General features: G+C 45.3%; 1 protein-coding gene across 1 annotated transcript; it reads right to left on the reverse strand.

The window, feature by feature from the left end:
• Positions 1–902: 902 nt before the first annotated feature.
• Positions 903–68,745, reverse strand: LOC111142052 (ELK3, ETS transcription factor). Its single transcript, XM_022494991.1, has 5 exons — positions 68,399–68,745; positions 41,679–41,887; positions 20,659–21,438; positions 10,316–10,438; positions 903–3,424 (listed from the first exon to the last, which is right to left on the reverse strand). The coding sequence occupies exons 2-5, from the start codon at positions 41,883–41,885 to the stop codon at positions 3,326–3,328; spliced, it is 1,209 nt and encodes a 402-aa protein (XP_022350699.1). The 5' UTR covers positions 41,886–41,887; positions 68,399–68,745; the 3' UTR covers positions 903–3,325.
• Between the last annotated feature and the right edge of the window lie 75,434 nt (positions 68,746–144,179).

Consider the following 144,179-nt stretch of genomic DNA (forward strand, 5'->3'; position numbering starts at 1 on the left):
GGCTATTCAGGGTCCCTTGAAATTCCATTTAAATTTTAGGATGGGGTTGTCTTATTTCTTAGGAAATACGCCATTAGGATTGTGATAGGAATTGCGTTGAATCTGTAGATCCTTTGTGACTATTGGGATTTGCAGTCCATGAATTCAGGATAGCTTTAATATTTTTTTTAGCAATGTTTTATAGTTTTTCATTGTATAAGTCTTATGCCTCCTTGATTAAATTCATTCTTATTTTATTCCTTTTGATGTTATTCTAGGTGGAATTATTATTTTTTGAGTTTTTCATTTGCTGATGTGTAGAAATAGAAATGATATTTGTGCTGATTTTGTATCCTACAATTTTGTTGACTTTATTAACTTTTTTGTGGATTCTTTAAGGTTTTCTACATATAAGACCATGCCATCTATGAATAGAGATAGCTTTACTTCCTTTATAATTTGAATTTCTTTTATTTTTCTTGCCTGATTACTTTGGTTAGGACTTTCAGTCCCATGTTGAAGTAGAATTGGCAATATGCTCTTTATGTTAGGGAAAACACTTTCAATCTTTCACCACTGAGTATGATATTAGTTGCAGCTAAAAGAATAAATGATACTTTCTTTTCTTCCTCCTTACCTACCCCTATTTCGATATAAAATGATTGGTAGACCTTAAGACTTAAAAGATCAGAGGACCACTTTTCAAACCAGTTCTCCTCCCACCCCCTTCTCTAAGTCAACCTCAGTAATTCTGTTTGTTTCCTTAAATATCTCTTTAAAATGTACATATATATAATAACATGTTTTGATGTATCATATTTAAGGCTAGATGACTTACTTTCCAACTTGTACCCATATAGAAAAGTAAAATTTGGATTATCCCAAGTAAATGGAAGTAAACCAACCCCACTTGCCTCCTCACACCTTTTATCACAAAGTATTTATTGAACAAAAATAATATAATAGTAAAATTGATACATATATGAAAGTGAATGAAGAAGATATACAGTCATAGAAAAGATGTGTACAAGGAGAACGTTTAGGTTATAGTTCTATAAAACCTTAGCCATCTCAGTTTAACACTGATGAAGTAGACATATAAAAAGAAAAAGTTATTATGTCCTTTGAAACCTGTTACACACACACACAGAATGAGGCAGCGCTATAAGAGTTATACTTCAATACCTCCAGTTCTACATTTGTGTCATAGTTTTTTGATCCATAAAAATCATGGCTTTTTTCTTTTTCTAATGAATGGAGCTAGAATGTATGTTAATCATAGTATTTCAAGGAAGGAAATACAAGAATCAGATTTATAATCTTTTGAGTATTTCCAGTCAGCATGTACATCTAAAAATATTTTCGGTTGTGATTTTTGTACATTGATTAACTTCCTTTGGTTTCTCTTTAAGAATCTTAACATTTGGAGTACATTCTTTTATCTGACAAATTTTTAAAAATATTCTATCTTTGTTTTTTCTACATAACGTAAATACTTGGGCTAGTAGTTACTTACAGTTAGGCATAGGAATCAGAACTGGAATGAGCACCAATCATTGTTCTACCTTTAATGAGCTGTGTGACCTTAGGCATCTCCCTGTTGCTCTTGTGTAATTGCCTTATCTGGAAACCATGGTAAGAAGCATTCTCAAAGGCCCCTTCTACCTTTAACATTTCATGTTTGGTAAATATCAGTTCCCTGGACCAGCTCTTTTATTTTAGTACAGAATTATCCTCAGCTTATGAGGATGTGACAGTAGTATCTGTGGATTTTGGAATTAACTTTATATCTAAAAGTGTATATTAGAGATTTATACATCCCCATACACAGAGACACTTAATTCCAATGGAAAATCTCAAGATTTTAAGCATTATAACAAAGTTTTAGATTCTTTGAAAATTCAAGGAATATTTGTTTTTACAAGCTTTATTTTTTACTCATTTTTCATAATCTTGCCATTTAATACCTACTGTGGAATCCGTTGTTCAGCCACATTTCAAACTGGTTTGTTACTTACAGTTAAGGATGATGATCTTGAAAGCACTGGGCACTTTCCAGTTCTTTTCACATTAGAACTTTCCTACTTCATGTACAAAACAATGCCTTAAGAGTGGCATCTGCTGATGTTTCTGTTCTCACTGCTCTACACTACACAAAAGAATTTACTGCTGAGTGCTCCAGATTGTTAGTAGTTCAGTTCCACAATGAGGTTCCTAAAGAGTTACGTATTTCTTATATTCAATTTCCTTCATTCTCACCATAAACTTAGTGATACATAAAACAGTGTATCCTACCTCTCCATCTCCACAAACAAGGCTATGCTTTATACCCCTGAAGACATCTATTACAGAATTGTTAGGTTCATCAACCAGTTTGTAAGCCTCTTCCTAAGCATGAGATGTTTAAACATTAATTATAGTTCCAGGGGTTTAGAGAAACCCGAACTCATAACGATACAGGAAATGTATCAGGGGTGTGATTCTCTATGGAAAACTGGGAGAACCACAGCTAATTTTTTGAAATAAGAATTTGCTTACATAGGAGATACCCCAGGGGCATAGCTAGAATGAATCTGATGTAGATTTCCATCTTAGGTTTTTGTTTGGGAGGAGCTTAAAAGATTGTAAACAGCTAGGTGGCTAACCTTTCAAAGTTCATTTTTTTTTTTAAAAATGCACTTTAAAACATTTTCTTTTATGAATGTTTATTTTCTAAATATGGCTTAGTTTCTTTTATAAAAACATGAAATCGGACATTTACTGAACTTCAGTTCAAAAGAGGTTCTAAGGCAATTCTTATACAATTGAAAGCGAAAAAGAAAAATATGAATATGCTTTCATTTTGCCTACTTGTGAAAAATGATTCTACTAGAGAGCTGTTTGATACTAATTTTTGTCTTTCAAACATTTTTTCTTAATACTAAAAAATATATAAATCATTTACATAAAACTAAATGCAAAGGAAGGCACAGCTGGTTATAGTGTCTATAAGCATAGTACAGCATATGTGGAAATTAGAAAGAAAGCTTCACATCCTTATTAGTTACACTGAAAACCATTAAGAAAAGTTCTTCACTGTCAACAGTGTTCAACACTTAAGAGCTAAGAGGATATAAAAACAAAAACATAAAAATCACTTAATGCCAAACAGATCTTCATATATACTTGAATATAAAAAAAAAAGTTTTAAAAATGCTAACATAAATCTAGACCATCCATGTTATGAAAAGTGCAAACCAAATTAACAGCCGGTTTCACAATGTCCTTCTCATGACACAGGTAAACTAGCCCATGGGGACAAATTTGTTTCATCAGTTAATAAGTCTTTAACTGTGGCCAGATGTCATCAGGATTTCTGAGAATTCGAAGAAAGCAGTACTGGAGAAGCAGCTCTATCCAGACTGGGGATTGGCACTGGCATGTGGCCATTAAGCAGTGTTGGAAACTGTAGGGGACACAAGATTTTTAAAATAATTATTACAGATTCATTGGGACGAACTTAATTTCTTTACATTCCTAGACAGACCATAGTGACCCATCCCCCTGGGACTGATGGGTTGCAAATTATTGGGCAGAATGAGATCAGGATTATATACAGCAAACAGGATGATAAGGCCCAGAAAATTTCCCTATTTTATATGCCTAGGCCACTAGGAAAAAAAATGTACATATGGTGCTAAAGCATGTTCTCATACTCCTTTTAAAAGGTTCCAAGCTACTTAGAATGCTGATTTGCTTTAAAGTAATTTTGTTTTTTTGTTTTGTTTTGTTTTGTTTTTTTTGCTTTAAATTTTGAAAACCACAGACAACTGACTGCTGATTCACATGTAAAACTTCTAATACTTCTAATACTCTATTTTGAAAATGGCCATTGTTTTTCCAGAGTACTATATGATGCTTCTCAGTAACTGTTAAAAATGAGGAATGTTTTAGCTTAAAATATTTAGAAAGCAAGAATATATATTGAAGCTGAGAAAGTATTTTTTTAATTACAATGATAAATAATATCAAACTTAATAGATCACCCTTAAGTGACAAAACAAAGAATAAAGTTAATTTCTGTATTGTTGGTAACTAAGATGATAAATGGGATAAAAAAGTATATGCTTTGGTAACCTTCCAGTCTAAAGAAAATACCACCACTGTACCCCCAACTGAATAAGAATAATTAAAGGCCTCTTTTTAATACATAACTGTTCACAGCTAGATTTTCGCTGTCCAGAATGACATGTGCCAAAATGATCTCCAGGGGTATCTTCCAGCTTTATTTTTATTTAGTCTAGATAGGTTAATATTAAAGGTCAACACTATAAAACTGCAGAGCCTGGCACAAGTTAGAAGTACAATAAATATAGAATATATTTCAATTTTCAAACTATTTCAATAACTGTTAATGTCTCATACCTTACAGTTTATTGGTGATTGTCATTTCAGTTCGTATCTAGGAGCTTGTAAAGTAAGTTTGGTTATCCCCATTTGACAGAAGAGAAGACACAGCTCAGATAAGTTCAGATTGGTTAAAGACTAATAAGCAGTAAAGCCAAATCTTAAAAGATCCTGTGGTTTTTGTACCAAACTGGCCAACTTATTTTTGGCAGGGCTTGGTGTGAGTGTGCTCTTTAAATACTCTTTCAGTTTCTTTAATGGTCATTGGCATATTCAAGGTTTTTGTTTCTTTTCTGACACTTTGGAATTTTAGTTTGTAGAATTTTATCCATTTCAATTGGATTATCAAATCTATTTGCATATATAGTTCATACTCTATTAAGATCCCTGCTCTTAACTACTATTCCCATTGACTTAAGAGTGAACACAGGATGAAGAGCAGGTTTTGAATATTCATTCTCTTAGCTTATTTGCAGTCTTTTCTCATTTTGTTTTTGGTCCATCTTATTGGTGTTTTCAAAAGAAGCAGCTTTTTGTTTTGTTAATCTTCCTGTTTTAAAAAGTATGTTACTGATTTCTGCCCTCTGCTCTATTTCTTTTTTTTTTTTTTAGATTTTATTTATTTATTTGACAGATCACAAGTAGACAGAGAGGCAGAGAGAGAGAGGGAAGCAGGCTCCCTGCTGAGCAGAGAGCCCGATGTGGGACTCGATCCCAGGACCCTGAGATCATGACCTGAGCCAAAGGCAGTGGCTTAACCCACTGAGCCACCCAGGCGCCCCTGCTCTTTATTTCTATACACTCAGTTGTAGTTTCTCTTGCCTGTCTCTTTTGGCCTCTTTCATCTTTATTGACTCCCTACCTCCACTAGCTTAAGTTGCAACATTTATCCCAAACTTTTGTTCTCAGCCTTCCTTTCTCCTGCGCTGGCCTCAACAATCCTTTCCTGCTGTCAGTTAGACATCCTGATAGGACATTGATAGATGTGTCTTCACCAAAAAACTGCTATTCCGCATTCACTCTTAAGTTGGTGAGAGTGGTGATATGACCATGACCCTAAAAACTTCAGTTAGGGCTCTGCCACTTACTAATGTGAGGTCTTGGGTCAACTGAGCAATGACTCTGGGCTTTTTGTTTCCTTATCTTTTCAGAAAGAACTGTTGGGAGTACAGTTGACTCTTGAGCAACACAGGTTTGCAGATTTTTTTTTTTTTTCCAGTAAACACAGTATAGTACTGTAAATATATTTTCCTTATAATTTTCTTTTCCCTAGCTTACTTTATTATAAGAATACAGCATAATAATACATATAACATGGAAAATGTGTGTTACAGTCAACTGTTAAGTTTTTGAAAAGTCAGAAGTTATATGTGGATTTTCAACTGTGAGGAGGGGGTCAGCATCCCAATCCCCACATTGTTCAGGGGTTAACTGTATTAAATCAGAAGCCATGAAAAGTGCTTTGAACAACATTTAACATACCCTAGCCCTCAATAAATGTTAACTGATTACTTATAGCATTTCCAGTCTTTTAATCACATAAGTAATCTTTGCCTCGTCCTAATTTTCACTTTGCCTCCTACTCCTCAAACCCAACTAAAAGTCTTTCTCTCAATTTTACCTCTGGAATGTCTTCTAAATATATTCGTATTGTTCTAAAAGATGATTTTTCCCTCAGTATTTGCAGTAGTTATAAATATTCCTCATATCTTCCTGTACCTTACACTTTTTGCTTTTTCTTCAGTCCTTCCTTCATGCTTATATCAGCAATATCTTTCTAAGATAGAGATTTTAGAGGTGCCTGGGTGGGTCTGTTAAGTAGGTGCTTTTTGTTCAGATCCCAGAGTCCTGGGATCGAGTCACATGTCAGGCTCTCTGCTCAGCGGGGAGTCTGCTGCTCCCTCAAATAAATTTTTAAAAAAGTAGTATAGTAAGATCTGTTCTTTTATCTCCAGCTTAGAAAAACTTCCATTGTTTTCGAGAGACTAAGGTGGAAAATCCTGAGCATACCATTCAAGGCCCACAGCCACCCAGTCCCTTCCTAGACAATGTTCTTATATATCCAGATCATATAGATTATCTAGAAGGTGTTTTCTCTCTGCCAAAATCCTATCCTTTTTTCCCAGCTTAGGTACCACTTCTTCCATGGAGCCGCCTTCTAGTCCCTAGCTAGAAAGTTACTCCCTGTTGGGTTCCTATAACATTTTGTTTATATATCTATTATATTATATATAGATTATAAATATTTATATTTATAATCTATATATATTCCCCTACAATCCCTAATAACAATGCATTGCAAATATTTTCTGGGTTAGATCTGTTGAATTAAAATATTCAGAAAATATTCTCAATTGAAAACTTAATTCTGGGGGTGCCTGGGTGGCTCAGTTGGTTGGGTATCTGCCTTCAGCTCAGGTCATGATCCCTGGGTCCTGGGATTGAGCCCCACAGTGAGCTCCCTGTTCAGTGGGGAGCCTGCTATCCCTCTCCCCCTGCCATTCACCCCAGTTATGCTCTCTGGCTCTCTGTCAAGTAAATAAAATCATTAAAAAAAAAAAAACAACCCTTAATCCTGCCTTGTTTTCAAGATATTATCTGTACCTATGCCAGATTTGATGAAAATCTGTTTCAGAAGTGGAACAGACACCCTGTAAATAAGCTCAAAATGCCAAACTGTTCCGACCAATCTCGTTTTATTTTTAAATATACCTCTTCCAGAAAGGCACTAATATCTTCTCTCCCCTTCCCTTAAATTCTTCAATATCTGCTGTAAGTTGCCACAATAATTATATCAGTGGACCTTCTGTGCAAAATCTCCTCAGCTTTGTCAACTCTTACCTGAATAAAGATTCTGATCTACTTTCCAAGCTTCACAACAGGAAATTTGCCAGCATAATTTAAAACTTATTGTAGCCTTCCTCCATGTCTAGTATCTATGGAAGATTTTGTTGTTGTTGTTGTTTTTTAATTTGTTAGAGATCACAAATAGGCAGAGAGGCAGGCAGAGAGAGAAAGGGGGAAGCAGGCTCCCCGCTGAGCAGAGAGCCCGACGTGGGGCCCGATCCCAGGACCCTGAGATCATGACCCAAGCCAAAGGCAGAGGCTTTAACCCACTGAGCCACCCAGGTGCCCCACGTAAGGTTTATTTTTAAAGAAAAATAGTTCAAAAGGGGCACTGCTGATAATCTGAATTTTGAATATTCCTCTTACCATGTTTTATTTACTATTTTCAAAACTGCTATTTTCAACTTTTTCACAACTGCTTCTATCATGGGAAGAGTAATATTTTAAAAAGTACAAAGTTGTTTTTCCTTAGTTTTATGGACCCCAATCACAGAAGAGGGCACAAGGCCCTGCCAACAATCCTCTAAACATGATTGTTTTCCCCATTCCTACCTCCCATTTGTGGGGTTTTTTTGTTGTTGTTGTTTTGTTTTGTTTTTTGGTTGTTTTTGAATGGCTCTGGTAGGACAGGTACATTTTGTGAAATTAAAATTCTGAGTAGATGGCCTTTCAATGCAGCAATTTCTTCTGCAGGATTCTAGTTATAAATTAGGAACCACTGGTCTCCTGTGGTTCTCAAAGTGAATTCCTAGAGCAGCAGCATCACTAGGGTCTTGAAACAATATTATAATCAGACCCTGTCCCACACCTTCTAAATCAGAAACTCTGAGGCTGGGGTGCAACAAAATCTTTTAACACGTTGCATGTTACCTTTGAGTGCCACTGGTCTGCAGTGGTGACTGAAGAGAAAAGGGTGTGTATGTGTGTCCAAGACCCGGAGCTCCAAATACCCTGCTAATGTGTAGAAACCCTATGGATATGAACCACTGTTACTGTGAGGAGTGATGATGGGCTGGGAAAGGTTTAGTATCCAGGGCAAAGGATCCCAAAGAACTCCCAAACAAAAGTTCTCCCTGGCTTCCTTGGGAGATCACCAAGCCCTGTACCAATCAGGTGGCAGAATTCTCAGTAAGGATGGAAGTGAGATTCCATTCATTATTCACAAATATCTAATGAACCCTATGGAGGCTTTCATGGATTGTAGGACTAAAGTAAGATTGCAGTCCATGTACCCTTGGAACTTACCATACACATGGCACCAAACAACTCCTTCCTTTGGCTCTCCTTAGGAGCTCTAATACTAGAATACTGCTGCTCCATTCTGAATATTTTGAGGAAATAAGGTCTTTCAGTTCTCCACCAAAAGTTTACTAACCTAAAACTTTTCCTAGTACTACATTAGCTCACTGCTTCTAGTTCTTGTTTCTCTGCTGGAGTTAAAAGGGCTAAAAATCAACATGTTGGCTGTGTATGACCATAGCTCAATTTTCTTGTGATGAGAAGATGGGCCAAAAGAGAAACCTGATTACCTAGGGATATACAGTCACATCCTGACAACCCTACCTCAACCTTACTAGGAAACCAGAGAAGCAAGATAGCAATCAAAACCTCTTTAGCTCCACCTTCTTCTGAGACCCTAAATCCCAGCATGTATAGCTCCTGGCACAGAGGGGATCAGTACTAACCTTGATAAGCAAAATGACCCGTGCTCAAAAATGCACAGAGATCTGATCTTTTTAACACTCAGTTTCTTAAATATTTCTTAACTTTTTCTTTTGTTTTTTTTTTGTTTTTTTTAAAGATTTTATATATTTATCAGACAAGAGATCATAAGTAGGCAGAGAGGCAGGCAGAGAGAGAGGAGGAAGCAGGCTCCCTGCTGAGCAGAGAGCCTGATGTGGGGCTCAATCCCAGGACCCTGAGATCATGACCTGAGCCGAAGGCAGAGGCTTTAACCTACTGAGCCACCCAGGCGCCCCTTGTTTTTTTCCAAAGTAACCTCTACACCAAACGTGGGGTTCAAACTCACAACCCTATGATCAAGAGTCACGTTCTCTACCAACTGAGCCAGCCACATGCCCAATTCCTTGGTGAATTCTTAGGTATCCACTCATTTAGTCAGTGATAATTACTGAGCATCATTTGTGTGCCAAGCAATGTGGCCAGACACGGGGTGGCGGGGTGGGGGGGGGCAGGTGCCGCTGTAAACAAGAAACAAGATGCAGTTCTGGCCTCTTGAGGGCCCACAGTCTAATGGGGGAGATTGCCAGGTGACTAGGCCATTGTAATACAAAGTGGTTGGTGCTAGATGCAACAGGAACAAAAGAACTACATCTAGCTTGGGTGAGCCAAACTGGGGAGGCGGAGGGGGGGGAGCGCAGGCAGGCATGGGATTCAGGGTGGATGAAACAGGCTAGAGTTAGAGGGGGTTTTCACTTACCCCAGTTTCGCTTCACTCCTGTCCCTAGGACCCTTTCTATTCTCTTAGTAACATCTTTATCTGTGAGGAACTTGGTCTTTGAGTCTCAAGGGAGAAATACTGATTACCACACAATCGCAAGTAATGCTACTGCAAGATTCTAGTGTGGGAATGAATAATAAATGCACCTACCCAGTAACAGGAGTTGTGCAAGATAAAGCAGCTAAGACTGTTTTTAACCAAATGCCCTGGATGCTCCTTTCTTGTTACGGAACAAGGAGAACTTGACGATGATTCATAGAATCATACAGCTAACTCTTCTATTACAGTATAGTGACATTCTTCACTGTTTTTGTTTCTCAATTCAAATGGTGTGAGTACATTGCTTCATTTTTTAAAGTTGTCCCTTTTCCTTGATAAATTTCCAGTTTTCATAGTCAATGAAGATATCCAAACCCTTTCAGAATTAATGGTTCCATCTGCGATATCTGACATGAATACGCCATTTCTGCCTCGATGAAAATCTCTGCCTCTGAAGGCTGGGTTTGACAGCACCATTAACTCCCCGTGGAAACTTAACATTTTATCCAAAGGTAGGCTAGAACTCTGTTACCTTTACAGTATTTATTGGGAAACACACCCTTTAGAAGCCGGTTGTTTAAACATTCATTTCTAAATGCTCACCTGGAAAAGCGTGTTTGGTCCTTGCAACCGGGCGGGACTCAGTGGAGCAACTGGACTAAGGCTGCTCCAGAAATGTATGCTGGATAGCAGTGGACTCGGGGTCAGAAGCAATCCATTTGGTGTCTGGGAAAGAAAACACATACACAGGTTTTGATAAAGGTATCACCTAATTCTGGCCATAATCAGCAGTGCGGCTAGGTACACTAGCCACGAACCAAGAAACAAGCCCTCCCATCTTAGGAAAATCTGACAACTATGTACTTTCTGCAAGGCTGCGCACAGTTTAATTTTCTTCAGTTCTGATGGTATTAGCAATTTTATAAAGGAGCAAAGTATGGACAAGTTACCTTCCCTAAACACTCTGAACACTGTAAAACTCAAGTTTATAGCAGTATTCATCCAGATGGTTCCTTCAATTTATTTCCCTTCCCACATTAAAGATGATTTAGTGTACAAAATGGGATTCCATGAAGGAGCCTTTTTTTTTTTTTTTTAATCTATATTTTCTTATTTTCCTACAGTGGACATCCATTACACACATTTTAAAGGGCCTCTCGAGCTTCACTTTCATGGGCATCAATGGCCCTTTAAGATTTTAGGACCTGTTGTTAAAATACCCTGTAGCAGCTTCTGCAAAAATTCTGAACTGGGTTTTCCAAAGATTCCACTCCGGATATGAGGCTGATGAGAATTCATCTCCCTGGCAATGGTTTGGAGGAGGAAAAAAATTCTTTCTTGTTAGATTGGGTGTAAAGCCAAAACTCTGGGTTTCCCAGGAGAGTGCCAAGGACTGCATTTGCTTGCACACACACAGCAGGAGTCCTGGCCTACAAGCGAGCTGGAGGACAGAAGAAACAACTCGCCCCAGCTGGTATGTCTGCATGGCTTTTATTCTCAGCTGAGGCAAACTCCCTGGCCCATGGTGGTTTTGCACCTTTGCTAACTAGAAGGAGCCCCTCAGTGGTTTTGTGATGTCAATAAGGTGCTCTGTGTAAGAAGCACCACAGCAAAGGCGCCAGCATTGCCGATTACATCACTCTAGATGCTAAAGTGTTATTTTTTCCTAGAATTGGCCCCAGCAGCTTCGTTAATTATCAAGAATATCTGGCATAAACCTAAGTCGAAAGGTCTGTTCTGTTCCGCAGAGACAAACATCCAAAGGTTCTCAAACTGTGACACTGCTGGAAGGTAAACTAATTTATACCATGTTGAGTCTTCGGTTCCACAGCATTTCCTACACATGGAATAACCTATGAGGTTACTAGAATAAATACATGTTTTAGATAAGCTTCCCACTTCTAATCCAAGGCAGTTTTACAAATATGCCGGGCCATCTGGTCTGGTGATTAAGACTGAACGCTTCAGCATGGGCTCTGCCAGGGTTCCAACCTCAGAACCACTACTTACCACCTAGGTAACCACTCTATGCCTTGGTTTCCAAATCTATAAAATGGGGAGGAAAAAATGCCTACCTTAACGACTGCTGGGAAAATGAAATAAGATGGTGTACGTAAAGCTCTTAATATGTGCCTGGCACATAACAAATGCTCAGAAGTGTTGATCACAAGTGTACCCAACATACTTATTCAATGAATTTCATCTGTTCATGGGAAAAGTTCTCAATGTGTCTATGAAAGTACTCAGGGTTCTGAAACCAGTCAAGTCAGCCAGTACCTTCAAGGCTCCTCTCAGTCATATTAGGCTCAAGTCCAGAAACTCAGGTCATCTGAGAACTAACATTTGCTTGTTACTCTGGAACGAAAATCCAGCCACGTTATGCCACGTTAACATTCAAAAACTAGTGTGTTCAGGGCCTCCAGTTTACCTACCAATGAAGGTCCCAAAGCTCTTAAGAGACGGTAAGTCTTCTAGACTACAAAACCTACCTTTCTCTTATTCATGGCCATAAATACACATCCACTCCATTTTAATCCTTTGAGCAATACATGAAGTTTTATTTTAGTCTAAAATGTGTACCCAGGTCTGGATGTGAGATGTTTGCACATCTGTTTCAAAGGGATACAGGACGTACTCAGAATATAGTAGTCTTCTGTTTCCCATGTTTAATCTTTTGGAATATCTTTTATAACATATGCAAATAAATATTGTGAAATGACTTCATTCGCTCTTCTCCCCACCCCGACCCCTCTTCTCCCTGAAGATCCTGTGGCTGTAAAGAAAAAATTATTTGGTTACTCTTTTAAGGAATGTTCCTATTAATGCTCACCCTGGGTAATTTCCAATACAGTGCGAGTTTTTAGAGCCTTTTTCCACAAGCTCCTGGAATCAAGGTGGGCTGGGCCTGAGGGCTAGACACTAAAGAAAGAAGCCACAGCAAAACGCATGCTTCCTCTTCCTTCACCAAAAAATACTTTAGCAAATGGGCTCTTTTGAATGGCAAACAGGGAGTTCCTGATCCCACCAGCTTCAGGGAAGGAGATGCCCTAGGACCTGAGGCAAAGGGCATTGATGTTCAAGGGGAAAGACCATCTAAGCAGGATCTTGTTTTCATCCTCAACTCAGTTCTTCTTCCACATAATACAGTCTCCTACAAAGCCTGCACATTCAAGCTAAACCTGGTGAGCTGGCATTACCCAGACATCCCCCACCTTTGTGCCCTGGTTCATGGCCCTCTGCCTGGACCAGGCCCTCAGACCTCTTCCTCTTTCCTACCCCTGCCTCCCTCTGCCCCTGAAAACTCCACCTCCTCAAAGGAGACTTTTCTGCTTTTCCCTCCATCAGGTGAAAGTTGTCTTTTTCCTGAATCTTTGTAACACTTTATAACCCCTTTTTCTCTTAACAATTTCTGTGTCATATTATAGTAATTTGCATATTCTTCTTATACTTCTTTCTGTAGCCTTTAAGGTAGGATGCTTATCTTTATTCCTATAGCACCTGGTTTCTAAATACTTGATGAGCTGAAGCGATCTATAGCTCTAGGTACATCCTCTCACATGTGACCTGTTGGACATGTCCAATGGAATGCCCATGTTCAAACTAAACACCTCACATTCTTTCCAAGTCTAGTGTTTCTTAGGACTCCTCCATTTCTATCAACAATACCAGCCATTGGGACGCCTGGGTGGCTCAGTTGGTTAAGCCGCTGCCTTCGGCTCAGGTCGTGAGTCCAGCGTCCTGGGATCGAGTCCCGCATCGGGCTCCTTGTTCTGTGGGGAGCCTGCTTCTCCCTCTGCCTGCCACTCTGTCTGCCTGTGTTTGTTCTCTCTCCCTCTCTCTCTCTGACAAATAAATAAATAAAATCTTTAAAAAAAAAAAAAAATACCAGCCATTTATCCACTCAAGAAATACAGAGTGCGTGATAATGTATCAGGTGCTAGAGATACAATGATAAAACAAGACATGATCCGTGGACTTACAGCCCTGTCTACAATCCAGCATCCTCATCACTGAGATGCAAAATGATCTCCTACTTGCTACAACCTCTGGGGACGACCTGTGGATCCTTCTTTGAACTCTGATTTTTGTCCCCCATTTCCATTCCTGCTGCATTCAAGGCCCTATAAGCTTAGAGATGGCATTCAGTAAATGCCTCCTAAACCAGCCCCTGTACCTCTGGTCCCTCTTTCTATCTATTCTGAGCACCACCACCAAATCAGTCACCCTAAGATGCTTTTTGAAATTCTTCCAGTTTCAGGGGGAAAAAATGCCTTAGCCACAATTCTACATTCCCCCATAACCTAGTTTCATAGGCTCCTTAATTTCTCTAGATGAACCCTCCTACTTGGCTTGATGTGTCCTGAACACAAAGAATTCCAACCCACTAGTTCTTCAGCACTTGTTCCAGAACTTCCCTGACTACGTAACCCACACTTCCCCATGCTAGACCCATTCCATGGGTGATCTCATCCATTTCTATGATTTTAAGCACCCCTTACATGTTGGTGACTCCCTAAAATCTCCAGGCCCAAACTCCTCAGCTCCAGCTGTAGCTGGATGTTTGCTCCTTTATGTCCTACAGGCTTCTCAGCCCAAAATGAACTTGTAACCAACCTTTCACCATGAGCTGATTCTTCCTCCCATGCTCCTCATAGTCCATTCCTGGCTCTACCCTACAACCTTCACACCTGATTAGTCACCAAATCCTATGGACAATTCCTTATGTCTCTCTCAGATCTGTCTCCTGTGGCCCCATCCCAAGGTCACAGCCTTAGATCTAGATCCTCCTTGTCTTTCATCTGGAATATTATCATGGTATCCTAACTGGGTCCAGCCTCACCCCACCCCAATCTACGTCATCAGGATGACTTCTAGAACACAACTCTATGTCACTCGTGCCCCATTTCCCACTGCGTCCTTCACCTTTGGAATTTATCCCTCCATCCCTTATTAAACTACTGTACTGCCCCTACACAGTAAGCTAGTTCACCTCTTTATGGCTTGGCTGCTCCTCTGCCTACAATGTCTTCCTCACCTTATGTGCCAGATGACTGCTACCGATCCTTCAACACCCTGCTCAAGTGTGAACACGTCTCCCATGAAACCCTGTCAACATTCTTCCCCATCCTCAGCAGCATTAATACCTTCTTCCTTAGTATTTCTTTTGTACTGATTTGGGACATTATATTAAACCATTTAAGGCAAGTTATGAGCTATTTACAATCAGATTATCTAACTGACGTTCGTATCCCCAGCTCCAAGCACAACACCTACACGTGATAGGTGCTCAGTTCCTATATGCTGAATTGAACTAAATGATCTTTCCCTCTTCTGTTCCTAATGGTGCTTCTCTGCACTGTGTATCTGACTCTTGCCACATGCTGTCGTCAATCTGTATGCCTTGTCTTGGCTAGGTTAGAAGGTCTTAAAAATAGGCACTGTATGTACTTCTGGTATCCTTTCAGTGATCTGCAAATAATGCTTGATAATTATTTGCTGAAAGACTCTAAAAGGAATTATTGTATCTCTCAAGTTAAGACCCCAGCAAGCTGGTAATTTCCTATCAAAACAAGTCTAAAAGTTCAGCCAGTTTTCAGAGATATCTGTCATTTCACATCACCCTAAGTTATATTGCCCCATATTCTTCACCTATTGGACAGCAAGCTATACGCTCAAGAGAGCAGGAACTGTCTGTCTTGCTCGCCTCCGTACACCCCAGTCACTAGCAAATGGTAGGTGTTTACTGGTTATCTCCCAACAAGAACTATTTGCAGATTATTTGATTTGATAATTTGAGGTACCAAGACTTTCGTAAGTCTTTCGGGCTTTAGAAAATAAAGGAGAGGAAATCAGGGTGTCCATTTAACATTCTGTTGTACCAACAAACATCACAAATCTTAGTCTCTCATGGACACCAACAGAATCCGTGACAGTGCCATTCTGGGGTTAAAAACAAATCCTCAACCAAATAAGGTAACTACTTCTGGAGACTCCTGGAGTTGCCCAAATTCAATAAAAACATCAATTTTGAAGACTTTAAAAGAGAAGTTCAATCACACATAAGTCTGCATAGCACTGACTCTGCTGATCTTAAGGAAAGGGGGACCAGAACTCCTTAAGAGTCTAAAGTAGGTGTTGTCAGTGGTAGGAGGGGAAAAAGGAGTAGGAGCAGAGCTGGAGAGCAGGCAGTGGGACCATGATGGCAACAGATAGAGATGAGAGAGGCGCCAAGGTGGAAAGTGGGAGGGCTCTACCACAGTTCCTTTATCTTGGGCAGTCAGAGCCTAGGGAAGGAAGAAACTTCAGCTGGAACATCAGTCATGCAGAACTCTACCAGCAACATCGTTCACTGCAAAGAGCTTCCAAAAGGACAACCTCTCCCCAGTAGGGTCAGTATAGAGAAAGCTGGACGCTAAGCTGGAAAAGTGTTGAAGAGAGTGGGATAAAGGGAAGAAACAAACTTTCATCCTCTTGTGATAATGGCCTAGGAGACAATAAGATGAGAGCCTATTCCAGGGCAGAGCTCCTCAGAGAACACATCCATTTTACTCCAAACTCCCACCTGATGATTTTGGCCCAAAGTTGTTACATCTACCAGTAAATGAAAGGAGGTTCTCGCATTCTGGTCCTCTGCCAGCTGTCTCTACTCAATTAGTGCCATTCAAGGCTGCCGCTAATAAAACAGCCTGGGGCATGCATGCTCAGACTCTGACGGTGAGTTCATGCCCCAATGCCCGCATATATCCAAGTTCAGCATCTTAAACATCACACATGAGATTAACAGAGGCCTTGGCATGAATGAAGGGAAAAGCAATGCGCCAACCGCTAATTCTGAACTAACTACATTGCTAAGAGATGAGGAGGGAGACAATGAACAGAAGAGGCAAATGGAAGGAAGAGGGACAGAGGACACCAAGGTGCAGAAGACACAGAGAATTGGAAGTTCTAACTGGCACTCTTTAGGCTTCCATGGTACCTGGCTAGGAATCATGAGGGTTTTGCATCCTGGCTCCTCCCTCATCTCAATGTCTATAGCTCATGCCATGAGAGATAACATCCTTGCTTTTCTACCAACAGTCCAATATGACCTCTGGCTGAGCTCCAACTACATCACTTCTCGGTACACAGCTGGCTTTTGTATTCTCTGCCCTCAGTTCCTTGCAGTCCGTGCTTGACGGGAGTCTGGGTGATCATCATGTCTGTCTATATTTGTGATCTTGGATCCTTAAAAAATCAAGAGTAATCTCAGCTGCACTGTATAGATCCCAGCAAATGCACCATAAGTATTTTCGATGGGAATGGAGATTATGGTTTGGGGCGAGTGGCAGAACAATGAACATTTTTTCATGTACACCATCGATGACATTTCAAATCTGAATTTGGGCCTACGCAAGGTGGGTGGTTTAATATGATCCTCGAAGGGAAAAGTAACCACATGACCCTGTTCACGCCAAGACCCTCTTAATCCTACCCTTCCTTCTGCCATATTTCTATCCGAAAATAACTGGGAATTATTCTCGGGATAAGATAAAATACAAACAAACAGTTCTTGAGATAAACTATATCCCTGGGAACTTCATTTTCAGGGTATCAAGTTATTAGAGCACATCTTTCATTTCTTCTAAAGCCAACTGTTAAGAAAAGTTGATAGGACAGTCCCGCCGGTAGCAAAATGTTTACATGCAAACAGTGTCACGTTGCACACAGCACATCCCACTGAGGAAAGTAATTTCTACAGCCGAAAATGCTAAGGTAGGAGGGAAACCAGTGAACTGTGAGAATGAGACATCACTGCTGCCTGTGGGAGAAAAGCCCCAAGTCTCCTTCAGGAGAGGAAACCCCCAGAATTGACCTGGAAGTAAAGGGAAGGCTTTCGCTCCTGCCCTCTGGGGGGATTGCAGGGAAATGGGCTCACTCTTTAGGATGAGACGGGCTGCTGGAGGTGACCTTGCCTCAGACTGTCCCCTGAGGATGAACCGTGGCTCAAGGCTTAGTTTTTTTTTTTTTTTTAAGATTTTATTTATTTGACAGATCACAAGTAGGCAGAGAGGCAGGCGAGGGGGGTGGGGGTGGGGAGGGGGAGCAGGCTCCCCGCTGAGCAGAGAGCCAGATTCGAGGCTCGATCCCAGGACCCTGAGATCATGACCTGAGCTGAAGGCAGAGACTTAACCCACTGAGCCACCCAGGCGCCCTCAAGGCTTAGTTTATGAGCCACTCAAAGCGGCTCCTGGGGGAGCGAAATCTCTGAGAATCCAAATCCTACATTGATTTCTAGGCCCACCTTAAAGAGCTGGAGGATTGTCAAGCCCACACAGGTGTGACTATCCTGTCCGATCTCAGAGAAACCACTTGGGTGAATGAATATCCCCCCCTGAGTCCTGCCCTTTCTCTGCTCTCTCCCTCCCTGTGGCCACCCTTGGCTGCACTGGGTACAGAGCTGACACTGCTGGAAGGTGAGGGAATTCAAGTCCTGAGATTACACCATCTCCCAAAGGCAACCCTTAACTCCTCTGACTCCACTTAGCACTACACTACCTTGTAGCCACCCCAGCCCCTCGGCTTGGTCCAAAGGCACTCTGAGCCAGAGACCTTACATCTACTCTCCTGTCATGGCAATAGACCCCTGCCCTTGCCCTCTCTCTCCTCAGGAAGCGCTGGCCCCCTTTCTTAGACTCCCTGGCACCAGCTCACAAGCAAGGTCCTACTCTTGCAGCTTGGCTGAGGACCATTCACTCTCATCTGCCCAAGGCACAAGTCCTCTCTTAAAGCATCTGGCTTTCCACTGCTTCCCCTCTCCTGTTTTAGGCTGTTCTAGTAGTTCCTGTCTCCCAGTCCTGAGTTGAGCATCCCCTTGTTCACATCCGCATTCTATCCCTGCCTCATGTCAAGGTACGCCCCTCCCCTTGCCCAGCCATACCTTCCTCAGTCCCACTGGGCAGAGCCACCCTAAATTCACTGTGTCCAGATCCAAAACCCCAGGGCCAGCCTGAGCAGCTTTCCTGAGACAACAGAACTGGCCATCTGTTCGGAGATGGTGATGCAGGCTCACAGAGAAAGCAGATACGGAAATCTGAATTGGCCTCCGTCTGGCTTGAGATCTTTGTAAACCTTACAGCTGTGAACACAAAGGAGGCCAGGGGAGGAGATACTCAGAGCGTGCCTACCCCCGCCCCCGCCCTCTTCTCAAGTTACTTCTCTGAACTACTTGAGGAACCGCTGTTTCTGAGCCACTCACTCCGCAGCCCCTAGTCCCTGGACAGTTTTGTTTGATCAGAAAATGCCTGATCAATAGCACATATGCTCATTCTGACCAGTAACTGAGCCCTGAGCCCTCCCCTCCATGGTGGCAGCTCAGTAGCACTAGCTGGCAAGCTGGGGCAGACACAAAATCCTTGGGACACAATCAGTTTGGGAGAAGCCATGGAGAGGAGAGTGGCCAAGAGCTGCTCTCCGCTATTTGGCAGACTCCACGGATGGTTACGCTCAGGGACAACTGGAGGTTTTCCCAGTGGGCACACCAAGAGCATTTTATTAAGAGCATGGATTCTGGAGCAGGATAACCAGGTTCAAATTTGCTCCTCCCACCTGCTAGCTGTGTGACCTTGGATGAGCTACTTTACCTCAGTGCCTGATTTACCTCAGCTGGAAAAATGGGACAGAAGAGTATCTACTTCATGGGCCAGCCACGAAGAATGACTGGAGTGGTGCGTGCAAAGTGTCTGGACCAGCAACCAGCAAACATGAATCCCTGTGACACGGCTGCCCCTTCTGACGCCTACGGCAGGGACGGTGATGGCAACGAGAGCAGGGGCAGGTGAGGGAGCTCCCACCGGCCTCACGGTCCTGGGAGGATACCTCCCAGCCATAGCTCTCTCGGACCATGGCCGTTATCCCATCCAGTCCTCCCAATAATCCATTTCACAGATGTGGAAACAGCAGAGAGCAAGTGCCCACCGTCTCAGGGCTCCCCAGCAGTGTAGCCAGGAACCAAATCTGGTCTGTGACACCAAGGCCAATGTGCTTCACCTCTGCCACCAAAGTGTGTCCAATTTTCCAGAGGAAGCCGAAAGAGACTTTACCAACCCCGGCTCTGCCTTTGCCCTGCGAACGCCAGCCGGACAAGAAAGAGCATGTGCATATGATATTTAAAGGAAAAGGCTGCCTTCTCGTAGAGGAGTTAATGATGGGTTTTCTCAGAATAGCACTGCTTTTGCTGAAGATTCTTCCTCACTGCTTGGTGTGGCCCTGATGTTTGGGACAATGCAGATCCACCCAGTTGAACACAACAGCAGCATCCCTTAACATCTATCTTCTCAGTAACAGAAAGCAAATGGCTACTTATCAGGTGCCCCACCCCCCCAGAGAGGACCCCATCATAGAAATTTCATGAAGCTCAGGGGCGCCTGGACAGCTCAGTCAGCTAAGTGTCTGACTCTTGACTTCGGCTCAGGTCATGATCTCAGGGTTGTGAGATCGAGCCCCACGTCGGGCTCTGCACTGGGCGTGGAGCCTGGTTAAGATTCTCTCTCTCTGCTCCTCCACCCTCCTTTCTCTCCCTTAAAAAACAAAACAAAACAAAAAAAGATCTCATAAAGCCCAAATGCCTTCTGAAATGTCACTCGGTCTGCTTGACTTTCCCTAGGAAGATATTATTTGGATCTGCTTTGAAGGCCCGGGTGATGTTCCATAATATGATCACCTTCAGCCACTGAAAGCAAGAAACCAGGGAAGCATCCCACCGTAACCAATATCCCAAACCTCTTCTCTTGTGGACACCTTGGTCTGGGGATGGAGAAGTAACTGCCCTTTACACTCACACCGTGACTTTGGTCTATGGGCCCTAAGATGATCTTTTAAAGGGCCGAAGGAAGCTGCCTTGGTTGCTTTCTTCCTTTCCACTCTGCCACCGAGTCTGACGCAGCCCCAGCATGGGGACGGGCTCTTACCTGTGCGGTGAAGAAGGCTGGGGTGAGGGATCCCGAGGGGAGAGCTGGGCTGTTGAGGGCGATGGAGCCGATGTCGGTGCCGGAGAGCACCAGCGGGGGCGCGGAGATTTCCAAGCCTTTGGGTTTTTTGGCCTTTGGGGGAAGAGATGGAGACCTGGTCTTGGAGCCCGATGACAGGTTCAAGGGCTCTAGGGAATCGGAGTCATGGCAGGCGGCCTCCAGGAAGAGGCTTCTGTGTTCAGAAGGGAGGGGCGAGCTGGGGGACAGGGATGGGGACCGAGACGAGGAGGGTGAAGCGGACGAAATGCTGGCGGCATTTGGCAACATTAAAGAGGAGACCTTGGCTGAGGCCGACGAGGCCAGGAAGGCCTCAGACGTGGAGGGCAGGGGCACCACAGGCCTGCTGGCGTGCTTGTCGCTTTTATTAGTCACAAACCTGATGACAGTCCTGACTTCTTCCACGGGAGGGCTGTCTTCCGGCTGCTCCTCCAGCTTCTCTGTCTTGATGGCCTTGAAGGATTCTGGTGGGTTCTGCAGGGAGTTAATGGTGAAGGACGAGTACAGGCCTGAGTGGATGTATTCGTTGCGGCTGGCGCTTTTGAGGGCCGACAAGCCGTGTCTGTGGGCCTCTCGGCCCTCGGCGGGGGCCTTGCACTCGCTGTCCTGCAGCAAAAGGCTCTCCCGGCTGATCTCCACCGCATGAGGGTCCATTTTCAGTATCTCCGGGAAAGACACAAACTTGTACACAAACTTCTGCCCAATCACCTTTTTGATGATGTTCTGTGAACACAAGAAGGGACAGTGAAAAGATCAGTGCACCAGAGAAACAGAGGAAGACATTCGTTGGCAGACGGAGTTTGGCTGGCAGCAGCATGACACATGCCTCCTGATGGACACGTCTTGGCTACGGTGCTGCGGAAAGGGGACTCGGGCTGGAGGCAGCAGAATTCGATCTGCTTTCCAGTTCTGTGGTTACGAACGGTGTGAGCTTTGGCACAGTGATGGCCGTTTTTAGTTTCCTCATCTGTGAAGTAAGAGTTATTCTACCTAATAACGCCCTAGCCGTCCCCATTTGCTAAGGACTTAGTATGTGGCCAGCAATGTCCATGCACCATCTCATAAGCATCTGTACGGAAATCCTAAACAGAAGGTGTTATTACCCAAAAACTAAATGATTGGACTCCCATTTTAAAACTTAAGAAGATAAGCTTACAGCGCTTAAATAACCCACATGAGCCACATGGTAGGTAAGTGGTCGAAGCAGCGTTTCCTTCGCCATAATGCAGTATTGTCTTACCTACCTCTGGGACTTGTGAGAATTCAATGAAATAATAATAGGAAGGCCTTCTGTAAGCTGGAACACATTATAGAAATGTAAGTTATTATCACCAGCCACCACAATGTTTTCTTAAGTCATGTAGCCATTTTTTTTCTTTTCAATTTTCTGCCAAGAAAGCCACTGGAGGAAAAAACAAATTGTCTACTTTGATATTTACATCACTCCTACAGTATTTTAAGTCGCTAGAATCTACTTCTGGCTCTTCAGTTTATGACTCCAAGTCCTCAAACATTAGGATGTAAATGAAAACCAATAATCACGCCAGAAATGTTCACACCCCTTTGGGAGAACAGACTTCATCGGAAAGGCTCTCTACTGTTCTTGCCGTTTACTACATGGGAACATCAGCAAATATCTATCAAAGGTTTGTGGGGTGCAAGGTGTTCCATGGAGACCAAGATGGTCTCCCTCGAACACAAAGAGCTAGCAGCGCCATCCTGTGGGGAAAAGACCCAGAAATGTTTCCTTGCAAACTGCTCCTCCTAAAACTTGGGTATTGAGTGAGGGTGTTAAAAAAAAAAAATCATTTGGGGGAGAACTACTTTAGAAGCAGTAACTCCTATTGAGCACCTACTATATACCGGATTTGTGCACAAGCTCTCTGATCCGTTCTCATACCTCATCCTTCTGGAGGGTGGAAGGTGTCATCTTATGACACAAGATCAGACATGGGGAGTAATCCGTCCAAAAACCACCATGATCTTCTCATTCTGGAGCCTGAGCTTTCTCTCATTTCCACAGAAATTTCGGTGGGGAGAGTTAAGGAACCCCTTAGTAGAGGTGAAATTTTCAAAATGGAGATGGCGTGGACAGGTAACATTGTATTACTTTTAGGTGGTCACAAGTCTAGTGAACATGATCACCACACAGAGTGTAATATTTTTTTTCCTTGTGATGAGTACTTTTAGGATCTCCTCTCTCAGCAACTTTCAAATATGCCATAGAGACAAAATTTAATTAAATTTGATGTTCCTTTTGTGATCATCGTTTGGTATATAAACGTAAGTATATTATGTTTTTGCCTTCCCTCTTGTTACATTAAAGCATGCTGTTTTGCAGTTTTCTTCCTTAAACAGATCATCAAATCCCAAGAGTGAATTTATCCAGCCATCCGGAGGGGAGGGCATATTTACTATGCCACTGGGATTTCTGAGCAGGAATCCCTCAGGGCAGGCAGCGAAGGGAGGGACACACAATGTCCCCATTCAGCACCGGAAATCCCAGTAACGCAAATCTTGGCGAACCTCCGCTCAGCACCAGCCCACAGGAGGCTCCCATCCCCTGAGCACGTTAGATTCTTAGATTCGAGGCATAACAGTTCCAGTGCCTGGCAGCCTGGTGCTGGGGACTGCAAATTTAACCACCTGAATGCCATTTACCCCATCTGACCTCAACTGCACACTCAACACTAGCAAAGCTGAACACCATTTACACATCTTCCAAGAAATTTGGGAAACTTGGAAGTTCCACCCGAGCCTCACTGGCGGCGTCTCGGTGGGCTCCCCACCAGGCATGGGTACACAACATGCCTAGGTGAAGTCCACTCCCGGCAGGATAGGGTTAAATAAGGGTGTCACCCGTGCCACCTGACCCAGACTGGGTTCTCAGTAAGAAGAAAAGACACTTGCCTGGAGTTCTGCTGCTACATTCTGTTGCTACGATTCTAAGATATTTCTGGTTTTCGTTAATATTTTTCTCCCTAGGTGAAAACTTTATGTTGTCCTCAGCCAGTTCCAACATCCATCTAAACTGACTGAGTCATTAAAGCCCAAATAATTACACAGAAAAAAAGAGAAACTGTATGGTCTGAATCATTTCTTCAGGCATGTTCTTGTAAAAAAAAAAAAAAAAAAAATTTTAAACCTTTAATTTTAACCTCTAATTTTATTACGGGTATTCAGAACATAACATCTGAGCAGGGATTATATGCATAAGCAAACCAAGGAGTCATTTGGGGCTGTGATTAAAAATAATAAAAAGGCCTCTCCTCCTAAAAATGGTTGGGAACTAAAAGGTAGTCTCAAAGAGCAGGGCTTTGATGTATTAAAAAGAACAAAGAAGGAGCATGGTGCAGGGGGGCGGGGCTCAGTCGGTTGACCTGCCGGCTCTTGATTTCAGCTCATGAAATCAAGGTCATGATCTTAGAGTCCTGGGACTGAGCCCTACACTGGGCTCTGTGCTCAGTACAGAGTCTCCTTCTCCCTCTCCTTCTGCTCCTCCATCCCCCCCCCCATCTTTCTCTCTCTCAAATAAATAAAATCTTTAAAAAAAAAAATAAGGAACAACTCACATGACTATCGACTGACAAATGGATAAACAAAATGTATATTCACACTACAGAACATTATCCAGCCATAAAAAGGAAATTAGTACGGACACATGCACCATGAATGCATTATGTGAAAGAAAGGCCGCGTATGTGATGATTCTATTTCTATCAAACGTCTAGAATAGACAAACTTAAAGAGACAAAAGAGTCATTTCCTAAGATTTGGGGGTGACATGGAAGAATTTAGGGGCCACACTAAAAAGTATGGGTTTGGGAGGGATAGTGAAAATGTCCTAAGATTTACTGTGGTTTTGGATGCACAACTCTGTAGATATACTCAAACCACTGAACTGTATGCTTTCAAGGGGTCCACTGGATGGTATGCGAATCATACATCACGGAAGCGGTTTCTTTTTTTTTTAAAAGAACATGAAGAATCTTTTTCCCCCAGCTTTACTGAGATGGAACTGACATACAACATTGTGAAGTTTAAGATATACAATATGAAGATCTGATGCATGTATATCATTGCAAAATGCTTACCACAATTAGGTTAGTTAACACATCCACCACTCACGTAATTACCATTTTGTTGTGGTGGTGATAGCATTTAACTCTCCTCTCTTGGCAACTTATAAGTAAGTAATACAGTATTGTTAACTGCAGTCACCATCCATACCTTAGATCTCCATAACTTACTCATTTTGTGGCTGGAAGTTTGTACCTTTGACCAACAACTACTCATTTCCCCATCCCTCAGCCACCCGGTGACCACTGCCGGTAACCATTCTACTCTCTGTTTCTAGTTCTGCTTTTTTAGATTCCAAGCATAAGTGAGATAATTCAGTATTTGTCTTTCTCTTATTCCATTTAGCATAATGCTCTCAAGGTCCATCCAACATTTACCTTTAAATGGAAGATTGTGGGAATCTTCTATGGCTGGATGGTGATGGCGATAACCCTACTCTGAAGATAAAAAAGGAGCCTCCACAAAGGACACTGAATTCAGGCATCGCAAGAGGGGCCCCATGGCAGCTGCTGCTTCTGGGGTGGGGGGAGCTACCAGGACACCACCGGAGCTTTTGAGGAAAAGGTTACAGTGGCGGGGATGGAGCTGACCAGAAGGAGGAAGAAACCTTTGGAAAGAATCAGCGTGGGCCTTGCTGGTCTATTCCAGCAGGAAAGATGGAGTAGATCTGGCTACCGGACAATCTGGGCATGAAGGGGTGTGGAGGGTGCAGGAAGGAGGTTCAGGCCACTGTAGCCCCGCTGTTTGAGAGCCCAACCCTGCACAGGGGAAATCTGCTCACAGGAGGGGAGCCAGGAAGGAAAGCCTCCCACCAGGATGTCCACAGCCTGAGCCCTAGGTAGTAGGTAGACTCAGAGGAGGCATATGCCACAGGCAGACCCTGGGAGGTTGGGGTGGCATGCACGTTTGAAGATATCTCTACGGTCTCTGAAGAGTTTGTCCCGCAAGAAAAAGTAAAACCTGTTTAATCTTATTTGACTTTATGACAATGCTTTCAATAAGCAAATGTTAAATGTGTTGAGACTTGACTTGTGTACCAGTGTTGTAATTTTTCAAGTTAAAAGTGTCCCCAAAGGCCATGTCCTATATCTGATTTTTCCCAGTAAATGAGGCAAAGCAATTATAAGACCTTCAGCAAACATCTAGCCATCTAAAATGGAGAGGTGAGGGGTGCCTGGGTGGCTCAGTGGGTTAAAAGCCTCTGCCTTCAGCTCAGGTCATGATCCTAGGGTCCTGGAATCGAGCCCCGCATTGAGCTCTCTGCTCAGCAGGGAACCTGCTTCCTCCTCTCTCTCTCTCTGCCTGCCTCTCTGCCTACTTGTGATCTGTCAAATAAATAAATAAAACCTTTTTAAAAAATTAGTAAAAAATAAAATGGAGAGGTGAATCATTCCACCTAAACAAACAAGCTGGCTGTCAGAGGGAGGTCAGGGTATGCTGCTCTCAGGATTTCAGAGGGTCTTCAAACGGAAATCTCAAGGTTCTCAGTATGAAAAACCTGAGATCAGATGCTTATGTAAGGAAAGTGCTAGTCACCCAGTAAACCCCCCAAAACAAATGGATAAAGCAGGCCAAATTGTGCTTTTCTGACATTTCCTTGGGAATCTATAAGAACCTCCCCTTTCCCCTCCCCCAATCCCAAGAACATTTAAGAGTACGTTAAGCAACTACAGAATACTAAATAAAAAGTCCGGTCAAAACAAAACAAAACAAAACCAGAGAGAGAGAGAGAGAGAGAGAGAGAGAAGAGAAGAAATGAAAAGGAAAAAAAAAAAAAAAGAGTGTGTCCCACGAGGAGTCTGTTGAGAAAACTCACAGCACAGAGGACTAATAGATAGTACTTGCTGAGCACCTATTACCTGTCAGGCCGGGTACAAAGAACTTGGCCACCGTTAACTCATTTAATCCTCTGAGAGACTGGAGCTATTAGGATCCCCATCTTAGAGATGGGCAAACTGAGGCTCAGAGAGTATAAATTACCTATGTTCACAAGCTAATACACAGGCAGTCTGATTCCAGAGCCCTTGGCCACAATGGAAGGGGATACAAGACTTGGGCTGAGACTGCCCAGGACACAAGAGTGCTTGGGGACAGGCTCTTATTATGAAAAGTGATGTGAATATTTACGGAAAGTCGGTTTTCTCACCCCTTCCTCCCAGACCCACAAGTATGTGTTGCCTATAGTTGCCTGGTAACCTGACAAATGCTGTCTGTGTCCAGCTGAGCAGAGCGACTTCTCCAGCATGGTTTTAGACCAACAGTTGCACACATCTACTTCCCTTTACACATGTGGGACCAGCCTCCCTGTTCATCATTTCCTATTCAGTGTGTTTCCACAACCAGGATGGATTCCTGACCCTATATTCCGTGTGTGGTCACAGGCAGCAAGGAAGACCAACTTCAGGAGGGGAAACAACATCCACCCCACACACCCTCCGTGGAAGTTCCAGGTGACAGCAGAAGCTGCTTCCACCACAGCCACGTCCAAGTTGGTGTCTTGAGATGGCAGGAGCCTCAAGGCAAGCAGCCTTTGCAGGCAGGACCAAGGCGGCCATCTTGGGCAGAGCAGCCCTTCCTGATTCACCAGCCACCTCTGGCAACAGAGGGACCAGTGAGAGTCTCCCTTAGTTATTTCCTGCTAACTGGATGGAAAACAGAGAACAAGTCAGTTTTCTATTTCCCTCCCTTCCCTGTTGCCCTGACAGGTTCCAGGCATACTGGTAAAAATAGAGGTGCCTGTAAGTGTGTTTAAATATGTAAACAGACACTCAACTCTGCCTTCTCCTCACATTGAAGAGAAAGAAGGGGCCTGTGTAAATAATGCTATACAGTGGATAAATTAGAAATGGGTCTACTGTATTATGATCGTGAAAAAAAATTATATGTAGTGCCAGATAATGAAGAGATGCTTGAGGAATTCAATTTACCTTCTTAATTTTGATGTTATGAAGGATAATATTAAATTAACTACATGTTTGTTGAGTGAATGACTCTCAGTGTAAAGAGAACTGACCCAGGCAGGAAACTGGAGGCTTTACCCCATGAGAGAGAGAATTTTCTGTGGCTGATCCCCAGGCTGGTTCAAGCTCCACGTGAATGTGTCCCAAATGTATAAGTGTATGTGCTTTCTTGTTGGCATTTTCAGACTGAAAACTCCCAGACATATGTTAAGGGCCATAAGCAAAACCTTACAACTCCATACCTCCTGTGAGAGCTGAATAAACTTGGATTGCACATATCCATATCCATGGCAAATACGAGCAGTCTGTGTCGGCTCTGCCCTCGCACCCCAATTTTGATCTAAGGTCATGTATCAGACTTGCCAGTGCTCAGACTTCTCACCACAGCTGTCGCTTCTCCCTGGGCTGCTCGTGGCCCCAGGAGGAGCCAGACTAGTTATGGGATCCCCATCAGCATGGCTACCATGCCCTTGCCTCCCCACCATGGGAGGGCTTCTGGGAACCGCAGGACGCCTCCCCTCTGATTCTGCAACTCTCCTATCTTGTTCTCAAAACGGAGAGATGTCGGCGGCTCCTGAACACAGCAGGAAAGGTGGTGTAGGACATTCTTCCCAACAGCCCGATCTCTTCCTAATCTCACAGCAGCAGGGGCTGCAGAGGAGAGAGTCCTAGATCCTTCCATAAATACCCACTTGGCTCTGTCACAAAGGCTGCCAGTGGGATTACAAGGAGTGGTTCTAGAGAGGCAACTGCCTCTTACCAGCCATGTGCCTCAGTTTCCCCATCTATAAAATGGGGACTGATCTACCATCTGCCTCATGGGATTGAATGAGATAATCCATATAAGGCTTATAGTAGAACACCTGCTACAGACACACGTGATAACCCCCAATATATAGCAGCTCTCAGTATTGGTATTTTTGTCCTCCCATGTAAGCAAAAACAAAACATAAAATCCACTCCCTATCCACTCCAGTGGCAAACAAATAGTAAAAATTAAACCTCCTAGAAGGCTGTGCATATCCCCCCTCACTCTGTCCACAGTCCTGGGTACCACGCTGGGGTGTATGGCAGACAGAATTATATCTGGTTTATATATCTCAACCAACAGGGGGAAACATGATGTTTTATTTAGTTGGGTTCAGACAAAAAAATAGAAGGCTTACCGTATACCATGCCTAGCGTGGCCAGACTTTGACATGCACTGTGAAGGAAACCTCACACACACCAATTAATTCAGGGGTCGGGGGCAGTGGGGAGAGGGCCAGCCCTGGGGACAGCAGATGTGAAATGCAAGGGTCCCGCTCCAAAGGCCATGGCAGCTTTAGCAGAAAGGCAGCACGTCCAGCCCGGCGAGCGGTAAGGACACTAACCAGACACCCCTCTGAGCTCCGCTGCTCTCCGCTGCTTAGAGCAGGAAACATACTGCCCAGGCAGGAGGGAGCAGCCCAGCTCTGCAGGGTCTGCCGTGGCTGCGCCTCAGGGGGAGGGCCATGTGGGCTGCTGGCCCTGAGCACCCGTACGCAGGATCTCGGGGCAGGGGAAGAGAGATGGATTGATTCTGACGATGTGCATCTCACCACAGTAGAGATCCTACGTGAAAAGGAACCTGTGGCCAGAAAGGGATGAGCGCTGACCATAGACCAAACTCGCACAGCCACCTGGCAAGATGGTTGCTGGGATCCCATTTTAAAGATGAAGAAGTCAAGGCTGTTGATGGGAAGGGAGGTGAGACCCAATTTCCTATCCCACAATGGTGGGTTAGATTAACAGGAGGGCTTAGAGTGGAAAACCATGGAGCTGTTTTAGAGGACAAAACAGTGTTAACATTCCCCCCATGTCTTTCAATGCACATTAGCTGAAAAAAGCACTCATAGATGTATCCATTATCTTAATGAAACAACTATATATACAGAATACAAGAAGAAAAAATAAACCTCAAAAGATGTAAAAGTGTAGTATTTCTTTTTTGCTCCTCTGCTTTTTCACATTTAATAGCATGCATTCAATATGTATCAATTCAAAATAAGCTCCCCCCCCCGCCCCCCCAAGAAAGCAGCAGGCTCGGAAAAGCTTACTAGCCCAAGACCCTTCAGCTTGTCGCTGGTGGAGCCGAAGCTTAAACCAATTCTAAGGAGTGCCAAGACGGGAGCCTTTTTTATCCCACGGCCGCACCCTCTCCCAGAAAGCAGCTGCCGTTGGCTCAGAGGCTGCTGTTCAAGTCAGTATTCCAGAGTAATCGTGGGGTAACCACAGCGTACCTGGGAAACCAGCTTGGTGCCAGGGAAGCAAGGTGGGTGCTCGGGAATGGTCGTTTCCAGCTCCTCGTGAGGAAGACCCGCTTTCCCTAAAGTCTGTTCCTCTGCTGGAAACAGAAGCGCTTCTCCACTCCCAGGGGGCACGGTGCCACGCTGCTGGAGACCCTGTGTGAGGCCCCAGGAGCCTGGCGGTTCCACTTCAGCAGACGGGACATCAAAAGCCCACCCTGAAGTGGGTGACATTCAGGAGACAAGGCTGATGGGAAAACAAGAGGCAGCTGGCCTCCACATCCGCAGCCTGACTGTAGGAGTGGTTCAGAGGGGAGCACGGACAGCACGGGGAGCGCCGGCCAGCCTCTCTGAGCCTTGATGGGCCAGACGCTAAATAGAACCAGCATGGGGTGAACCGACCTGGGTCCAAATCCCAGTTTGTCTACTTCCTCTGACTTTGGGAAAGGTACTGAACTTCTAGAAGCCTCTGTTTGCTCATCTCTAAGAGCAGAACAATACTGCACAGCATCTTTTTTTCTAAAAAATCAATATATGTCAGTGCCCCACTCATACAGGTCCTCCAAACATGACCTCTCACCTAGTACAATTCCACTTAGCAAGCAATGATCTAACTGTACAGCAACCCCACGATACCACACTGTCCTTTCACTGTAGCCGGCCTTCAAATAATCTAAGTTCCTCTTTTTAAAAAGATTTTATTTATAAGGGCGCCTGGGTGCCTCAGTCATTAAGCATCTGCCTTTGGCTTGGGTCATGATCCCAGGGTCCTGGGATCAAGCCCCACATGGGCTCCCTGCTCAGTGGGGAGCCTGCTTCTCCTTCTCCCACTCCCCCTGCTTGTGTTCCCTCTCTCGCTGTGTCTCTCTTTGTCAAATAAATAAATAATCTTGGGGGAAAAAAATAACAGATTCTATTTTTAAGTAATCTCTACACCCAATGTGGGGCTTGAACTTACAACCCTGAGACCGAGACTTGCATGTTCCACAAGCCAAGCCAGCCAGGTTCCCCACAAATTGCCTAAATTCCTTATATGGGTACCTCATTGTATAGTTTCCTGAAGGCTTATGCCTTACGTCAGGCAATCCCTACAACACTTTGATACCCATTTTACAGATGAGGGGCCCAGGGCATCAGGCTTAGTTCACCAACGAGTAAGTAGCAGAGACGAGTCTCGAGGCCACCGGTTCCCAGCCAACACCCTGGCTTCAGCTCCTCGTTTTGGGTTCCCGTCCAGACCACTGGCTGACTCACCCTTTCCGGACACAAAACCTGACTGTCCTCTCTCCAAAGTTAGAACAAGTCCTCACTGTAGGAGTCATGCTCCAAGCTCCTCCTCTATAACAAGCAAGCATTCTTTCGACAGCGTTTCAGACACTTTCATACGGAAGGCTCCTTGCTAAGCTCTGAGGAACAGAAGAGGAAGTGAATCAGGGTCCCTCCTGGAAGCATCTGACTGTTGGGGCCATACTGAGCTCTGCCACGGACCTGTTGCGGGCAGGCTCACCTCACACCTGCCACCCTGAGAAGCAGCACTGAGAGGACTCCAACCCAGCAACCCGAGCTGCCTCTCCCTGGGCCCGTCTTTCCCGTCAGCATTGAATTGTACGGTACCCACCTCCCCACCCCCACAAATTCATTCCCACCCAGAAGCTCAGAATGTGACTTTATTTAGAAACGGCATCTTTGCCCAGGTCACCAGAGAAGGATGTTGGGACAGAATCATCAGGGAGTTAGGGTCAACACTAAAGTCAACACCTAGTGCCCTTACGACAAGAGGAAAGGCTCCGGGAGACACCCAGGGAGGAAGGCACAGAAGGAGGAGAGGCACAGATGCAGAGACTAAGCCATGAGCCACAGCCGAGGGACGGTGAGGACTGCCAGGGCCACTGGAAGCTGGCAAAGGCCAGGACGCATTCTCCCCAAGAGCCCTTGAAGGGCGCATGCACTGCCTAGTGGACACCTTGATTTTGGACTTCAGGCCTCCAGAACTTTGAGAGAATACATTTCTGTTGTCTTGAGCCACCAAGTTTGTGATCCTTTGTTACAGCAGCCCTAGGAAACATATTGTCCCCCCAAGACTCTGTCCAGCAGGGCAGGGGGCACAGCCTTTCCCAAGGGCATGGCCTGCCTGTGGGCAGCTGCACCACCGTACGCAACACCCTGAGACAGTTGGAGCCTGAGCTGTTCTCTGTCTGAAGCTTAAGCCTGGAGTGTGCACACCCGCTCATATGTGCACGTGCACACACACACACACCCACAGCCCACTTTCAACTTCTAAGAATAACGTGCCGCCAGTAAAGAGGTCCAACTTGGTCTCAGAACTGGCTGACTCGTGGGGGACGTTCCGTTGTGGTTTGGGTTGAGATTTCTTTCTTCCCTGGCACTGCTAGACAGCAGCGTGAACCGTCTCTCCAAATTCGGCCAGCCTGACATGGGAGGGCTGCTCAGCCTTGCTGCCCGAGCCCCGTGCTCGCCCGAAGGCCTGCAAACAAGAGAAGCCTGGCAGGATGCCCAACCTCGGACTGGACATGAGGAGCATTTTTCTGCCCTCTCTGGGCTCGTGGCTGCTTCTCCTGGACTGAGACTGCTGTCTCCCTGCTGGCTCAGTTTCAGCACTCGAGGGTATTTTTATTAAAGTCCTCTGGAGTGTTAACACAACAAAGTGTAAAACTGGTCCCCCAGCATGCGCTTGGCTGGGCAGGGAGCTGCCACCTCCAGCGGGAGGGGCTGGGAGCCGCAGGTGGTCTGGGAGCACGTTCTCACCCCGGCTTGGCCACCGACACTCCTGAACACCCACCTGCCCGCTCGGGTCCTCGCTTGCGAAAGGACGGGCAGGCGGGCAGGCTTCTCAGCCCCCGTGCGGCGCCAACACCCCGAGATGACAGACTTCTTTCTGTGCTACAGGGAAGCCTGCTTGCTTGTTTCACGCTCATCCCGCATTCATTTGGCACCACTGCATGCCAGATGCCGCACAGAGCTGGGCTTGGTCAGGAAAACCAGCACACGATTGGCAAGACAGGCACAAGGATGGTGGAAGAGAGTGAAGGCCGTGCCAAGTGCAGACATCAAGTGGAGGAGAAGCAGGGAGGGTGTGGGGAGGAGCTGGAGTGGACCAGGCAGAAAAGGCCAAGGCGGAGCCCGGGGAAGGAAGAAGTCTGAGTAGAGGCCAAGAGAGGGTGGCAGGCCGGGGTGGTACCGGAGAGGCAGCCTGTTAGGGGCCAGATGGTGAGGGGGTCTGGAGTCTTTCCAGGAGGCTGCAGGATGCCGGGCAGGCACACGGGCAGAGGGGCCCAGGCTTGGATCTGGCTTTCTTTTGGAAGTGTCATTTGGACATCTAGGAAGTGGGTGGGGGGAGGGTCCTGGGGCCACCTCTCAGCTGGCTCAGAGCGCTGCCGGCCATTTCCCCGCTGTCATTTTGACCAAACAGGGGTTGGTCTCCCCTCTCTGCCTGCCCTTGGGTGATAATCACGAATAGGAATGGGGGGTTCAAGTCTGGGCCCAAGGCTCTATAGCTGTGTGATCTTCTGGCTTCATGATGCTGAGCATGGACCTTGGGCTCAAGCGTCGTAGACAGACAGCTCTGCCACCTACCAGAGGCTTCATCTTGGATCTGTCACTTAACCTCTCTGAAACTCAGCATCCTACCTCTAAAATGGGCCCATTACCAACTGTGACGACAGGCATTTCACATATTAGAAGAGGAGTCCATAAATGTAAAAATATCTAGCACAGTGCTGGCTTAACACAAATGCTCCATACAAGTGCGCTTCCTCTCCGTATGTCACAAACTGGGGGTAGGAGCTGAGGTAAACTGTTGTCAGAGCACAGGCAGGAGGTGTGGGGTGGTGGTGGGGGGGGCCCAGAGGAGCAGCTGGGCCGGTGGGTGGGTGGTGGGCGGTATGATGTGAATGTTAGGGGTTCTGTCAGTTTGTCTACACAACCACTGAATTCTCCTGCAGCTAGAAGCTGTCCAGAAGCAGGAACACTCATGCCGGCAGACCAGTGTGGGCTTGGGCAACAGCCTGACGTAAGTGGATTTGGCTAGGCGGCTGGAGCATTGGCAGCCGAATACCAAGCCCAGCAGCCCCATCAGCACAGTGTTGAAGGTACTCCCAAGACTCCGGGTGTTTCTTAGCAACTGCCCTATTTGGGGGAACACAGAGTGCCACCACGAAGCTAGCTTGGAAGCATGTGCAAAACAGCTCCCCCAACCACCACGCAGTTCCCCCCACCCCCCCAGCCCCGCCAACTGCCTGGCCCCCTCAGATCAGCCACTCCTTCCCAGAGCAGTGTGACCAGACTAGAAAACCTTCCTGAGGCCATCAGCTACCCAACCCCCCTCCCTCACTGGGCAGCTTCCAGGACCAAAAGCTTCCAGAAAGGTCCTGGTTATCCCCTCAGCCCCCAAGCAAAAGTGTAGTTGCCATCTGTTGTACTTCAAACCATCTAAGCAGCTGACATGACAGGAAGGGGACAAAAAAGACACCTAACAAAAACACCATCCCCTAACACTCAGAGCCAGAGCGGGGGGCGGGGGGGGGGGGGGGGGGGGGGGGTGGGCAGCTTTGATGTACAAAACACTCCTGAACAGAGCCCAGGAGAGATGGATCTTCTGTGGAATTTCACCACCAACAGAAGCCTTCCAGAAAGTTCCAGATGCAAACGCTTGCTGGACTTTTGTTCTTTCTCCACTCTGACAGACAGTAGTACATCATTTTATCTTCTTAAAAGGCTGTGCCAGGCTTCTTGGCACAGGCAGGCGATCTCAGATATGTATTATTAACACGAACATTTTCCTGTCGTGATTGCACACCCAATTTAAAATAAATTATCCAATTAAGTTGAGAAGGTGACGCGTTCTACTTCCAGGAATATGCTGCCAGAGACACTGTCTTGACTGTTCTCCCCTGAACCTCTTCCAATTAAGCAAAGACCGTTCGGGACACTGTGAGGATAAGCTGGGATGTTGCTGTGGAGACCAGAGGGTTTTTCATCATATCGCCGTTGCAATCTCCTGATGAGAAGGGAGCTGGCAGAGCTCTCAGCCTCCCCCTGGGAGGAATGCTCACCGCCAACAACAACAAGGACAAAAGCTCCGTTGGACGGAAAAAGGACGAGGGATTGCGTCAGCTTCCAGGTCTCCTGCAGCCAGCTCCGAGAGTCTGCGGCTGGAGCTTGCTCCGGGAAGTCAGCTGCCCCGCGTGCAACCAGCCGTGCAGCCCCATCGGAGGGCAGATCCTGGGAGGGGCACGCACGCCCTGACCTGAAGGGGCCAGAGGGCCAGCTTGGGGCCAACTCAGTCAGTCCCGAGAAGTCGGTATGTGCTAACCTGGCCAAAAAGATTGGGGCTTGGGGGGACAGGGGGTGAAGCGGGACACCATCAATGCCAAGAAGAGCATGGGGAGATAAAGAGGTTTCTTTCTAAAATGCAAATCTGCCCACAGCACTCTTCCGCTTCCAGCCTTAGCCATGAAGTTCCAACTGTTCCACGTAACGCGCTGCACACTCCGTGCCCCACTCACTCTTCCCACCCCATGTCCCCCTTGTTCCCTGGAGAACCCTGGGACTCCCCTGGGAAGCCAAAAGTCAAACTCCCGGCCTCATGCACATGTTGTTCCCTTCATCAGTGCATCTCTCTCCAACACGGTCCAGCCTGATAAACCCAATCTCATTGCTCCGGGCCTGGGCAGGTGTCCTGAACTCCGGGGTCCTTCCCTCTGCCTTTACATCCCACAGCTGCCCTGGAAGATGCTGGCATCATGGCCAGGCTAGCACTGCTATAACTGCCCGCGCAGGTCTGTCTCCCCAGCCACTGCACAGCCAGCTGAGGGCGGCAGCTATGTTTTTAAAGGTAGGGTTGGACCTGGGAAGAAAAAAAGCACAGGTGAAAGAAAGAGGGAAAGAATATCTTCTTGAGAGGGATGGAGAGCTAAAAACCTCCCAGAAGCTACTGAAGACAGGGGATCCCAGCAGCACGTCATACCCCTCAAGCTTGGGCCCATGGGTGTGGGCAGTTGGTGGGGCCACTCACAGGCACGCTCTGGGCTTTGACCTCTCTCTCCTCTCCACTCCACCCTGAGAGGTATAAGAACCAGGTCTGAGTTGTTAACGAGTGAAAGAGTCATTAATCTCATTCACAAAGCCAATCTCTGAAAGAGATTGCAGAGGTTGTAGAAGGACCTCTAGAAGACTCCATTTCACTCTAAGAGAGATAAAAAATCAAACCATACCCAGCCCCCCCCCCAAATTCCAACCATCAGAACTACAACGAACAAAGCCACATCCCAGGACACAGAGTGAGACTATGGGAAACGAGTGGGGTGGGGAGGGTGGTCCTGAACTGAGCAGGCAAGAGCTAGCTGTTTTGGGGGCTCATGTGCTTGGACGCAGCCTCCTCCCTCCACTTGCACATTTCCAAGCTGACCGGGCGCCTTCAGTCCACGCCCGAGGAACACAACGGGCTGTGTCCCAACCTGGGCATCACTCCTTCCTTGGAATTCTACCTGAGTTTGCCCAGCAGCCTCTTCAAAAGCTGTAAGTGGGTGCAATAGGTCCTTGTCAGTGCTTAGCTGCAAACCCCTGACCTCCCAGCCTTCCCTAATGGCGTGTGTGACGGGCAATCCCCAGATACGCAGACGGAGGAAGGAACACCAGAGGTCTCCTATCACAGCCACGGCTAAGCCAGGATGGGCTCCAAGTCCCCTATTAGAGTCGTTCGCTTCTCTAGCGCAGAAGGGGACTCTTTCATCTTTCCGTCCACCCTGGGGACCCAGCCAAGGGCTGGGCATGTGACAGGCCCTCCATGACACGCCTATCATAGACTCTAACTTCACACTTGCTGTTGAGTCTAGCTGCTGTCCCGGTCACACAGTTTTCCTTCAGAATGTGTGGCATTGATCATAATTTTGAAAATCTGAATGAAAGTCCAGTAGTGTCTGAAATATATGTAAAATATATAGGAAACATATGACAAATGACGTATGTCTCCCAAACAGAGATGCTGAATCCTACCACTCCCTCCCTGCACCCCGTACCTGTGAATGGGATCTTTAGAAATAGGGTTCTGCAGACCTAACTGAGCTAAGAGGAGGTCATGAGAGTGGTCCTAATCCAGGAGGAAATTTGGAGAGAAACACACGGGAATAACATCATGTGACAAGCCAGGCAGACACCGGAGTGATGTGGGTGCTGGCCGAGGGACACAAGGACCCACGGCCCCCACCAGAGGCTAGGAAGAGGCAAGGAAGGATCCACCCGGAGTCTCGGAGGGAGCACGGCCCTCCTGACACTGACCTTGGACTTCTGGCCTCCACATCTGAGACAATACATGTCTGTGGTTCTAAGCCACACACTTTGTGGTTACAACCATCCAGGACACTAATCCAGTTTTGTGCGATATTAACAGGCAACTATCACAGTGCCGGGAGTTTCATCAGCCCAGATAACAGAGGGGACGCGTGCTGGGGGTGTGTACTTAGCAGGTGCCTGACACTGTGCTGAGTACCTTGCACACGAGCTCACACCACACGCTGAGGGAAGGTGCTGCTACGAAGCTCCCTTACCCATGGGGAAATGGACACTCAGAGGCCGGGCGTCCACTCCAGCCAAGAGAGTGCTGAATGCAAAGCTCCTGCGGGCTGCTCCAACTAGGGCTGCTCAGAGAAGGGTGCTCCTCAGAGGTGCAAGGAAGCATCATTGAAATAGTAAAGCATCTTAGTCACTGAATTTCAGAAGGGCCTCCATATACAAAGATAGACAGTTGGGTAAAGAAACTGTGGTCATCCATCTTCAGTCACCCAGGATCTGACCTCATCCAACCTCTAGGTGTGCTCGTGTAGGAAGGTGGAACACAGGTCCAAACTTTCTTCTTTGCAGTTGTCTGCATTTTTCAAATTAGCGATGAGGATCATTTCTCTGGCTAACACTTGGTAGCACCAACTGTATTTTGAGCACAATTCTCAGAACCGACTGTGTGTGAACTCAGCTGACCTGCACCCCCTCCACCACAGTACAGGCTCTACTATCAGACCCATTTTAGGAAGGAAGCTGAAACCAAGAGGGATCAGGCAAAGCACTCACAGTCACGGAGCTGGATTTACACCCAGCAGTCTAGCCCCAAGTCCATGCTGTGAACCACCTTGCTATAGTGATGGATGGTGGGGGGCTGCGGAGGGGACGGGGAGGGAGAAAGGTTCTTGAGGAATGATGATTAAAGTGTCTCAGCCCCAAACAGATACAATTAGTCCATATATCTTTTGCTCTGATGCCTTCTACAAAGTACTGCACACATTTTCCACTTTTTTCCCCCCTGTCCATGTCTAATATTCTGGAATGAGCTAAAAATATAACCTACAACAACAACAAAAAATAATGACATTCTCATGCTTGCAGGAAAGCTTCCCTATCAGGACACACCAAGGGAGGGGCAGTTTGAGCCAACAGTGAAGAGATACAAGCTAGCAACGGACAGAAAAGCCAACGGGAGAGAAGAATGCAGCCAAAAGGGTGGGGAGTCACCAACCTTAGGCCACCTGTAGCGGACACTCTGGATGGATGGACAGGACTGGAGAATGGAGGAGGGGGCTGGGGAGGACGCTGAAAGGCAGAGAGGGTCACACCGAGAGCGGGGAACTGTGAGGAATGCCTGCGGAGCACGATGGAAGGAGGAGCACGTGGCCAGGAGATTCCCATTCACAGACCCTCCTCCCTTCCTCCTCTCGGGTTAGAAACCAAACCGTGTGAGACTGCCATTTTTGTGGGGTCAAATGGTCAGATGATGGCAATTTCTTATGGTTCAATGTATACACATAGTCACAGAGTAACACTGGCAAGGTTGAGGAAAGTGCTGAGCATGGGGGCACCTGGGTGGTTCAGTCGGTCCAGCATCTGACTCACGATTTCAGCCAAGGTCACGCTCTCAGGCTCGCAGGACAGAGGCCCTCATCGGGCTCCGTGCTCAGCAGGGAGTCTGCTTGAGATTCTCTCCCTCCCTCTCCCTCTGCCCCTTCCCTGCTCACATGCGGGCTCTCTCTCTCTAAAATAATAAAATCTTTTTAAAAAAGTGTTCATCACGAAATGTAAAATCTACTATAATTTTTGTAACCTTTGCATTTCTCCCCTTTCCCTCTCCCTCCCCGCCCTTCCTCTCCTCTCCTTCATTCTCTGCCCCCTCTTCTTCCCTCCCTTTGTATTTTAAGCTGTGTCAGGAATCTAATGATCACACTTACTCATCACTTCAGGGCATTTCATGAGAAAGATTCAAATGCCCGTGTGCACACATGTGTACTGTGTACATGCCTATGTACAGTGTGTACACGCGTGTACCACACACATGTATATTACATGTACTTGCATGGATACCGTATACATGCGGACGTGTGCTGTGTGCACATATGCATATTAGTATGTGTACTGCATACATGCACAGGTACATTGGGCTTACACACATATATTGCCTGCACACATGTGTTGTGCACACACATATATTGCATACATGTACATTGTGTGCGTGCATATGTGCATGGCACACCTGCACATAATGCACGCATGTGTGCCGTGTGTACAGGGATGTAGCACACACATATCGTGTGTCCATGCGTGTGTCTTGTGTACATGTGAGTGTACCGTGTACAAACCTGGGTACTGTTTACACATGGAAGGAAGGACATAAAGTGTCCTCCCGTGGTGGCCACGCCTGTGTGACTCGCTGGACAAGAGCTGCTCCTGTCCTCACCGTTCGCATGAGCTGGCTGCTCACAGGTCACGTGGCCAAACCTCAGATTCAGCGCTGGTGGGAGAGGAAAGGGACAAGAGGGCGAGGAGGTCACAGCGACCACTCAGACCCTGGACCCAACGGGAGCAGGGCCGTGTGGTACTGCAGGGCTCAGTAAGAAACAAAAATCACCTCTGTGCTACCTGATTGCCTCCTCGAAACTCAGGTGTTCAGGAGGCAAAGAAAATGAATGGCCCAGAAGGTAGAGTGTTTGCCTTGTGGCCAGGAATGCAGGCAGACAAGTCAGGTTCAAGTCCGAGGCTACTGCTTCCCGGAGAGGCCGCGGGTCCAGCAACCTGGGCTGCTGCGTTTAAATGAGGCGAAGCGTGGGAAGTGCCCGCAGCTCCAGGCCTTAGACACAGAAGGTACCAAAGTGTGCTGGGCAACTGAAGTCCCGAACCTGCTCTCCCCAGAGAGTTAGAAAGTCTGCCCAAGGGAGAGCAGGTGTCTTCTCCATAGGAATGGCTCTACTGGCCTTTGGATGAGTCCCTTGCAGCCCATGGTCTCCCTTCATGCTGAAGACCCAGCATCCTTAGCCCTGGTGCCTGGGCCACAAGGAGAGTCACAGGTACTGAGATGTCTTTGAATTAAAACAATGACATTTTTCTAGTCTCAAAGCCAGGCTTTTAGGCACCCTGCCAACAGGCAAGACGACTGTTTTCCTTCAGAGGGCTCCCCCCCCCATTCCCATTGTGTAACTTAGAACCTGGGGGAAAATGCAAAACAATAAACCATCTGCGAGTCTTTCAGACAGTGCAATTTGCAAGAAATGCTTTTACTTCTTCGTAGGACTCTGCATTAAGCCAGGACTAATTAATTGCTACATTAAAGGAAAGCACCTTTAACATTTCAATGACATAATCATATGTAATTACGATCATATAAAGGAACAGTTTATAATTAATGAGGTCTCCACTTCCTGAAATGTGTAATCCTTCTGTCTTGAATTCCAAAGAGGTTGGCAAAAGGCAGGCACTAAATATAGATCAGGAACTAATATTTAAATCAGCTTTTAATTCACCTTTCAATACGAACGGCAAATCCAGAACAAAAGCTTACCCTTATTAGGACTCTTAAGTCTTTGTGTCTGTGGGGCTAAATATACAGCACCAACAGATCCTCACAGAGAGGGCCAAAATTACAGGCCTGAAATGATTACCTCTGAAGAGCAATAATTTTGCCCTCGCAGCCACATTAACTGCTTTTCCAGAAATACATTAGAACTCACCCCAACTGTCCTTGCTTGGCAACTGGGCTGTGTCACCACTTAACAAAGCGCTCTGTCTCCTCTCTGTGACTTAAAAAGGAAAATGGCTTTCCTTTTAATTAGGGAAATTTCGCACGAAGGTGCAAAGCCCGGGGTGGTAGCAAGCATCGTTCTAAGCATTGAACGTGTTTATCTTCGTAACAATCCCGAGATGGCACTAGTATGATCCCCCTTGTATAAATGAGGACACTGCGGCTCTGAGCTGCTACATAACTTGCCCAAGCTACCAACGTTCCAGGAAAGACCCATCTGAATGAACGGCAGACCAGTCGGGATGCGCAGACTTTCTAGATCTTAACATTTGTTCTGTCACTCAAGCAACTGACAACGAGGGAGGCCTGAGAACCTCCCGACGACTAATTTCTACTGCGAGCAAAGGTTTGCAGCAACCTCTAAGGGAAAATGCAGACGGAACCAAATTCGACCCATAGGAACATGCAAAGGGCTTCTAGGAAAAAAAAAAAATCCCTATGGCACAGCTTTCCCTTCCACCAGAAAAACCTGCATAAGTTGCCTCCATTTGATGTTTCTAATCTGCTTCGTGGTCCACAACCATCTGCTTTCACCAGGGAAAGGAGCAGGTGGCGCTCCCCGCGGGAGGCTCAAGGGTTTACCTTGTCATAATAGTATCGAAGGGCTCTGCTCAGCTTATCGTAGTTCATGTTCGTTTTGTTCTTCCGGAGGCCCCACAGTTTGGCCACTTCTTCTGCTTTGAGGAGCTTGAATTCACCATCGTTGGAGGTCCAGCAGATCAGATGCTCATGTTTCTGGTCCAGCAGCAACTGCAACAGGAACTGCCACAGCGTGATTGCACTCTCCATACCTGTGGGGGAGAAGGCGGGCAGAGCCGTCAGTGCAGGTGCCCACCAGGACGGCGGCGCGGGGGCCTCCGGCCGGACGCCTTGGCTCCTGCCTTCCCTCCCGTAGGGAACCCAACAGAACACCGCTTTTGCATCGACCCCACAGGCCACTCGGATTCAGGTGCCTTCTGGAGGCATTTTTGTAAACAGCCCCGATTCAGAAATACCAGGAATCCCTGTGATCCCTGTAGTCACGACACGCGTCCCCTCCAGCCACGGGGTGGCATCAGGAGGAACGTGAAAGCGATTCACGAGCTCCCACTTGAACGATGAGTCCCCATTCCAGCGAGTCCCCTCTTAACACCGGAGTCTGTTCCCAACCAGACTCTTGACTGCTCTGTTGGTCAGCCTCGGAGCCCGTGATCTGCTGTGAATCTGGACCCCATGACGAGTGGGGGCTGGGCCGCGCTGCCCAGGGAAGGGTCTCTGTCGGGCTGCTCGGCGTCTTCCCCGGACTTCAAAACTGAGCGCGGTGCCACATGTCTCAGGGGCCCAATGGACACAGCTTTGTGAACTGAAGGATCACCACTGCCACGTGAAGAGCCCTTCGCTTCCCCAGACATTTGTCCTGTTACAGATCAAACCCATGGCCACACACTCTCCGATGGGAAAAGCATTTTTCCCAGCTATGACAGGATTAGAAAATATTCTTTTCCTTTGACTCTGGTGTGGACTTTGTAAGGGCTTTTCCTTCTGTCTAAAATGCTATTCCCTAGCCTTGGAGCCTGGTAAACTCCTACTTACCTGTGATGACCCAGTTGTGAGGGAACTTTCTTGAAGAAATTTTTTCCTCTCTCCCCCCAGGTAGTTCCTTATCTTCAGACATTTGAGGACTTTCATGGCAACAGACACTGATTCTACTACTAATACTAATGCACTTATTATATCCACAGTTGTTAAAGTAGTAGGTGACCAGGATTAAGGGGGGTAATTCATCATGACAAGCACTGAGTGACATCTGCACCTGCTGAATCACTGTATCATACACATGAAACGAACACTGCAGGTTAACTATCAGGGAATGAAAATAAGATTTAAAAAATAAAAATAAATCCTGTCAACGAAGTGGGGAGAAAACGTTCACTGCATGAGGAAAGAGGTGGTTGGGCTGGTCTCAAAAGCTGTACCTCGGGTCCCCTGTCACAGCCGGACACACCAAGTGCCCCGGCTTTCAATCTGGGCTGAGTGGGGGTGAGTTGAGGGCTGCCAGGTTGAGGAGGCCAAGGATGACCAGAGGGTGGAAAATTGGCTTCCAGCTGGAGAAAGTTTCAAAAGCAAGCTGGGGGTGGGGACCGAACCAGAGAGCACTAGGGTCCCCCACAAGGAGAGCAACAAGGAGACGCGGAAGCCGAGGGGTACTGAGCAAGGGGCATGAGTCCAGGACACCTGGTAGCCAGGATAACTTCCTTCCAGGACCCCTTTGGGCCACTGGTTGTGTCAATTCCACAATACCTCCCCCGCATCTTCTTAAAGGGGCAGCCTTCAGGTGGACAAGTTACTTTTCTCCCACATGAGGACGGACGTGTCACCATCCAACAAGCACTCACTTCTTTCTTCCTTTTCACATGTTTAGCCAAAAGAACACTTTTTTTTTTTCTCTAAGCAACCACAGGCTTTTCAGTTAAAGGAAAGCAGATTAGGAATGATCTCCAAAAACCCATAAGGCATTTTATTTATGGCTCTTTAAAGGAGATAGTCTTTCCAGAAATGAATCTTTGCCACCATGGCCACTCAGGTCTGTGAGACAGTAAATCATGTCACTGTTAGATCAAAACCGCCCCTGCATCTCAAGAGTCTCGTAAGCACAACTGCGGTGATGTGTGGCAGCTGCTGGCCCGGGTTCCCAATACGACCCACCCTCCTGATTATTTGTGGATAAGCCACAGGCTCGCTTCTCATTGTTGGCACTAAGAATTGTGAACAGGCGTCTCAAATTTTTTGGTATTCTTTTGGCCAAACACTTCAGACAGTAAGCTTTAAAATATCTCGGAAACTTCAAGCAGATGCTCAGAGGAACTGCTCCAAAGGGCAGAAGGCTGCCCGTGGGTCTGCAAGTCTGGAGGGCAGGGGTGGCTGGGCCTCTGGCTCAGGCACCAGGGAGGAAGGCGGTCAGCCACCTGCATGTTCATGGACTCAAACCAGCATGTTCCAAATGGGACAAAGGAAACCTATCTGTGTATTTGAATGTATTTACACTTTCTGCTTCTACCAACCAGGACTCCTAAAGCCTCTGGTGCTGCCTGAAACCCCCATTCATGGGACCCCAACCCCAGGTATGGGAACCATGTTCTCTGGGCATAAGTTAGGAGGATGAAACGTTCTCCATCTTCCACCCCTTCTCCTACTGAAGTGATCACACAGCCGTGCACGAGGTGGGGGGGTGCAGTTCTTTCTCCCCACCCCACTGAAATTTGGCCTTGACCATATGACTCCATCTGGCCAATGCAACGTTCACTGGAAGGCATGACCATGTTGATCCTGAGCCAAGTCTAAGAAGCGCCACATGTTTGCACTTTTCCTCTCATGCTCCTGTCCCTGCTGTGAGGCTACTGCCCCGAAATGAGACACATGGAGCCAACATGAACTCAGCCCAAAGCCTGGAGCCCGGGCCCACGACCCACAGACTAAGGCAGCACCCCTGAAGCTCACCGCGGGAAACAGAAGTGCCATGGTGCACCAAGGACGTGTGGGGCCGTTTGTCAGGTGGCACCATGGCAGCCAAAGTTGACTATGACAACGTCCAATGTCTCTGCTTTAAAAAATTCTCTCTTCAAAGGAGTGCCGTTATCTTCACACTGCAGGGTCACATTCACAATCGTGAGGTGCATCTAGACATGAAAAAAACACGCTGCACAGTGCCGGGGATGGAGGTGGGGGTTGGCTGACTAGATCTTACTGCGAGGGCCACCAGCTGGCCAAGGGACCACCAGGGCCTTAGAGAAAGGTAGAAGAAGGAAAGAAAAGAGGGAGATGAACAAGAGTAGAGGAGCAAGTGGTGGGGGTGGGGCCCCACATCAGGGGCCCCCTGGGTTTCTGGAGTAGAGGAAATGGGCCAAGGGAAGGCACGGAGCTGTGAACCGCACTTCACAGAGCTGCCCCTGCCAAGTGCTTAGAGACCAGCAGGGTGGGCCTTGGAACCTTCCCTTCCCAGCCCTCCGCCCAAGTCTCCCACACTGAGGTGTCACAGTCAGGTGACCTCTGAGGACTGGAAGATTCCTTAGAAGTGTGACTGCCACCACTCTACAGGAGGGGACCTTGGCATCAAGCCACTCTTGCTTAAAGCACAGCGAGCCGGGTGCTGGGGTCCTCATTCTCACATTCTCCAGCTCTGCTGGCCACTCCTTTGTCCTCACTGGTCTTCCAGTTTCAATGACTGTAGAGCACACACATCTTTATTGTTGGAAATCCCAGCCATACGCGACTCAGAAACCCATCCCTGGGAGTTTATAATCACACCTACGAACAGGTTGCCCCCTTCTACCGTGGGCAGAGGTAATTCTGGGATGGGGGGAGGCCCACGTGGCTCTAGACCCTCCCAGCCCTCTGGGCGCTAATCACCCAGGTGATTAAAACACGTTAAAACAACAGCGCATGTCGGCAACGGGGGACAGAGTCTCCCACCTGACATCCCTGCGATGGTTCTCTCCATTCAAGGGCACTCACTGTGCTGCTTTTAGCTCCAATCCTAATTTATTTTAATTACGATTAAATACATTTAATCAACATTTACGCAATTATTTCCATATACAATTACGCTCACAATCTATCACCTCTGCCTGTGACAAATTCTGCCCCCTCTGGGACACTGGAAAAGATTCTAACACCATGACTGGAAAGTGTGCCCTTCCAACAACGACCAACACTGAACATATTCGCAAGTTCATCCAAATGAGTACTTCTATCACCAGAGAAAAGCTTTAAAATAAATTCTTTTCTTATTCTTTGACACCTAGAATCTTTAATAAAGCACTCGGTCTTAAAATGCAGGTACAATAAAGTCCAATTTCTCCGGCTGCCATCCTAAGGAACATGGGCAATCCAGAGAGCATACTGTAGCTCTTATTAAGCAAAAAGTTCAAGAAAGTGTTGATACTTGAAGTTTACGTTTGATATATTATTATGCAAACGGAGACCTGCTTTAAGTTAAAATATTTCCTTAGCCGAACCTCCTGCAGCGGGAGTCCCCACAATCCCCTGCTTAAAATATGCAGAACACATGAAAGAAATTGCTACAGATCTTTTAAAAATAGTCCCCAAATCAAATTTTTGCTCATTAGAAAATGCTTCTCTTTCCCCTTCCCCTGCCCAGACCGGATTTTGAACGTTCACGGTTTTGTCTGGTCTCGTCACGCCATTCTTTATGCAAAAATCAAACTCTGCACTTCAATATTTAGGAGATCAGTCCACTTCTGATCTTACGAGAAGAGGTGCCCCCCAGCATCAGACACTTGGCCTTCCTCTGGCTTCCCCTCAAAGAGGACAGTCCCGCCCCGGCCAGACCCACCTCCAGAACAAAGCCACCCACTGGTTGTCCCAGCTCTCCTCTCCTTTTATAATTTACAGCCCAGATCTCGCCACACACGGAAGTTTCGTTAGATATTTAAAAGAGTTTGTCCAACTTGAATAACACACATACTTCCTTTTAAAGGAGCAAGGGGAAAAAAGAGGTTCCCCGTGTTGACAGATGATTTTCATTAAAACTCTTACTATATTCTCCCTTCAATATAAATAATACTGGATATAAGCTCCTTAAGGTTTATGATTCTTACATAATGATAAAACAAAGTTTACAAAGCAGATGCCTCCCATGTCCCATTCAAATTACTGATTAATTTTACATGTGACAGATGATGTTTTGCTGGAAGATGTCCCAACTTCACAGCAAGGTTACGGCAATGACTGAGCCAATGAAGCCCTTTTGAGTAAGATGTGTTTATACACTATACCCTATAAAAATTCAATTCTCTCCCCACCTCTTTCAAAAAAAAAAAAATATATATATGTATATATATATATATTTAGCGTTCACATTATGCCAAATGCCATCTGGGTATTTGGGAGGGATCAGTGAACGGAAGAGACGAAGACCTCTGTCCTCATGCAGCTCACATCCCAGGGGGAGAAGACAGGCCATAAACAACAACAAACATAGGAATATTGACTACAGTGTCGGGAGAACAGCTCTACAGGAAAACACAGCCAGAGCAGGTTAAGGGGGTGGGCACCTGGGGGGGGGGGGCGCTTGAGCAGAAGGTCACGGAGAAACTAAGAAGCTATGGGTTGAGAAATTCCTTTGTTAAAACAATTCTGGGGGTACCTGTGTGGCTCAGTCAGTTGGGCGTTTGCCTCCAGCCCAGGTCATGATCCCAGGATCCTGGGATCCAGTCTGAGTCCTGCATCAGCAGGGAGTCTGCTTCTCTCTCTCCCTCTCCCACTCCCCCTGCTTGTGCTCTCTCACTCTGTCAATAAAATCTTTTTTTTTTTTAATTTTCAGAATGAGTAACATCATTGCTCTCATACAGATATAAAAATGAAGACATGGTAAAGATTTTATTTTACTCACTAATCGAGGAGGGAGCTAGGCAGACTTTGTAACAAGTTTAAAAATATCCAAACGGCAGAAACATTTGTAGATCAGAAACACTGAAATGAATGCACATAGGGGGCAAACTTGAGGATGGGAGAGAAATCAACTGAGTGCTGAGAGAGAAAGACAGAATAGAATTTGCATATCTATAGACAATAGCTACTTTGCTGGCACTTATCTATAATTAACAGAGTTGTAAATTAGCTTCCCGAAAATCAGAACCACATCACCCAGAGGGTACAGTGTTTCACGGAAGCACAATTATTCCCTACAACCTGCAGCACTGAGGGAGTGAGCCACTTTGTCTGGAAGGTTAGGGGGGATGGGGGGGGCGGTAAGAGCAGACTCGGGAGTCAGCCCCTCTGGTTTCCAATTCAAGTACCGGTCCTGTCTGGCTGTGGGACCTTGCCTAAATTCCTTAACCTTTCTGTGCCTCACAATCCTCGTAAGTAGTATGGGGAGGGTGATAATAAAAGTATCTCTTTTACAAGGCTGTTGTAAGGATGACTCGAATTACTCATCATGCCCTTGAACTACTCCTGCTACCTGGTGTTATTGAAATGCTTACTATTCTTTTTTAAGCAATGAGGAAACCTCTTCATAGAGCGTGTTGTGAGGTCATTTGGCTTTCACGTGGCTCAAAGGTGTCATTTAGATATTGTATCACCTTGGTTTTTTTGTTCATTAGACAATGACCCCAGTGAAGTCACTGGAATCCAAGGAGAATCTTCAGCTCTTTGGGGACAGTTTATATGCTTATATGGCTTTTTGGACTATCATCAAAAATGAAAGGACAAAAAAAATTTTTCTAATTCTGAGAAAACTCAGATCCCTGCGCACATATTTGCTGACTCCGGCTTAAGAAACATTGGTTCCGGACACTCAGCCAGAGGCCTCCCAGCTGCTATGAGCCCGTGGGTGCCCACACCTCCCCTGGGGCTAACTCCACTCCACTTCTCATGCTCCTGGAGGGGGCAGGGCAGAGAGTCACACAGATGAAAGCTACTGGGTCAGAAAAAGAGAAGTGTTCTAAAGTGACATCCTAAGGGACATCTGTGACAACATGCTTATGACCGCCGGTGCTGGAGCCCACACAGGTAGTTTCCCCAGGCCTGTCCAAGCAGCAGATGCGGAGAGGAGGGGGCAGAGCTGGCTGCCCATTAGGGCTTGCCTTCTGGCCCTGGGGAGAGACACCTAAGCAGACTGTGTGTCACCTTCCACCCCCATTCTGTGTCTTCAACTCTTCCGTTTTTAAAGACTGCAAATAGTATCCTCGATTTATTCTCGAATCCGGATGGAGCCGCACAGAGAAGGATGCAACATACCGGACACAGCGATCACGGTCCCCAGCCCGGCTGCCCTCCTTTGCCTCCATGAGAGCCACTGGACCGCAATCGCAATGCCCCAGGTTCAGCCTCTCCACATCCCTCCTTCCAGTCAAGGGCACTAGCCCCCAGTCCCTCCCCCAATTCCCGCACACTTCCCCTGGCCCCTGGGGGTCCAATGAACACCCTGCACAAAAGAAAAGACAGCTGTTCCCTCCCCAGGGCAGGGAAAGCCCTGCACTCACCAACAGGGGAGACCAGTAAAATGCAGCAATCATCCGGATGCTAAGCCCGGTGCCTCGAACAATAGGCACGAAGGGCTAAGAAGACCGGAAGGCCACCCGGCTCCTCCCACATGAAAGCAACATACACGTACACACACACACACACACACACACACACACACACACACACACACACGTACACACAGGTGCACAAACATTCATGCCACAAATCTTTTCAGCATTTCTTACGGTCTGCCTCACAGAGTTAATCATTCATTCATTCATTCATTCACTCATCTGTATTTTCTAATCCTAAGAGCCTTATCTTTGCCTTCTGTGTACACAGCCTGTATTTTTATTAAGCCCTCTCCATCAAGCCCTTTCCCTGTATTATCTCATTTAATTCGTACAACACGTCCATTTTCTGTTCCTACTTTGTAGATGAGAAAATGGAGAACCAGCCACGAAAGAGCAGGGGCCGTAGAATAGTCTATCCGGTGTGTGGTCAACACACCAGTGCTAACTGTTGGTCACCAGCCCATGACAGGAGTACAGAAACCAAGAAAAAGTAATATGGAGACTTCTACTGCCATTAGGCATTATCACTATACCCCATATATCAGTGATCCGTGTGGGTTCATCTTACAGGCACAAACTAGACACTAGTCAGAATCGTGAAGTGGGACCACACTAACATGTTTGATATTCGAGGTTTTTCAACTGTAACCCAAAAGTATACAAAAATCTAGAATTCACTGATTTCATTAAAAGATTTAAATATAACTATAACTTTATAGGAAAAATTATGGGAACTGACAACTAACCAAGGAGTTACTGAAAATGCAATATTTGCTTTTAGATGAATGTTAAAAAAAATTAATATCCCGAGTTTGTGGAAACGGGATTGCAAAATCTCTTTTCTAGTGCTGTCAACATACCTCTGTGAGACTGGCTTCTCTCCAGTGTAATTGAAAAAAAAACCACAAGAATAGTTTAGATACATCATCTCCTGCAAGTAGCATTATTGTATCCAACCTAGATTGAATTCATTAGTGAGCAAGAACCAAACTCTTACTCCATGAAAAGTTCAGTGCTGACAAATATGGTGTGCGTTCAAAGTGCGCTTATAGGCATTTAATACAGGGACTCTCTAGCTCACTTACAAACTTTTTGTTTGGTTTAAATTACTACACAGAAAAAAGTTTCCAGTATTAATAATGATCTATATTAATTGCCTTTGCATGCACTTTCAATGACTATGTAGTTTTTTGTAATTTTTCCTCATTACACTTACTCTAATTCTATTTATTGAAATGTCATTTCATGCCCGTAAAGTCTATCATTAAAACTCAGGCTGCTATTTTGGTATCTTTGTTCTTTATTTTTTTTGTATGTCCCAAAATTATCAGTCCACAGTTTCTCAGAAAGTTTTAAGAAGTAGTCCCTTCCCACTGATGGCTTGAGAAGTACTGGTCCCAAATGCTGACTCAGTGAGTATAGACCTTTGTTTCACTTACTGACCTATTCTCAGTTTAGATCAGTGACAGGTCAGCCTGGACACCCAACAAACATTTGTCTCATGAGTGAATGAATAAATAAGACTGCAGTTAGCTCATGCCACAGCCTGTGCCCTTACCTGCTCTGTAACACTGCAGGGAACATGCACGAGAATCAGGATTAGGCTCTTTGGAGAAGGCTTTCCAGAGGAGGGAGAGTACTCACCCTTCAAACTATAGGGTGGGTCAAATTTTAAAGGGGTGAGAGGAGAGAGGCAGAAGTCCCCCACAGCAGGCTTAGAAGCATCAGCAAAGGCTAAAGCAAGAACTGGCCTTGGGGGCTGGAAAGAAATGCACCTGCAATTTACCCAGAGGCAACCCCCCCCCCACTTTGACCTGAAGAACAGAAGTCACCCAGCAGCAGGGGTTCTGTGCTCCCTTCCATTCCACCAAGCCTCCAGCAGCTGACAGAAGACTCGGTTCTTCCCACCACCGCCAGCACTGCCTGGGCCCCCTGAACCTGTACCCTGAGGCCAACTCACAGTGAAACTTACAGTGTAAGTGAATCTCAGAGATCCACTCTTTGCTAGGGGTCCTGGTAATTTTGTATTTCTAATTTGGAGGAGGTGGTTCAAAGACAGTCTCTTCCAAATGCTTAAGCTTCAAACCCCACAAAACCTAGACGTGCCCCTGAGGAACATTTCTTCACAATGGCTCTTTACTCCCAGAAGCGGCTTTCCCTCCTCTCGGAAGTGGGCCTTCTATCTGTCTGCCACAAGGTGGCGCCAGACATCTGGCTGCGAGATGCGGCTGCCCAGACTCTCTATGCAAAGGAGGTAGTTTTTGCTGCCATTCTTAGAAGTTGAAATACCAACTTACTTGTTCTTCTTTCTATTGATGGCAACATAACACTTCTCTTTGCATGTTCCTGGTTTCATTTTTAAAGTTACACTAAGGTGGGAGTTGAGGGGACAGAATTATTTGATTTTCTAAAGCTTACATATTGTGGGAACTAAAGAAATTGGCCAACGTTAAACACACACACACACACACACACAAACCACAATTTTAGTCAGAAATTAGAGGACTCAAGGAGGAGAAAAACTTCTGTGTATGAAGCAAACAAAGCAGGTGCTCCATAAGTATGTCTTTTCGCTTGCTAAAACGCGAACGGTTAGAGAAAGGAGGCTGAATGTTAACACTGTTAACATTACAAATTCTCTTAATTTCCACTCCTCTGTCCAGAGCAGCACCTACTAAGTGTTTGTATACCAGTATATTATCAATGTCCAAGAGAAAAGGCAGAAACCGTTTCATTATATAAAACAAAGCTTAGGTACCTAAGTCAAGGAATTGGAAAACAACAATTTGTATTATTTGAGATTGGCAGTAACTCAGCACAGAGCACCTTTAAAGCATTAAGTAAGTAAGGACAGCATTTGTAACTATGCAGCCCATACTTGAAGTCTTTTTTACTATTTTTATGAGGTGGAATAAAGATTATATTTTTTAGAAGATTCTATTTATTTATTTGACAGAGTGAGAGAGAGAGAGAGCACAAGCAGGGGGAATAGCAGAGGGAGAGGGAGAAGCAGGCTCCCCGCAGGGCTCCATCCCAGGACCCCCAGATCGTGACCTAAGCCAAAGGCATATGCTTAACTGACTGAGCCACCCAAGTGCCCCTACTTAAATTACTTAAATTTATTTTCAAAAGACATTTTCATTATCATCAACCACTACATGTAAAAAAAAAAAAAAAAAAAAAGCCAATCTGTGAGGCCAAGTTCAAGTCCCTTAAAGCTCTTTTTACTTACTAACAAATGTTTGTATTCTCATTCATTCTGTGAATAGCTACAGATTGTCCATGTTTAAAGGGCAGGATAAACAGAGAGAAGGAAATTAGCCATTACTCGGTCTACTTATTTACCGTTTATAATCAGTTAGCAATGTTCTGCTAGTACGGTTTTACAAATAACTCTTCCCTCTGAGGAAAGAGACTGTCAGGGGGTGGCGGGGGAGACACTGTAAAGAAGACCCATGAAACTGTTGTCCCCAGATATATTAGAAGTAACTCCATTGGTTCATCGGTGACTTCTCTATGGGTAAATTTCCTTTGGTAAAGTAAATGGATGGCTACATTAACTCTGGCTGGGAAAGCGTGTTTGAGCCATTCTACTTCCTCCCACATCTGGATGTCCATGCCATTTCCCACCCCACTACTAGACAACCCTGCCCTGCCTCACCCCCTCTCCCCATTTTCAGATAGACCTGCACTGAGATGTTAAAGGGCCTATTTTCCCTCCAGGCTGCCTCACCTGGGCACCTCTGTGTTCCCTAACTTGGCAACATCCCCCAATTTCCTAATGTTCCTGGTACAGAGTTTGTCCTTTCTGGGCTTGAAGAAGAAACCGTAATCAATCCAGAAGGTTCATAAATAATTGATTGCCTACAAGGCACAGACCTATTGCTCTGTACCTCCAAGAGGCAAGTCTATTTCAATGAGAGGGTGTATGGGGAAAAGCTCAGCACAGTGCCCTGTCCGTTATGAGCCTTCAACAAGGCCTACTGTTGTTTTCATCTCTGCTTTCTACAGAGCCTTCCACAAGGCTCCCACCAGTGGAACTTCTTAGGGTTAGCCATCCTTATACGAGTGTCACCCAGCAATTCCAACATGGCACCGGCAGACAACAGGCATTCTATAAAAAAGTATGCAGTGATGATTCTACTTTTGAGGTATCTAGAGTAGTTAAACTCTTAGAAAGGAGAATGGTAGTTGAGGGGGTAGAGGGAGGCCTGGGGGGGGGGAGGGAAAAAGGGAGCTGTTTAATGGGACTGAAGTTTCAGTTACTTCTGAAAGATAAAAAACAATGTTCTAGAGGTCTCACGTAAAACACTGTGCATATAGTTAACACTACTACACTGTATACTCAAAAATGCTTAAAAAATAAAGTTTGCGTTATATTTTTTAAAAAGGTATGCAGTGAATCTAAGTTTCTTTGAACCTCAAATTCTTTACTTTTAAGGTGGGGACTATAACATGTGACTTCAGAGACTCTTCTAGAATATGCTAGTAACCCACACATAGAATAATTTTATTATTCTCTTTTTAATCTCCGGAGAAAGATGGACTTGTCCACTTCTCCAGTGTCTTCTGACTTCAGGAGCCCTGCCTCTCCCCACATGGCTCGTCAGGTAGACACACACACACACACAGAGTGTGCTCTGCAGTCTTAACCATACACATCACCATTTAATCTCTTCTTTGAAAACATCACACACAATTTTATTGGGCAGTTAAAGGAACACAAGCCTGCTAGATCAAAGCAGCCAACTGGTCACCCAGCCTTCCCAAAATGAGGCTGTAGTTCATTATAGCCACTCGGTTAACCACATCCACCTCCCTCATTTATCAACATGCCCAGGAAGAAGATTTAGAAATCCCGGGCACTGCAGGGAAAAATCTTTTCAGGTAACCCACTGTATTTAAAGAGCATCTTGAAAGAGGAGTAGGACTATAAAACTCAGAGGTTCCAACAACCCGGGCCCGTCCCCAGGTCCCCTGCCACAGAGTCTCGCAGGGAACCACAGGCTTTACTGACAATGTCTTTTCTTGAAACAGACAGACATTTTTGGACTAAGACCCAAGCATTCACTTTCTTTGCCATTGTTTTTGTTGCCCGTGTTCTGTGTGCCTATCTTAATTCTGGCCCGAAGCACGTCCCCCTTCAGTTCTCATACTTGGTAACATTCAGCTTCCTCTTGTGCAGGTTGCAGGCAGGAAACTGGAAAATGGGCCACAGGAAACCTGGCCTCCTACATCTGTCCCACTTTGTAATTGCAGCTCTGGTTTCATTTTGCTTTGTGTGTCAGCTTGGTTTTAACCCTCAACACGACAGTCGAACTCTGCTTTCTGGAAGAACGCTGCCATTCTTCTTGCCCAAGAAACTCACTGAGACTTTTGTTTCCTCCCCAGAGTAATTAACCCTATGAATTCAATAGGGGGAAAAAATACAAAGCAAATTCTCCTTCAACAGTAGCCATTTGGATCAAAAGCATATGGAGCTAGAAAAATGATTCTTTAGCTGTGATAAAGCTATCAATGAATCCCCAGTGGAACATCAAGACTATTTTATAGTACCGTCCACAGAAGTTATTTTAGATAACTTGGATTAACAGTGGTCCGAGGATCCCTGACAAAGTTTATCTTGTGAGTTTTTGATAAATAGCGCATGAAAAGAAGCTATATTCACACCTCATTATAATCTCTTTCATTATGACGCTCTTTCCAACTGTATTTCTTAACAATTATCACCGTTAGGTTGAACTACGTGACACTGTTTTTATGGGCCCAAAACAGCCAAATACCCACAATCTCATAGAGTCAACTTAAAACATATAATCACATGCAGAGTCTAGAACACACACACACACACAAACACACACATATATATATATCCCCAGGGACAGTATCTTCTTCCAGTATTCGGTCCATGGACTCTTTTGAGAATCTGAAGAAGAATCTAGAGTCAGGGAAGGTAAACTCATACAAAATACATATAATTTCAACAGGATTTGTAAAACACTAAATTTATAAATCTCAAATTAAGAGCTCTATTCTAAAGGAAATGTTAGGTATATCCTCCCTGACTAGCAGTACGGAGATTCCATGGAATTCTCAAGAAAAGGGCTAATATCGGCCCCCCAAATCTGTTACTTCTTTAAGCAGGAGATTTTTTTTTAATGCAAACACTTGATGAGCATCTCTTATGTATCGGGCATTACGCTCAGTGCTTCACACACATCTAAATTAAATGCTCTACAGGGAAGTCATGACTTCAAGAGGTAGAATAAGATGCTCATGGCCACAGGAGTCAGATAGACAGAGACTCCTGTCCAGGGTCATCTGGCTCCAACGACCAGGTCCTTGATCACCACACAGAGCTCCTCCAGTGGCGGCTTCATTTCCTACATGCACACCTCACTGCTGCTAAGAGAGAAGCCTCGTTTTACCTCAGTGGGAGATGGAACTTTCCCACCACAAATCAGATCAGGGAATTTCCTTGTTCATTTCTCACTTTGCCTCATCTGTGACTCCAGGAATCCCAACTGGCTCCGTTTTAAGAAAGCAACTGTGAACCTATGCCACCATCATTTTTTTAAGCCAATCTCCCTTTTCAAGAAGATCTGTATGTTGGTTTCGACACGCTCCAGGTTCATCCCTCACTAAATAATCAAGGGTAGCTCTTGATTATGAAGACTAGACATGAGAAGTGGTCCCTTCTGTCACATAGCCCCCCCTTCAGCAGGAGAGACCATCCTGCTCAGTGTGGGCACACAGAGCAGAACAAGAGGATGGAAGGCAAGAAAAGAAACACGAGGGATCTAGCCTGGCTCCAGAGACACAGCACCAAACCTGCATGCATTTCTCCTAACCATAAAAGGAATCTCCGGCAACACTTCACCTGCGAATAGGGATACACTGGGAACCCCACTAAGACCATGTGACAGTATCTAGCACAGCACCTGGCCCCCCGCAGAAACTCAGAACTGTTCTTTTAAAAACAGACGCCTCCGGCGAAGCCTTGTTTCAGGTTCTAAGGAAGCAATGTTTGGGATTTTTGTGGAGGACCGTGACAAGCACACGAAAACAAAATGCTGTCTTGCATACAGTACAACTTACTTAAAAATCTTGCTAATGGTCCTTACATGTGAGCTTCCATTAAATGAGTTCCCTAAGTCCCAGTGGGTATGTTTTTTCCCTCCCATACTCCCCTTGGAATGTGACTTGGAATGAAAAAGCTTTTACCTAAACTTCTATACTATTCATATTTTAAAAACCTGATCCTATGCGTAAGGGGAAAATCTGGACATCGGAACACAAATTCCATCACCAGCCATGGCCCTAAAGAGTTGCACGATCTCGGGCAGAGAGGTCAACTTCTCCCTGTTCCAACTTCTTTATCTGTAAAACAGGGATTAGACGAACCCTCCCCGCTTCCGCACATGAGCACCCTCAGACCAAAAGACTCGGTATAATTATTTGGAAAATAAAAATCCAAGTTACCCTTTTGGTCAGTGCCCTGCACAAATACTCTTTGAAACGGGAATGGAATGATGTCTTCAGCTTCAAATCAAACCTTCGCCGAGAGATTTTTTTAAATCGATGATTGTCTTAACATCAGGAAATGTTTGTTCGCTCACTTTGTTATGACAGTTTTACGAAAATCGAAAATAAAGGAAATCTTACAAACTGCCTCCACTAGAACGAAACCATAATCTTTCAGATAAACCTGAAAGCTCTTCTCTGCTAAATAATAAGTTGGCGAAAGCCAAAAAGTCTATCCGCGGCATAGTAAGAAAACCTGTGCATGATACAGAATGATGGTGGATTTTCCACATCCAGAAACTCCAACATTTCCTGTCAGAGCATCCTCCAGACCCTTCCATTGTGTTGAAACTGTAAAATCTTTCTAAATCAGGACTTCCTCCTATTATGCTTCAGAGGCGTCTTTCTGGGAAGGGTAGATCCAAGGCAAAAGGTAGGAATTCCCGCAGCACCACCCAGTGGAAACGTTAGAAAAAAAAAAGGCAAGATAAAATAGGTTTCATCAAAGAAAATTCACATTTTCGGCTCTTCTAATTAAAAATCTGGACACTGCTCTTCGCCATCAGTGGTAACAGCCACACATTCCCCTTAGCCCTAGTGTCCTTCTTCCTCGGGCCAGTCCCCCAAATGCCACCCACCCAGCCACCCACAGCCTCACGGACATCATCCCCCTGTCTCTGTCACACATGCGCACACACACAGGGTGGACGCCAGGGTGGGGGAGGAAGGAGGCCCGGACAGGGTCAGGTGTGGGCTGCGACACCATCTCTTCCTCTCTGAAGGATTCCCAAGGGACCCCGGCGACCGGGAAATGTGCACAGCTGTGCTCAGCCTCCCAGCCCCGCTGCAGCTTTGGGCACTTCCTGTCAGAAAGGTAACCATCTGTGCACCTTCCCTGGTTGCCCCCCTTCCCCCTGCCCCCAGTCTGGGCCGCCTCCAACATCTGCACCACAACCCTACCTCTCCAGGGCCACCCCGAGAAAGATGCAGAGCCTTTCCTCCTGGCCCAGATGTCCAGGTCCTCTAAATCTCTCTCCGGTGTGACCACGTCCTACCAAAGCCACCGCAGGTCCCCCAGGCTGCCCATGCGTGGCTCAGTCTCTCTACCTCATTTACTGGCATTAGAACACATCTTTCGTCACCAGTGGCTGATTCTCATGCATGCAGGACACATCAGGCTACTAATCTTAGGAGCCCTTGACCTTTTCCCTCCAGCTTTCCTTCACGGCCCTAGTAGTGGCCCGGAGAGGGAGAGAAGTCATGGTCTTCCCAGAGAGACTTCTCTTGTCTCTTCTATAGAACTTCAAATAATAAAGCCTCATTTCTTCCATCGTTTCTGGATGGTTAAGTCCCCGAAGAAAACTGGCCCCAACATTGGCACCCCTGGCAAAGTTAGCTTTCCCTCTTGAGGTAAATCTACAGAAACCACTTTAGAGTCTTTTTAAAAGAATACAAGAGAAAAGGATGCTCGTGAGCTGACCCTGATGTTCTTCAAGAGTATATGAGCAGTGTTAAAACTTTATAATACAGCTTTCTGAGCAGATCATTTACAAATGGCTCATAATACAATAAAGCTTTTCCTTTTCCTAAAATTTAACATGTCAAAATGTGGTGGCACCTGGAAAGCTCCAGATTCCGCTGACTTATATGGACACGAGCTCGTGTTTGGGTCCTGCTCTACCCAGTAACTGCCACCTCACACAGACGGCTAGCTAAGCAAGGAAATGGACTCCTCTGGGCTTCCAGATGCTTCTAGGGGCTTCTATGTTCTGTGGGCACTTCAGCGCACGCGCCTTCCTTCCTTCCGTGCTCTTCTCAGCAAAACTCTGTCACGGTTTAGGAAATGCAAATGCGAGGCATCAACATTTTTACATAATCTGTTATGATAATATACCCACTTTCCAAGGGAACTATAAAAAAAACAGTGACGCTGCTGTCTTCCAAATGTCATCACCTGCTCATGTGGTGGACACCTGTGGGAGATTTTAGCTGCGTCTCCAGTTGTGAAGGTAGACCAGCCCTTTTATGGTTTTATTGTTTCTCTCACATTTTTGTGCCTCATGGTACCAAATGCAGGGGTTCTACTAAACGTCAACAACTTCTCACAGAGTTCTTTTTAACATGAGGCAAAAATACAATGGCATAAGGGTAACGTGGCACACAAAGGCATCTCATTTTCCACTGAATGTCTACTGAAAAATCGAGCCTGACTTGTCGACTCGACTAAGGGGAGCACATTTTAAAATATCTTGGTGTTCATGGTAAGTATTGTTATTTCTAAGAATCAGAATTGCAAAAGTAGCAAATAACTTCAAAACCCTCCCAATGCCTTATATTTCAAACCTATTTACTACCCCCCCCACATGCACTGAGTAAATGAACCAAAGAACATGAACACAGTCATAAGTGGGAGACCGATGGTTTCTTCATTGTGTCTGGCTAACGTGCACACCCACATCCTTCAAGAAGCCTACAACGGCATCTGATGGAAAAGACTGGCTGTTGGTGCATCAGCATCAAACAGCCAATATGTACCCCAAAGCGTCCTCATGGCCCTCACTTCCCGTTCAGGAATCTGCCAACCACTAACGTGGCTCGGCCCTTTCCTGAAATGCTACATACAACATGATCCTCTCCTCTTCTAATAACTGTTCCACAACATATTAACTGTAAAAAAAAAATAAATAACAGATGGATCCTGCTTTAGAGATCTTGCCCCCCTTGCTAAAGAAAGTCGCCCTTTTTACATTTTCATTATCTAGAGCACGTATGATCTTCTATGTCAAGGTCTTAAAGACAAATCAGGTTTAGTATTTAGGTTAAGAGGGGGAAAAAAAAAAAAGCAAAGGATGTGGCAAAGGCTGGCAGAGGACGCTGTTACTGTGGTTCAGCTCTGATTTAAATCAAAGCAGGCCAAGAGCTCTTATCTAAGAGCAGGAACTCTGAGCTTTGGAGAACCCCAGTGTCCCCAGGACATTTGTTGGATTCCGGGCCTCTTCCAAGAGCATATACATTTGTAATAAAAGTAATTCACTTTGAGAATTTTTAGCACTCTTCAAAGTTGCTCAGTTTATCCAAGTATCATAAATGCAGAACTGAGAATCAGCACTAAGGCATCCAAAGCAGTCAATTAAGCAAAGGTCATAGGAATATCGAGGGGCTGACTGAGTGACGTTTTGGCCTCGATTATCAAAGATGGGTTTGGCCCATCAACAGGCATTCCTGCCCTTCACTAGGGCCTCAGCATGGATGTGACAACAGGTCTCTGCCTGGGGTTTAATCAGTTCCAGTCCTGAGCTCAGAAAGTCACTTGGAGAATCTGGAGATGTTTGTTCTAAAATACTTTTTAAAAAGAAAAAATGAAATAAAAATAAATATTAATGTTCTACTACCCAACACCTTCTGGTCTATGTGATCGGTTTCTAGGTCTTGGAAAACAGGCAGAGACATTAGCGGAAATAACATCTCTACCAACGCTCATGGATTCTAGATTCCAGAAGATTTCAAAATGCAAAACCATACAAGAACATGGAGGTCCGGTGTCCAGATATGCTCTTGCAAATAATACTAAAAGGTTTGCTCCCTTCTTGTATGTTCTTAATGGGACTTGGTGAAATTAGGTATCTCTAGTTTCTTCTCTCGTAAATTGTATTTTTTAAAAATCCAAGTTTTCTGAGTTCTCACAGTGAAATAGTGGTTCTTTTGGGCGAGAAGTTTAGCAAATGTTCCCTTATGTTCCCATCCTCTCTCTTAGGACTTGAATCCTCTGTGAGAACAGTGGCTCTGGATGTAGGAAGAACAAAAAGTGAGATCATACTGTCCCACTCTCTTCGACTCAGGCATTTCTCTTATCGCCTACGTATGCGGAGACACACACATACATATATATACACACACACTCCCCTGTCAATGCTTATCTTCTTCACTTTCAAAGGAACTCCAACCACCATGGCTTTTGTATCTTAGCCTCTAAAGGAAAACTGTCCAAAATCCAATAAGGAGGGAGTGGGGAGAGAACATCCCCAGCTCACTGAGTATTAAGCAGAAAAGTGCTCTTCTTAACCGTGTGAGGAAACTGTCTGACCATATACAGATGCAGACAGTGTAAGAGAACCCTTGCTGTTTAATTCTTACAGAGAATTTCTGAGCACATCCTGGAATAAATTCTGGGGCTTGTTTTGCTGTTGGGTTTTTATCTCTCCCTCCTGACAGTGAAATGCAGAGAGAGAGATCTGCTTAATCATACATTCTGGTAAGTCAAGGTCTGACTATCAACAAACTCCTCTTTGGCAAAACGCAGCTGAAAGGCACAGCGGACAGAGCACGCCTTCCCCAAAAACAGCGGAGGTATTAGTCATTTATCCTTTCAAATACACAGAGTCTTTCCTTATTCTCGAAATCAATCAGAAATCAATCAGAAACATCATTAATTACAAGAAGTTACAGACAAATGCTACATACAGGTTTTAGTATAAGTGGGGAAGGATTTTTAACTGCAAATATTATGGAACACAGCCCAGAGGAATGACCAAAACTTGGTCAGTCGACATCTTGATAAAAGACCAACGATCGTTGCTGTAGAATGATGGGTTTTAACACACAAAAAATTTTACATCGAGATCCTTTCAAGCTGCACTGACCTATGAATTATTTAACTGTTAATCAACCATTCCCAGTACAACACTGGTAGCAACAACAAGGCTGACATTTGTCCTCTCAGATATTAACAAACTTGTTTCTGTTCATCTACGGTTCTTGCAAGTCCGGACAAAAACTCTGGAAAATGACATATCCTCTGTACAGGCTCTTCCTGGCTGTCTTCATGATTTCACCAAGAGATAGGCCTCTTATTAATCCAAGTAATTTACTGTCTAGCAAAGGGTTGGATTTATGCATAGCAATAAAGACCTTTATCAAGTCCAATGGCAAGCTTTACCCCTTCAGATGGTTTATAATTCAATGAATGCCAAGTACTGGACAACGTGCTGGGATAATTACGAGGATGAGAAAAACAGAGCAGGCCCAGAGGGAGGTTCCAGACTGAGGGCCGAGACAGATGTGAAACACATCATGACGCATCGGTGGGCAGGTACTTCCCTCACTCTCCAAGTCTAAAGGATTCAAGGGTTTGGCAGAGGCTCTGGATAACAAGGGAGGCTGGGCTATCAAACCTCTTTCGTTCCTGAGTTTGGGATAATGAGTAATAAGGAATAATGACGGACACCAGCCCTATCTCCAGAAAACGAGATCTCAAAGTGTTTAGTACCTGTGTTTGGATAGTGAGAATCTGGAGAGGGAGAATTTGGAGAGGGTACTGAGGTTAGTAAATACGGCAAGGGCTCTCTGAAGGCCGGGGCAGATGGCTGGATGATGGTGGGAGTGCCAGCCTCGGGGCCCAGCAAAAGCTGAGCCTTGGAGGATGGCCACAAAGTAGCAAAGCAGAGAGAGCAGGATAGATGGGAGTGGGGTGGGGGCGGGGAAGGGAATTCCCAGGAGAAAGAACAGCATCTGGAAAGGCCCAGTAGCCAAAGGGTACAGGACACCTGTGAGGAATGGACGAAAAGCCAGGGTGGCTGGCATACTGCCTACATGAAGGATTCCAGTCTCTACCCTGGCCAAAGCCACTGGAAGATCTGAGGTGGACGTGTGGCACGGTTAGACCTGTGTTTTCAGGACCACTCTAGCCTGTGGGGAGACACAGACAAGACCTGTGTTTTCAGGACCACTCTAGCCTGTGGGGAGACACAGACAAGACGGCCAGAGGGAATGAGGGACCCCTCAGACATAGCAGTGGAGGACAGAGAGCCTTTTCAAAGACTATAGGAAAGAAGGAGCAGGGACTGAACCTAGTGATCACAATCTTATCTTGGCCTACTCAGCATCCAGTCCAGACAGTCACTGGTGTTCCCAAGAATGAGGTGACCCCGCCATTAGAAATGAGTGATGCTTGTCACAAGCCTTACAAAAAGGAGGAAATGCAGCACAGCAGCCAACAGCAACCTTCCCTCGAGGGTTCCTTATTCTACAAGGGGCCAGAATGGGATTGAAGGGGAAATTTATGGGGAACCCCTTTCCCACCACAAAATACTTCGCCTAAATCGCTGTGTATGCCTGGAAGTTGGCTGGCTGGGGAGGAGAGCAAAAATTAACATCATGTTTTCACAACTCTTGGAATTCAAGTTCCTTACTCCACAAAAGTAGACAAAAGAAGTTGATTTGGAAGGGATTATCCCAACCTCTACACTTCAATCACTTCACCATCCAGGGAGATTCAGAGATAGCCCCTCAACACAACTGGTTTTAAGGGAATCTGCTCGTTCCTGTAGCACACACATAACTTTTGGTTAACTCATGCGGTATTAAATAATGTAGGAGGGATTTTTCCTCCTATGGTATTGCTGAGGAAATCCCCACATTCTAATGATTAGTTTTCAATCAAGCAGATTAAATAAAAATACTGCAGTATTTTATCAAAGTGTTCTGAGGTTTAATAACCTACAGGTAGACTCGTGAGATTACCATAATTTAAAAAAATAGCTAGGGAATGTTTCAGGTGATGGAAATATTCTCTATTTGGAGGTAAGAGGTGGGGATTCCATGGGTATATACAAAAACATCAAGGATCTGTCCATTTCCATGTATGAAATTATACCTCAATTTTTAAAAAAAAAGACATCAGGGTCTCAGATTCCTTGTTCTACTTCTTTGAGTAAAGGATTCCTGACCTCAGTCTAAAAGAAGGCATTAGATAAGTGTGTTTTATACCTACCCCATTATTTCCATATTTACACATGGAAAATTAGGAATTATTCTTAGATATGGTAGCTTAGAAATACTTATGAGGACCATGTACTTTAGAGACTCTTTCTAGAGCAGGTGAGTAAATTAATTTTAGTCCAACTTAAATTAGAATATATTAGTAAAACCACCATCTTAATTTCTTTAAAAATATAAAAATAAGTCTCAAAGATAAATTATAAAATAATCCCATTTAATTCTTAGAATAATTTAATAATTGCTTTCCAGGAAATGCAAATTAAAACACATAATCGATGAGTTAATAATTCCTAGTCGCAATTCAAACCAAATTACAGTTTATTGAAATGACCAATTCAAGGTTTATTTTTAAACTGCTGACACATACGTTAAGTTTCCAGTAATAGATGAAAGGCCATTTTTCTTTGGTTATAGGTAGGAGTCAAATTTCTGCAATTACTTAAAAGACTGAATGATCTACCATTTTTGAAGGCCTTTAGCATTCATTAACAGAAGGTTTTACACACACACACACACACATACACACACACAATTCCATTTACTGGGGCTGCACTTTAAGTGGCAAAACCAGAGTTCTGTGCCACAAAACCATTGTCTCTCTGCCACAGTTTCAACCAAAAAGTTGGATGATCTTAATTCAAACTGACCATGGGCAATAGTCATCCTGAGCTGAAAAGCCATTGAAAACCTCAGTTTCAAAGTCTGGAAACTCTCTGGATATGAAATGAAACAGTAATAACTCAGAATTGTCACAATGTACAAGAGGCACCTTCCTCCCACCTTATAGTTAAAGTTCAAGGTACGTTTTCGGTTTAACCTAGCTTCTCTTTCTCATCATCTAACATTCTATTTTGATGTGTAGAGCCCTGGACTTCCTGTTACTACATCTTGATATTCGGCTGCAAATCATGACTCATTCTTAAATCATACAGAAACTCATCAAAATCCCAAATTTCACAGCACATATGAATTCAGTCTTCTAAGAGGTCAGCATTCTTAGAACATTACTTGGAGCCACAGAGACAAAAACATTGAACAAGTCCATGTAAAAAAGTATGTCAACCCACTGTTGAGACAACACATTTATTAGATCAATAAATGCATGTTCTATGTGCAGTACTTTTGGTCTTGGTACCAGTTATGAAAATGTATAAAATGGTACGTTAAGTAAAAATAAGTTACAAAAGAAAGTACAGTGTGACTCCAATGAAAAGTTTTATGTGTGCATATGTGTATTTGTGTGTGTACACACACACATTGTAGGAGACCAAAAAAATATACACCAAAATGTTAACAGTGGGATTATGGGAGATGTTTATATTTTTCTTCGTGGTTTTCTGAATCTTCCTAACATAATTCACATTAATATTTTTTCAAAACAGAAAAAAACCTACCTAACCTTTAGAAAATATTATCATGCTAGTGCAATCTCAAATATGTTATAAATCAACATACAAAGACAAAGGGAATTATGGATAACCAGGACATAAAAAGCTCTTGCTTGAAATATACGGAAAAATCTTGGGGTCTTTCATTCAAATGACCCATGTGCGTGCGTGTGTGTGTGTGTGTGTGTGTGTGTAGGCCCTTAGGAAGGGGCAGAAGCCGGCTGCCTGCAACCCAGGTACAGCCAAAAGAGAGAACGCATTGCTTTTAAAGTTTAATGAGAAACCCCAGTTCTGGGGCACACAGAGGTGGCTGGATCAGTCTCTAGGACTGGGAAGGAGCAAAGTCATTAATTCATAAGCAGTAATTCACCATCAGCACCCACCCCCCCACCCCCAAAAGGGGACTCTACTCCAGGAAGTCACATCCTTGGATAATTTTTTTTTTTTTTTTTAGTGTTGTGTTTGTCATTAGGTAATGTTTTGCAACCACACTGGTGTTCTGAATCAGAGAGGTGTACAAACATAACCGGGTAGCACAGAACACACAAAACCCAGTATCTGACAGCTAAGAAAGGAATATTTTAATTTAAATGCTCTGACTGGAAGGACTTTAAAACCGATTTCAGGAAAAGATTCAAATTCCAAAAAGTTATTACAAATATAAATTTCAAAATATGATCTCAGAGTTACATTTACTGTTTATTAGCAGTTTTAAATTATTAATTTTTTTTAATAATAAGAAGAGGACATCTTTAATAAATGTTTTAGGAAATTTCAAAATTCAACTAGGGTTGAAAAAAAAAAAAATCACTGCTCTCTCCTATCTGGGCTATTGCCATCTGGTCTGAAAAGCATTAGTACCAAGTAAGTGAGGTTCAGAGATGGTCTAATTCAGCCCAAAAAGGTAAACCATCACAATTCATCATTTCAATGTCATTCTATGGCATATTACTGACCAAAAAGAGAGAGTGAGAAAATTCATGCACAGTGGTACATATGTGACAGAAAAGTGCAACTGACAACTTGTAAATGTCCTATTCATCGAATGGAGGCAGGTAAAAGAGTCACCATCATTGTTAATGTAGATAAGACCTTCTCACAGTAGGCACTACTGACATTTGGGGCTGGAAAATTCTTGGGGGCGGGGCTGCTCTGTACCTTGCTGTAGATGGGTAGCTTGCACGCCTGACTCTCTACCCACTAGATGCCAAGAGGACCCCCTTTAGTTATGAAACCAAAATGTCTCCAGATACTGCCAAATGTCACCTGGGGGACAAAATTACTCCCCAAAGTCTGTTTATCCAGGCTGGTTTGTAGTTCACTGAAAGGGGCCTCTCCTGCAATCTGGAAAGTGTTTTTCTCATCTATTTGTTTTAAGTGTCGCGGTCCTACTCACAGCTTTCAACGCAACAATGTATTGAGCATCTACTGCTGTGCCCGGCCCTGTGTTAGGGACATCCTGAACTCACATCCACTGACTCACACCCTCCTTGGGCTGTTTTTGGGACATGCTTTGCCACCAGAAGAGAAATACCAACACCTCAAAACCCTTCAAGAGTACCGTCCCCAAGCAGCATGTCCTTGTCAGTTAAGGGAACCCCACAGTTCCAAGCAGGTTCCTTAAAATTCTTTACCCTTGTAAGCAACTCTACACATTTCCAACATTTAAAAGTTTAAAAGGAGGGGGGACGCATAAGGCCTTAAGTTCTGCTATATTTGGCCTAGAAAGACCATCAAGGGTTTTGCAGGCAGGATCATTACCGGAAACTCTAAAAACACTTATGGACAGTCTTCTTCGCTGTCTGACCCACATGACCTCCTAACACAATTTGTAATTTTATAATCCCCATCAATTGAAACTCATAACTGACCTATCCCAAATAAATGTGTGCCACAGACAGAGAAAAACGGAAAGAGATCAGAGGGCATTTTGTTTGGCAATAAAGCAGGAAGGCTCAGAAATCGATCTGAGCTCATTAATAGATGCCTGGAACACACTGGAGGTTCTCACCTCCTGTGGCTCCCCCAGCCCCCTAGACCCCTTCCGACAAAGACACAAGCTCAGATGAGAGAAGATGGGGGCGTTTGAGCTCCTGGGGCCACAGAAACTTCACACACACACACACACACACACACACACACACGCACCCCCTACACAGACCCTATAGACAACTTGGAAAGAAAAACCTGAAAGTCCAAAATCCAAAAGGGCCCAAGTGACTTCAAAGTTTTCAAGATACTGCCCTGAAAAAGGTTGTCCGGCAGCTGCACCTCTAAGTAAATAAAGCCCTAATTTGTCCCCCTCTGCAGCACAGTACTCCCCCAGCTGACAGGGGCTGCACAAAACCCCTCCTGTATGGAGCAGCAGCGGAAACTCCTAATGAGATTAGTTGGTGTGTGTGCAGACATTACTTAGCAGTGACTAAAGGGGCTCTCTCTTCCTGCAGCAGCCAGTGGAAAATTCAGGGAACTTTTTCCCCCTGCAGCAGCAGAATCCCTGTAACCCTCTCCCCAGCCAACTCCAACAACAACTCAGCCTCCCCCAGCCCCCCTCTGGCTGGGGTACTGGGGGTAGTTAAAGACTGGCCAGGGGCTTCCAAAAGCGAGAGGGTAGGAGGGGGCTGCGGGGAAGGGGCGGGGGACCCTTCGAACACTACAAAGGAAACTGTAAAAGGCACAAATACATAAACCTGAGAAGGAGCAAACCAGTTTCTTTGTGAGCTCCTCTAGTGAGTCATTTTCAAGATGCTGTCTGCTGCCAGTTTCAAAGCGGAAGCGCATGGCAATTAGTCTTGCCGTTTCCAGACAAGCCAGAAACTCTCCCGACACTCGTTTTTTTTTTTTTTTTTCTAAAAAGCCCCTTTTGCAGTTTCTGAAATAACATTTCTTACTCCCACCCCCACCCGCCACCTAAACGCAGCTTGTCCTCAGGATGATTCGGTTCAGAAAAAAAAATAAAATAAAACAAAACCGAGACCTCTTACTTGTCTCTTTTAACTCTCCAAAATTTTAATTCCTCCTCCCAAAAGTTACAGTAGCATTACAGGCCAACGTTCAGTTGCCAGCTGAAGCGCCCCCTCCTAAAGAGCGGGGGGCTCCAAGACCGTCTGCTGCCCGATCCTTCGCCAAAACCCTGTCCAGTAAGGACTCCGCTGGCTTTTAAAGGTCCACCTGGGCTTGCGCCCGGGGGCGATGACCCGGGCGGGTGTGGGGGGGGGGTCACCCGCCGAACGATAAGGGACGTGGCCCCCAGCCCCGCGTCTTCGCTCCCCCTTCTCTCTGCCTCCCCCCCCCCCCCCCCCCCCCCCCCCCCGCGCCCCCTCCTCAGAGCTGCAGCGCAGCCCCAGGGCAGGGTGCCGCCGGCGCAGGGTCGGACGCGGCGCGGAGCTCCGGCAGGGCGGGCGGCGCGGGCGCTGGAGCATCCCGGCGGCGCCCCCTCCCCAGGGCCGCAGCCCACACCGCGGCGCCCACCAGCCCCACCCCCACCAAGCCAAAGAAAAGAAAGAAAAAGCACCCCGACGAAAGTTTGCAACTGTCGGAGCAACAGGCAGAAACCCTGCTTGCTACCTACCCAGATGTGGGGGAGCTTTCAAGATCCTTCTTCGGGGGAATTTCTAGGAGGAACCGGGCGAAAGCCCCCGACTTTCCATGCTGACAGGCGTCTGCAGACGGTCTGTTGCTCTTGTAATGAGATCCTGATTTTTCCCCCTTTTTTTTTTCTTTCTCTCGCTCCTCTTTTTTTTTTTTTTTTTTTCCCCTCTGGTGTGTGTGTGAGAGCAGGAAGTTGGAGCAGTCAGGCCGAGCCGGCTCACTTCCTTTACTGCATTATTCCCCAGGCGGTGTGCAGTCTGTGTAAACAGGCTTTTCCGCCCCGCGCCGCGCGCCCCGGCCGCGGCTGTACGCCGGGGCTGGCCGCCGAGGCCCGCGCATACTCCGCCGCCTGCGCCCCGCGCGCTCGCCCCGCACCGCGCCGCGCCCCCGCCCGCCGCGCGCCCCGCTTCCTGCTCGGCCACCCCAGGGGAGGAGCCTCGGGACCCTCTGCGACTCCGGGCGGCCGCAGCCCCTCCCCAAGGCGGGGGGGACTGCTCGGCCAGAAACCCAGAGAAGTGCCCACCCGCCCCCCGACCCGGGGCGCAGCTGGCGACCCCGGGCTACGGCGAACCCGGGGAGCCCTTCTCTGCCCTTGGGGTCCCTGCGCCCTGCACCACAGTGGGGTCGTGCCTTGCCCAGTTGGCCTGGGCGGAAAGGCCCGAAGCGGGGAGGCCGCTGGCCTGGCTGTTTTCTGTTAGCTGGAATGGCTGAGTTCTGGGACAGTGGGGCACGGGGAGTGGGGTGCAGCGTTCGGTGGCTCTAGGCACAGGGCTGCTTTTATCGTGGGTGGGGACGTGACTGCTTAGGAGATGTTGGAGAGGAGGCACGGTTTCTGCCTGGGGATGGACACAGTTCCTGTCTGGGATTTAAAAAAAAAAAAAAGCCAGAGCTCAGAGTAGGGGGCCCACTTTGGGGAAAAGAATGAGGAGCCATAAACTGGAAGCCGGGATTCTCCAGGAAGAGACCTTTCTAGCCATTCACTATGGCCTACCACAGGCCCAACCTTTCCTGCCTAAGAGCTCCAGAGGGAAATGAGCAGCCACCACCAGTCTGAGCCACTGAGGCTTCAGAAGGAGGCTCTGTGGTGGCAAGGCAGGTCTACACAGCCCATCATTCCTCGGGGATGGCCCACCCGGAGGACTCAGGCCAGCCTCTCGCTGGAGAGCTTGTCCATTGCCCCAAGGCGGAGGGGGGACTTTGCAAGGGCCCCTCACCCCCACCCCTGCGTTCCAATCCCAACAGCTCACCTTCCGGAACCCTCCATTTCTGTGCCTCCACTCCCTAGCGTGCCCACCGTGGTTCTCAAACTTGCATGTGCGCCAGCATCACTTGGGGGGCTTGGGCTTGTTAAAATACTGGTTGCCTGGGTCTCGCCTGCCAGAACATGTGATGCCGTAGATCTGGGGCAGCTCTCAGGCCGGGTTTACTGTTTAGAATCACCTGGGGAGAGTTTTGAAGACTACTGGTCTCTATACACAACCCAAACCAATCAACTTAGATTCCACCCTTTGTTTGTTTGTTTCTTTTTTTTTTTTTTTAAGATTTTTAAAATTAATTTATTTGACACAGTGAGAGAGCACAGCAGGCAGAGTGGCAGGGAGAGGGAGAGGGAAAGGGAGAAGCAGACTCTCCCTTCCCCCCTTCTCGCCCCCAGAAGAGAGCCCAGACTTGGGGCTTCATCCCAGGAGCCTGGGATCATGATCTGAGCAGAAGGCTGACGCTTAACGGACCAAGCCACCCAGGCAACCCCACCCCCAACTTAGTTTTTTATTTTTACAATCTTCTCTAAAGATTATTTGTTCACGAATTTCTCACGTCTACTAAACTGTGCGGGTTTTTTTTTTTTTTAAGATTTTATTTATTTATTTGACAGACAGAGGTCACAAGTAGGTGGAGAGGCAGGCAGAGAGAGAGAGAAGGAGGCAGGCTCCCTGCTGAGCAGAGAGCCTGACACGGGGCTCGATCCCAGGATCCTGGGATCATGACCTGAGCCGAAGGCAGCCAAGGCTTTAACCTGCCGAGCCACCCAGGTGCCCCTAAACTGTGCGTTACTAAAGGGCACGCACTGTATTTTACTCAAGTTTGTATCAGCTCTCCACCCACAAGTGCCGTCAGAGCACCTGAGTCATAGGACAGTCCATTTCGGAGCATTTGCTTCCTGGCTGGTATGTATAGTTCACTGAAAGGTAGGACAAGGCCTGCCAAATCTCTGAGAAGGGTGGGAAGCCATGAGGTATGAGAGGTGGGGGCAAGAAAAAGAGCAGAGAAGGAGGAGAAAGTATGGGGAAGAGAGCTGTTTATCAACCCCTGATTTTCTACAGCTAATTTTACACTTTAGGGATTATCCTTGTAATCCCTCGCTGGATTCCCTTGTAACTCAGGAGAGCTCACTCTGTGTCCCCGTGTGATCCAGGGATCTGTGGACCAGAAGAATGTAAACTTATTTTATTAGCCTTCTCAGGGAGGAAAAAAAAATTTCACACATACAATTCAGAATACCATGTTTATTTTGAAAAGTATACATGAGAGAAAAGGTGTACTTGTTTTCATCAGGCAGTTTGATAGTTCTGCGGAAACATGCCCCTGTTCAAAGCACTCCTGAAACATTATGGGCAGCCCTCGGGTTTCTCTGGTCAAATGAAAGCTTCTTAAGGTTTCCTGGTGTTTGAGATTGTCCACACCACTGCTCCTAGTTCTCCATGTGAGTGAGTAATTCAGAGCTGACTCTGCTCTTCCTCCTGGCACAGGTAGTAACTTTTGCTTTTAGGTGTCTCCAGCATCTGTCCTTTGCATTCTAAGGGAAAACCACTGTCTTTGCTGGGAACGCTAGAACAAATGTCATAGACTGGATGGCTTGAATAACACCTTTATTTCCCATAGCAGGAGGGGAAGTCCAAGATCAAGGTGCCTGTAGATTTGGTGCTTGGTGAGAGCCCTCTTCCTAGCATGGGCCCCTCTTGCTGTATTCCCATATGGCCTTTTCTCAGTACACACGTGTGGGTAGAGAGGGAGGAAGCAAACCCTCTGATGTCCCTTCTCATACAGACACTAATCCCACACAGGAGCATCACCCTCATGACTTCATCTAAACCCAATGAACGCCCAAAGCCACACCCCCAAATACCGTCACAATGGGGGTTAGGGCTTCAGTGTTCATGTTGGGACCCACAGCCTTTAAGTCCATAACAACTGTTATTTTTTCCCCCATGCATTCCTGCCCATGATCAAAAAGGAGCCAAGAGGTGTGACATTTAGTATTGTATGATCCACAGTCTTCTATGTTTTTGTTGTAAAACAGGAATTAAGACTGCGTGGGTTGTAAGATTTTTGTAGGAGCCCTTTTGAGCAGGTAACAAGGCCCAGGCTCATTCATTTCCACTGGCCAAGAGAGTGTTAGGCTCTTAGCTTTGATAGGAAGAGCTGATATCTCAACAGAGATGGGAGTTAGCAGCATGGTGTGTGGGAGGGTGCTGGGACCCAGTGGAGGAAGGCCAGCCCAACCAAACCCTGTGATAAAAAGCAGAGGAGGGCTGGGTCTCTAGAAGAAAATAGAAGCCCTACCTCCAGGAGAAGGGATGTATTAGTCAGCTTTTGCTGGGATAATGCAATGTAACAAACAGCTCCAAGACTCAGAAACTTACAACAAATGGATCTGGGTTGTCTGGGTTCTGGTCTGTTTCACACATCTTTTCATTCTGGGACCTGGGCTGAAGGAATATATTTGACTTGACACCTGTGGTTCTCTAGGAAGGCAGGAGCTCGAGAGAGGTGAGTAGAGACACATGAGGCCTCTTAAAACCTCTGCTTAGGATTCTCATACCCTCATTTTGACTCAAAGTCCACTGGGGGAAGCAAGTCATATGACCAAGTCTGAAGTCAGACTTGGGGGGAAGGACAGGGAGGGAAAGGAGAATTCTGAACAAATAATACAATCTGCCACAAGAAAAAATGGACGATGGTTATACAAAAATAGCAAATCTGTCAGGTCCTTCATAATTTAACATTTCACAATGTATAACAGAATGGGATGCTACGAAAAGTAAAAAAAAAAAAATATGGATGAGGAAGCATAATTAGGGCAAGAGATGAAAATGAGTTTTAGAAAATATCAATTAAAATATTCTAGAATATAGCAGAACAAACATATATAAGACTTCTGACCCGATGGTATTAAACATGAATTGATAAATTTTGGAAGAAACCCAAAAGTGCTTTGCCATCACTACTCTGAAGACTGCATCAATTATGGAGAAATATGGCTAGGAGTTGGGAATGGAGAGCCAAACCTGATGGGAAGACAGCCTGTTCAGGTGTAAAGCATACATTTCCAATCAGGAATTTTGGGATCCAGTCCCATACCTGAATGTCCTAGCTATGTGACTTGACTAGGTCACTCACCTTCTTTGAGCTTGCATGAGCATCAGTTTTCACAGATTTTTGCAGCAAATGCCAATGTCACATTAAAACAACATGTGTTATAGACTAAGATTCAAAGACGTTCATGAACTTCATTTGAAAGAGTACTTAAAAGAATTTTATAGACCTGTAGGCAGACCCCTGTGGGAGTCTACATTCCTCCTTTTCTGTTGTTAGAGGTCTTTCAGTGGGGACATTTGAGAAGCACTGATTTGGACCATCTTTTTTGCACTCAGACTGGCCACCCACTGGCAAGAGGTTGGCAAATTATAGTCCACGGGGTCTGCTGCCTGTTTCTGTATGACTTTCAAGTGAAGAAGAATTGACTTCTTTTAAAAGTTTTTAATTGTGGTTAAAACAACAACAACAACGACAACATAACGTTTACCATCTTAATCTTTCTTTTTTTCCCTTCTGAAGTGGTACCTGCCACTTCCACTCAACCGTTTCATTGGTCAAAGAAAGTCATTGGGCCAAGGGTAACATCAACGGGATGGGAACTGTAATGCATGGTAGGGAGGAGCTAGGAGGAAAGGATGATGAATGTTTATACATTAGTATGACCTACCCAGTAACTATTCAACGCTACAAGTTTTTATTCAGTCACTCTTCCACTCTCACAAGTATTTAATGCTTTCTCTGCTCTTTCAACCTCCAATACTTCTAATCCCATCCTACTCCTGCTGAATACCTTGCATCTCATTTCACTGAAAAAAACCCAAAACAATCAGAAGAAAAGCCCCAAGTGACCCCACTACCTGCCTACCTGCATTTGTAGCCATATATGCTCCCTTCCCTTGGATTAACTTCCCATACTTCTACCTAGGGTGGACCCCTTCACTTGTCTACCACATTGTATGGCCTCCATCTACTCAAAGTCATCGCCTCAGTACTCTTTTCCCACTTCCACATTGTCGGTTTCTACCTTGTACTGGATTGTTCCCATCAGCATGCCAACATTTTTTTTTTTCAATGTGAAAAAACAAAACAAAATACCTTGACCTCATTCCCCCTCAGGATACTTCTCTATTTTGATTTCTCCTCTCTGAAAGGGAGGTTTAAGCATGCTGCCATATGTGCTCCCTTCTAATTCTCTCCTGAACCCACTACCCTATCCACATCTCAGTGACCTGTGTTGTTAAGCCAATAGCTGGTTCTCAGTCCTCATCTTCTTTAAGCTGACAACAGCCTGGAAATACTTTACCACTTGCCATTAGAACAGCACACATACCTGGTTTCCATTCTCTCTCTCTGACCATGGCTTCCTGGTGTTTTTGTGTCCTCCTTCCCCATTTCCCTGACTCCCCCCTGGGGGAGTACTTTAGGAAGCAGCAATGAGTTGCCTTTTCTTGGTCTATACACTCTTCTTTGGTAAATTTATCCAGTCTTTTGATTTTAAGTACATTCTTCTTGTTGCTGTCTCTCAAATGTATAACTTAAGCTTGGACCCCTCTCATTCACTTCATCCCTATAAATCCACTGCCTATTTTATGTCACTAATTGCATTTCTGATGAGCATTTCTAAAGTAACATGTCCTAAAATCATCTCAAACCCCCCCAAATCTGCTCTTCTTGTAGACTTTCTCATCTTAGTAAGTCGCAATTCTATTTACCCATGCGTCCCAGCCAAAACTCTTGTAACTCTCCTTGATTCTCCTCTTTCTTTCCTTCAGAATGTCTGCGTGACCCGTCCACAAATTCTGCTAGCTCTACCTTCAACATATATTTAAAAAATTTGATCACTTCTTACCAGTTCCACTGTTATCACGGAAATCCAAGTCACCCTTGTCTCTCTCATGGATCATTGCAATAGCCTCCTCCTTGGTCTTCCTGTGCCATCTTAATCATTTCCAAGGACACACTGTGATAGTGTTCAGTGTGTTCTCATTGTTAGGTAACCTGTCTCTAAAACTTTTTCATCTTGCAAAACTGAAACTGTAGATCCATTAAACACAGCCTCCTACTCACTCTTGTCCTAGACCCTGGACATCATTCTACATTCTATTTCTATGCATTTGACTACTTTAGATACTTAAGTAAATGGAGTCATATGGTATTTATTTTTGTGACTGGGTTATTTCCCTCAGCATAATGTCCTCAAGGTTCAGCCATTTGTATCACGTGACAGGATTTCCTTCCTTTTCAAGGCTGAATAATATTCCACTGTATGTAGATACCACTTTTTAAAAAAAATTATCTGTTGATGGACATTAGGGTCGCTTCCGCCTCTTGGCTACCATGAGTCATAAGAATTTACATTTTTAAACTGTCGAAAACATGGGGCGTGGCCCAGTGACACAGTTAAGTGTCTCCCTTTGGCTTGGGTCATGATCCCAAGGTCCAGGGATCGAGCCCCACATTAGGCTCCCTGCTCCCCTGAGACTCTGAGGTTGAGCCTAGGATCCGTGTTTCTCCACCCAGGCCACCTCTCTCCCCATGAAACCCCTGTAAATGTCTTTCTCATCCTCTGCAGTCAGCTCAAACCCTATCTCCTCTGATAAGTCTTCCAAAACCCACCGGATTATGTACATGGGCCATTTCTCCTAAACCCCCAAAGCACAGTGTTTGACCTCTATGGCTTAGCATTATTTATATGACTGTTCCCCCACATTCCACCCCTAGATCACCAATGCTGTCAAAACATGCTAAATTGTTGTTGTCGTTGAATCAATCAGTTCATCAATAATAATTTTTTGGTTGGATCACTCAATTTACTGATAATAAAAGGAATGATATACCATAAAATTTTGTGATGTTGGACAGTACTCACTGGGATGTGAACCATCACCAGGAGGGAAAACAATCGGTGACTTTGGGAAGGCATTAGAACAGATTCCAAGCTTCAGATTTTTTATAAATTTTAAAACTGATGGAGGGGTGCCTGGGTGGCTCAGTGGGTTAAAGCCTCTGCCTTCGGCTCGGGTCATGATTCCAGGGTCCTGGGATTGAGCCCCGAATAGGGCTCCCTACTCAGCAGGGAGCCTGCTTCCTCCTCTCCCTCTCTCTCTCCCTGCCTCTCTGCCTACTTGTGATCTCTATCTGTCAAATAAGTAAATAAAATCCTTAGGGAAAAAAAAAAAACTAATCGAAATTCATTAACCCTGTAACCTCCATACTCACCCCAAATGTCCATTGTACCAGTAGAGGGGAGGGGAGAAAAAAACATGGCATTAGGATGTCACAACTCCATGAACTGTCAGTCACCGCCATAATTTCCAGAATGAATACACTGTCATGACCAGCTGCTTGTCAACAGCACTTCCTGCGTAACAGAGATGTGATGCCGGAAAGATGCAAATGATCTTGGGCCTTTTCTTTTTCAGTGATGCCCAGAGTTCCTGTGTAAACAACTGCTTTGGATTTTAAATGTGTTGATGGAGAAAATAGGGTATTTTATCTCTTGTTTTGATCCGAGGTGTTGCACAAGACTTGGTAGGAAGCTTCAGGCCTTCTTAGGCAGCATCAGACAGTCAGAGGAGGCCCAGGAGCCCCTCCCCGAAACTCCGGTGGAGGTAGGGGGGTAGGACATCATGCTGGGCAGTAATGGCCAAGATAGGTAAGCGGCTATTCAGGGGGTTTCAAAACTAACTCTTTAATGGTAGAAAAAGCTAAGAGGTTCATTATCACCTTTTAAAAATTCCTGAAACTGAAAATAGTAATTTGAGAGCAGTCAAGGAAGGCTGGGGGCCACAAGTAGACTTGCCAGAGACAATAATAGAGTAGGAGTCTTCAGAGCATGTAGAAGCTTCTGGGCCAAGCACAATGATCCAATCCCTTCTCAAGGGCCTGTGTGCATAGGTGGATAGGCTTGGTCTAGCAAGGCTGGAGCCCAGCGAGACTTTGGATGCCAAATCAGAATAAATGAAATCATTTCACGTGAAACTTCAGGATATTCTGAAACCAAGCACTTCCTCCCGTTGGGGTCCAGCAAAGAGATGGGGAGAAGGCTTCTCCCCACATTGGAATTGAACCTGGTACTCTGTGCCGTCATGAGGAAGCCCCTGAATAAGGAAGCCAGAGAATAAAGAACATGAGAAAACATGCTCCTAAGACTCAGGGGACACCCTGATTCCCTCATGTTTCTGTCTGGAAGGATCTCCAGTAGGAAAGACAGAGGGACGGTGTCTGATTGGCAAGTGTAGGAGAAACATGGGAACACTTGGCCCAGCTCCTTCCTTCCTCCTCTTTGGATCCTGCTCGTCCCAAGAACATAGAGTCTCTGTTCTTCACACCGGGGAAGGCCTGCAGCTTGGTCCAGGCTTTTCCAGCTTGGTCCAGGGAGATAAGTTTAATCTGGGAATGAACAACATCTAGCCAGCTGTGCCTGTTCACGGAAGGTCCATCCTCCAGGTTAGCTTTTGTCAGTGGTAAGGCTGTCATTTGGATCTCCATCCATCTGGCTCCAGGGTCTCTCGAGTTGGTTCTGAAATGGGACAGGGAACAGAGGTGTTATTTATGGGGCTGGGGGTTCACCCAGCCAGCTCATACACGACACCACTCTTAGAAGTCTGAGCGGTAACTGGAAAATACTGTGTTTGCAGGGGTGATTCCCACCGGAGCAGGCAGAAGTTAAACCAGGTCATAAATGAGGCACCTTCGGTCATGGGGCCTCATGTGTCCCCAAAAGTTAACAAAGCTATGAATGTAACCCAAAGATGGAGGAGAGGAAAAACGCCTTCTAGACAGCAGGCTGCTGTCTAGAAGCAGGCACTGTGGTTTGAAGGTGAAGGAAGCTGGGTGATGTCATGCTATTGAACTGACTTTAAATTAACCAACCTATGTAGGGCCCTGTGAGGGTTCTGAGGACTGATGCTAGAGTGAAATGAAGGGGAATTGCACCTTCTCCTTGGAAAATGTCAGTAAATACTCTTCACAAGGGGTGAGACTTGATAGTATTATATCCAGCCCCCTTCAGCCGGCCCCACAGCAACACATGTTATTGACTAAATGCCACGGATACTCCAGGAGGAAAAATTATTATTTTAAAATGTATACAATGCCTCAGTCCAGAAAGTACCACTGAATCGATGAACTCAACTGGCCCCTAATAGCATGAATCCTGTGTTATAGTTGATACCACCTGAGGAGTAGAGATAGTCAATGATCTAGTTCAAGGTCACAGAGTAAACGATGGACTGCAATTAAAATCCAGACTTTCTGGCAAAAATCTAAATCCTTTCCACTAATCTTCACTGTATTACAACAGAGGACCCCAGTACCTAAAGAAACGGAGCCCAGGAAGGAGAGGCAGAGAAACCACTGGTAGTGCAGGTTCTCCCACTAACTTGTCTTCCCACCTTCCTTAGATTCAGCCCCTTTCCCTGGTAAACAGTGAACCGAGCGCACTGGAACAGAAAGTGGTTAAGACCCTGACATGCAGTGAAGGTCCCGCATGGTTCTTAGCCTTAGCTCACCTCCCATCTCAATAATTCAAAGCAATTCTGCTTTGGAAGCCCATGCACAGGATCCGGTCGGGGAAAGGCGGTTGCATTTTCACCTGCCATTTAGAGCCACAGATCGAAAATGTTCACTCCAATCTATAGTAGGAAATTAAGTTTACATCTGAACTCAAAGCACACATACATGGACTTGAAACAGGTTTCAGAAAACAATTTTTTTCAACTTTTAAAAAAACATTTCCTGTATGATATCTTCTGTTATTTTCTATCCTCTTTGTTTAGCAAATGTTGGTTGTCGTCCACCAATTTGATTTTATGACGCGTGAGTGGTATGAGACACACAGATTGGAAAGCCGAAAATTAAGAAGTGCTGGTGGGACAGAGCATGGGAAGGCAGGCTCACAGAGGCCAGAGAGGGCAACTAGGAGAACTGGCTATCAAGCCACTATGTGGCTGGGTGAGTGTGAATATCTGGCAAGATTCTTCTAATGTCTCCTCATGCTTTCACATTGTCTTCTGTCTCCCCAAGCACCTTCCCACTCCTGTCATGAAGCTATCTTTCCCAAATGCAATACTTAAAGGATAATTTGAACGCCCTAGCTTGGTTTATCACTGGCTTATGAGCTGGTCAGTCAGCAAGTTGCTCAAGGATCACCTACTTGTATACATTGCACAGTACTATCCTCGTCATGGGGGGACATGTGATATTTTAAGGGGGTGGCACATGACATGGCCAGGGGTTCACCAGGTTAAAGGCTGATTTAGCTAGTGGTCATGGAGGGCATCTCCTTGGTGATAGTCTGAGCCTGAGCTGAGCTGGTAGGTGGAGAAAGTAGGTCTATACTTCTGAGCATGGCCCTTTGGTCTTGGGCCTCTGATATTATCACCAAATTGTCTTACTTATGCAGTTACAGAGACAGCCCACAAAATCAATAGAAGGCATTCATCACACATCCTTAAATTTCCATCCTATTCTCCAACTACACTGCTTAAAGTGTACTAATATTTTTGTGGATCCTAATTTATATCTTGCTAGCACAATATTACTGCATTGTGTTTTCTTTGTAAAAAGCCAACAACTGGTTGAAGGGAAACAATTAAAATACACCACAAGTTTTATAACTATCTTTTAGCATTTGTTCAATTTGTAATATACCCAGAACCTCAAAAAATATTCATGGTCTATGCCTTTCTCAACGTTGAGAGGTTCCACCCACAGGGAAACCAGATTTTTGGTGACATAATTTTCTTGGTATATCTGCAAGTGAATTCACTTATAATAGACAACATTCCTTTCTCAGAGCAACTGAAATGCTTGTCTCTCCTCCCAGGGGACCCCCTCGGTAACCAGAAAGCCAAATTAACATTTGAGAATTTGTTGCTTGGTGATCCACAATAAAGGCAACATGAAGTGAATATCTTATCATAGATGGTGCTCTCTGGTAACCAGAAAACACCCATTTCCCAAATACATTCTTCCAACTCTGCATTCTGGTGGACAGTCAGGCCAAAGATGGCCTTTCTCTTTTTGCTCCATTCTTGACCACACTGTGTTTGGACTGAACATTCTTTCTTCAGACATTAAACTCTAGTCAAGCTGCTGTTCTAGACCTTAAAGATGTCCATTTCTTCCCATGTAGAGTTCATTTATTTAGTTTAATTTCCCAAGAGAAATCTCACTTCCAAGCCCCAGGTCAAACCTCCCTGTAGGCACCACATGCTCCCAATGTGACATGGTACAAAACAGACACCATGCCTGACCTTGAAGATTTACCAAGCTAAAATGGTAGATTTAACCAAGAAATTTGTCCTAAACAGATAAACTGGAGGCAGCATGGTTTGGTGGAGAGAGCCGAGGATTCAAGGATTCAACAGCCTACGCTTTCCTTCCAGCCCTGTCTTGTGATTTTGGGGAAGACACTTAGCCTCCTGTCTTGAAAATAGTGGGCCTGAGGTGGGAGGTGGTTCAACAAACTTCTCATGGCTAGAACTCATTCATTCATTCATCAGATAGGATTAGTATCTCTTATATGTCAGGGGCTGTGCCTCCACTAAATGGCAAAATGAGGGAAACAGGATTCCTGCCTCCAAGGGACTTCCCATCTATATCTCCCAGCTCTAAAATTTCACACTTACAAAATACAATGATAATCAGAGAAATTTATTAGCGCAGAGGTATGCTGACCAGCTTCATGAGGCCACATGCTACATGGAGAGGGTGCCCACCATGGAGTCAAATGGTCCTGGGTTCAAATTTGGTTCCACATCCTGGGCAAGTTCCTTTATTCCTTTTAGTCTCTGTTTCTTCTTCTATAGAATGGGTGTAATAAGACCTACTTTGAAGCATTGGGAGGATTAGAGCTAAAATATACTAAGTACCCCACACATACTGAGCATTCAATGAACCACCTCTCCCAATCTCACTCTTGACTCTCAATATCCATTCTGCCAGACTGATTTTTTGATTGAACTTAAAAATATAAACTGTATCATATCACTTAGAACACTCCCATGTGCCCACCCAGGTGTGTGGGTTCCCAGCTCTGCATATGGTGGCCTATAGGCCCCAACTGATCTGGCCTTTGTCTCCCTCCGCCCCTCATCACTCCCTCCAAGAGACCATATGCCTCCTCTTTGCTCTCAGATAAGTTAAGTTTACCTCAGGGCCTTTGTTCTTTTCATTTCCTGAAGAATTATTGGTTCCTCATCAATCAGATTTCAGCTCAAAGGTCATCAGGTCAAGGAGCCCTTTTGTGGCCCTACACCCCTCAGTCCAGTCACCTCTATCACATTTCCCATTTTGTTTCTGTAACACCAGCCCTAAATTCCCTTATTTGCTTCCTGAAGTATTTATCTGCCCAGTCTCCCTCAAGAATATAAATTCCCCAGAGGCAGAGTCCTTGTTTTATTCATTATATCCCCAAAACAGAGGCAATGCCTGGCACATAATAGTACTCAATAAGCACTTTTTGAATTTATGATGTTGTTGTCATTATTACCATTATCATTGATAGCTACAATTTATCTGAGAAAACATCCCTCAGATAATGTCTGAATCTTGAGCAGGAGGAGGAAACTCATTTTATGCCCGAAACACAAAGCTGGGAAACTCAGGAATCGGTAGGAAGGAGAGGGTGGGCCTGTAGGGGGCCTTTCCATGCAATAAAGAGACTGTTGGATTTTAAGCTAAGAGGTTGGAATACTACCTAATTTTACCACAAGCTACCCCAATCCTTAACTCCTTATGCCTTAGTTTCTTCATATGTATAATAAAGAAAAGTTCAGAACTAACTGGACTTAAAAATTCCCTGAACTTGTGTCTTTAGGACAGGGCCACTTGCACGGAAGCCCAGACAAGTACTTGTATGAGATGCCACAGAGAAGCAGCTGAGGAGGGAGTGACGGGCGGATGCCTCCTGATGCGCACCCACTCAGGTCCACTCGGCCTCCAGCCCTTCCCTCGGGGCCTCCTTCCCAGACAGGGCCTGGTACAAGGCAGCCACTCACAAGGTACTGAGTGAATGAATGGAACCACAGAGAGGGGGAACTGACGACTCAGTGACTCAGAAGGAAGGACCACTGAGTCACCAAGCCACTTCCTGTCTTGCTCAGTGTCTTCCAAGCCAAGTCCTAACAGGATGGGAAGGTGGCAAAGAGTTTAAGCTCCCGTAGGTCTATATGCAACGGTGCCACATGGAGAAGGCCCTCAGGGTCAAGGGTGTGAGGAGCAGGGGAGGAAACAAAAGAGTCACTTAACCTTTCTTTGAGTACTTTTTTTTTTTTAACTTTATTTATTTATTTGACAGACAGAGATCACAAGTAGGCAGAGAGACAGGCAGAGAGAGAGGGAAGCAGGCTCCCTGCCGAGCAGAGAGCCCGATGTGGGACTCGATCCCAGAACTCTGGGATCATGACCTGAGCCGAAGGCAGAGGCTTTAACCCACTGAGCCACCCAGGTGCCCCCCTTTCCTTGAGTTCTGACCAGCACACCTTAACATACAGCTAAAAGGTCATACAGCCCGACTGCTTTTTCAGAGCCATCAAGTTAGTTTCTAGAATGTTAGCTCTAAAAGGAGCTGTATCAGCTCTCTGGTCTTGTGCAACAAAGCACCACTTAGTTGATGAAAGCAACAGCCATTTTACTTGCTCGCAGTTGCGTGGGTCGGCGGTTTGGGCGGGACTAGGCCGAGCAGTTCCCCTGTGCTCTCGCCTGGGATGATCGCTCTCGGGACTGTGTTCATCCGGCAACTTAACTGGGGTTGGACAGCCTAACTCCATGCCTGCTGGTTGTGCCGCTGGGCTCTCAATGCTGCAACCCAACCACCCAACCACAGTGTCCCTTGTGCTCCCTTCTGTTATTCACAGCGTGAGCCCAGTATCAAGGGGAGGAGAGGAGACAGACGCTACCTCCTGATAGGAGGAGCGAACTTACATTGCAAGGGGAACAAACGTAGGGGTGGAAGAAACTGTAGCCGTGTCTGCCAACAATGTACCGCAGAAGCCTCGAGTCTCACATGGGCCTCTCATCACACACATACAGGTGCAGTGACTTGTTCAAGTTCAGAGAATTAATGTCACGTGCGGGATGGGGACCTGTGTCTCTGTCCAGTGTTCCATGCCTCCAAGAACCTCTTCCACTGGAAGAACAAATATTGTGAAAATGTCTATGCTACCTAGAGCAATCTACACATTAACACAATCCCTATCAAAATACCATCAAATTTTTTCAAAGAAATGGAACAAATAATCCTAAAATTTATACGGAACCAGAAAAGACCCCGAATTGCCAGAGGACTGTTGAGAAAGAAAAGCAAAGCTGGTAGCATCACAGTTTCAGGCTTCAGGCTCTAGTACAAAGTTGTCATCAACAAGACAGTGTGTTACTGGCACAAAAACAGACACAGATCAATGGCACAGAAATGGACTCAATGGTCAACTAATCGACAGAGCAGGAAAAAAATATCCAATGGAAAAAAGAAAGTCTCTTCAACAAATGCTGCTGGGAAAGTTGGACAGCCCCGTGCAGAAGAATGAAACTGGACCATTTCCTAACACCATGCACAAATATGGACTCAAAATGGCTGAAAGACCTAAATGTGAAATAGGAATGCATCAAAATCCTTGATGAGAACACAGGCAGCAACCTCTTCCCCCTCAGCTGCAGCAACTTCTTCCTAGAAACACAGCCAAAGGCAAGGGAAGCAAGGCCAAAAATGAACTATTGGTACTATATCAAGATCAAAAGCTTTTGCACAGCAAAGGAAACAGTTAACAAAACCAAGACAACTGACAGAATGGGAGAAGATATTTGCAAATGATATCAGATAAAAGGCTAGTATCCAAAATCTATAAAGAACTTATTAAATTCAACACCCAAAGAACAAATAATCCAATCAAGAAATGGGCAGAAGACTTGAACAGACATTTCTTCAAAGACATCCAAATGGCCAACAGACACATGAAAAAGTGCTCCACATCACTCGGCATCAGGGAAATGCAAATCGAAACCACAGTGAGATACCACCTCACACCAGTCAGAATGGCTAAAATTAACAAGTTAGGAAACAATAGGTGTTGGCGAGGATGGGGAGAAAGGGGAACCCTCCTACACTGTTGGCGGGAATGCAAGCTGGTGCAGCTACTCTGGAAAACAGCATGGAGGTTCCTCAAAAAGTTGAAAACAGAGCTACCTTATGACCCAGCAATCAAACTACTGCGTATTTACCCCAAAGATACAAATATAGTGATCCGAAGGGGCACGTGCACCCGAATGTTTATAGCAGCAATGTCCACAACAGCCAAACTATGGACAGAGCCTAGATGTCCATCAACAGATGAGGATAAAGAAGATGTGGTATATATATATACAATGGAATACTATGCAGCCACCAGGAAAAAACAAAATCCTGCCATTTGCAACAAGTAGGATAGAACTGGAGGATATTATGCTAAGTGAAATAAGTCAATCAGAGAGGGACAATTATCATATGATCTCACGGATTTGAGGAATTTTAGAAACAAGACAGAGGATCATAGGGGAAGGGAGGAAAAATGAAAGAAGACAAAACCAGATAGGGAGACAAATCTTAAGAGACTCTTGGTCTCACTAAACAAACTGAGGCTTGCTGGAGGGAAGGAGGGCCGGAGGGATGGGGTGGCGGGGTGATCGACACTGGGGAGGGTATGTGCTATGGTGAGTGCTATGAACTGTGTAAAACTGATGAATCACAGACCTGTACCCCTGAAACAAATAATACATTATATGTTAATTAAAAAAATAACTTCTTCCATCTGCAGCCTAATCTTCTTTATCCACACTTGCTCACAGGGCCAGTCTTCAGAAGTACCCCACTTCTCAGCCTTCCTGCTTCAGAATTGCAGACCAGTCCCATGGCAGAGGCAGAAACAGTCCTTTTCCAAGGCTACAGCTGCATTCATGCCATGCATCTCCTTAACAGAAAAGGAGATCCCAGTCCATCTTCCAGTCCTTTGGGAGCCTGTCGGGCCCCCAAGCCACAGGTAGATTTGACAGCAAAAGCTCATTTCATTGGGCTCTGTTACAGTCATTTAATGAAATAGCACTTTGTAGTTACAGTTTTTAAAGCAGTATGTCTCTAGAATATCTTGGAAAGGTAGCAAACCAATCTGTTAGACGCAGTGGGACTATCAAGACTTGGTTCCCCAGAACAGCTTCTGAAAATGAAGGCTGAGGGAATGATCACCATCATCCAATATTTATTGAGTTTTAACTACATCCAGGCACCAGCTCGGCACTGACAGGTCAGAGCTCATCAATTCTCATAACCATCACGTGACATAGGTATCACTGCTACCCAGTTCATAAAACTGCTCTCTTAAATGTCACCTTTGTGTCCAATTGCCAAATCCAAGGTCTTATTTACAGACTTTCACCTTTTCAACTCTGCATAATTTGAAAGTACGTATTCAGTCATTTATCCACCTGTCCATTCTGTTGGGTGAGGAGACCAGGTCTAGGTGTAGAACATAATTGTAGTAAACAAGTCAAAAATAACTCTTGCCCTCCGAGACCTCCTTGTCTGGGGAGATGGATAGGCACTGAATTAAGCAGCGGCCTGTAGGTGGGTGTGGTAAAGAGGGAGGTGGGGAGGATAGTCAGGTGGGGGAAGAGAGGAGAGGGGAGGCAGTGGGGGGCGGCGGTGTTTGTGCCTGGGTGGCTCCCTCGGTTAAGGGTTAAGCGTCTGACTCTTTGTTTTTGGCTCAGGTCCTGATCTCAGGGTCCCAAGGCTGAACCCTCTGAAAGGTGTGTCTTGCTCCCTTGGTTTCTGGAAGTCGAAACTCTCCAGATTCTAGTTCTTCTTTCTCTGACCACTCCATCGCCGGTTCCTTTTCTAACACAAGCCCTTTAAACCCTGGCATTCTCTGCGGGTTTGTCCTCTTAGCTCTTTCTCTCCTCTCTGTCCATTGGTGAACTCCCCAGTCCTGCTTCAGCCATCCCCCCTGTTCCACCAGGCTTTGGATCTTGCCTTCTTCCCTTCTGGTTCCATATGCTTCCCCGGGAGCTCTCCTGTGCTCTGTGGCTTCAGCATCTGCCACGGGTTCCCAAACCTGATCTCCAGTCACATCACATTCCCAGCTCCCTGCAAGATGTTGTGATCCACACATCCAGAATCTGGCCCTGGCCATTCACACCCCCCTGTTGATGTTTTTCCTTCTGCCTCCATCAACCCTTGCATTTCCAGCCCGTGATCAACGCTGTTCACCTTCAGGGCACAGGGAACAGCCGGCTCCTCCGGAAAGACTTAGAAAGTCTTTTTCCGTTGCACTTTCAGGTGGAGCTGGTCACTTCGTCCTCTGACCTAAGCAATTCTCTTTTCCTGCCCCGCCCTCCTCCTCCCCCACCTACGGTCTTTTAGTCAGCTTTGTCTGGGTCAGCCTGGGCTACACGGTGTGCTCCCTAAAGGCAGGGACCAGGTCTTGTTCATCAATACCTGTCCTGGGGTTTGCACAGCAGAAAAATCCCCAGGTATCATTTATTGAGCTACCGAATTCAGTTTGGATCTGGGAAACTTTTTCAATTCCCCGGTTGAAAGCTGTGCTTTTGAATGAGACCACAGTGAGTCTTTTAGCATTTCTGCTGGAGTTAGCTGAGTGGGCCCGTCTCAGTCACAAGACTGAAGGCAAACCATCTCTTGGCAGGCAGCCTCCCTCTACACACACATTTTAGTTGTCTTTTATCCACGAATACCCTCCACGACCAAACAGTTAATGAAAATGTTTGTGGTCCAGAGTCATTTCACTACCTGGGTCCATCCTTAGTCAAAGGATCATTCATTACTGATTTAATGAGTACTAAAGGAGGTCCTTCTCTGTGCCAGGCAGGATTCAAGGCAAAACCCTGCCCTCAAGAAATTTAAATTTGAATGAAGGACATGGATGATAAACGCACAAATACATAAACAGGGACATGTCAGACTGATAGGTGCTACAAAAGGAATAAAACAGGTGATGAGACAGACGGTCAGAAGGAGGGGTGCCATTTTAGCAGGCCCAATAGAAGGAACAGGCACAAAGTTCCAGAAGGAATCCTAGGAGGGGAACAGTAAGGGTAACAAACCCGATGCAGGGACAACAAGGGGCATGTCTGAGAAATGGAAGGGAATGCAGAGCGCATCGGGTGGAATGAACACGTGCAGCAAGACGGCAGTGGTGGGGAGCGCAGGGGCCGGGCACGTGGAATCCCACAGGCAGGGAGGGGCTTTTGATTTTATTAAAAGCAAAATAAGGAGTTATTACACACAGGAGAGACCAAATCTGATTTACTTTGCAACAACAGCTCTCTAGAAAGAATGCACGGAGGGTGGAGGACGAGCCAAAAGACCAGTTCCAGGATTGCTGCAACATTGCGGGCAAGTTCACTGGGGGCGGAGAGCAGGTGCAGGCTTCCGGAAAGGGAGAGAAAGGCTCCCAGAGGCGCCTGGCTCCATTCTGTCAGCTCTCACTACCATTCGGAACCCTTAAGCAGCCAGAAGGGGGCTCAGCGAGGGCCCTGCATGCCCAGGAGAAACCCATGTGCTGTGGGCGAGAAATACCCAGAGTTGGCCAATGGCCCACATCCTCTTGTCTCTCACTGTCTCCTCGGCCCCTTGCCTTCTGGCTCAGCCCCGCAAGAAGGAAAGCTCTGCTTAGGCGCCAGCCCTTCAGAGGTGTGGAGAGACTGGCAGGGCACGGAATGCCTGAAAGCTGAGATGACTGCAGGATCAGCAGGTGTGGGCGGCAGCCGTGGTCTCGGCCCCTACCTGCTGCCTTACCCGCAGACCCCCACGCCATTGACCTAGGCCTGCTTGTGCCTACCTTGATTTACTCTCAGACTCTGTAAGCACTTCGCTATTGCCCTGACGGCTCACAGGGTTACTATTGTTCTTTCCCCCACCAAACAGAGATGGGTTTCACATACCTTAAACTGAGTTGAAGTGAATTTGCCAAGCTGTTGAGAGGAGCAAGGTGCCCAGGGGCCGTGGGCCCTGCCTACTTCTTCCCCTGCTGCCACGTACCCTCCCGCTGTGGGCCAGACCCACCGCTCTCCCCTGCTGACCTAACTTCTCCTTCAGGTCCCAGCTCTAATATCACTTCCTTCTAGAGCCCGTCCCTGAGGGTCGCCTGCCAGTCCGGGGTAGATACCCCGATGAGATGCATTCAAAGCATTAGGGACTTTTTCCTCATAGGATTCACCGTAAGGATAATGACATATTCTCCCAGGGCAGAAACATATACACCATGGCTCAGGGTGTTGTTGTTGTTGTTTTAAATGATTTGCTAAATTCTTTTATTTCTGTAAGAGGTCTCATTTGCTCCCACTCCTGGTGACGGTGGTGGGTGGGGGGAGGGGACCGTCAATGTGCCAGTGAAAAGTAACAGCCTCTTCCAGGTTAAAACAATCTGTTTCCCCCAAACAGTCAATTAATTCAAGGCTGAAGGTCGCCGGCCTTGGGTACTATCAGGACACATCGGGCCACCACTGCTTGCCTGTCTGCAACGTGGGGGTCAGCTCCAGCCTCCAGCCCTTAATGGCAAGGCCGCCTCACGGGCTCGTTGGGGCAGGCTCACAAGCTGGCATTCTCAGCTGCCTTGGGAGGATGTCTTGAGGAGCTTCCATCTCCCCTACACATCACCCACAGGCCAAGAGGAAGTGGGGAGCCGTCTCAGGCCCCACTCCGTGGAAACATGCCCACCACCATTTCGACTCCACTGTGGCTGCCCTGTGGTTTATGGGGTGCCCAGAGAGAGAATTTCCTCTAATACCCAGGCGGAAGGCAGAGCCCACTCTCCTGTGATCTGACACCCCCTCAGCCACCAGGGCGGTTCTGCAGCTGCACCCGCCCTGCGCTGACGTTTGCTTAGGAGGTAGGGACCCGAGTCTTTTCTCTTTCTCCACTCTCCTGCTAATGGAGCAGGGTCTTCTCTTTCCTTCCAGTCTCGGGGGGCCCCCCGTGACCCCTGATACGATCTCTGTTGATTATGCCCAGTCTGTGCCACGGGAAGCCGGTGATCCAGGGTTGCCTCTCCCTATGGAAAAGCAAGCTTTGGAAACGGACCACCTTCCCCTGGCTGCCATGCCCCTTACACTTTTCCTTTCTCCCACAAAGTTTGCCTGTTACGATTACTTTTTTGCAGATTTAAAAACCGAGTCTGAGGGGCGCCTGGGTGGCTCAGTGGGTTAAAGCCTCTGCCTTCAGCTCGGGTCGTGATCCCAAGGTCCTGGGATCGAGCCCCGCATCGGGCTCTCTGCTCAGCAAGGAGCCTGCTTCCTCCTCTCTCTCTGCCTGCTTCTCTGCCTAGTTGTGATCTCTGTCTCTCAAATAAATAAATAAAATCTTTAAAAAAACAAACAAACAAACAAAAAAAAAACTGAGTCTGACTCCCACAGCTGAGCAGTGGCCTCTTTCTCCTAACTCGCGTCCACACTCACCGAACCCATCCATTCATGGCCAAGGACCACCTGATTTTCAGGAAACAGAAAGCACCTCAACTCAACGTCATTAAAAAATAACTTTTGGGGGGTACCTGGGTGGCTCAGTCATTAAGCGCCTGCCTTCAGTTCGTGGTCCCAGGGTCCTGGGATCGGTCCCTGCATGGGGCTCCCTGCTTGGCGGGAGGCCAGCTTTCCCTCTCCCACACCCCCTGCTTGTGTTCCTGCTCTCACTGTCTCTCTGTCAAATAAATAAATAATCTTAAAAAAAATTTTTTTTAATAAAAAAGAACTTTTTTTTTTAAGATTTTATTTATTTATTTGTCGGAGAGAGAGAGAGAGCACAAGCAGGCAGGAGTGGCAGGCAGAGGGAGAAGCAGGCTCCCCGATGAGCAGGGAGCCTGACATGAGACCAGTTCCCAGGACCCCGGGATCATGACCTGGGTGGAAGGCAGACACTTCGCCTACTGAGCCATCCAGTGTCCCAAAGAAGATCTTCTTATAGTAATTTGTATGAGTCTTTGCTAAAGGTCTATCTCTACAATGTCTTGCTCAGTGCTGTTCTCTTCGTGACTAATACATATGCGTGCAAGTAACATAGATTTGGTTGCATGATTGAAGCCAATTGCTATAACTTTATAGTAATATTAAAATATCAAGATTGTCAGGGACCATTGAGATCATTTAGTCCAATTCTTTCATTTTAGGAGAAGAAACCTAAGGTCAGAGTGAATAAACATACTGTTCGAAGTCACACACACAATGACCCGTGTGGATCTGGAACCTCTCATTTTTCTACCCCCAAGTTCTTACTGTTTCCCAACTCAGCCAACTGCCTTCACATGGTATTTCGCTTGCCTGCATCTCCAAACCCAAACTAGGTCGTTTCCTAGAGAACTAGTTGCCTTGGTAGACTGGTTTATGGAGACAGAACTTTCCCCTTCTCCTTGTCTTCATCCAGCCTATATAGATAGGTGATTTTCAGAATGGAAATTACCAAAGTTGATGCATTCTCATTGTAATAAAAAAGAAAAACTATAAAGCAATCTTTACCTGTGTTTCTAGCATTTAACACAGTGTTGGTAAGCATTGAATTGTGTGGAGTACTCGTAAAGAAAATAAGAAGTCAGGCATAATTGTACTAGCCAGAAATAATTATTCAGTATATGTGCTTTCTATTTGTACATATATAATAAAAACAGGATTAGATGCTTATTTTTCTCTTACCAGATTCCTTAAGCAAACCAGCAAAACAGATTCAAGTAAGTAGTGGCCCATTCAAGGAAGTGACCTGGGGAGACGATACTCTTATTTCAATGATGTTACTGTTGCTAATACACGTATGGAATGGTCTTCCAAGATTGTTGCTAGTTATTTTATTTTCAGTATGAACAAATATTCATCCTCTGATGGATTTTATTTGTAACAGGAATATCATTGGAATAATGGTGAAAAAGGTGGGTGTTACCGTTTGGATAAAAAGCAAGATGTGAATATAAAACAATGAGATTGATGTTTGCCATATACCTGCTCATAAACTGCTTTGAAGATGAGCCCCCCACACGGCATCCCAAAATGTGTTTTTCAGGGGCATCACAGGAAACAGTCCCCATCCTCCAAGGGGACCACTTAGAATGTGATGATTTGCATCTGAATGTAAAAATTCCAGGAGGTGGCTGTTAAAAGACAATCAGATTGGTTTACAGTAATATTTTTGTACAGTTATCAGACTCAACTACGGCTGTTGGGAATTTAGCTTAATAAGATTGTTTGGTTTTGTTTTAAGTAAACCTTTTTAGGTCTTCCATGATCTGGGCTTGAGGCGATCAAGGAGTTTCTCCCCAGCTGCAGCAAGCTTTCTCCCAGTAGCTCCTTTGAATTTGTTCATTATTGCTTTGCTTCTCTTCTCAATGTCGGTCTTTAATTTTCTGGTACTTAGTAACAATTCACAAGAGAAGTAAGACTCTCTTGTACTTCTGCACTTCCTAGGGTACATATTATCAGCAAAAATGCAACCTGGCTTCACTTGATGGGGCACAGATGTCTCTGGGGGCCAGGCCGGTCACGTACAGTGAGTGAAGAGGGTGTCTACAAATACTGCCAGCCCCATGACAGAAGGCGAATGACAGGCAGCCCCAGTGTTGGGAGGTGAGGATGGGGGAAGTCAAAGGACACATCCCTATGCAAGGGAAGCTAAGTTTTACCCCAGGGGAGTGAACTCAATGTTCTTAGAACTTCTGAGCTTTCCTTCTGACAAGCTGGAAACCTGGATTTTTATCTTCTCTTGATTTTTAAATGTCAACCAATAACTCAAGCATACCAGAAGACAGAGATGGTCGAGAACCTGATTGTGGAGCCAGACTGCTTGGGTTCAAATTCCACCTCTGCCACTGATTAACTGTGCCACTTCCAGCAAGTTACTCAACCTCTCTGAGCCTTAGTTTCCTCATCTGTAAAATGAGGACAGGCATATAGTACCAACTTGCAGGTCTGATGTGAAGATAAAGTGAGTGGACACATGTAAAATATATAAACTCCTGGTCTATAGTTAGTGCTTCCGAAATGTTAGCTTTTGTTCTTTAAACTGAGAAGTCATTGTGTGGGCTAAATAAAACACATCTGCAGGAGGAGTTCAGCTCATAGATATCCAGTTTGGGCATTATGCTCTAGAAACAGGAAAGAAAGCTTTTGGTAGCCTAAGACAGCTTTGTATAAAATTATACTCACTATCTCAGCATACTTCAAAGCACATCAGGAGTTTAAAATAGGCTGTAAAAGTCAGTCTGACCCTTAGTAACTCTCCAATTTTCTGATGAACACAGCAGTCACTCAGCTGATCCTCGGTGGGGGGCTGCGTGGCAGGGGGGAGCTTTGGTGAGTAGCTTTCCATTTCACCTGGGCAGGGCTTTAGAGGTACGGTAGGCTGAGTTGTTAACATATGTCAACATACTGAATGAAATACCACCATACTGATCCACAAACAGATGCTTTCCTCGCCGACCCCCTCCAGGACTGGGCTAGCCCAGCCACCCCAGCCTCTCCCCCAGTGACCCCTGGCTCTCAGACCCTGCTCCATGACATCTGTCCTGATCGGTTAGTGTCCACTCCATACCAATTGTTAAATATCTTGTTTATCACCTCTGCACTTAGGTACAGCAAACCCCATAAGCGGCAGATTCAACCATTACAGGGTCTGTCTTCCTAAAACCTGTTATTTAACCTCTTTGAGCCTTAGTTTTCTTATCCGTAAGATAGGGTTAGTATTAGTCACTATCTCTTGTTATGATAAATGAGAGAATCCATGTAAAGCATTTAGCAGTGCCTGAAACATGCCAGCCCTGTCTCCATAAATGCTGTCATTGTTATTAATTTAGGTACTATTCCTCCAGCTAAAGGTCGTGCCTTGAATTCCCCATACCCTCAGGAAGGCTTAGTCTCATTCAGATGGGCATGCTATTCAAGGCCCATGATTTATAGTTATATATAACTATATCTATGACTATATATAAAAATTCTATTTTATTTATTATTGTAAATTACAGAAGCATAGAAACACATTATAATTTGGACAATAAAGAAAATGGGGGGGGGGAATCTAACATCTCACCAATCTAGAACACCAGCTTCTATATAGCACATTTAAAAAGGATTATGTAAGAAGAAATTTTCACGAGAATCAAGTACAATTTGACACCTTTCTGTCATCTGGGCAGACTAACAGCCCCCTGAGGGCAGGGTCATGTTCATCTTGGTTACTGCTATATCTCCAGCATCTGCAGAGTACATGGCTATGACTGGCACTCAATAATTATTTATTCAACGAATGCACAAATGCTGAAGGAAGGAAGGAAGAAGAAAGCAGGCACAGAACATCAGAGTCCAGGGGAGACCCAGGTGTGGTGTTTGCTAATCAGGAGCTGGCTGGCAGATATCATGGATCAGAATTCAATTTCTGGGAAGGTAGAGTGCGGAAGAAGAAGGGAGTCAAGGTCCAGGAGTGTACATGGGGATAGAACAATACAGAATCTCAATGTCCAAGGAGAACAATGTCCTCAGCATTGAGGTGGAAACTTGGAACTGAGTGGTCTGCCAAGCTGGGATTTTTTAGAGACCCCCCCAACCCCCACCCGCTGCTCAGGCATCTCTTGGTCTTGGAGTTGGTGGCCCTGATTCCGCAGGCAGTTACACCCCTACTGGGCCAGGTGGGAAACAGAGCACCGACAGATAGCTGGCCAGTCCCTCCCTGGGTTCATCATCCTTAACGCAATTCCCGTTTGTCCTAGCTCCATCGCACACCGGCCTTTGATCAGAAGGGCCTTTCCACACTCCTGCTGCTACCCTTCAGTGGGAACTAAGGCTCCTTCAGTGGAGCCTATGAGGCCTTTAGGCTCAGGTCAGCTTGAGACTAAGAGATTCTTACAACGTGTCTTGCTGGGAGCTGATCCCAATTTAGAGCAACCGGCCTTGCGCTGTCGGTTGCTAGAGACGAGGAACTATGTTTAGTATATCACCCTATTCAGGCCTGTTCTGTGGCTGACATGCACACCTGTGGTGGTTAATAAAACACTGAAATACACTCGGCAGGTGGAGGGTTGACACCGGGCACAGAGATGGAGGACCTCCCACAGAATGTCCAGCGCGTTCTCCAAGAAGCAACGCCTTGCTGGGCAATGTACTGAAAACCACCGCTGATTGCCCTTAAAATACAACCCAATCCTTGGCACCTTATTCTATAAATGAATGACTACACACACGAACGAATGAATGTGTGAACGAACCAACAAAAAGCAGGCAACAGCTGTTCCATAAATTGTGTTGCATGAATGAGTTCTCTCTCCACTGCTTTCTGAAGAGACAGGTATCCCTTACATGCAGCAGAACATCCTGAATACATCTTAATCAGCTTTTCCAGCTCATTTCAGAAGTCAAGGTCACCCTCTCACTTGTAACTGGGCTTTCATATAACACACTTCAATCACCCGTCTGGGGCAAATGTCGAAAAAGCCCTCTATTGTGAGGAACACATTCAGAGCACAAGTGGTATTTTGCTTTCCATACTTAAGTGAAGAATTGGTCCCTGGCTGAACATAATGGAAGCCATTTGTTCTGGAAAAAGCAATTCAGAAAAAGATATCACCTAAAAAGCTAGAGCAGTCCACTCAGAACTCTCTCCTCTGCTGGACTGTGAAAGATTCTTGGGCTTAAGTGCTATTTTTCGAGGGGTGAGAAGTGTTTTAATTTCCCATAATGGCCTCGTTGAGGAAGTTGGTCTATTCACTCTAACTATTCGCTCCCGCAGGGTGTGACTGGCCCCGTCTGAAAAGTAACGGATGCTCCTTTCAGGGCCTGGAGGCCTCCGGCGAAACCAGTTTAGCAGTGGTTTCCACAGTTCCTAGCCAGAGTTAAAGGCATTTCCATCAGTGGGAAAAGTGGAAGGCAACTCCTTGCGTTTCAGAGGTTGTCCTTGAGAAGTCTCTCCTCAGAGATCAGGTAACTTTTTCTCTATCATTCACCCATCTCTGCAGCTTGAGGCCATGGGAGCCATTTTTGTTTCCTATATAAGGACCAGGAAGATGGGGGGAGGGGATTCCTCCAAAGCCACTCTCTTATTTCACTTTGGCTTTTTTCTTTCAGATATAACCGTGGAATTACTTCTCCCTGTTAGAACTGTGGTTTTCACAACTCAGTCCTAGAACCAGAGAGCTGTGTGGCGTCAGGGTGGGCAGCAGACATTCTCCTACTGACTTCTGAGCCCTAGGGGGTAGAAGAGAGCAGAAGCCTGGGGACAAGAGAATTCCAGCCCTCACTAGAGTGGGGATACAACTTTTCTCACACCCCTCATGAGTGAGTTTCTCCAGGCACATCTCTGGCCAAAGCAGGGGAGCCGAACCCAAACCCTTGCCTTGCTGTGGGAAGCAGAGATTTGGCCACTTTCAGCTTTTGTTCAAAGCCTCCTAAAAGGGAGCCGCCCTATCCCACCCGGGACTTCAGGGAAGCTGTGCCCTCCCCAGAAATGACAAATGGAAAAGACAGAACGGACTCCAGCCAGGCCAGGATACAGTCTCTGGAAAGAGGTTGTTTTTGTCTCCAATGCCATAGAAAACATATCCTCTTAACTTATTAAGTAGGGAAACAGCACGATCACACACGCTGGAGGTTACCAAGGTGAACAGAACCCAAGATTAAAATCTGCAGCCCAGTGGTGCATGGAAGCATGGAAGGCCCAAAGAGGAAATCTAGTTCACTGTTGGTAAATTTTTTTGGATGCTGTTTATGTTTGAACTTTTCTCTGTTTTCCTGTAGAAACTTCCGTACCCTCTTCCTGTGTCCCTACAAAAGGCCTGGACAATGCAGTCCCAGCACCACTGTAGGACATGGGCAGGGCCCCACCTTCCTCCTTCCTGCAGGGATATCCTTTCCTATAGAAGAGGTAAGAATGTAAGGTTCATGTGAAAATGTTATTATATTCCTTATCTCAGTCATTTTGTGATTTGCTGTTTGGCCACAATAAGTCAGCCTGGCCACATTCACAATAGAGGTGGCCCCAGTTCCTAGTTTTGGCTCGTGCTGTTTTCTCAGCTGAAGAGGGCAAATGGCTGTTAAAAAATGCTGCTTGTTTTCCAGGATCTTATCAAGAGTTCATGTCTAAGGCCAGAAAGAGAAGGGAGGGCTCCATTTTTTTTTTCTCTCTCCTCATTGTTTCCAACTGATTTGTCAGGAAATGGGAGTCCTCTACCTGTCCCTCTTGGGAGTAAAATTGATTTGATTCCATTTTTCAGATGTATCCGCTACTGCCAGGACTTGGGGACATTTCTGCTCACCCTAAAGCAAATGTGTCCTGCATTTACACAAATGACATCTTTCAAAACTGGAAATGAGTCAAATTTAAATGTGGAGCTTTGGGATCGGTGATTGTCATCAATTGCCTCAGAGAATCTCAGCTTTGTTTTATATTCTAATTCACCCCTTTGTAAAGTGCCCTTTCAGGCTGTGGACTTTGGTTGACTCCGGTGAGTGTGAGTGTGAGTGTGTGTGTGTGTGTCTGCGTCTATAGCATCGCTGGCACAGACACTCAGAGAATCGAAGTCTTCACACAGACTTTCACATGAACCAGGACAGCTCATGTGAACAGCTGCCTGGGAGCCCATGTTACAGATGGGCCATGCGGGACTCAGGAGAAGTCAGTCGGTTCCTCAAGAATCCTAGTGTGTCTATGGTTGACCCAGGATTTCCCATTTAACCGAGTTCAGCCGATTCAGTCAATGTGGACAAGAACCAAGGTGCATCTGGATGCTTCATTTCATATAAAATCAACCTCAGACGACTTACTTTATTTTGTGGGGCTTGGTTGCGTTAGTGTCTATAGATAAAGTTGAAACCTAGGCATTCCGTAAACCACAGTATTCCCTAGACAGAAAGGCCCTCCCTTTCAATGTCAGCACTTCACTTTGGAGGTAAGACACAGAGCCTGGACAGTTACTGGATGGAATCATGGAACAATCCAGGCTTAACTATCCTCGGGAGCACAAGACCTAGAAAAAGCTATTTGATTCTGCTCTACGGGGGTCTTGGTTTTCCTCAAGAGAGGACCCTGCCTCTGCTCAGAGAGGCTCTGCCCCCACAGTCTTATGGAGCTCCCAGCTTCTTGCAACTCTGCTCGGGCTGGCGACTGTCTGTGGCTCTTCGGCTGCACAAGGATATTGGCAGTCAGGGAGGCGCCCTCCCGACCCCTCCGGTGGGTCCAAGGTGGCCCACAGAGTGGCTGCCGCCCCCAGACCTGCCTACCCCTCCACCTCCTTAGCTGTTTGGTCAGAGCTATCCTCACCCCCTGTGCTCATCCTGGGGTACCCAACTGCTGTTTCAAATCAGATGTCCAATAGGTCTGCCATGAGCGACCCCAGAGAGTTTTTCCACCCAAGTGAGACAACCAACTTTAGATCAGTCTCTAAGGGATTACATTTGTGGGAGAAAAATATTAGACATCCTTGTATTGTATTAACCAATGCTTTCCTTCAATCCCAACATTTCCTTTCTCTCCTTGGTGCTTCCCCCATGCCCCTAACTCCCTTTGAAGCAGTTGGGCAATTCTGCGCTGACTGCCTCAGAGAAAGGATGTTACAATGGAAAACAGACGGGAAAAGACTCTTCCTGACTTTTGAGTTTCAAAAGCCAATGCCATTAGGGAAATGGAAAAGACCCACAGAAAGGACAAAACATTTGGCAGCAATGTCATGAGTGAGAACAAAATGCCTCACCAGCCCTATTCCCTGAGCTTTAAGAACTGGAGAGAGCCAGAAGGAAGAGAAAAAACTGGCAAAGTCTGGGACAAGAGGGCCAGATCTGAAGAGTCCACATGGTCATGAGCAGAAGCAGCATCCGCAGATCACCTGTAGGCCCCCAACAAGGATGATGGGGCCCTTGGGCACCTGGCAAGTTTGGCAATGGGAGGAAAAGGCCCTGTGTCTACAGTTAAACGCTGAATGGAACCAGTTCAAGATTTTCAAAAATCATTGATAAGCCTCACCTCTGTCCAATCTCTCCTAAGTATTTGTTACCTCTGGCCTTCTCAAGGGAACCACATCGCTCTTGCATGTTGAACATCTTTGAACTGTTCCCACAGAGCTGGTCCAATGGTCTATTTGGGTGATTCTACCCCATGCTGCATTCCTAGCCTCTGACCAACACTTGGCCTTGATCTTGATCTTGGGTAATTGCCTAGTTTTCCAGGTTCTCATGATCCCAAGCCAGGAGGGTTTGCATAGCCTTTCATCTCTCCAGCTAGAGTGTCAGTTCCAACACACAAGCCATGCTCCTTCTCATGGGCTCATCAATCACACACCTAGAGGCTCCCCAACTACAAAGATACTCAACCTCTGCCCCATCTTCCCTAAGATGGAGTGAGTTACAGATAAAATGGAGTCTTCAGGGCCATACCATAAGTACTGGAAGGTGGAGGTTGTACTTGGGATGAATCAAGGTATTAGATCAATAGAACCAGGTTGAGACAGTGGCTGGCATGGATCCCTTCTCATCACTCTTTCCTCCCATGTGACTGATGCCATTAAACCATCCTGAGGATAACCCCACTCTCCTCTTCACTTGAAGAAGCATAGTAGGGTAGCTCCAGACCCCAAGGAAATCCTTCCCTTTAAGTCTAGATGTAAGATCCCAAAGGTCATGAGGTGGGCCTGAGGGACAAGTGCCAATAGCTGAGGTTTGAAACTAGAGAAGGAAGAGTACAGGGACACCAGGTAAGTCCTCAATGCAAAAGTTCTTGGATCATGTCCACACTGAAAGATGACAATGGAAAACATAGAATGGAAGTGTCACTTCTGATTTCTGGCACGTACATATTTTCATCTTTGCATTTTCCCCCTTGCCCTTCCCTGCTTTACAGACGTGCTGTGAGGCCTAATGTTGATAAAGGGTTCTACAAGTCTCAGATAAAAGTTGTTACAGAAGCACAAGATTGAGCACCATCACTGACAAGAATTAGCCTGAAGTCAAATGAGTATTAAGTAGATTTAAAGGTTAAAGGTATAGGAATGTTTGTGTGTCTTTCAAAGGCTACCACCATCTAGGGGACAAGAAATGTACCACAAAAGGTGATCTTTTTCATGGTGAAGTTATAAAAGCATTCAGAATTAAAAAAAAAAAAAATGGAAAGAAGCAAACATCAAGGGATTATTATGAATGACCATGAAAGCAGATTAGTTAGCAAAAACAAAGCAGGTCCTCAACCGAGGTGACAGCATAACTGATTTTTAATATAAGATTTTCAGACCAAGTCAATTAAAGGAACTGTTGGCTTGGCTCCATGAGTGTTCATCATGGTGCCATTTCTCCAGATTGAATACTAGCGGAAATTAATGTGACATGGGCCAGGGGTGGGGGAGTATGAAAAGTTTTTATTAAAATACAGAGATTGTTGTGGTAAATGATGGTAGCTAGGGGTTTGCGGTTGGGAGTGGGGAGTACTTTAGAGTTTTTCTCCTACCAACTACCCTGGCTGTCATACCCATCTTAGGAGGTTCACTGCCTGACTTCTCATCTTTGGTGACCTTGCAGCAAGTTATGTATGCCTTTTGTGCCCTGGTTTCCTCATTTGTAAAAAGGAAATAGTGAAAATTCTATCCGGGTTGGTGTGAAGAAAAATGAGGCAACGTTGGAAAAACATCGGCAGGTAGAAAGTACTACTAAAGAGTTTACTGCCATTATGAGGACGGTCCTTGTTAGAAATTGACTCTGCCCTTGGAAACATCTTGAACAGGGAATCTGTTAGAGAATGAATGTGTCCCATAGAAGACCCAGATAGGGTCTAAGGACCCAGGAAGAGAAAATTGAGAAGAAATGACACCAGGTGAAAGAGAGTGGATGTGCCATGAAAGTTTTCTTGAACAGGTTTCACATATTCCAAAAATTTTTTCATGTTATTCCACCCCATCTGAAGCCATTCTCAAAATAATATTTTACCTGTAGAACAAGACTATTCAAAAATATTCAAACCTTGTTTTTGGCCCAGTATTTTGAAGCAACATTAGATACAACAGAATCATTTGGCCCTTCTCTTTTAGTGGTCATGACATTTTAGATTCTGGAAAGGAGATGGTTAGTAGTGATGTTTGTTAATTATTTTTAGCTCTCTTCCTGCTGAATGCATGATGGGATTATAGTTCTGGGCCCCCTGGGGCATTGGAATGGGGTCCAGTGGCTAGTTCCGGTCAGCAAGTTGAGAAAGGCAGTGAAGGGGGTCACTTCCAGGCTGAAGCATTTAAGAGCCAACACAAGACCTACCAACCCTCTCCCTCCCTCTGGCTTGGAAGCCAACAACACTAGAGACAGTGGCTGTTCACTGCCTGCATCCTTCAGTGACTCTGATAAATGATGAACAGAACCACCATTATCACCCCCCTTCCAACCAATCGCCAGTGGACAGGTAGCATGAGTGAGAAATAAACTTCTGTTGTTGGAAGCCACCATTTAGGGGATTATTTGTTACTGCAGCATAACTTAATCTCTCGTGACTGATACAGGTATCTTTAGTGTGAAAATCTCCTTGCACACTAAACAGTGAACAACAATAGTGAAAATCTATCCTGACTACCTTCCCCAGGTAAATCTTTGTAAAATACCTCTTGTGTTATAAGATTCATCCTTTGGCCTGGTGCAATAACCCAGCTCCTTGGCTCTGTTCCTCTAATCTGACATTCTGTCCCACAGCTTTAGTAAAAAAGCCTTCTTCTCCAATTAGACTGCACTCTTTGCCTTGGACCCTCAACGAGCCCTATTTATTCCTACCACCGGAGTATTCATACTGTTTGCATAAAAAGAACAGCAATGACTACTATTCTCTGCCTACTTAAATCCAATCCTTTGATTGTAACTGCTACTCTCTTCCCAGATAGCAACGGAGAAATGACTGTGAATCTTTAGAATGTGACAGTTGTGTTCATTATTATTAGTAAACATAAATTGACACAAAATACAAGAGGGCCATACAAGGACCAATGACCACGACATGAGATGGACTAAGGATTACGGTGTGCAACTGAGGGCCTGGCACATCAGTATGGATATTCTCTATGGGTCACAGTGTCACACCTAGGACTTTATCCTGCAGCTACACTATCACAAGTGTACAAAATTGCACTTTTGAGACATTTGCTGCACAGAGTTTATCATGGTGAGAAACTGGGAAAGTCTCAGGGACCACCAATGTGACACTGATTAGATAATTATCATAGATCCGTGAACAGATGTGCTGGGCAGGTGTTAAAAGGAGAGAGGCGGAACAACATGTATTGACATAGAAAGACAAACATGATGTGTGGGTGTGTCAACAAAGCAACTTGAAGAACAGTACATGTGGTATGATTTTCTGTTGCTAAATATATTTTATGTTCATAAAATCTCTGGAAGGACATTCACTAAGCCAACAGCAGTGGCTAAGTCTGTGGGGTAAGACTGCTGGGGTGGAGTGAGGAACTCACTTTTTACTGTATTCCTGGACCTCTTACAAGAAGCCTTTTTTAATGATGATGGTTATAATACTATCGTTCGCTGAGCACTTACTATGTGGCAGGATGCCACTAACTTCATCTGATAGTCCTCCTGATAAAACATCATGAAGGAGTATTTTTACTACCCTTACCCAATGGACAAGAAAACCGAAGGACAGAGAAATGAAGGAATCTGCTGAGACGGTAAGTGTCAAAATTGGAATTTTGAACCTACGTGGCTTAGCTACATGTTGTGTGCTCTTAATCGCTACCCTACAATCAAAGTAAATTATAACAATTTTGGGGTACACCCGGGTGGTTAAGTTGGTCAAGCATCCAGCTCTCGGTTTTTATTCAGGTCATGATCTCAGGGTAATGAGGTCGAGCCCTGCGTCATGCTCCATGATCAGTGGGAAGTCTGCTTGAGATTCTCTCCTTCCCTCGCCCTCTGTCCCTCCCTCCTTGCACTTGTATGCACCCACTCTCTCTTTCAAATAAATAAATCTTTAAAGAAAATAAATAATAACAATTATTAAAGTCTGTTCTCCCTTCAGGGGAATTCTCACTTCTGTGATACCACCTCTGATCACATCAGGCTGTTCATTCATTCAACAAACATTTAGCAAAATGTATGGTCAAAGGGCAAAGAATACAGGTCAAGAAGTCACAATCCTTGCCATGCAAGAATTTATGAGGAAGATAAAGAGAGCTTGAAACCTGGAACAGGATGCTGTGAGACTGCGATGAGGTTCTATGAATTCGGAGAAAAGGGGAGGTACCTCCAACTCCAGGAAGTGGAGTCAAGCCTGAAGACCAAAGAGCTTCACGAGGAGCCACTCATTTGTTTGGCGGGAGTGAAGGGGAGTAACAGAAGAGGCTGCGGGCTGCAGAGATGGGGTGAGATCACACCCTGCTGAGGGCTGTGGACTCTGGTAGGAAAAAAGATCCCATGAGAAAATTTTTATTAGGCCAGTGATAGGGTCAGAAGAGCAACCTAATGATACCAGTAAATACTTATTAAGTGCTAGACAGGATGCTAAGTATTTTTATATATACTCCCTTGTTTCATCTTCAAAACAACCTTGAAAGGAAGATATTGATACTTTCCCAACTTTATAGGGAACTGAAATAACTGGCTCATTGGGCAGCACAGCTGGGAAATAAGCCTGAGCAGTCTAGGTCTGAAGTCTGGGTTTTTAACCTACTTATCTTTCTTTCTTTTTGCTTGCTTTCTTTCTTTTTTCTTAAGATCTATTTATTTATTTATTTATTTATTTTTAAGATTTTATTTACTTATTTGACAGAGAGACAGCGAGAGAGGGAATTCAAGAAGGGAGTGGGAGAGGGAGAAGCAGACTTTGCGCAGAGCAGGGAGCCTGATGCGGGGCTCAATCCCACGACTATGGGATCAGGACCTGAGCCGAAGGCAGACACTTAATGACTAAGCCACCCAGGAGCCCCTATTTATTTATTTTAGAGACAGAGAGAGAGAGTGAGCAGGGGGAGAGGCAGAGAGAGAGAGAGAGAGAGAATCCCAGGCAGACTCCCTGCTGAGTGCAGAGCCAGATTCAAGACTTAATCCCAGGACCCTAAGATCATGACCTGAGCTGAAACCAAGAGTCAGATGCTTAACTGACTGCCACCCAGATGCCCTAACTACTTTCTTACACAACCTTTTGTTAGAGACACTACATGGGGTATCTTGGGGAGGACAGAACCTCAAAGGGCAGGGAAGCCATTACCAGTCCATCCACCCAAACTCCAACAGCATTTTTTCCCAAAGTACTCATTTGGTCCTTCATCCTTTTATGAACTTAACATATAATTACTAATATTCTCAAGGGCATAAGAAACAACAAAGAGCATATTGTATTTTTTTAAAATAAAGATTTATTTATTTGAGAAAGAGAGAGAGCACGTGTGTGCGCATGGGGTGGGGGGGCGTGGCAGACGGAGGAGAAGGAGAGAGAATCTCAAGCAGACTCAGTGCAGTGCAGCGTTTGAGCTCACAACCCCGAGATCATGACCTGAGCTGAAATCAAGAGTCCAGCACCTAACTGACTGAGCCACCCAGGCTCCCCCAAACCATGTTGTTTCTATAATGCATGAAATAGATAAACACAGCTGCACACATTTATCATGTAAAAGGGTTTGAATTAATAATTTCTAATATCCTGTCATTCTCTGATCCACAGGGACATCTTGATAACAATTAGAGGAACAAACCGTGGTGGGTGGCACTTCATAGTTCTACGCTTTCCCACCAGAAGCCATTCTCGTTCTGACCTTCCCAGCAAACTTCCAAGGCGCATCGAGCGAGTACTACTTTTTCCAGAGGAGAAGAGAGAATAGACGAGCTTAAGTGCCCAAAGTCCCAGAGCTTCTAAGCACTAGAATTTGGGTTCAAATCTAGATATTCAATATTAAGTCTTGAAGAAAATGCCATGATTCCTTATGACCATGCTCTCACCACATAACCTTCATGTTAAACGTAGCTTCTGAGAATCCCACAGTTTCAGAAACCGTGTTCCTCTTTTCAGCATTGAAAGGGTGGGCAGGTGGGATGAAACCTGCTTTCCAGGTGGATGAACATTAGCACCATTCAATGGCGACTGGAGCCAGAGCGATCGGGAGCCAGGTGCAGAGCCTGGCGGGGTGCTGCCTCTGCCCACAGCACCACGTTTGGCTGGAGCTGCCCGCGCCTTCCTTGCTGGGTCGCACTGATTTTGCTGCCCTTGCATTCATCCATAAACACTTTGATGTGGATGGACTTGGGTATGAAGTCACACTCTCTGACTCACTTCTACTTCAAAGAAACTAATTATGAATGAACTCACCAAGTATGTCAAAAAACTGACGATTTCCTGCAAACTTCTGCAAGAAACCCTTCTGGATCTGATTACACGAAATACTGTGTGTGGAAGTATCTAGCACTGCACCAGGCCCACACTGGTTTTTTAGTACCCAATCAATTCTGAGCACCACCCAGGCTGGGCTTTGTTCTGGGTGCTGGGAATAGAGCAGTGAACAAAACAGGTGAGGCTCTTGCCCCCACGAGCGTAGCTGGGGAAGACAGAGAATGAGCGAGTACATGAACGAGAAGGTATATCAGGTCTTGAAAAGTACTGTAAAGAAAATGAAACAGGTAACATGACGGAAAGTGGCGGTGAATGACTTTAGGGCACAGTGGTCAGAAAAGGTCTCAGTGACAACGTGCCTTTCTTTGAAGGGCCAGTCATCCCAGTGGCTTCAGGAATTTAGGGGCAGTACACACAGGCATAGCCTGGGAGGGGCTGAAAGAAGGCAATGGGTTGGGGAAAGGAGTGTGGGTTATACTCAAGTGTGAATGGGTGATTAAGGCAGAATGGCTTGCTTTGTTGGTCAAAGCAGACTCCAGCTGTTGGCTGGAAAATGGAGGGTAAGGGGAGTCTTAGCTCAGGCTGCTATCACAAAATACCATAGACTGAGAGTCTTAAACAACAGACATTTATTCTTACAGTTCTGGAGGCTGAGAAGTCCAAGATCTAGGTGACAGCAGATTCAGTTCTTGGTGGCCCCCTTCCTGGCTTGCAGACCTATCTTATCATGTCCTCACGTAACAACACAGAGCATGAGCTCTGGTCTCTTTGCCTCCTCTTATAAGGACATTACTCCCACCTCGAGGGATCCACCCCCATGACTTCATCTAACCCTGATTACCTCTCAAAGGCCCCATGTCCAAACACCATCACACTGGGGGTTAGGGCTTCAACGTGTGCTTTTTAGGGGAGACAAACATGAAGCCCACAACAGGGCTGATGGAGGTGAGAGGCAGCTGCTCAGAGGTCTGGGTGAGAGGTGGGGGACCCTGATCAGGATGAGCAAAATGAGGTGGAGATTCTAGATCTGGCTTGTCTTTCGGAGTCGGATCCCATGGAGTAGACCCTGAATAAATGTTTCCACATGGGGTTAATTTTCTTCCTTTCCTCCCTTTCTCCCTTGCAAGTACCCTACATCATTTCATTTGCTGAGTTGTGGCATAAAGTATTTCTTAGGTAATTTACATCTTTTTTTTTAATGCATAGGTGATAACTAAACCCAAAGACAGGTCAATTCAAGTTGATACAAAAAAAACTTGAGCATTGAAAACATACAACCTCTTCACATCAGATGATTTTCTACTCATTTCAATTCAACCATGGGTTGTGGCTGGCGTTTATAAGCTGGGTACCATCTTTGGTCCTGGAAGCTGACGTGAGAAAGATGCAGATCTAGCCCCTCCACAGTCTCAAGTTCAATAAAGAGAAATTATGAGCAAGGAAATAAAATATGATACAGGAGACAAGTGAAACGCAGAAACATGGAAGGTACAGGACACCCAAACAGTTAAGGGGGAAAGGGCAACCCTCTGAGAAAGGGACAGGAGAAAGCTTTCTGGAGCCGATGACTCCTGGCCTGAGTGTCAGGGAAGGAGCAATTCCCTGGTGTCCTGGGTCAGGGAACAAAACGGGCAGATAAATGCAGGAGCGAAACAGCAGGGTTTATTTGGGGAACGCAGGCCCCTTGGTCTTGCTGGAGCAAACATAACAACAGAGGGAGACATGCTGTCAACAGAAGTAGGACCCAGATCACAGAGGGCCTCATTTATTATGATGAATGAGCCCATACTATATTCTATTAGTGACGGGGAGTCAGAAAAATGTTTCACACAGGGAGACACCATCAGACTTCATTCAACTCTATGCATTTGCCAAGTGTATCTTTGAAATACACACAGACACACACTTCATTGGAGAATATTCGCAAAGGTGTATGAAGGAGAGACTTTAAAAACATGTGGCTTCAAGGAAATTATATAATTTGGAAAGGGCAGAGAATGAGGAGAGGAAAAATTCCAGGGGCTCAAGGAGAGATTCTCGGCCCCTTTCCAGCCCCTGGGAAAAAGTCCGACACGGGAAAAGCAGCCTGTCTGTTATGTCTGCAGGCGTCTGAGGCGAGCCCTGCTCCTCCACAGAACGGGGCAATTCATGCAGAATGTAAAGATGAGAGGTGCCCATTTTCCAGGGGCTGTGATGCCAATTCCAGTTGCAGTAAGAAAGTGACAGGAGCCGGGAGGCCCGAGGGTGCCAAGGTACACATTTCTAGTGGGCACACCATTAAGGCATCTAGTAAAAAATCCTAATTGTGCTCAGAGGACTTTCATAGACCTTGGCAGCCTGGCCCCGGGTGTGGAATGTATGGCTTCCAGGCCCGGCTGAGAGTGGTGCCGCACAGCATCTTAGAGGGGTCTCAAGAGGGGGCCCAAAAGTCTGCACCAATGCACCGAATCAAAATTAACTTGAAGTCCACTTTGATATCCCTTTTTTAAGATGTCACATAAAACTCGGGAAAGGGGGTGCTGCAAACCACAGCCTCGAGAGGATGGCATCAGTCTACCATTCCTACTGTGCAGAATGAAGTGGGAATGTCAAGGTTTCGACACGGAAAAATCCCCCTGAGGCTTCCAAATGTTGTTGTTGGCTTTTTGGCTTGCTTATAGAAACTGTAGGGGTGCAGCCTTGGTCTTTGTGGTGGGTAGGGAGGCACAACAGAGCTCAGGGCATGGCTAGGAAATGAAGTGGGGATCATTACGTTATTTGGAATGGAAATACTCGAACATTCTCTATTGCTGGCTGCTATAAAAATCTCATAAATCTGCATTGCCCAGTAGGATAGCAGCTAGCTCCAATGTTATTCGAACTTAAACTTGGGTTACCCACATTTCAAGTGCTCAATAGCCATATATAGCTAATATCTACCCTACTGAATAGAACAGACTGAGAACATTTCCATTGTGGTGGAAAGTTCTATTGGACAGTGCTGTTTAAGATACCAGCGTCATGGTCCCCCCCCCCTCAGGCCATAGACTCTTACTGCTGTTTCATATTTGGTTGTGATGAGAGCAATAATTACATTAATAATAATGATGACGGGTCACATTGTTGGGCTTTTGGGACTTGTGCTAAAGTCTTTCCATGTCTGCCAGGTTAATCTGTGGAGAAGTAAATTTTTTTTTCTCATTGCTTTTCCTCCCTCCCTATCCCAAAATCCAAGAGGAAAATGGCCATTGGCCCTGGTATAAGGAGAGAATCCTGTTGCAGAGAACCAAAGCCAAAGTTGACTAAAGACAACATATCTGCTTGTCCTTTGCAAGAAAGCTAAGCTTATGGAAGAGATTGTGCTAGGTCCCCTGGAAGGGAAGAGGGGAGGGAGGAAAAAGTGGGAGAGAGGGAGAATGAGGCAAGTACCCCAGAATGAAAAGAAGATAAAAGTCAGAAAGTCCTTTTTCGGGGTGGAAACAGCCCCACTCCCTGGAGCTGGGCTACTGGTAAGATTTCCAGAGGGGAGAGGCTATCCGTGTCTCTAGGGAGGCTGGACCCAGACGCTATGTTCCCAGCCCCTGAAAAAGCTTCTCTGCCACAAGCAGAACACAGAAGCGCTGGAATCACTGAGCTTTAAGGGATGTCCAACTGGACCACAACTAATCCCTATGGTGCCTTTGTGCTTACCAGAAAAAGGCACTCTCTCCCTCATACAGAATAATTTATCACTAAGTTAGTATGTTACTGATAGGGGCTAAATTGTGCCCCCTACGATTCACATGCTGAAGCCCTAACCTTCAGTACCTCAGTATGTCTGTATTTGGAGACAGGGCCTTTAAAGGGTGATTAAGTTAAAATGAGGCCATAAGTGGGACCTAATCCAATCAGACTGATGTCCTTATAAGAACAGGAAATTCAGACACACAAAAAGAGGAAAGGAACCCGGAGACACAGAAAGACCATGAGCAGGGGCAGCTAGGGGGTGGCCATCTGCAAGCCAAGGAGTGAAACCCCAGAGGAAACCAAGGCTGCCAGACCTTCATCCTGGCTTTCCAGCCTCCAGAGCTGTGAGAAAATAAATTTCTGTGGCTTAAGCCACCCAGCCTGTGGTACTTTGTGATGGCTGACCCAGCAGACCAAGAAAATTACTATGCAGTCTGACGAGCCCTCCCTGGTTAGTCTTTCTAGGGCCTGTGCTGGACAGCAGCCCTGACTGCAGATTCACACACCGATACTCTTCTGCGCATGTCCACACTGTACACCGGGACAGGTGCAGCGGGTCGGTGAAGACGGCGGGTCAGGTTCAGAGGAAGGGACACATAGGACAAACAGCCCTTGCAGAGCCTCCTAGGACTATGGGTAGGGAAAAGAAGCCACTGCTGGCATGAGGTGGGGCAGGAGGTGGCCCCGCCTGCTAGGGAGAGCCTGAGAGTGATCTACCGCGCGTGCGCGTTGCCGGGCGTACCTTACTGCTCCTGGACACGTCCAAGAGGCTGGAATCTGCACGTCCATCTGCCCTCTGCCATAGACCTGCGCAGGGGTCCCAGACGTGAACGGCGACCGTAGAGGAGACACTGCTGTGCAGTGCTCTGCCTGACCCGCAGACACGATCGGACTAGAATGAAACCAGCAGCAGCTCTGAGAAGCTGGAGGCCCAAGCAACAGAGTTCCATCTTCTCGCGAGACCCTAGAGCTGAGCTTTGCCGCGGTGTTTCCTGCCAACCCAACGGAACCTGAGATGGGAAGCAAAGTCGATTTCGTTCAACAAAATGGCTCTTCTTGCACATTTAACTTTGTGAAATAAGATTCATACTTTATGTATGATTCATACTTTATGTATGATTCAGAAGCAGGGTTCCAGCAGGAAACTGCCGGCATCCTCCAATGGGATAACTAGGGAGGGATGAAATGGGATGATTTACAAAGATGAGGCAGGGTTAAGAGAAACCAACCAAAGACTATGAGGCAACCTGGGGCTAGTGTCAGCTGGAGTGGTCACTCCCCAGCTAAGGGGTGTGTGGAGGGAGCAGTTTCAGGAAGGGCGGAAGCTCTAGGAGAGGGTCACATGGCAGGAGCCGTGGCCATCAGTGGAGGTGAGCAGCTATTGTCCGGCAGAAGCTAGCAAGCAAGGAGCTGGGGGAATAAGACCCTCACCCCATTCTCCCACCCTCCGACCTCTACCGTAAGAGTCCTCACCGGGGCGCCTGGGTGGCTCAGTGGGTTAAAGCCTCTGCCTTCCGCTCAGGTCATGATCCCAGGGTCCTGGGATCAAGCCCCACATCGGGCTCTCTGCTCAGCGGAGAGCCTGCTTCCCCCCGCCCCCCCGCCTCTCTCTGCCTGCCTCTCTGCTCTCTGCCTACTTGGGATCTCTGTCTGTCAAAAAAAAAAAAAAAAAAAAAAGAGTCCTCACAGCGGAGCCCAGCAAAAACCCAGAGTAGGGAGAGAGGAATGGAGAGAGAAACTAGGAGGGCAAACAAGACAATCCAGCACATTTCCTAAACATGCATCATTTCATCTAGTCCTCCAGCGAGCTTCTGGTTAAACCCACCTGTTATACCTACTTATAGATACTAGCGTTTAGCCTTAGGGAAGAGGCCAAGGATTTTTGTCTCACTAGATCTGGAATGTAAGCTCCATATGGGCAGTAACTATGTTTGTCTTATATCCAGTTATATCCCCAGTGCCTAGGGGGGAAAAAAAAATGCCTGGAATGTAGTAGGTGCTGACTGTATGTTTGTTGAATGACTAAATGAATGAACTTCAAGAGCTCACAAGTACTATGTGGTAGTGTGGGATTTGAACCCAGACTGTCTGATGGCAAAGTTTGCAGGCCCGAGGATCACAGTTCCTAAACCAAGGTCTATAGATGCTTATAAATCTAATAGTTTGCCAAGATAATGATCAAATTTGGTGATTTTGTGTATTCGTTTCAGTGATAGCCTTCACAAGTAAATATTAGCCTATCCTGGATCACCTATCCCATAAGCAGAAACTGTTATGAGATTTCAATGCCCAAGTTAGTGTTTGCATTCACTGGCATATTGGCACAAAATGGTTCCATTGTAATTATCTTCGGCTAATGAGAAGGAACATGGGTGGACTTAATTCCTAAGTGATTCATAAGTGATGACTGTAAATGCTGAATGATGTCATGAATTACCGTAAAAACCGGAAGAAGAGGGGGGTGGGGCATACACCAAAGAACTGGCACCAGGGGGTCAGAGCCAGTGTCTCCTCAGGGTCAGGGGTTCAGGTTAATGCAAACACCATCTCACACACTAATGTTGTTGTTCTGAATAGCACAGTTTATGCAGCAGTTTCGGTTTTTTAAAATACAGTTTGTTTTATAGTTGCATAGGAGTTTAAATATAATTTTATGTTTCGTTTGGTCAAAATATTATTTAAACCAACTCTTTAAGTGTTTTTCCTCTCTAAAATATATTCAGGAATTAGACAAGTGCAGGAAATGCTTGTGCTATATGCTACAAACCATGGTATGAAATGCTTGCAGCAGGAACCCAACAGAGGCAGCCCAGATTTAACTAGGGATGTCTCGGGAAAGGGGAAAATCTTGGTTTTCCCCCCAACGCTGGAAATACTTATTATTTATTGAGATCCTATTAGTCACTATAGGGAGGTTTTGTTTTTTGTTTTGTGGTTTTTTTTTTACATATGCTATGGACTGAGTTGTGTCTCCCCAAAATCATATGTTGAAACCCTAATATGATGGTATTTGGAGATGGGGACTCAGAGATAATTAGGTTGAGATGAGGTCATGAGAGTGGTCCCTTATGATGAGACTAATATCCTAATAGGAAGAAACACCAGAGAGCTTGTCCTCTCTGGCCTCTCTCTCTGCGCCATGTGAAGAACAGCAAGAAGGCAGCAGTCTGCAAGCCAGGAAGAGAATCCTCACTAAAAACCAAATGTGCTGGGGCGCCTGGGTGGCTCAGTGGGTTAAGCCGCTGCCTTCGGCTCGGGTCGTGATCTTGGAGTCCTGGGATCGAGCCCCGCATCGGGCTCTCTGCTCGGCGGGGAGCCTGCTTCCTCCTCTCTCTGTGTGATCTCTCTGTCAAATAAATAAATAAAAATCTTAAAAAAAAAAAAAAACAAAAAAACAAAAAACAAATGTGCTGGCACCCTGACCTTGGACTTACCAGCCTCCAGAACTGTGAGAAACTTAAACCACTCAGTCTATCCTATTTTGTTATAGCAGCCCCAGCTAGTGCAATGAGTGTCATCTCAAACCCTCCTAACAATTTTGCAATGAAAGTATCATTTCCCCATTTCACAGATGAGGAAGCTGAGGCTCAGGGAGGTATATAATTTGTCCAAAGCACACAACTAGAAAGAGGAGTTCAAGGATTAGTTTATAAAGGTTTGTGAATAAAGGTTTATGGATTTTTAAAAAGGTCTCTATCTCCTAAGTCTTTATTGATAGGTGACAAGGGTTAGTCCTACCATCTATGGTGAATGTCATACTGTTAATACTGACAGAATCAGCTCCTAGTCCCACATGGAGACTGTCCAGAAATGTCCTAACCTTTGTACTGATAGATATTGGACCGTTGTTACTAACGTGGGTGTCAACTAGGGTGACCCTGACAGTTCAGCTGTAATTATCTTAAAATTGTGTGCATATTTGAGCTTAACTTCTCTTCCTGTTGAAAAGCATTAGCACGTGGGCAGAAGGTGTTCTAGTCACACAGCTAAAACCTGGATGAAGGAGAACTATGGGAGCTCAGCTTGGCATTGCCATTCTAACCCCTGGTAGTGATTCTCCAAACCCCAGCGGCTCATGCAGGCTGATAGACAGCATAACGGGTAACTTCACAGACAGAAGCAATTAATGACACAATCCCTTATCGATATATAGTGCTTCAGAGTCTGCAAAAAAAAAATTCACATACGTCAGCTCGTATATAAACTGAGTTTCAGAAGGTTAAATAATTTGTTGAAGATTCAAGCCCGGATCTTCAGAGTGACTCAAAGTCTGGTGCTCATTTTTTCTATTCTGTTGGTTGCCCCAGTCTGGAGCGTGGACTCCTCAGAGGCTGTTGTGTGCCTGCAAAGGAATCTATGCCAGCATATGCTTGAATTACTAGCAATGTCATTTCCCATGAGGGCAAGTGTTCTCTAAGTGGTTAAAAGCCAGGGCTCTGAACCTAGATTGCTGGATTCAAATCCCAGCTCTTCCAGTAGCCAGCTGTGTGACTTGGGGCAAGTACCATAACCTCTCTGTGCCTCATTTAAAAAATGTATATTCATATATAGTATGTACTATTTCTTCATTTAAAATGTATATTAATATAGAATATATAATATTTTATAGTAAATTAATAGTATCTATATTATAGTATTTTAGGAGTAAATTAATGAATATGTATAAACCTTTAACATAATTTAACATAATCCTTAAAAAAATAAGTGCTTAGAAAGTACTCAGTATATGCTAACTGTAATTATTATTGCTTACCCCTGAAGTAGTCAGCATCAAGGTTAGTGCCTGATAAAACAGTGTACCCTTCAAACATCTGCTGGATGAACTAAATATTTTAACAGAGGACTCCCCAAGTAATATCATGGAGAGGGAATCCTTTAAACAGTTTTACTTGAGAAAGCAAAAAGAACATACCTCCCTGTGACAGTGACATCTGTCCTTGAATTGACAACATTTCTAAGTGACTTCAAATAGCTGGAAGAAAATTAATGTTAAATCACTTTTGGTTTTTGAAAAACAATTTTGCATCAGTGCCTAGCACAGTTGGATGGCACCCAATAGGCCCTCACAAAATATTTATTGTTGATGATATATGCTTTATTTTGGGTCTGCTTTGAGCGGGAACAAAGGAGAAGAGAGGATCCATTTCTGGAAAATAATTTCTGCAGAGACTTGGCAAGAGGAACCCAGAAGGTTGGTCTCAACATAATCGACACTGAATGAACGTTCCTTGCAGAGTGCCGGTCCTTATAGTAGCAGAGGCAGACTCTGTCCTGGGAATGGAATTTCAAGAGACTTCTTTCTCCCTTCCCAAGATCCAGGACCTCTGCTTTTCTGCAGTAATTTGAGAACCAGGAGACTGGAAGCAGAGGCACAAGATGGGCAAGCAGCGTACAACACTGGACCTCAGTTTACCCAGAAAGCCCTCCGGCTGAGCCTCTCATGATTCAGAAGAGACCACAGCTCTGGCCAGCAGTGATCACAGATGTATGTAAGCAACTTTTCTAATATCAAAAGATACTGCAGCTCAGGGAGTTTTTGTTTTGTGGAATGCTGTTTCTCTCTTTGCAACCAACATTGCTTCCCTTTTCTTCTTAGGCATTTTTGACTTTTATGAATTTACTTAGAAAATTACATTCTCAGAGCAATTGGAGTTCCTCCTTCCAGGATGGATTTGACCCTCCTGCCCCCCCCCCCCCACTGGGAATTTTCCCTGAGACAGGTTTGCAAAAAAGCACTTGGGGTCTTTTCAACACATGGTGACTGTTCACAAGGCACAATTGTTTGTCTTCAACTTGGAATTCATCTCCACTGAGCCAGGAACAAAATCAAGGCGACAGAGGCTTTAAAATTCAGACAGGAAGTTCTGCCCTTCTGACCTGGGAAACCAAGAGGAAAGTGAGGAGGAAGATGATAAAGAAAAAGACCAGGAGGAGGTCTGATATCTGCACCTCTTAAGGATAGAACTTCTACGTTTTCCCAACAAAATTGTTTAAGGTAGAGGTGGTCTTTTAAAAGACTATTGATGAGCACTGAGTGAGCCCTGAGATGCCCCCCCCTTCCCTCCAGCTTCCATCCAGGCACCTCCTTGTTCTAAAACCCTCAAGCACAGCTCTAACTAAGGCAAGTAGTTCAAAAAGCCAGGGAAAGAAACTCGGAGAAGAGTTGTGTCCCATAGCCGTTCCAACAGAGAAGTCCTTCCACACTCCAGACTCCCATTTGCCACCTTTCTGCTTGCCCTCTACACATTCACATCTTCTTCCCTCCTTCCTGTGTCCTTGCTCTGGCCTCGCGTCTATTTCTGGCTTGCTTGAACCTGCACCCTCCTTCAATCCTTCCTCCTTTCTCTGCTCTCCCCCAGCTATCCCCTCCAAATCCATGGAGCTTTATTTAAACCACTTGTGTTCCATTTCTTTCATTCTAGCACTTGTCCTCATGGGATTTTGAGAAACAGCATCTCCTCCCTGTGTGTAGCATCAGAGGCTACTGTGCAAATGGTGGTTTAGTAAGCTCACCAGTTAGATATCTAGGGAAACATTTCATTGCCACCAGGGATAAAGAGGCTAGGATGAAATCATCACCACCACAACTCCTTCTTCTCACCTCCTCTAGGGCTTGTCTGTTCCTCCTTCTCACTTGCCTGGGTACCTCCAAATCAGATCTCTCCCTCTCCTCCTTCTCCCAAGGCCTTTTGATATCACTGCAACACTTTTTAAATGTGATTCTACCTCTCTGTTCTCCTTGCCCTACTTCAAGACCTGATCATTTCTCACAATCCTGAACTGTTTTTCATACCTCCTGATCCTTCCCCAGGACATTCAGTTCCTTCTCGTTCCATCAGACTCAACTCTCCAAAACATACATCTTACCACATCACTTCCCTTGTTCAAAAATCTTCAGCGGTGCCCTATTCCTAAGGGCAAGTCCATGTCCAACAGCCCAACATTCAAGGCTCTTCAACATCTGGCTCAGAACCACTTTTCTTGTCCCCTCTCCCACCACATGCTAGGTCTTGGGGCACTGTGCATTGAATGAAAAATGTTTTGTCTTTAGATGTTTGTCCCATGATTGTAGCAGCTGGGGATCATGGCCAGGGCTCCAAGTTGGAAATATATTGGCTCCTAACCCAGGTAAACACTGAGACATGACTGCCCAGAGTTGCTCATCTGGGACATTGCCAGGCCCCTAATACTAACTAGCTGGATGACCTTTGGCCAGCCCTCATTTCTTCAGGTCTAGGTTCCCTCAATAATGCCATGAGGCCCAGATGACTTCAAAATTTACTACTTCCAATGTTAAAGATGATGGAGAAGATGTGTGGACCCACTGAGCCAGACTTCATGGGCTGTAGTACCTTGCTGCATGGCCCAGGTACTAGCTCTGGCCTCTGAGTTCTGTCCGAAGCCATCATCCCATTTAGGGATGAGATCAGACCCTGGGAGAACTGACTCATACTGCAGCCTCAGACAACTCAGGTTTGTACCAGAAAGCTCCTTTATGAATATGCAGTTGCAAAAAATCTTCCATCTGCTCTTCGGAGCATCTTCTCCCTAAATTAATGGAACATGCATCTTAATATATTAGCTAGATTTTTTTTCCTTGGTAAGTAAAGTTAGTTACCAAAAGATTGCCTGGGCATAGGGATTCAGAATAAGAAATGCTCATGGTCTAGAGTGTGGTGTTTCCAGGCTGTGATAGGATCTGATGAATTCCTTTTGTTCCGAGTGTCTGCTAGGAGCATTTGGTTGCAAGCAACAGAAACTGACATTGGCAGCATAAAGCAAGATATAGGATAATTGAGAGGATCCCGACTAGCTCAGAGAGGTCTTCCCTGACCATGAGTCTGAAGCAGCCTCTCCAGCTGGTCTCCACCACATCACCCTACCTATTTCTTTTCTTCTTCTTTTTTTTTTTTAAGATTTTTATTTATTTATTTGACAGAGAAAGAGAGAGAGAGAGAGAGATCACAAGTAGGCAGAGAGAAAGGGGAAGTAGGCTCCCCGCTGAGCAGAGAGCCCAATGTGGGACTCGAGCCCAGGACCCTGAGATTATTACCTGAGCCTAAGGCAGAGGCTTAACCCACTGAGCCACCCAGGCGTCCCGACCCTACCTATTTCTTTAATTGCACTTGTCTAATGTGAAGTTATCTTGTTTACCTCTTTGTCATTGGTCTTCATTAGACTGCTTGATCCATGAGGGCAGGGACATTATTATTCCTATTTGTAGCTCTGTCTCCAGAACCTAGGAGCTTAGGAAGATGTGTGGGGTGAAAAAATGAGTAGAAAGAGCTGAAAAATTAAGCCCTAGGAATGACTGGAGATGGAACGCCCAGTATCAGGAACCTCTGTACTTGTTTGGTAGGTATTACCATGAGTGACTTAACTCCAGCTGCATTTTTCTCTCCATGTTTCTGCTCTAGGTTGACATGTATAGGATAGAGAATTTGGGAGGCCCAAGTAGGATCACATGACCAACCTAGAGGCTGTGATGTTGGAGTCTTGGGATTGGTTGCACAGCAGAGCCTCACATGGAAGAGAGAAGGGCAGATCCTCAAAGAAATGGTTACCAGGCAGACATCCATTGCCTTTGACCACAGTGATCATTTTTCTTTGAGACCTGTCAGTTGATATGGCAATTCTGTTCCCTAAAGATATCTCCATAATAGCTTCTTTGCCAATTATCACATTTCCTGTCTCCATGGGCTCCATTTAAGTAGGTCTTACCCACTCAAAAGTCTCACTTGCTCAAAGGAGACAGACTCACTCTGCTAACACAATCTATGTACTTTCTGTTTAGCATATCCCGGTATATCTTTTTGTACATTTGTTTATTTTTTAGCTCATGAATAAAGCATACATCTACTTTGAAAAATGTGTGCTTTGACTTAACCCAAGGTCCTTGTTTTCTGTAAACCCACATTTGGATTACTTTGTTGTGGCTAATACTATTAGTTGTCTACCCAACAGCCACGGAGGGCGGCAATCCACCCAGTCCTAGGGATGAATCCTAATGGAAGCCCCTTACTTCTTTACCCATAACTGGGCTAGAGGTAACATGTAAACCCCAATCTGGGCTGTGAGGAAAATGTAAGTTCTACTGGGGACTTTTGGAAAGATTTTCCTCCCTGAGAGGAAAAGGGTTTCTTGTACCTTGTAGCTTTCCTTCTCCTCCTTCTTTTACTTATTTTTTTTAAAGATTTCATTTATTCATTTGACAGACAGAGATCACAAGTAGGCAGAGAGGCAGGCAGAGAGAGAGGAAGAGAAGCAGGCTCCCCACTGAGCAGAGAGCCTGATGCCGGGCTCAATCCCAGGACCCTGAGATCATGACCTGAGCCAAAGGCAGAGGCTTTAACCCACTGAGCAACCCAGGCACCCCACTTCTTTTTTTAAATTAAAAGACCCTTCCTTCTTGATGGGGATGCTTTCATGTAGAGATATGATAGTTGGAGCTGCGGCAGCCATCTTGCTAATATGAAGAGATAAATGTAAGAACAACATGCCGGAAATGGCTGAATAGAGGAAAACAAGTCCTTGATTTCACTGTTGAAGCACAGAAATCAACCCTGGATTACTTAAGTAAATAATACCCTTTGTCAGGCCCCTTTAACTTGTAGCTGAAAGCATTCCTCCCTGATAGACCTGTGACAAACAACCCCTTCTTCATCGTAATGCTAACTTCTTGGCTTTATCACACTAGAGTTGCTTCTGTTGCATAGTAGTGCGGGTTTTACTGCGTATTAGTGTGAGAGTTAATTGAGAGGTTAGTGTGAAAGTTAAGTCTGAGGTAGAGCCTAAAACTTCACTGTGTTTTGTTATACATGCTTCTCATGATTTATATCTACTTCTCATGAAGGGATTATTATGGATACTTACTTGAACGAATACTATGACTATTTTACAGATAGCTTACATGTAAAAATATGTTACCTAATTTTTTGGGTCAATTTCACATTACAACTTAATAGACTCCGACCTGTAGTAATGTCTGAACTTCTGTACAGAAGGGGCTTAAAAGTGGCTATTAAAAGGGAAATGGGGGGAGGTCTTGAAAGCACATTTGCATTGCACTTTTAAGATTGAAAGGCAACTGTCCATATCATGAAATGGGTGGAACTAAGGCAGCACCTTGTTGCTAGTATACCTCCCGCCCTTAAAACTGACCGCTTAAGGAATGTGACTTCCCTTCTGGAAGTCAAGGTATCAGTTTTGAAGGTCTTTTTTTTTTTTTTTTTTTTTTTAGATTTTATTTATTTATTTGCCAGAGAGAGAGATCACAAGTAGGCAGAAACAGGAAGCGACAGAGGGGGAAGCAGTCTCCCTGTTGAGCAGGGAGCCTAATGCAGGGCCTCGATCCCAAGACCCTGACATCATGACCTGACCTGAGCCGAAGGCACAGGCTTAACCCACTGAGCCACAGGTGCCCCTCAGGTTTGAAGGTCTTACATCATGGGACTTCAAGACTGGAAACCTGATGGAATAACAGGACTTTACAGCTGTGTCACCATCAATGCTGACTAAACCACTTCACCTCACAACACTGTCTGGATTATCACTAGCATTTCCCATAAGAAGAGATTCAGGCACAGAGGGTTTAACCGCTCAAACACACAGCTAGCTAGCAAAACCAGCTGTCCAACTCTGGTGTCCTGATCCTGACTCTTCCCACTGCAACAAGTGGTTCTCAGCTTAGGGATGGGATCTTTAGGATCTAAAAGAGTGTGGCTAGAAAGAAAGGCTCCTGGCCCATTCAAAGGAGCCTTTTATAAGAGCGTATCTTTTCCTACCAGGGAAGAGGAAAAGAAAACTTAGGGGGCTTGGGCGGGGTGAAAAGGGGCAGCCCAATCACTCGACAGATCTGGAAGGCTACGGATTAAACCCCCACCTTCATGCTATCTCCGTGTATTCCTCTAGAATATTATCTGCCTTCCATCCCATAGTTGCCTCGATGACACAGACCAGTCTTTTTAGAACAAGCCCACCAGGAGGAACTTCAGATCTTGGAGCAGAAAGGACAAGGCGTGTGCAGACCCTACGTGTCTCTTTGTAAAAGTGGTTTAGGGGAGAATGTTTCTAATTCCTCTAGAGGAGTGGGATCTGAGAGAAGGGTTCTGTGTCCCAGGGAAGGGGAGGAGTGTCTTCAAGGGCAGCTTGACAGACCAAGTGAGGAGACGGCTTCGAGTCAAAGTCAGCCCTGGGTTTTCCATGCCCCAAGGAAAACTAAGCTCCACAAGAGACATGGGAAGTTAGGACAGATCCAGAATGGGAGCAAAGGGAAAAGAAAGCAAAAGGAAAACTCATGTTGACAGACTGAATGAAAAGTTTTATATATAAATGTGAAGAGAAGGAGGTTCTGACTTCTCAGCTCAGGACCAGGGCAATGATGTAATCAGCATAAATGAGACATAGTGGCCTGGCAAACATGCCAAGAATGTGGGCTGAAGGGGCCTGGGTTATTCCAGGTTGCCATGGTTTTTAGCCAAAAGTAATAGAACCAGGCAGGGAAAGCAGGCAGCCTTATGTTTCAAGGATGTCCACACATACTCTGAGGTGCAGGACAAAGGAGGCTTGTTTTCCCTTACTACACTGAACCATGAGTAGAACTAGCAGTCAAGTGTAACCTTTAGAAGCACAAAATTTGGAATCGGACAGACCGGAGTTCGAATCCTGGCTCCACCATTTTCGTGCTGTGCGGTATTGACAAAATGACTTAACCTCTCTGTGCCCCATACTCTTCATCTTCTAGGCTCATCAAAGCACCTAACTGATAAGGCGGTATGAGAATGAAACAAGTGTTTTGGAAGGTGCTTGATCCTAACCTACTCTTTTTCATAATTAAGTAAGTATTGAGGCAAATAGCAGAAGAATAAAGGAGGAGAGTGGTAAACACTGATTTTATACACATAATAAAATGTCAGCCAATAAATGAATGGGAAAGAAGCAAAGACTAAGAACAGGGTCTGGACCATCAGTGACCGAGAAGAAAGCAGATGTACTTGTCTTGGATGCTTCCACTGAGGAAACTTTTGGTTTGTATTAGATTTGGATCAGGTAAGGAACTTTGAACCTCCTAACTACCACCTGGAAGGAAAAAAGAAGGTGAAGACACAGATTTTCAAATAAGTGTTGGAGCGTGTGGATAATTTCTTTCTCTATAAAAACATTGTAACATTTTTAAGACCACTCCAGAAAGGGCTGTGCCATTTACTAACTGCATGGCCTAGGGCCAAGTTAATTAAACTTCCTCTCACCTTCTTTTCCCCATCAAGGGGGGGTAACAATAGTACCACGTGCATAGGGCTGAAGCAAGGGCTGATTCAGTGAGTAAGTGTGAGGCTCTTAGAAGAGAAGTAGCAGCCGCTGCGTTTTAGCCCACGAATTCCCCACTGCGAAAGCAGTCCTGGGATTGTGCAAACTCTACCCACTCACCCACTGTCCTTCTATCCAGTAACGGCCACCTTTACTATTTTGTATGAATTCTTCCCACCTCTTTCCATGCACACACAGTCCAGTAAATATTCATTTGTTTCTCACAAAATGAATCATTCTGTAATATTTTCTTAGGATCTGCTTTCCACCTCACAGCACCTGGTGAATGTCTTCCCATTGTCAGCGCCCAGCGACTTCTGGGATGATAATCCTCCTCTCTGGGGAGTTCCCGAGGTTCTCAGTGGAGTCAGTCCCGGTTCTAGCTGCTTCTTCTCACTCTCCCAGCCATGCCTGGCACCTCTGCTCACAGCAGGTTCTCCCGGCCTCCTGTCCCCTTACTGTTGTGTAGCTACCCCCAAAGGAGGGCCTGGTCAGGGAAGTCTCACTTCCTTTTCTTGCCCACCTCTCAGTTGCCCCAGACGGCACCAACCAAGGGGTGTGCATGGTTAACAGCCTTTTCTAAAGGGTTAAAAAAAAAAAAAGAAATAAAACACTGAGAGAAAAACAAAACCTTAAAATTTGTTGTCAACTCTGTTTCTTGAGTCCAAGTGAGGGGCAATATACTCTTCTTCATGGGGAACTCCTTCCTTGGCACAGGCCAGCCCCACTCTGGCCCCTCGGTTTCCAGGCTGGAAACAAGCTTCCTCCTTGTGCTCCTCCACTCTATCCACAGCGTCACCCAGGCAAACCAGCAAGCCTTAAACTAAGTTCAGCCATCAGAGGTGGTTTGGCCAGTAAGGGACTTAGAATTTTCTTTTGAATGAGATGTCACTATTTGAAAACCAGGAGATTTTACCTACAAACCTAGGTTTGTGACTTCTCTTGAATGATGGAAGGCTCTGGCAACATGGGACCCGTGATCCTATGTGGCAACGGTTTGGGAGCGGAGCCCTCCTCTCCACATGGACGGAACACCTGTCCACCAGGTGGCCTTGGGCCCCACTGATTTCTGTCAGAGGACACTGGATGGCATCACTTTTTTATTTACCCGCCTGAGTCCAGTAGGAATTTAAGTCCAAGATGGGGAAAAAATATATGCTATCAGCTCCCCACATTCACTGAGAGTTTGCCTCAGAATCCTCCTGTCCACCCAGGTGGCTGCCATGGTCTGAGTGATTTCATTATCCAGGAGGCCTATCCCACCTGAGGCCAAGGCCAGTGGGGTGAAAGCAGCCTGCCCCCGGGGGGTGTCAAAGAAGGAAGATCCTTGTGGGGGGTATCCCCTGAGGGGACCTGAAAGCCAGGATGGAAAGGTGGGATCGTTGTTGGGAATGGTGACAGCCTTTTGTGGAAGTGGAGTAAAACACAGGCAAGACATCTGAGGAGAAAGGCCAAGGCCAGAGGTAAACGGGTGGAATTGATAGCTGGGAGGGTTAGTGGAGCCAGGATGAAGCGAGGCGAGGCTCCGGTCGTTCAGAACTCATTCCTGGGACAGGACGCATGAGGTTTTCACCATTTTATGCGATGCCAGCAAGTTCATGGGAGCAGAGCATGGCCCCACGGTTGTGTGGGGTGGCCCTCACTTCCACTGCCCCGTATCACCCTCTGGGCCTTGTCATCACCTCGAAGTGTTCTCTGTCAGCCATCTTTAACCCCCAGACTTCAGACCACAAATGTTTAGCCTTTCACCTCTCTTGCTGAGAACTCAGTCAAAGTCTACTGACCCTCTTTGCTTTAATTCCTTCCTGCCAAGCCTGGATTCCACCAGTTACCAGGTTGACCTCGGGTGCTCTGCTCCTTCACAACTTTTTCTTCCAACACCAGCCCTCCAAACCACCAACGTTCACCCACCCAAAACCCCTCTCCACCCTACACTGGGGACACTGAGCACTGCTAGGTCAGCCAGCATCTTGCCCAACATCCAACTTCACTAAGCCCCCTACCGCATAAGATTAGGACCTTGAAATGTTCTCCCTACCATGCCTTCATGGATACGTAGATATGCACCCATCTTATTTCTGTCCCTCCTAACTCAGTCCATTCTCCTATTCCTGGAACCCCATCTTTCTTCTCTTAGCCCCTCTGCGACTCGTTCTTTCAATAAGCCTGTCTCCTGTATCTTCAACTTTTCCCTCTCCCCTGAGTCTTGCTCAGATCCTAAACTTATCCACATTTCTCCCATCTTGGAAGAGAATGCCCAGGAACTTTGGTGGAAATGACTACAGAATGATAACATTCAGGGTTCTAAGGAAGGAAGGAGAGAAATCAGCGAGATAAAGAAAACAGGCTGCAGGAAGGTGCAGTTCTTCGAGCTCAGGGTTTTGGCAAGAAAAATCCAATGGGAACGAAATCTGAGGGACAAAGGGTCTGAGCGAACAGGATGCCCTTTTCACATCATATACTAAATTCGTCATAATACCCTTCTTGTGTCGAGTGCTACATAGCCCACATGCAGTGTTTTATCCAATTCTCACTTCAGTGCAGTGAGATAGGCATGGGTGAGACTGAGGGGGCGAGGAGTGGCTGGGGGGCTCTGGGAGGTGCTGGCACTAAGCGGGGGGCGGGGCCGGATATGCACCAGAAAGAAGGGGAAGGAAATCTCTAGTGGCTGCAGAGGTGGGGGTGAACCCGGGGGGGGGGGGGGGCGGGGGGGGGGGGGGGGGGGGGGGGGGGGGGGGGGGGGGGGGGGGGGGGGGGGTTGCCGGTGCAGCGGGGGCAGGAGAGACCATTTGCGTGGATGCAGCTGAAACAGGTTTCCCTGGACCTGGGAATGACTGCATAAAGAAATAAATTCATCTTTAAGGAAAACCACAGGGGGCTATTGAAGGAGGGAAACGATGCCATTATTAGTGGTTTGTGTGACAACCCAGTGCAAAACCCATCCTCAACCTAGGAGATGCAGGAGGGAGGGCCCAGGAGACCAGCCATCTTGGAGAAATGTTGAAACAGAACAGCAGTGTGAACAAGTAAGAAAGGACAGACTTTATAAAAAGAACGCCGCAGCCATCTAACCAAGACAGGTGTCCCCTCATCCGAGCTCTGGAGGTGAGGCCAGGAGGCTGAACCCTACTCACAGGCCCTCCCCAGCCATATATCAGCTGTGTGATCTAGAGCCTCCATCCCTCTGTTTTCTTCCCCCGGATGATTGGGCCGCTCAGGCTCCCTAACAGGTGCGGCAGGAATCAACAGTGACCGCGAATGAGCAGGTGCTTTGGGAATGACAAGGTCTGATGCCAATGGAAGCCAATATGCTGAAAGAGGCGAAAACTTGTGAAGAAGTCTCCAACGAGCCACGGCACCGTGCCAGATAGGGCCACGCGGTTCTGAGTATGATGGGCTGAGTAGAGCCATCCCAGGTGGAAGTGAAACTCTTTTTTTTTTTTTTTTTCTGATTTATTGCCAGATGGCATTTAATAAAACACAGTCTTTTACCTACCAAATTCTTCTGGTTTTCAAAGATGAGGCTTTTAAATGACAAAAGCTAAATTAGGCCTTCAGGACTACTGATAAAGAATTAAAACAAAAAGTTACTTCAACAGTACTGTCCAACCTGATGAGACATTAGGTTCAAGTCAAGAAGGACCTTCACCTTTCAGACATTAAAGATTAAATAATTAGGAAAAAGCAGCAATAACAGTAAGTAGGTAATAACTGTACTGAAATGTCTCCCAAGTGTCCGGAACTTGGTGATGTGTGAACAGCAGAATTTTATAAATGTAAGCTGTATCTGCCTCTGGCAATTCCCTAGATTCAACAGATCCCAACATCTATTGAGGGTTTGCAATAGGTCAGGTTCACAGACGGTGGGGAAGACACCAGGCCATCAGTGTCACAAACACTGTGACAGAGGTTAGCAGCAGAGTTCTCTGGGAAGCTGAGTGGCAGGGGGGATTTATAGTGGGACCTAGAGGAGGGAATTTATAAACTGACCTACAGGGGCTACGGACCTCAGAGAAAACTGGAAGGATAAGAAACACCCTTCCAGGTGGTCGGTGTCATCTGTACAATTCTGCCAGACTGGTGTGCAGAAACCTTTATTTCTTTCTAGGAGACTCGGAAGGCGGATGACCTGAATACGGTGTCCCAAAGAGCTAACAGCAAACCAGGATTAGAAGGCCTACAGGTTCCTAAGGAAGTTTTTGTGTTTTCGTCCAGTCCTTCCTATTGCTTTTTTTTTTATTTTAATTTTTAAAATTTTTAAAATTTTAATTAATTTTTTAATTTTAATTTTTAATTTTTTAAAATTTTTAATTTTTTTTAAATTTTAATTTAATTTTTAATTTTTAATTTTTTTAATTTTAATTTTTATAAACATATAATATATTTTTATCCCCAGGGGTACAGGTCTGTGAATCGCCAGGTTTACACACTTCACAGCACTTACCATAGCACATACCCTCCCCAATGTCCATAACCCCACCCCCCCTCTCCCAACCCCCCTCCCCCCATCAACCCTCTGTTTTGTGAGATTAAGAGTCACTTATGGTTTGTCTCCCTCCCAATCCCAGGAAGTGAAACTCTTAAGAAGGGGTGGGTTGTTGGGGGGGTGGTAACACAGCTTTTTAAGGGAACTGCCATCTCCACTAATAAAATAAACCAAGGTCTTTTCAAGGTCAGCCCTGGTAGGAGATTCTTCACCCAGATTTCCTTCTTGGCTACCCCAGACCAGTGGTAGATTTTATTTAACGAAGACTCTGGAGTTCTTGCAAGATGAAATCTCTGTCTTGTATAAAGGGAAAGGATGACTCCGGGAACTGCGGATCATCTGCTCGTCTAGGTAGCAGGAAGAGCATAGCGGGAAGAGCAGAGGCTTTGGAACCTGGCTAATCCGGGTTCCAATAAGCCTTTTGGTGGCAATGGGCTACTGCATGCACGCTTCAGCCACTCTGTATCTAAGAAGTGGGGTGATCATATTGATCCCAGAGGATGAAACTAGTACAGAAAAGCTCCTCTGTATTATGATGAGAGCTCAGTCCTGCCGTTCCTGGGATGCTGGGCAGTAGATAAGGAGGCTTGGTTGGGAGCAAATTTTCTCGAACCAACTTGTTTTCTGTCTGGAAAGGGAGGTCAAACATCTGGAACAGTGGTTCTCAACTTGGAGTTGATTCTGCCTTCTCCACGCCCCAGGGGACATGTGGCAATGCCTGGAGACATTTTTGATTGTCCTAATTGAGCAGGGGATCGCTACTGGCATCTGCTGGGTAGAGTCCAAGGATGCGGCTAAGTATCCTACAATGAGCAGGACAGCCTCTTCGAATAAAGAATTCTCCACCTCCAACTATCAATAGTGCTAACATCAAGAAACCCCAGTCTGGTGCAAAGCTGGGTCTTTCTCGCTTTTTCCACAGTATCTAGACCATAAGCCAAGCGAACCCAACCGCCCTTGTGGAGTTGTTCATGCTCTGAAGCAGCCCAAGTAGAGAAATATTTAGTGGTGACTTAAATGTGCTAGTTCGGGGCTGTTAACAATCTTTGTCTGAAGCTGGAGTAATTCATTTAGAGTATGTTTATTAGTCACAGAGGACATCAAGTTTAGTGGTTGTATTCACATTTTGGAGGTGGGAGATCGTGCCCTCAGTCACCTTGACAAACAGGAGAGGTAGTTTTCTAGAATCCTTATTGAGGAAAAATTAGTGAGGCTTACAGGTCATGGAAATGACCTGAAAGTCCCTGAGGACTAAAATTTACACACAGCCTATGGTCAGGACTGTAAGACACTGAGATCGAGACAATCCTTCTGTGTTCCTCAGACAGAGCAAGGCCATTTTAAACCACTCAGCGCAGGGCTGTGCATTTTTTTTTTTTTTAATTTGACAGAGAGAAAGATCACAAGTAGTCAGAGAGGCAGGCAAAGAGAGAAGGGGAAGCAGGCTCCCTGCTGAGCAGAGAGCCTGATGCGGGGCTCGATCCCAGGACCCTGGGATCATGACCTGAGCCGAAGGCAGAGGCTTAACCCACTGAGCCACCCAGGCGCCCCAGGGCTGTGCATTTTAAAAGAGATATGGAGAAATCCATAGAAAAGCCACAACAATAGCTGGAAAATATAAAGAGGGGTCTGAAAACAGGCAAAGGAGTCTGGGTTTTTTAACATGGAAAAGAGAGAACTGAGGGTGCACCGTTTTGAACAAGAAAGATTATCACAAGGGGAAAAACGGCCAGCTGTTTTCCATCTCCATGGAGGAGCAAATTATAGGAAATGGGCTGAGATTGCAGCACAATGGTGGCTGTGAATACGAAAGCATTTCCTAATTGGACCCTGGAACAGACTTCAGAGGAAGACAGTTCAATTCTCATTACTCAAGTTTGCTAAAAATAGGTTAAGTATTGACCTGACCCCAGGTGGGCGGCTGTGCGTTATACCTCCCTGGGCCCCCTAGTTTCACCATTCCTTTTGCCTGTGTCTTCACAAGGCACTGCTCATTCACTGACGGGTGACAGATTCGGTTGTTTGGTTATATGGCCTTTGTAAGCTGGTTTCCTAAACCACCCATTTGATGGGTTTTGAATGATTATATCATTAAATTGACTGGTGGTTTTAGAGTCATTTTGACAGAGCCTGTAATGTCATAACATGTGTTTTACTCATCGAGCTCGGACATGAACACATAAATGATGTTATGCTTGCGGAATATCAAGCTGGCTTTTCATTGATCACAATGTTTAGGGCTCAGTTCTTGGAGTCACTGGCTTCTGTAAGGCGGATACCAATACACACAATCCACATGATGCGAGTAAACAAGGGGAGGATACAACCCCAAGCTTGCAGTTTGCTCCAGGGCTGTGTTCTTTGTATCCAGAACGTATCAACTGTGTTAATGTGGAAGCCAAACATCTGAGTTTGAATGTGGCAGGTGGGGGGCTGCAAATGAAGATGTGATCCTGCTGTTTCTGGCATTGTACAGAAATGAGTCCGTTCCATTTTCAAGTGAATTTATGGACTTGCCAATAGAAAAGGATTCAGTCCGTTAAATCCTCATGTCATGGACTGTGGGAGCGCCCAGTTAGCGTGTGTCTGTGGGCTCTCTTCTGCATATACTTAGCTTTCTTATGCTTACACCCTAAGTGGGAGCAGGGATATAGATTGACTTTGTTATCCACTGAGTTTTTAGCTTCTCTGCTAAAAAAACAAAACTGCAAATGTTCACATTAGAGGCACCAGTAACCAGTAGCTTCCTTGTGTTCATAAAATGTAGAGACAACTAGCAAAATCACTGATGTGGATACGTGATTCACTCAGTGAGAAATAAGTCAATGCAGAATTCTACACCAAGTCTTGTTGATCTGGTTTTTTTCCCTGTGGCAGGATTGTAGACTCTCTACTAATAACCCATCCTCCCTTCATTCTTTGATAATACAGACTCTGAGTTTTAGTCAGACACTTGACTATTTCAATAAAGACTATGTTTTCCAGCATCTCTTGCACCTAAAGTAAAGAATAATTCTCAGCTGATGAAATGTGGGCAGAAGTGATTTGGGCAGACATGATGTGTGCCATTTCTGGTCCATGACCTAAAGGGAAAGGATAACATTACCCTCACATCTTCCTTCTGCCCTTCCTATAGGCTGGGATGCAGATGTGATGGCAGGACCCAGAGCAGCCATCTTCAACTATGAGATAGAAGTCGTCCAATGAGGATAAAGGAGAATCAGGATGGAAGAAATTCAGATTTCCATCATCATGGAGCCACCACATTAGCCTTAGACAATTTACACTTTGACTCTTATAGGACAGAAAAACTTAAACATTTTGTTTAAGCTACTATTATTTTGACTTTTGTAAGAGTAGCCAAACTGGTATCCTAACCCTGAATCTTTGGGCACCAGAAACTTAACGTTAATAGTTTAAGTATTTTTCCATTCAGTGAAAAATAAACAGTTTGGGATACATAGATAGACAGTATACACACATACATGTATGTAACACACACACACACACACACACACAGTACTTGAAATGCATTAACTAGGAACTTCACGAAGACCCTCAAAGAACTGATTGTAACCAACTGACCCCACACTGCAATGTGAACTATATATACCACGAACTGTACGTTTTTATATATAACGAACTAGCAGGCAGAAATGAATGGAAATGAGCCTTCTAGTGAGGTGGTGAAGAACACATGCTCTGTGAGCCCAGCTGAATGATCAGGCTTAACCTGTAAGTGTCCAGGTCACCTTTTGTATAAAAGGGGTAATAATTGTTTCTAAGTCTTTGGGATGTTGTGAGGACCACAAGCGATCACACAGCTTAAGTGCTTAGAATCCTGACTGGCATGTAAGCACTGAATACATTTCCACTACTGCCATGATGCTTAGTTCCTCTTCACTGACTGGCCAGTGATAACACTAAAGAAATGTGGCTAAGAGAACAGTTCTAGATTCTCTTGACCTGCCTGTACGTTTTGCACATGGTCTTATCCACAACATCTGATCCAAATGTTTATTTCTTGCCTTGAAAGAATGAGTCCCAATCTTTGCTCATGCACATGGGCCAGGTACTCTATGAACTATTGTCTCACTCTGTTTCTGTAAACTGATTTTTAAAGGAGACCTGAATGATAGCAATGTAAGTTTACACATAGTTGCAGGCCTCTGTCTCTCTCCCTGGAGCCATTTAATCTGGGTTCTATTTGCTGCAGACAAGGTTGTAATTATTCTCCTCTCCAGTGGCCACAGCTGTTTCTCCTGGTGACAACTGGGGCTTGGAGAAGTAGATTTACTGAGAAATGAATGGAGTTGAACCTTCATTTGGTCAGGCCCCTGCTAAGGGTCCAAGGGTTGTCCTCTAAGTTTGCAAGTCCCCAACATAGGGGGCACAGAGCTGAGCACAGATTAGAGGTCACCCCTTATCCTGGTGTGCTGCTGGGGTTTCAGGCAGGGCTAGCTGGCCGCTGGAACCATATTTGCATCCACCCAGCACCCAGGTCCCCCGTGGGCCTCATGGAACATTCCAATGCTATCTTGGATTCTTAGAAGAAAGGTTTGAACTAGATGCTACTCTGCTCTCTTCTCAGAAGCTATTGTGACCAGGTTTCATGGCTACCCCGGGACGGGTAGGAGCATGGGAGTGGCAAGGGCATGGCCAAGTTGGACCAGCTGCTGTGGCAGCTGGTATTAAAGACACTGTTGGAACAAGAGTAAGAGGATATTCCAGGAGAAGCATTGCCAACAAAAGATTCTGAAATGGGGGCGCCTGGGTGGCTCAGTGGGTTAAGCCTCTGCCTTTGGCTCAGGTCATGATCTTAGGGTCCTGGGATCGAGCCCCAAATTGGGCTCTCTGCACAGCAGGGAGCCTGCTTCCCCCCTCTCTGCCTGCCTCTCTGCCTACTTGTGATCCCTGTCTGTTGAATAAATAAAGAAAAATCTTAAAAAAAAAAGATTCTAAAATGTAAAGGAACTTTTTCAAACCATGAACATTAAGGAAAAAAAAAAATAACCATGCAAAAGGAAAGACAGGATTATCTCCCTCTTCTCTACTGATAGCCATTTTACAACACTGTTGTCATACAGAGAGGTAAAGGAGTATTCAATCAAAACTGTGGGGAAAAATAATATTGTCAAGGTATCCCAGGTGGTCAAGTAACAACAAAAAAAATTTACAATTTTAATGGATTTTATGGTGTTTGTGGTACGTTCAACATTTTAAATTTTGTTAATCCTCATTTCATACCTAGATTTGTACTTAAAATTCTTGTACTCCTCCTTAAAGAGGGTATCCAAAATTGGGTAAGCTGCAGGACCTATAACACCTGAATTTTCTTTCCAGGAGTTTATACACTTTGGTAAGAAGAGAACTTCTTGATTGTTGTTTTAGAAGAAGAGGAACTATGTCGCATGCCACCTTCCGGGCAACACCATTCATCAGCCTTCAGAAGCAGGAACTCAGGCATCCCGCACAGACTAGCTGACGCTCAGGTTGGGGTGCTATTAGGAGTGTTACCGGTTAACATCCAGGACGTGATGAGAGATAGCTGTGTATTTCTCTTTGGTCCTTGGCAGTTCTCTAAACATCATGAATATGTACTCATACTTCCTGTGTAACTGTAACTCAAAAATCAAGAAAACACCTTCTTTCATTTTTGGCCTTTCTGTCCTCAGAAACCTAGTTGGCCACACTCTACTGCACTGAACACAGTGACCATGAACTCTCTTCTGACCCTGTCTGGGAAAAGCCATGATCCTATTGTCTACATGCCCTTGTATTGTTCTCTTGCTCCATAAGAAGCTGTTGAATGGGCTAGAAAATTCCAGTTTCTAAACCAAGCATAATGAACAGGCTGAAGATCCAGAGATGATCTTTGCTAATTTTATCATATTCCCTTTCCTTGGAAAAGAAGCTGGAGAGGGTGGAGGAGGAAGTGAAGATGGGCCAAAGGCGGAGAGAAGGATGAAGTTTACTGTTGTAGACGGAGGAATCAGCCATGAAAGTGTGTAATTCCCCACTCCTGAGACCCAGTCCATAACACAGAACCTCCCACTTGAGTTCCCCACATCCGGGCTTGCCACCCAACCCAATGCGCAATCCCTACACAAGAGCCAGAGTCATTTTTTATAATCAGATCATATTACTCTTTTGCTTAAAACCCTCCCATGGCTGCCTGTTACAATGAGAATAAAAGCCAGACTCTATATTATGGCCTATGGGACCTTCCACAATACGATGACTGCTTCTGCTTCCATTACTACCTACTGTCTGCCACGGTGACCTCATCCCCTACATCCCCTGTCCGCGGTCCATCCATGGTTTAGCCTGCCTGCCTGCCTTCTTCTCTTCCTCTTTTCTATCTCTCCTTCCCTTTCTTCCTCCTTTCATGCCTCCCTTCTCTCCCTCCTCTCTCTCTCTTCTCTTTCTTTGTATATGACAGTTCTATTGAGATACAATTCACATAGGATACAATTCACCTATGTCAAGTGTGCAATCGGATGGTTTTTAGTATACTCACAGAGCTGTACAACCAGCACCACAATCAATTTTAAAATCTATTCATCGCTCTGAAAAGAAATTGCGCCCATTAGCATTTGCTCTCTACGTGCCCCACAGCCCTAAGCGACCACTAACCTACTTTCTATCTTTATAGATTTGCCTACACTGGGCATTTCATGGAAAGGGAATTATATAGCATCCGGCCTTTTGTGTCTGGCTTCTCTCACTTGGCATATGTTTTCAAGTTTCATTTGTGTTGTAGTATCTGTCTTTACTTTATTCCTTTTTATAGCTGAATAATATTCTATTATATGGATGTACATTCTGCTTATCCATTTATCAATTAATAAGCAGTTTGATTGTTTCTACTTCTTGGTTATTATGAATAATGTTGCTGGTAACATTTGTGTATACTTTCTCATAGGGATATATGTCTTCAGTTCTCTTAGATGAACACCTAGGATTAGAATTTCTGGATTGTATGATAACTCTAGGTTTAACATTTTGAGGAACTGCCAGATTCTTTTCCAAAGTGACTACATTTTATAGTCCCACCAGCAACCAAATATGGAGGTTTCAATTTCTCCACATCCTTATCAACATTTATTATCTGTTATTATTATTATTGTTGGTGGTGGTGGTGGTGGTGTGAAATTATTGAGGTTCCAATTTGAGTTTCCATGATAGCTAACAAGGTTGTGGACCTTTTAGCCATTTGTATAACTTTTTTTTTTTTAAGATTTTATTTATTTATTTTTCAGAGAGAAACACAAGCAGGGAGAACAGCAGGCAGAGGGAGAAGCAGACTCCCGGCTGAGCAAGAAGCCCGATGCGGGACTTGATCCCAGGACCTGGGGACCATGATCTGAGTCGAAGGCAGACGCTTAATGATGGAGCTACCCAGGCGTCCCATGTATAACTTTTTGAGAAAGTTTATTCAAATCCATCTTGTAATTGGTTGTTTATGTTGTTCAGTTTTGAGAGTTTTTTAATACGTTGTAGACACTTGACCCATATCAGATATATAATTTGCAAATATTTTCTGTCATTCTATGGATTCCCTTTTCATCTGATCATCAGAGAGAAATATCATATGCTCGAGTAATCTACTTCTAGGTATATATCCAAATGAAATAAAATCACTATCTTGAAGATATATTTGCATTACCATGTTCATCACAGCATTATTCATAATAGTCAAGATATGGAAACAATCTAAGTGTCCATTGACAGATGAATGGATAAAGAAAATGTGGTGTATATATACACATATAGATCTACATACAGTGGAATATTATTCAGCCTTGAAAAAGAAAGAAATACTTTCATTTGCAACAACATGAATAACCCTGGAGGACATAATGTTAAGTGAAATAAGCAGACACTGAAATTTCACTGTTATGTGCAATCTTAAAAAAGAAAAAGAAAGAAAAGAAAATAGAAAAAAATCGAATTCATAGTCACAGAGAACAGAATAGTGGTTACTAGGGGCTGGGGGGTTGAGGAGAGTGGAGATGTCGGTCAAAGGGCACACATTTTCAGTTATATGATGAATGAATACGTTCTGGAGACCCAGTGTACAGCATGGTGACTACAGTTAATAATAATGTATTATATAACTGTTAAGAGAGTAGATCTCAAATGCTCATACACACACACACACACACACACACACAGTAAATGGTAACAATGTGAGATGATAGATATGTTAATTAGCCTGATTATAAAAATCATAATGCTTATGAATATCAAACATCAAATTGGGGTGTCTGGGTGGCTCAGTCGGTTGGACATCTAACTCATGAATGATCTCAGGGTGCTGGGATCAAGCCCCATCTTGGGCTCCTGCTTAGGGGGAGTGTGTGTGTCTCCCTTTCTCTTTGCCCTTCCCCGTACTCTCTCTCTCTCTCGGTCTCTAAAGTAAATAAACCAACCTAAATGAAAAACCCACATCATGTTGTATACTCTAAATATATATAATTTTTATTGTCCATCATCATTATTTAGAAACTGTCATAGTTATTAATTCAGATAGAATCATCAGTTGGATTGTAAAATTAATCAGTAAAAGTTTTTTTTTAAGATTTTTTTTTAAGATTTTATTTATTTATTTGACAGACAGAGACAAGTGGGCAAAGAAGCAGGCAGAGAGAGAGAGAGAGGAAGGGAAGCAGGCTCCCTGCTGAGCAGAGAGCCCCAGGCAGGGCTTGATCCCAGGACCCTGGGATCATGACCTGAGCCAAAGGCAGAGGCTTTAACCCACTGAGCCACCCAGGTGCCCCAATCAGTAAAAGTTTGATAAGGAAATATCTGCCACAGATTACTTATTAATTACAAAAAGAAAAATAGTTATTTTACAATAGAGAAATCTGGCAGACACCATCTTCACTATCAAAGTTAATAGCACAGGGTATGGAACTGACATGATGTGTCTCCCAATGGGCAGTGAAAAGAAACAGTATTACTTCTGTGGTATTCCTGCCAAAGATACATTACTTGAATCTAATCATGAGGAATCTCAGACAAACCGAAACTGAGGAACCTTCTACAAAGTAACTGGTCAGTACTCTTAAAAAATGTCAAGGCCATGGCACAGAATCTGAAGAACACTTACAGATTAAGGGACACTAAAGATACATGGTAACTGAAAGTGCTTGGCCATCCTGGACTGGATTCTGGAGGAGAAAAACAAATTATTTTTGCTACAAAGTAAATTATTGGGACTACTGTTGAAATTCCAATAAGGGCACTGCATTAGAAAATAATATGATATCAGTTTCAACTTCCAAATATGAAAATTATACTGTTAAGATAACGTCTTCGTTCTTGGGAAATATACACTGCAGTATTTGGGAGTAAAGGAGCATCATGTCTGAACTTACTCTCCAATAGTTCAGAAAAAAATAGTGTATACACACACACACACACAACGACAGAATAACAAAAACATTTAGGTGATTGTTGGGGGATCTGAAGGAAGAGCATATAGGATATTTGATTCCTCCTTCAACTTTAAGTTTGAAATCATTTCAAAACAAAAATTTCCAAAACTCAAAAAAAAGGGGGTTATCTCGTGTCTCCCAAATCCCATTTGGGGATCTCCACTGTGGTGTCTTCCTCAGTGGTTGGAACATGTATGATTACTTGGTAAAAATGGATTGCAGATCGATGACTTGGCAATCAGAGTACTTTACTCATTCTCTTTTGAGTCTTATTATTATTTTTTTAAAAAGCAGCTACAATATAATTTTTAATCTATACATTAGATCCTGGGATAAACAAAGATTGTCCAGGGCCAAAATTTGTCAGTGGCTGACTCTAGGTTGGAACTGAAATAGGTTGGAACCTGACCAGCTCTTCCTCTAGAGGAGTTTACCACACCTGGTGTAAAACCGAGTCATAGCCCAGACGTTACTGTGAGGGGGATAAAAAGGACATGAACCAGCATGAGACTATCCTACTGTTACTAATACTGTTAGAGACTCAGGGTATGGTTAACACCCAAATGAACAGGTGTTATTTTGCATAAAAAATTTTTTTAAAGAAAAGATATTTATTTGCAAGAAAAACAAAGCCCCATTGCTGGTTCAGGATATGTATGTGCATGTGTGTGCACGCGCGTGTGTGTATGTAGGGTCACAAATTTTCCTCCACAGAATCATAAAGCCAAACTGGCCACTCTTTTGGCATACCCTTTTTATACAAATCTAACACATCTTTCTGGGCTTTTCTTTTTAAAAGTAAAAAAAGAAGGAGACCACGCACAGTGTGGAAACTTTTTGTCAATCTCTCAACTAACAAGATTATCCTCTGCCGCCTTAAAGAATCCATGCAAACAACCCCTGGAAGGTAAGACTCAGTGGGGCAGAGGTTATTATTTTCTTACTACTTTCATTTAAAATGTTCAGAGTATAGGAGAAATGTTGAAAGATTACGTAAAGCACCTTTTCCACATACTTCCAGTCACCCTCTTTTAACTTTTTTCTCCCTAAATCAACACTCTGATATGAGTTTTGAGCTGAGGCTCATATATATGTAAACCTGAACATTGTATTTCTATTTTCTTTTCACACGGAACTTGTAATTGTGTAAGTATTTTTTTTCTCCTGGATGGGCCGTGAAGGCATTATGCTAGGTGAAATGAGTCAGAGAAAGACAAACACCATATGGCCTCACTTATACGTGGAGTCTAAAAGACAAAAAACCCCAAACTCATCAGAAGAAGAGGTCAGACCCATGGGGACCAGAGGCAGGGGTGGAACGAGGGGGAATTGGAGGCAAGTGGCCAAAAGGTACAAACTTCCAGCTACAAAATCAAGAAGGACTAGGGAGGTAGCCTATGACATGATACAGCATCTGATGTATAGAAATGTTGTGAAGAAACTAGACACTACCAGTTTTCATCACAGGGGGAGATGTTTCTTTCCTTTATTTTTGTTGTGTCTCCATGTGGTGATGAATGCTGACTAAACCTACTGCGGTACTCATTTCACAACGTACGTAAATCAAACCATCGCACTGCACACCTCAAATGTATACAGTGAGTACATCGACTATTTCTCAATAAAACTGGAAAAAATGCTTTTTTCAACTGTGTCAGAAACAAATCAAGGAGCCATTCTGTTGGGCATGGCAGGCCTTTTATATACACAATGGAATGAGAGTTTTCACTGGTTCCCTTTCCGTCTCGAACTGTTAATGCTAAGTTTACAGGCTCTATTTCCAGTCGAGTTCTAAAACTGTCAGAGGCTCTCCCTGCCCTGCCCCAGTGGGTGGTCTGGGCCCCTCAGAACCTGCTGTGCTTGGATCAAACTTTATTCTTCTGTTGAGACCCACACTCTTCTTCTTCATGAGGCCACAGCTCAAAGAGCTCCGGAGAGCACTATGAGGCGGCCATTCCCTTTGCCTGGAATGCTGGTGACAGTCCCTCTTTTTCATCAGGAAGTGGTGAATTCCTGTTGACTCTGCAGCACCTGGGAGTTGGGGGGAAGTGGGTGAGAGAGGGGAAGAGAATGTCTAGCCCAGTGTTATTCTATCTGCTGAGCTCCTCACTGCCAAGATACAAAGGAGCACGTTCAGAGGGCTTTTCCTTGGAGGAGGCAGGGAAGGCAGTGATGACAAGCTCTAGGAACACAACCCAACTATGCAAATTTTGTTTTTAAGATTCTTGAGGGACAGTTTGACCTTTAGTTCTTACTTTCACAGCACAACTCCTTGGAGGTGCTTTTTCAAACCACAGGGTCATGAAATCAGTGTAGTGTTCTACAACTGTCATTTTTTTTTAATGTCATAGATTATGCTAGAATAGACAATATCAAAGGGTAGCTAATCACAGACTTGAGCCAGACTTGTTGAATTTGAACCTTCACAGTGTGACCACTAATTAGTTATGTGGCCTGGGGCAAATTACTTAACCTCCCAATGCCTCAGTTTCCTTGCCTGAATAAGAAAAGATACATGCTTTATACAGTTATTGTAAGGATTAAATGCATTAATTGTATAAAGCACTCACTCACTTACCTGTGGGTCAGTCAAAGATGGCTAATTGAGGTCAGGCTCAGCTGGGCAGCTTTGCTTCGAGCTGCAGACTCCCCTAGGCTTGGCTTCTTATGGCCCTGGGACTGTTCCAAGGATGCTTCCAAGGCCCAGAAGCAACCACAAGAGGTCAAGGCTCTTAGGCAATTAGTTTGGCCTTTGTGAGTTTTCAAATGCCCCAGAAGACAACTTTGTTGTACGAGAAAGGTATGCTTTGGGGCTACTTATTTTTGTAAGCCGTATTTGATTTATTGGACTAACAAATTTAGAATCTTACTTCTTCCTTTCAGTTTCTAAGTCACTTTTATAAATCTTATTATGTGATTTCCAAAGGAAATCTTAACAACTTATTTTATGGGAGGCTTTGATTAAGGGTTTGTTCCATTTAGATTTAGTTCACTAAACAACTTTAAAGGTTCTTAAATACATCTATAAATTTAATATATTTGATTTGTTTTTCAATGACAGCTAACACAGTCCTTACCATGTTCAGAAACTGTTCTAAACAATTTACATCATCAACTCCTGTAATTCTCACAGAAATTCTAGCAGATAAATCATATTATTCTTATCCCTATCTTAAATACAGGAAAACTGAGGTACAGAGAGTAATTCTTACAAGGTCATATGGCTAATAATAGCTGAATTGCTTTGTGACCTAAAAAGTTTGGCTCTAGAATCCAGGTTTTGGCTCTGACCCTCTATGTTAATTAACTAAATATGAATTCATTGACTAAAAAAAAGAAAAAAGAAAAAAAATCCTATTTCAATCATTCTTGTAAAACCAATAAGATTAAACTTATAAATGTAGTGTAACCAGTTCAAAATTTTGTAATCGATAATAAATTAGTTTTATAAACCTCTTATAAAAGTCTCTGAATATAGCATCTTGTCTTCCAACATACCTAATTCATTTAAAATTTCCAAGTACTACACATTACAAATGTTAAAATATAAAATATATGCAGATTATTTCCAAATTTAACATTATAAAAACAATACTATGGATCTGATTTACTTCATTTCTGTAATTAATTCTAAATCTTCCCTGGATTGAAGACATTTCACTAAGGAAACACTCACACTAGCTGCCCTGGGAGTCACACTGCATGTCTCAATGACTGATAATTAACCATTGAGTTTGGCCAAAGAGAGGTTGTGGTGAACCTGACAAGAACAGGTTTTGTTGGTTTGATGGGATGAAAGTGTAAGTAAAAAGGGTTCAGGAGAGACAAGTTGGAGAGAATGAGGCTAGGGAGGCAACATTTTGCTATTAAATGAAACTGAAACTGGGACAATTACTAGAGGGAAATGCAGGGTCAAGGAAGACTTCTTTTTTAAATATGGAATATGTTGTACATAAACGGATAGAAATGATCCAGGTGAGCAAGGGTGGGGAAGTATAAATTCAGGGGAAAGAAGACAAATGATGTCCAAATACGTAGAGGGGAAGAACCTAGAGTTAGACCACGGTGACTTAGAGGGAAAGAAGAGCAAAAGGACACAGATGCCAATGGATGTGGCAGAAGCTACAGAAATCTCTCCTAAGAGCTTCTGTTTGCTCAGGGAAATAGGAAACCCCGAGGTCATCTGGGCAGAGATGGGGAAAGGGATGGTGGAAGTTTGAGGAGAAGGAAGGTGAGAAATGGTCCATCAGGGAAGCAAGACAATGCAATGGGATTGCCTGTGAGCATGAAGGGTCACTGGCATATGAAGAGGACGCATGCCTTGGGACTGGATGAGGACACCAGGGAATGAGTGCTGACAGGGAAGAGAACGGGGCTAAGGACCAAGCCTGGTGAGAAGAGCTTACTGTGGAGAGAACTAAGACCATCTGATCTGAGAGAGACATCATAGACCTGCAAACCACTGGGATCAGTCTCCATACCTCAAATGCAGTGAATAATCAACCACTTTCTTCCTAAGAGGGTCAAGTTTCATGGCTTACCATTTGGATATAAAAATGCCTGAGGCACTATGTATTCGCCACCAAAATGGCTGTCCGCTACCTGTTCCCTTCTAAGACTATTACCTATGTTTCTAAAGTCAAAGCCACACGGGCCTTCACAATAAAGCCAAACATAGCAATAGTTACTCACGTGGCTAGCATTTCAGAAGCCATGAAGACATCACGTTTCACAAGTCACCTGACAAATGGTGACTTCCAGTGACAAGTGTCTGGTAGACTAATTATCATGAGGGTCAATATACTAAAATTTTGATATTTCCATGGAGGAGCTAGTAAAAATAGGCACATTGTATTTGCTCATAAGTAGTATATTAAAAATTTCTGGTCTTCTTTCTAAGCCAAATGCTTCTCAGAACAGTTGCTTCCCGTGCAACTTTTCCTCAGATCAGTTATCTTGCCCCAACCCTCTCCTATCTACATAGATACCAACTCAGTTCACTCCACTTTCCTGTCTCCATCAAAGGCTTCAGCACTGCTAACTTTTGAACTAGATGATTCTTTGTTGTGTGTGTGTGTGGGGGGGGTGTCCTGTGCATTGTAGGGTGTTTGGCAGCATTCTTTCTCCTCCCACTAAATACCGGTACCATATTACCCTCCATCCCCACCCAAGTTATGACAACCAAAAACGTCTCCAGACATTTCCAAAGGTCCCCCATGGAGCAAACTGTTCCCTGGTTGAAAAGCATTGGTCTATTAGGATTGGGGAGAAAGAGACCCACAGATAACTCAAGTTAGAGCTTCATATGGACTATCCCATGATAAGTGTGGCAGGATAAATTAAGTCTCTGGTAGAACAGGATGGGATCTGACAACCTCAGAGACGAGAAATTAGACACTTTCCTTTCTCTGTGGAATGTATAATTAGCTGCCTAATCCTACTTTAAAAGGAAAAAAAAAAAAAAAGAACCTGTCACATTTCCAAACTTCTCACCAGTTGATGCGAAGATTCCCAGGATTAGTTACCAACTATGAGAAAGATACAATGCACGGAGTTTTAGAATTGGTAGAATGTACAGAGGGGAACTAAGAGGTCAGGGAGAAGAGAAGAGGACAGGAGGGAGTGGAGAGCGAGAGAGGAAAGACAGAGAACCCAAAGGCAAGGTAGGAGTTCAACTTTACATCAAGCTCAACTCTGTACCTCTGACCTTTGTAGGAGCTCAATTAAAAACAAGTCTTAGAAAATTGGATCTACAGGGAACTGCATCTTAGAATAAATTGTTTCACTCTTTAAAAAAAAAAAAAGAAATCTTAGGGGGTGCCTGGGTGGTTCAGTGGGTTAAAGCCTCTGCCTTTGGCTCAGGTCATGATCCCAGGGTCCTGGGATCGAGCCCCACATCAGGCTCTCTGCTCAGCGGGGAGCCTGCCTCTCTGCCTACTTGTGATCTCTGTCAAATAAATAAATAAAATCTTAAAAAAAAAAAAAACAAGTCTTAGTCTAGGAGAGCAAAACAATGTGGGTGTTAAAATCCAAATCATCCAGCTCCCCATTACCTGTAGGATTAAGCTCAAACACCCTTGCCTGGCAGTCAAGACCCTACATAACATGGCCCCAAGGATGTTAAGGGGTTCCCACTACTTATGGGAATGCGTCTTTCCATCCCATCTGGTCCACTTTCTTGTCTACAAAGACACCTTTCTAATTCCCTCTCGTGCGCTTTGTATATGCACTTGCCCCATCTGCCTCTCAAATATTTAACCTTCAAGGCCCCATCAGCCCCCACCTTCTTCTGTTCACTGCTCACCCCAGCACCCCCAGAAGATGGGCGAGGACACAACATGAAAGCTAATAGCTGTATAGCAGGTACTGCGGACCCGACACTGTTCTAACCAATCTTTGCTTTGGATGCTGAGGTGGAATTCCTCCTTCCAGAGCTACCCCCTGTCCTACCCTCCTGAAACAGAAGCAGACCTCTGGGGCCAGCCGGTGTCTGCCAGCGTGATGATGGCATTTGTTTTCCCTTCATCTTTGAGAGCAGAAGTGTAAAGGTGGGAGAGCCCAGCCAGGAGAGCAATGGGGGTAAAGAACCATCTCTCAGATTCAGCCCAGGACCCCTGTGAGGGTAGGGGTGGGGTGAGGGGAGCTGAACTCAGTCACAGGGTGTGGGGGAAGGGCTTGTCAGCCCACAGTGACCTTCAGGGCTGGAGAGGAGGGGAAGAGGAAGCACATTTTAGCTGCTCCTCGCTCAAGGCTTCCTGAAGGCGGGGCTCCCTGTTCTCTGCTGCACGTCAAGCTTTCCTCTGGGCACACACGGGGCCACGCACTCACATAACCACACGTGGCCGGGGTCCAAAGCCTGCAGCACTGAAACTCCCAGGGACTCCGTCCCCAGATTCTTCTGGATGTTGAAAAGGAGGCTTTGATTCATATGTTGAGACTCTAGCTTCATAGTAACTTCATTTCCCCATCTTGGAACCAAACTCTCTGAAGGGCTGGCCAAAAACCTTGGCCCGTGTGAACCTCTCTAGAGTTTCTGGCTTCAATAGCAGGATTCACTTTAATTCTCAAATTGTTTGTTGAACACAGAACCGGCTCTCTATAGCTTCCTTTCCCCTCTCCTCATTTCCTGTTTCCTCTTCTCCCTGTCTCCTCAGCGTCTGCTTAGTTATCAAGGAACCGCACTGCCACTTTCAGGAATGTTCTCAGGCCAGGCTGGGGAGAATGAGCCCCAGGCCCCAGTGCTCTGAGGTGCCTGCAGCCGGGCCACAGTTCTCTCCCCAAACCGAACACTACAACCCTTCATCGGTGTCGCTGGCGAAATTAATGTTCTTTACGGACCCGGCATCTAGCTATGAATATAGCCTGATGAATATATAGCTATGAATATACCCTGCCTTCTCCAGACCCAATCAGACTGGTATTAGAAAACAACACCGAGTGTCTGAGAAAGATTTGGGAATCAGACAAATCCTTAACTCTCAACGCTATCATTTGGGCTAGCTACCGAGTTTTCCCGTCTGTACGATGGGGACAATGGCAGTATGCTGGAGGCTTGCTAGGTGGACCAAATGAGACAATCTGTGTGTAAAGAGGAGAACATTTTATTCATCGGAATTCCTGTTAGGAAGGTAGAGCTGTGTTTGTTGAGAAAATACTTTGCTGGAGTGCTGCAAGTAGAAACCGAGATCCTTAGGGCCGGAGGTGGGTGGGACACACCCAGCGAGACAAAGGGAGGATTTTGTTTGCAACTCCAGAAAGGAAGTGGGGGCCAGGAGAGGGCGGAAACCCTGGGCTCCAGAAGTGACCCCTCCCCGTAGCACCCCCTCCCTCCACCAAAATCTTGAATCAGGTTTACCAAATTCACAGAATACTTGAAGTAATGAGAAAAACAGAAAAGGGGGCTGAGTCTCATCTCCAGGGAGCTGTGGGGCCAAACGATGGTAGCATTTCAGGAAGGGAGAGATCAGGGCAGAGAACACCTAAAGCCAGAAGACTCAGGGACCCCCCCCCCCCCCCCGCCTGGGGAAGACCACTGGCCCTTCAAAGGCCCTAAATCTCAGAACCAGGTTTCTCAGGGGTAGGGAGCACCAGCGGGAGACTCAAGCAGGCAAGACACGGTACTGTAGTATTATAATTCTCTATTTGGTGCTTTCCTGGGTCCTTTCCTTGCTGACCTGCAGCCTCATTTAGACATTACTTCCTGCAGGACGCCTTCCCTGATTTCTCAGATGTGGGTTAGAACCTTCCAACTCTGAGCCTCTCCCATGTGTTCTCAGCCTGGGAGTTTTCATCCTGAGATTAATTGCTTATTTGGATACTGATCTCCTATTAGACCATCCTTCATTTGGTCAGAGCTAAATCCTTGAATCTGCTGTGTTCCCAGTTCACAGCACCATACACATCACAGGCTCTCATTATGTGTTCAGTGCATGATAATACAGTAGAAAAAGCAGTGTTTGGTATCCTATAAAAACCAGGTTCAGATTCTGATCCTAATATGTACAAGCTGTGCAACTCTGGCCATGTTACTTAACCTCTCTGAGGCTCATTCATCACCTCTGTAAACAGGAAGGAAAGTGCAGGGTCAGTGGGAGGATGGGATGGTAGGATATGCAGGAAGGGGTGCCCGGCCACCATCAATGTTCAGAGATGTCTGTTCCTCAGCTTAGTCTCTTATATTTGGCCTGTCCCTTCCATCCACACATCCCTACCAAGTCAAAGCCCTCAGCCCTGTACAAACTCCTCCTTTGTCTCCCTACTTCACACCGTTTCTCTTGGATTTATTAAGCTCTTCTGCACTGGACAATATTCTGAACTGAGAGTTGACAAACTACAGCCTCAGGTCACAACTAGCCTGGTGCCTGTATTTGTACCATTCACGAGCTAAGAAAAGTTCCTACATTTTTAAATGGTTGGGGGGAAATAGAAAGAAGAATATCTCATGCCACATGAAAATTACTGGAAGTTCACATTTCAGTGTCCATAAATAAGTGTGTAATGGCCCCCGGATGCACTCATTCCATTCCCTGTTGTCTGTGGCTGCATTCACGCGTTGGTGACAGAGTGGCTGGGAGAGGCCGCATGACCCACGAAGCTGAAAATATTTCCCATCTGACCCTTGATTGAAAAAACTTCCAAATCCACATTCTAAGCTGTTCCCATGTCTATGATGACTAAGCGTCCTTGGTGTGGTACAAAGTCGGCATCCTCACCGTCCTCCCTTTACGGTCAAGGAGCGTGAACGGAGAGAGATGGACGTGGCCAGGCTCACACAGCTCGTAAATCAGGTTGGGCTCAGATACGGCTCTGCAGTGAGAAGCTGATTGGGACAGCAGTAGACAGCCTCGACGGTTCTTAATCAGGGAGTCGTGCGATGAAGTGAAATCTTACGGTGAGCGCTGTGGCCATTTAAGTGGAGGAGAGACGGGATGAGAGAAGCAGCAAAGAGGAGGCATCATGAATCTGAACACTGGGGCTCAGCTTCCCACAGCTGCTTTCCCGTGTGACCTTGGGCAAGTCATTCACCCTCTCCCTGTCCCATTTCCTCAGCTCTCCGATGGGGAGAATAATAGAATCTAGAATCTCCCTTAAGAGGCTGTTGTGAAGATGGGAAAGGAAACTTTTGTCTGCTTAGCCTGTCTCTGAGGCACAGAGCAGCCTCTAGACATTAGCTGCGGTTATGCCCATTATTCATCCCGACAAGAAGCTGCTGCTCCCTCTGTTCCAGGCACCGTTCCAAGCAAGCAAGATACAAAGAGGAAGAAAGACAAAATCGCCAGACCTGCTTCCTGCACATAAGTAGCACACAGCCCGCTGACCCGGGCGGGAGAGGAAGTCAGCACCTAGGAGTGGGGTCGCAGGTGCTATGATGGGCTGTCACAGGGAGCAGAGACAGGAAGAACCTCATTCTTGCTCTCCCTTCTTCCTGCCCTCACTCCTTCCAGAACACACCAGGCATCCTGCTGGATTTGTCCCATGCACTCGTGCGGGCCTGAATGGTTAGTAATCTGAGCACAGGCAATTGTCCAACAAACACCCTGGCATGGAGCTTCGTCTGCTAGACTATAAAGCACAACTCGGCCCTGGGTACAAGGCCCCAGGGAGAACCCGGGCCGGAGAATAACTTGGCCACTTCCACCTGCCAAATCACAGAACAACACACTCTAAGGAAGGACTGTTGATGCTGAGAGAGCCATCAGCT

Source organism: Enhydra lutris, unplaced genomic scaffold (assembly GCF_002288905.1).
Source record: "Enhydra lutris kenyoni isolate GAN:26980312 unplaced genomic scaffold, ASM228890v2 scaffoldscaffold7, whole genome shotgun sequence".
Taxonomy (NCBI): Eukaryota; Metazoa; Chordata; class Mammalia; order Carnivora; family Mustelidae; genus Enhydra; species Enhydra lutris.

Bases quoted from the DNA above. Each gene is read 5' to 3' on its own strand.
- LOC111142052 (XM_022494991.1), bottom strand. From the start codon at position 41,885: ATGGAGAGTGCAATCACGCTGTGGCAGTTCCTGTTGCAGTTGCTGCTG. The intron at 21,439-41,678 runs GTAAACCCTTGA...TTGTGTTCACAG, and splicing joins TTCGATACTATTATGACAAG to AACATCATCAAAAAGGTGAT. The intron at 10,439-20,658 runs GTAAGAGCCCGT...TTTCTTTCCCAG, and splicing joins CAGCCTTCTTCACCGCACAG to ACACCAAATGGATTGCTTCT.